Consider the following 144,179-nt stretch of genomic DNA (forward strand, 5'->3'; position numbering starts at 1 on the left):
TGGTGGCATCTCTCATACAAAACAGAGAAAGCTTAACACAGATGTTAGCTCAGGGACAGTCTCCCTCACCAAAGAACCAAAAAAATGGGCCAGCCCAGTGGTGTAGTGGTTAGGTTCACATGCTCTGCTTCAGTGGCCTAGGGTTCACTGGTTCGGATCCCTGGCATGAACCTATGCACTGCTCATCAAGCCGTGCTGTGGCAGCGTCCCAAATACACAATAGAGGAAGATGGGAACAGATGTTAGTTCATGGCTAAAATGCAAGATAATAAAATGACATGTTGGTTAGTTAGGTGCATGCAATGGCTACCTTCAGGAAACAGTCTATCAGGGAAGATGGTTAAGAGCTACTTAGTTATAGACAGACTTTAGCAAGAGGTATTAAAGTGCAATCAAATCATCAGGATATTGTCAATGAGTAGCCATACCTGTACAAGGGTATCAGAAAGGGCTTCTAGAAGAAAGTACGTTTGAGAACTTGAAGGACATTTAGAATTTCAAAAGAGTAACGTAAGGTGGAAGGGTCCCTTAGGTAGAGAAAATACCAAGAACAAAAGTGCAGAGTTAGGAGGGAATCTAGGCCCCTCTCATGTTTCTAAATTAATCTCCTTTCTCTCTCATCTTTACTCATTTTTTTCCAGCTATATTTGATCTCCTTGATTCCCCTCCATCCCCAGCCATGCTCCCAACTCAGAGAATTGACACTTGTCATGCTCTTCTCCCACATATCCACAAATTTTGGTTTCTTGTCTTCGCAAGTCATGGTACAATTGCTATTTTCCTATTGAGGCCTTCCCTGGCTTTCTTACTTCAATTTCTTATTCAACTTCCTTGTTTCAACAACTCCCTCTCCCCAACTCTTCTACAATCCTGATGTTTACTATTTCTCTTTTCTATTTACTTTTTCTTCAATACACTTATCACCAGATGACATAATATAAATTTCCTTAGTCATTTGTTTGCTTTCTATATTCTTCAACCTAAATATAATATCCATGAGGGAAGAAGTTTTGTCTAACCTGTTGACTTTTGTGTCTACACAATTTAAATATGCTTGGCACATGGTAGGTCCTCATTAAACACTAATTAAATGACCAAAGGATAAAATATAATCTAAAAACAACAAATGGAATAGTTATATGATTAAGGGGGTTACTTGTGGAAGAAATATAATATTTCATCAGATATGGAAGGAAAAAGATTCAAAGTGGGTTATGCTTAACCAAACAGTAATCAGAAACCCATAATAATTGTGGCTTAAGACATAAACATTTATACTTCTTTCATGTAAAAACCATGCTCCATGACCAGTATCTTGACAGTTTCACAAACCCAAGTGCTATCTACTTTATTTTCCCCTATAAGTTTCCATTCACCAAGTCACTGAATGTGGCTCCTCAAGTTCCAATAATAACATAACATTCCAGCTAAAAGAAAAAAGGAAAGATAAGAAATTTACATTCTTTCTGCTTAAGGAGACTTTCTGGAAATATCCCACACCACTTCTGCTAATATTCCCCTGGCCAGATTTTTTCCCTCCATACACATACAGTGGAGGTGCTGGGAACTATCTTTATTCCTGTTAAAAAACCAGTTTTTGTATTGCTATGGAAGAGAGGGGAACAAATCTTGAGAAATAGTCTCTGCTGTATAAAGGGAGAGGGAGAATTTACATTTATTGGGCATCCACCATGGTCCAACCATTGTGGAAAGAACTTTATAATGGTTATAACTTAATATTGCCAGGCTCTATAAAGCACAGGTATCTGATCTTGTTCACTGTTGTATTATTAATGCCTTAATAAGTGTCAGAGCTAGGATGTGATTCCACATCTGTTTAACACTGAGGATGATGCTTTTTCCATTACAGAAATGACGATCGTCACAGAGCCGACAGGATCTCCCAAGGCCAACGGATGCCGACCCTTTCCATTTTCAAATTTAAAAAATATCTTCTGATAACAGGGAATTATCACTATGCAAAATTTTTATAGAGATCAGTAAGGATCACTGACATACAAAACTCAAAGGAGGGGCCGGCCTGGTGACATAGCAGTTAAGTGCGCGAGCTCCACTTTGGCGGCCCAGGGTTGGCAGGTTCGGATCCCGGGCATGGACCCACGCACTGCTCGTCAAGCCATGCTGTGGCGGCGCCCCATATAAAGTGGAGGAAGATGAGCACGGATGTTAGCCCAGAGCTGATCCTCCTCAGCAAAAAGAGGAGGATTGGCATCCGATGTCAGGGCTAATCTTCTTCACAAAAAGAAAAAAACCCAAAGGATATTTATCTTAAAATCTTGTGATTGAAACAATATAGGCCAAAAAATCTCTTGATATTAACTCATCAATATCAGCGTTGGTTAAATATATATTAAATATGATGAAACCAAATTGTAGACAATTAAATTAAAAAAGTAACAATAGAAATTGAAAAATGTGACCAATTCACGAAAATAATTATGATGGAATGGTAAAAATGTATTATTTCTTGAAGTCACAGAAATTCTAATATTGATATGTACACAAGACCATGGAGTTCTAGGATTTCAACCACTGGTTTGTCTGCAGAACTTCTTCAAAATGTGTTAGATTTTTAGTAAACTATAATAATGCACTGTTTTATTTTGGGAATAACAAATTTTAGAAACCATTAATAATTCCTCTTATAAACTAGCTCTGAGTAGCTCTCACTTTTACATTTAAAAAAACAAAAGATTGTAAGTTGCACAGAGTTCATGCACAAAAGCTTGGGAGAGGACTTGCATTTTTAATTAGTGTACAGGTAGACAGAGGGCTTCGTAATCTGTCAGTGGGCTATGAACTCTAGTAATCATAGTACTGTTATACTGTGCAGAGTCTTGAAACACAGATCTAATGGTATGAATTTAATCTGAATCCAATTTAGTACTAAAACTTTTTTTGAGAGTGTAATAATTAGCAATGTCAACCACATCATTTAGAATCAGTAGTAAAGTAATTATACTGAGAAATAGTGAGAAGAATCATCTTCTTCTTGGTGGTAGGGATAGTAAAGGTGGATTTACTTAAAAGATATTTTTGAAATGAGACTTGAAGTGATTTTTTATTGACTCCAAATAGATGAAGATGGAAAAGTCTAAAAGTTCAATCAAATAATAAAACTGGGCCAACAGCTGAACTTAAGGGACTGAAAGAAAATTCAGGAATTGGAGAGCTATTTTTTGTTCTGGGGTGTAGACTTGAGAGTCATTAAACCACACCTTTAAAGCAGAATAAATCACCAATGTTGATAGATAGATCGATCGATCTATAGATAGATGATAGGTAGATAGATACATGGATAAATAGATAAATAGATATATTTATATATACATTATTTCTACTAAAATTTAAGTTTGTTTTATAAAAGAACAGTGTTTATTCATCTTTGTGCTACTTAGTTATATCTCAATAAATATTTATTACATAGATAAATAAAAGCACCCGCTTTAGAGCCAGCCCTGACGGCCTAATGGTGAAAGTTCAGTGCGCTCCACTTCAGCCGCCTGGGTTCAGTTCCTGGGCGTGGAACCACACCACTCATCTGTCAGTAGCCATGCTATGGCGGTGGCTCACATAGAAGAGCTAGAAGAATTTACAACTATACACAACTATGTACTGGGGATTTATGGGGAAGGAAGGCAGAAAAAGGAGGAAGATTGGCAACAGATGTTAGTGTAGTGTGAATCTTCTCCTGAAAAAAAAAAAAAGTACCTGCTTTATTTTAAGCAAAGAAACTTTACTTGATTCCATCTCACACAATGCCTCACAATCTGGCTGTTCATTAAACACCTGGGAAATATTTTAAAAAATGCCAATGCCCCAACCTTATCCCAGATCAGCAACTTGAAAGTCTCTGAATTGTGAGAGTGAGGTGTGTCATGCACAACTAACTTGAAAATCTCTATTATTGCCTCATCCTTAAAACCCATATAACAATTTACAAATATTTTAAGCATTAGAACCTGCTTGCTAGTGAGGGGCACTGAGACTTGTGTTTATGTTGCTTTGACAGAAGACTGAAATGATTGGAAAACTGAATTGGGTAAAAATATTGTGTTTACATAACATGCTTTTCATGATGTTTATATTGAGACTAGACTACAGGTTTAGTATTTTTATTGAAAAAAATCTTATGCCTTAGAAAACATGCTAATACATTGCATTTTGGCCAAGTTTGGCTTTCTCATAAGAAAAGAGGGTAATTTATTCTATCAGACTTTCCTAACACTTTTCATTTATTTATTTATTTATTTTTTGTGACGAAGATCAGCCCTGAGCTAACATCCATGCTAATCCTCCTCTTTTTGCTGAGGAAGACCGGCTCTGAGCTAACATCCATTGCCAATCCTCCTCTTTTTTTTCCCCCCTCAAAGCCCCCAGTAGATAGTTGTATGTCATAGTTGCACATCCTTCTAGTTGCTGTATGTGGGACACGGCCTCAGCATGGCCGGAGAAGCGGTGCATCGGTGCGCGCCCGGGATCTGAAACGGGGCCACCAGTAGCGGAGCGCGTGCACTTAACTGCTAAGCCACGGGGCCGGCCCCTAACACTCATATTTAAAATGACCACCAAGGATTTATATCAAGGCACAACCTGCTAACTAAATTAGCAATTAGCTTTCAGAATTGAAGCCTAAAAATATTTGCTAATTACTTTACTTTCTTTTTTATTATTCTCTGAAAACAGATAATAAACTCCTATTTAGGATTTTATTTTTACATTCACCTTATTTCGATTCTCTTCTTTGCTTATGCAGTTGGCACATTTGGTATATTTGATTCATATTTTTGCTGTTGGTTATTTAGGTTTCTAATTTTTTTTTTTTTAGAAAGAAGGAAATGAAATCTTTAAAATGGTAAACTATGGAACTTGATTCTATACTCAAATTAAATAACGTTTCTGAAGTTACATTATTTTGGGAATTGTATGAATCTCTTTGCGGTAACCTAAATTGTCATAAACTGTTGTGACACATTTTATAGGCTTCTGTTGCCTTTCTTCTCATTACTTGGGAATCAGATGCATCTGGCAACTCATTTAAATCAGTGAAGTTTATTAATTACTTCTCATTATTTCGGTTATAATAGACAATGGCTTTCACACTTGTGAGACCTCAAAAATATCTAAAACTGATGCTTTCCCTTTCCTCATTGAAAGATGATGACAAAGAGTTCTCCTTAGAAAACAACCACCTCTGTCCAGTTAGCTGCTCCTGGTCACCCCAGATTTCCCGAATGGACAGTTGAAATGTGTTCATATTCCATTTGTTACTCACTGGTTACAATGTCTTTCAGTTTATTTGATAGGAATTGATAGGAATACGCCCTTTATTATAGTTAATATTTTACAAATAAAAGACCACTTACTCTGCACTGTATTCCTCTTGATTTTTGAATTATATGGAATCAATGAATTGACTAATAATACATCAATGTTAATAACAAAGGAAATATTCAAAAACACATGGGCAACAAAAAAAGGTCTTTAGATTTACATGTTTTATAGTGTTAATATATTCTGAAAATCACAGTCTTATAAGCCAATATTTTCATTAAGTTTGAATATTATGGTTCAAATTATTTAACCCTGTATTCATGAAGGGGAGAATTCTTATACTGTAAAACTATGAATAAATTTCGTGTAATTATTTTGAATTTCATGGAGAGAAGGTCTGGGAAGCTGCTACTTCTTATTCTGTCGCAAGAACATAAAATAATATTTTTTTTGGATTAATGCCTTTTTGATATGATTATATTAATAACCATAGAAAACTCAAATCTAGCAAATCTGAATTAAAGTAATATTCTTGAGTCCAATATATATTTGAATTTATCATCACATGACAAATTATTATCAGGGTAGAGAAAGAATTACTTAACAAAGGTGGATAGAGAGGATCCAAATTCTTGAGGTAAAAAATCAAACACATATTCAAAGGAAAAAATGTAATTTTAAACTTCAGGAAGAGAGTAATTTTAATGGGAAATACAGACAGTAAGAGGTCTTTGACAAGATGATACTTTTTGAAATGAGAAGGTAAAGGAAAATATCTCATATTATGGTGCCAAATTCTACATTGGCAAAAAAAAAAAATTGACTATCTCTGATGAGAGAAAAAGGTGTACAGAATTAAAATCCAAAATAGCTTGAGGTTATAGAAATCAAGGAAAAAAAATAAGTGAAAACCCCATACAAAAACTACCATCACGAAATAGACTCATCGAGATTGACAGCGCTCAAATAAAAAATTCAAATGTATTTACTTTTTTTACAAATTTACAAATTTAACTTCTGTTAAATTCTCTAGTAAATTCTCCCCTTTAAGACTGCTCAATTGGATGTTATAATAGTTTGCGTGTGTTGAGCATGTTTGTGTTCGTGAATGGGTGAAAAGTGCTGATACCAGAAAGGATGTGTTGCAAATGGATATCTCCTAATAAATCAAAGAAAGTTCATAATTTCTTTGTTTTCATGAACAAGTTGAGTTTAGCTGCTGGCCTTTGGATCCAGTCAATTCTTTCACTTCTCAATGTTACCTTATCTAAATTGTATTTTTCTTAAGAATGGAATCACGCCCTGGTCTCATTGTTGAACTTTATTCATGTCTAACCTAAATTTCTATTTGCTAAAATTTATGTTAATTCATCTATTTTCTATATTTCCATCTAAATATGTAATTTTTGATAAATTTACATGAAAAAATCTTATAGCTCCTTTTTTATTCTCTACATGATCAATTTTTCTTTCAGAATACATGCAATAAGTTTATGCTCCCAAGTACTGAAATGGAAATAAATACATTAAGCAAAAGTAGATCTGTTTCTAATGAAAAACATTTGGATAATAAGTTTTATTGTAACTGGAAAGTGATTGCTTCCATTTCAGAGAAATGAACAGATAGTATTAACTTTTAGCTTCAAGGCTGTGGGGAGCAGGTGTGAGGTATGAGAGAATTGTTTGAGTTCCTGCTGAGCAGAGCTTTAAGAGCCTGTCAAGTAAATCTAACATTTTTCGAAAATTGTAATATCTATCCAGTGCATAGAAGGAAATTTAATGGAGCCTTCCTTAGATTCTGCCCAAGAAAGAATACAGAAACAATAGAGATAAAGAATGCCCTGGAGCATTTTTTTTATTTTTTAAATTTACACTGACAATGAAGTAGGACTAATACTAAGGATGGTTGTGTCTCTGTTTCAGAGATGGAGCAGAATACAATATTTGAATGCTGCCAGTACTATTGGATTTGAGAACCAGAGTCTGAGGAAAATGTTCTTAAGATTTAAACAATTCAAGATATTTTTACAATCTACTTGTTTACTATTTAAGTAAATAAATATTTATACAACTTTCCTGCTGTTCCCTTTCAGTTTTGTGTGTTAGGGTATTTCACAAATATCAGATACAGATATGTTTTTACAGTGACAAACTTAAGTGAAAGAAAGAAACAATTTTCCATCTAGTAAGAACTTTTATATATTTGATGGACTAAAAATATTACTTTATTCTGCTGCCATGTAGACAAAGAAAGAGGCTGTTGTAAACATATTTAAAAAATCTTTTAAGTTTTTATGCATTCATTCATTGATGGATATTGTGTTGCTTCCACCTCTTGGTTATTATGAATAGTGCTGCTATGAACATGGGTGTGCAAATATCTCTTTGAGAGCCTGCTTTCAATTCTTTTGGGTATATACCCAGAAATGGGAGTTTTGGATCATATGGTAGTTCTATTTTTAATTTTTTTTAGGAATAAACAAAATATGGTATATACATTCAATGGAATTTTAATCTGCCTTAAAAAGGAAGGAAATCTTGTCACATGTTAAGCATAGATGAACCTTGTGGAAAATATGTTGAGTGGAATAAGCCAGTTACAAAAAAGGCAAATACCATATGATTGCACTTATATGAGGTACCGAAAGTAGTCAAATTCATAGAGACAGAAAGTAGAAGGGTGGTTACCAAAGGCTGGGGAGAGGGGGAAAAGGGGAGTTGTTTAATGAGTATAGAGTTGCTGATTTGCAAGATGAAAAAGTTTGGAGATCTGTTTCACAACATGTGAATATACTTAATGCTACTGAACTATACACCTAAAAATTAATAAGATGGTTTAAAAACAACATTTAAGATGGTAAATTGATCTTGGGAAAAATTGAGAAAAAATTGAGATTGATTTTGGAAAAAATTGACATGCATACCATAGAATTTGATGCCAACAATAAACAATGGAATTGATGTACTACTTACTTCATGAAAAATAACAAATATGAGAAGCGAACTGGAGCAGCCTATAATGGTACGCCCAGCATTTGTGAGACGGAATGGGTAATCTGTGGGCCAAATGGATGACAGAATGTCAGCTTGTCTCAAGGGGCTTTGATGAGACCCTGTCCAAGAAGAAGGTCTGCTAAGTGAGTGGAATTTAATGGTAAGAAGCTGTGTTAATTATAATTTAAAAGGATTATAATGCTCCTGATTACATGTGCTCTTAAAGACTTTCAGTAATAAAGCCTGTACTTTCCAAAAAATATAAGACATTCTTTGAAAAAATGATGAACTGGCATTTGTATTAATATGGCTATTTTCCTAAAAGGAAGTGTAGCCATGAAGTATGATTGGTTAATCATTTACAATGAACTGGAGACAATTAAAGATAACTTATCACAAGAAAAAACAAGAAAAAATACTCAAAAGGGAAGATGATCAATGGAGATCAACCACAGGATGACCCAGATATTGGAATTAGCAGTCAAGGATTGTACAGCAACTATCATAATCATGCTTAGGAAATAAGAGAAAGTATTCTTAAAATTAATGAAAAGATGGGATATCAAAGCAGAAAAATGAAACTGCAAATAAGAAGCAAATGAATATTCTATAACCAAAAACACTATATTTGAAATTTAAAAGAATCGTTAGGTAAGCTAAACCACAAGAATGAATATGAAGAAGTAATTAATTTTACCTTAGATTAACAGAAATTTTACAATCTGAAAAAAGTAGACCAAATATATTTCTTAAAGGAGCAGAGACTCATGGATTGGTGGCATAACATCAAGAGGGGTAATATATGTATACTGTTTTTCCCAGAAAGAGAGGGGAGAATATGGAGCAGAAAATAATTTGGGAAAATAATGACTGAAATGTCATTTACAGGCATACCTTGTTTTGTTGTGCTTTGCTTTATTGTGCTGTGCAGATACTGTGTTTTTTTTATAAGCCCCTCCACAAGCAAAAAGATTCTGGGTCACTGAAGGCTCAGATAATGGTTAGCATTTTTTAGCAATAAAGGATTTTTTAATTAGGGCATGTACATTTTTTTTTAGACATAATGCTATTGTACACTTAATAGACTACAGTATAGTGTAAACATAATTTTATAAGCACTGGGGGGAAACCAAAAAATTTGTGTGACTTGCCTTATTGCAGTTGTCTGAAACCAAACTCACAATGTCTCCAAGGCATGCCTATAATTTATTAAAGGTAAACATACAAATTGAAGAAGTTCAGTGAAACTCAGCTAGGATAAATACAAAACATACACTCACCTCTGGAAATCTGTGAAATAAAACAAAGAGCCAAATAAAACAAAAACTCCTACAACCTTAAAACTCAATAATGAAAAGCCAAATAATACAATATAAATGGGAAAGATATTTGAACGGAACCTTCACAAAGGAAGATACACGTATATCTAATAAGCATATTTTTAAAAAGCTGAACATCATTGGTCATCAGGGAAATACGAGCTAAAACTTCAATGCAACATCACTACACGATCATCAGAACATCCAAAATTAAAGAGACCAACTACACCAAATGTTGTCAAGGATATGGAGCAACTGAGGTTCATACTCTGTTGCTGGAGTATAAAATTGTACAACCACTTTTGAAAATTGGCTGGTAGTGTTTCACAAACCAACATAAACTTGTATGCCCCAACAATTCCATGCCTGTGAACATAAGTTCACAAACAGTCTTGTACAAGAGTGTTCATAGCAGCTTTCTTTATGATTGCCAAAAACTTTAAACAACCCAGGTTTTCAAGAATAAGAAAATGGATATACAAACTCTGGTATAACAGTGGGAAACGATTCAGTAATAGAAAGCAATGAACTACTACTGCATGTCACAAAAATTATTGAATCTGAAAAAATTAAGCTGAGTGAAAGAGTACATAGTGTAAAATTTCATTCACATGAAGTACGAAAATAGTAAAGCTAGTTTATGGTTGAAACAATTAAAGAAGTTGCCTGGTGGAGGGGGTAGGTGACATTTCTTGGGAAGTGGAATGAAGAAACATTCTGGGATGATGATAATATTCTGTACTTCTTGGTGTTTGGGATGCCCAAGGATATACATTTTTTGAACTCATTGAATTATTACATAAGAACTTTGCATTTCATTGCATACAAATTTTCCATTTACATTTATGTGATTACTAATAAAGATTGAGATTTTTGACCATTAATCTTTCCTCTTTGTAAGATTTCTCTCTCTTTTGTTTTATGTCTTATGTCTATTGTTTTAAATTTTTGAATGACTCATAATTTCTTTATATATTTTAGGTATTATTTTTCAATTACATGCATTGTATCTTCTTAAATTGGCTTGAATTGCCACTTTGTGTGCATTTTGATAAACCAAAGTTCCTAATTTCAATGTCGCTTATTAATCAATCATATATATTAGGCATGCCAAGAGATGGAGTTATGTAATCTTCAACCTTCAGAAATATATCCAAAAGAAACAGATCAATATACTAGAGTTACCAAATACATATTTTAAAATAACAATGAATAATGTATTTAAGAAAATAGCGGAAAAAGTAAAGAAAAAAGGATTAAAAATAAATTCGGAAAATGATTAGAAAAAACAGAAATTCTAGAATAAAAATACAATTATAGGAATAGCAAAACAGATCAATAGAATGCATATGCTAATTTAAGAATGATGAGACTAAAAAGTGGTAGAAAAGGGACAGAATCTTCAAGACATGTGACACACAAATAATTGAAATTCAAGGGCACCGGAAAGAGAGACTGAGGTAGAAAATGTTTGAAGAGATAATAGCCAAGAACTTTCTAAACTATATCCTCTCACAAATTCAGGAATACCGGAGAACCCCAAACATGATCAATATAAAGAAAATCACACTTAAATTAAAATTGCTGAACAATATATACAAAGAGAAAATCTTAAAGTAGTAATAGAGGGAAAAAAAGACATGATATCTTAAAAAGCACAAAAATAAGACCAATGGCTCATACATAAAAAGAAACGATTGAAGCCATAAGAAAATACAATTTTTGAAGTGCCATAATAAGCTACCTACCAATTAAGTTCTACAGCTAGCAATAATGTCTTCCAAAAAAAAAAAAGTGCTATAATGGCATATTCAGATAAACAAAACTGAATTTATCAGCAGTAGATCTGCAGATAAAAAATTTCTGTTATTTGTACTTTTTTGTTTCTTGCTTAAGAAACTCATCATTCTTTGGTAGTCACAAATATTCTCTTTTATTATTTTCTAAAGTTTTATAGCTTTACCATTTCCAGTTAAGCCTTAAGTAACTGATATTTATTGGTATATGTTATGAGGGGACAAATTTCATTTTACTGAATAGATATGTACTTGTGTTGTGCCAGGCTTATTTATTGACAACTTCATTTACCTACAATGAAAAGGGTCATAAAGCATGTTCCCATATATCGGCTGCTGGTATTTCCACCATGTTTCTTTTATTAATTTATCTGCCCTTGGGCCAAAATCATAATTGTCATACATTACTTTACCATATTATTACAACTGTGTTGGCTTTATAATACTTCTTTATGTGTTGAAAGGAAAAACCTCTTCATGACAGTCTTCTTCAGTGAATTGATTATTCTGGTCCTTTTGCACTTAATATAAATTTTAGAACCAGCTTGTCTAATTCCATGAAAATTTCAATAGGAGTTTTCATTGAAAATAATTTAGATCTATACTATTCGGAAAATTTTGGAGAGATTGATGTTCTTATGATATTGAATCATCTAGGCCATTAACATGTACATCTCTTTTTTTGTCTTTAATATACTACATTCCTCTTAATAATTTTTTTCTGTATAATAATTGGATATAATAAATTAGATTTATTTATTAGAAAGCCTGTCTTTTACAAAATTACATTGTCTAAGTGTTTGTGGCTCATGTTGATGAAATAGCTACCTTAATTTTAAAAATTAATAAATTACAAAAATCGTAAGTATCCAGATCAATGAATTTTTCACAAAGTGAATTCTCTACATAGAACTAGCATACAGATCAAAGAATGAGCTATAAAAAGGAACGGATTCCCCCTTTCCAAGTACTAGTCCCAAGAGTTAACATTAATGTAACTTCTAACACCATAGAATAATTTTGCCTTTTTTCAAGTGTATATAAAATGAACCACATGTACTCATTTGTATCTCGTTTATTTTGTTCAACGTTATGTTCCTAAAATTCATCCATGTTGTTTGCATGTTAAAATAGTTCATTCTTTTTGATTGCTGAATTACTATATATTCCTTCACAATTGCCATATAGTTACGACACTATTTATCCTTTCCAATGCTGGTGGATGTTGGTGTTGTTTCCAGATTTGAGCAATTGCAAACAGTGCTGTTAGGAACATTTATATACCGGCATGTGGTGAACATTTATACCAGCAGAAATACACATTTCTGTTGGACATATTCCTAAGAGTAGAGTTACTGAATTGTAGGTTATATAGCCTAAGTAGATTCTGCTAAACAGCTTCCAGAACTGCTTTAATAATTTATGGGTCCATCTGCAATATGTAAAAACATTTCATGAGCTCACTAACGTTTGGTAATGCCAAAGTCTTCTTGTTTCATTTTGTTTATTGTTATTTTCTTATATGTTATTTTCTTATGTGGCAGTATCATTCTTTGATTTCAATTTTCTTTTGCCTGATGACTAATAAAATTTAATATCTTCTCATATGTGTTCTTGTCCATTTCTGTATCCTCTTTAGTGATATCCAAATTCTATATTCTTATGTTTGGAAGAAATAAAAAATAGAAAATAAATGAACAATAGAGCCATTTTCCTTCATCTTTTCAAAGAAATAAATTTGGTAAATGAATAAGTATCCTTTAAAAGATTATGTATGTGTCATTATTCAGTGCAATGATCTCTCTCTCTCATTTTCAGATCATTCCTATATTTCACTGATTTATATTACTCCTCTTGTTCGTTCAAAATTGTGGTTAGTGTTTTAAAATCTACAACTATGTTTATGTTATTGGTCTATTTCTCCTTTTAGTTCTGTCAATTTTCCTTCATACATGTTGAAGCTGTGATTTGGGGTACATACAGTTTTAGTATTTTTTTGTCGTCCTGATGGATTGACCTCTTTCACATTGTATGTGCTCCTTTTTAAAATTTATAGTAACATATCATGCCTTAGAGTTCTTTTACTATATATTTTTATTTGTCCCCATATCTTAAATTGTTTTTTTATTTCTTTTGTATCAGTGAAATACTAATAAATTAATCAGTTTCTCCTCTATTAAGTTATTGTGCAGTCTTTATTGTATATTTAGTGATATGCTAGCGATTAAAATATGTATATGTTATAGTTCCAGAAAAATTTTTATGTTTACTATTAAAAGAGAGGAAGACTATCCTCTACCCACTCTGGGTCCTTTCTGGATGGGCTACAAATTAAATTGACATGAGACTGAATAGCAGGAGAAAGTCAAACAAAGCTTTAGAACATGTATATATGGGAAAGACCAGGGAAACTGAGTTTCTCAACAAATGGCAGAGATTTTCATTTTAAATAGCATATTCAGGTAGACAAAGGAGGATGTCGAGGGTGGGGGAGTCAACTATGGGAGATTACCAGAAAGCACAGTAATCAAGAGTATGCAGATTTAAGTCCTCGCCTTCCACACTGATAAGAGTTTCTAGAGATAAGGTCATCCATCCTTCTCTTGATACAGAGAGGGAAATACCTTTACAAATGGAGATTTCCCTTAAACAGAAGTTTGATAAGAATGGGCTTAGCAAAACCCTCCCAGTCTATCACTTTTAGGCAGTTTGGGGGAAGGTCAAATATCCTTCAGAGAAAATAATCAAGGTAAAGAGACATATTTTGAGGTGGCCTATTCTGATCCCCCACATTACTTTCCAAAAATGCTAGAACTTAAAATTATCTAATTCCCCTTACCCTACTTCCATCTTTGCATCATTATCATGCATCTCAATATTAAATATGTTTTAAAATCGAATACTATTAGCAACCAATATGCATTTACGCTTACCTAGATATTTATCATCTCTCTTGCTTTTTATCACTTCCAACAATTTGGTGTTTATTACTGGTACCATTTTTTTTCTGCTTGAAGTCCTCCTGTTGGAAACTCAATGACATATTTTACATCCATAAGATGGAAACACAATAAAATGACATCTTCAAATGTTAGTGTGAATATGAATTCAAAAAAAATACTTTTACACTGTGTTAATTTAAATTATTACAACCATTTTGGAAAAGCATTTGAAATAATGCAACACTCAACCACATGCTGGCACTAAGCCCGTTTTTCATCTGATCCATTCCTCACCCTCTCCCTGCTCTATTCAATATTACATGAGTTTGACACCAATAGGCTGTGTGTCTATTGCCCCAATGTCAGCTGTTTTCCTGCTGAGTTCCATCAATGGGAGCGTGATGGAGAGGAGGAGAGGGCAAAAGCTAAAGTATTATTCCTTTCTCTCCATTATTACTGCCTCTGCAAAGAGAACCCAGCACCTGAGTGCTTGCAGCAATCCCTCCTGCCACTGTCACTCTTGCCTGAGGGTAGGAGCCACGTCCTGCTGTTGCCAGTGTCTGCTTGCTTCACCATCTTCTGGTGACTTCTCACCTGGGTAACCCATTTTCTGCAATGTACTCCCTATGGGTTTAAATGCTCAGAATTGTTTCTTTTAGATCCTGTCCTCGAATTTTAGAACAGAAATGTTTGGAGATTACAAACACACACGCATCCTCCCTGTGGTTGTGAAAATACAGTAAAATTGTTATCCATATGTTTTGAAGTTTAGATAAAGCATTATTTGAAGCCATGGATGTCTGTCTTCATGTGAGAAATTGTTCTTGTTCTCCTTGGTCGCCATTTTGTTTTCTTCGAGTTGACTTTTCAGTCATCAGGGTTAGTCAAAAATATTTTTGGGTCTCACAAGCATATTTTTCTCAGTTATGGACGTGCAATTTTCATTTGACCATTTTCATATGATATATTTTATATAGTAAGTACATGATAAATACAGTGATTTCTTGTGCTGGCCCGGTGGCATGGTGGTTAAGTTCTCGTGCTCCGCTTTGGTGGCCCGGGATTCATGGGTTTAGATCTTGGTCACGGTCATATGTACCACTCATCAAGCCATGCTGTAGCGGCACCCCACATACAAAATAGAGGAAGATTGACACAGATGTTAGCTCAGGGTGAATCTGCATCAACAAAAAGAGGAAGATTGGCAATGGATGTTATCTCAGGGCGAATCTTCCTTAATAAAACGAGGAAGATTGGCAATGGATGTTAGCTCAGGGCCAACTTTCACACACACACACACACGCGCACACACACGCACACAAAATACGGTCATTTCTTTCAAGGAATTATTTAAGTGTAGCACGCCATTCTGATAGCAATCAATGCAATTTAATTTGCTATAAACTGCTTTTGGTCAAGAGGATTGTAAACACATGATCTGTGTTTTGACAAACTTTGATATGCTTGTCCATGATAAGTGCAGTTAATCTAATCTAATTTCCATTCCCAAAGAGATATGCCTAGCCAATACTTTAGTTCAAATAAAAACGCTTCCATTTTCTCTTAAGATTCTAATCTAAACTCATTGAACACTGCTAGCTTACTTATTTAATTATGTTTCTTGTTCTCCAGATTTCAGACTTTCACAGTTAAACCCATCCTTCTTGTAAAACATATTCTAGAACTGTGCTGTTTAATATGGAAGCCACTAGGCATGTGTGATTGTTGAACACTTGAAGTGTGGCTACCCTGGATGTAGATGTGTTTCCACTTAAAATACACATCGAATTTCAAAGATTTATTTCCATAAAGGAATGTAAAATATCTCATTAAAATTTTATGTTGATTATATGTTGATATGATAATACTTCAGATATATTGGGTTAAATGAAATATATTATTAAATTTATTTTTAACTATTTATTTCTATTTTTTAAAAATATGTCTACTAGAAAATTTAAAATTACATATGTGACTTACATTTGTGGCTCACATTATATTTTGTTTGGACAGTGCTTTTGTTTCCTTTTTTTTTTTTTTTTGGTGAGGAAGACTAGCCCTGGGCTAACATCTGATGCCAATCTTCCTCTTTTCTGCTGAGGAAGATTGGCCCTGGGCTCACATTCATGCCCATCTTCCTCTACTTTATATGAGACGTAGCCACAGCATGGCTTGACAAGCAGTGCGTCAGTGTGCGCCAGTCCGGGATCCTAACCTGCGACCCCTGAGCTGCTGAAGTGGAGCACACGCACTTAACTGCTGTGCCACCAGGCTAGCCCCTGGGCAGTGCTTTTCTTGAAGATAAAATTCACACCTTCTTTCAGTTCCAATATTAATTTCTTAAATATTATCTTCAGTATGTGACATTGAAACCGGGAGCCAACTTGATTTAACTATACTCGGTAAGTTGTCTGTTTGCAAAAGTAGTTAGATAATGCACTACTGAAACCCAGCCCATTGATAACATCTCTGATGCTTGAGTCACCATGGTGATGAGTGCTTAAGTTTTTCAGGAACTGAAAGTCAACTCCTTGTCCAGTTTAGGCCAGGTAAGACCAACGACTCATCAACTGGGCCTGCACAAATGACCAATATGTGACCCTTTGACATCATAGGGCTGAAAACTCCACCCTTAGATCATGCTACAGCCACCATTTTGTGAACATGTGTCCCATGAAGAGCCATGAAGCTTGACTAGCTTGTGGAGATCATCAATCACCTCGCTCCTCCTTACCTCTTATCATCTATTCCTACACTAGAGACCACTCGGCCCCTCCATGCCATAAATATCCTTAATCCTCATTTTTGGAGAAGTAGATTGGAGACTTGTTCTCCTGTCTCCTCACTTCGTTGCCTTGTGAATGAACGCTTTCTATGCTGCAAACTAGTCATCTCGGTAATTGGCATACTGTGCAGCAGGCAAAAAGGGCCTGGTGGTGTAACAACGACATTTATGCAGTTGCCCATACATCCTTATAGGCTATTCTTTCTAAAACATTGATAATTAACTTGCCAAAAATTTAAAAATGACTTTGACTAATTATGTAAGCACCGTAGAGTTCCAAGTTATTTGAATTTGTCCCTGTAACAGTCATCTCAACATTTCGATCTCTTTTTAAAATGTCACTTCCTCATAGACAGCATTCATACCACTCTACTTAAAATTTCTAGCACCCTCTAAACCTATACTAGATTAACTCTAAACCATCACACTATCATATTTTATCCATAACATTAATCCACAACTGAAATTATATGCTTTACTTACCTACCTGTTTATTGTCTTACAGCTCCCCAAGAAATCACCTCTAGGAAAGCACAATCCTTGTCTGTCTGTCTTACTTTACCTGCAATTCTCAGACTCACACTTGACATGTAGGAGATACTTACTAAGTATTTTTCAAATGAACACATAAATATAAAATTCTTGGTAGGTTGAAAGTACTAAATATTTATTTATACGAAATTTTACAAAGATCTTTTAAGATACAGGCACACTGGATTTTACTATTTTATAGACCTTATTTTGAGAGTTTTTATGGCTGCTACATGCCATTTGTTTAGTTTCTCTTAATTATATTCTCACTTTATCCTCTGTAACTAATTCTGCTCAAGGACAGAGCATTTGTTTCTTCTCTTCTTATTGAAAAATTAAACAGTAGAAATTGAACTAATGCAGGATTTGTCAAAGCAATCAATGCCACAGAGCTCTTTAAAGAATTATATTTAGTTCATACATCACGCAGCAGATAGACACGGTCCATTTAGAATTTCTGTTAAAAGTCTGTTTGTCAGAGCAGCTAAGCAAAAATTACACAAAAAATTTCCACTGTGAAGCTGATAGTATTTTAAGGACAAAAGTCATTATGTATCTAAATAATCACATAGGTGAAAATAATTTACGTAGTTTGTGAAAAATATTAAAACGTACACGTCACACAAACTCTTTGTTAGCAAAATAATATATTACAGGAGGATCTATGATAATATCAAATTGCTATCCTTGCTCTATTGTATATACTTGGAATCCAATTAAAAATTAGCTTTATTATTAGAAAAAGTAATTTATTTTGGTATTTTCCAAAAATTAGGTAAGACAGCAGTTTTTTACTTGATTCTACATATTTAATCTGAAATATATATATATATTTAATTTCAGAGGTCTGGAATCAGCATTAAAAACATAGTAATAACATTAAATTCTCACCAAGCTTAACAACAAAATAAAATAAAGTAAAATTGGTCATGCAAAGGCATCATCTGGTTTTTAGAACCCCATTTTTTGTATCTTTGTAAGTATATTTGTACTTGATTTTATTTTGAGAAAGAAATGACACTTTCAAATATGATAGAACTAGTTCCACAAGTAATGAACAATTACTCACCAGTTGACATGGGGACATATGACTTTTAATCATACTTCAATACTGGAAAAATGGTTTATCACATGATATGTTTGTAATTGACTAAAATCTAATTTATTAGTCTATTAATAAATAAATAATATTTAATATTTTTATATGTGGTGTAGCAAGTCTCCATCTTTTTTCTTCCATCTCACAGTTTTCTTTACTCTTCTGGACATTTAATTTTCCATATTGGAATAATTTTGTTCATTGCAAGTACTATTTCACTATAAATAATATCCATGGGCTGCCCACATTTAATTGATGTAACTTCTTGTTTAACCATCAATAAAAAAAGAGTTTAAGGGGCCAGCCTGGTGGTGTAGTGGTTAAGTTCACACGCTTCACTCAGGTGGCCCAGGGTTCGCAAGTTTGGATCCCTGGCATGGACCTATGCACCACTCATCAAGCCATGCTGTGGCAGAGTCCCACATACAAAATAGAGGAAGATGGGCACAGATGTTAGCGCAGGGCCAATCTTCCTCACCAAAAAAAAAAAAAAGAGTTTAAAATTATGCCTAGTATATTCAATCTTTTCAGAATTGTTGAAAGTAAATTACTTAAATGCCTGACTGCATTTGTCAAAAATAATATTATTTGCTTTAAAACATTGCCTCAATCTTTTGGGATAACAATAAAAGTATAACAAAATAAGGAATCTTTTTTTCCCCTAAATTCAGTGAATCCAATATTATTCCCCTTCACCTATAATGTGAAATGTGGAAGAGAGGGAAGCCATTATCCAACCAGGAGTGTGGGAAGAATATCTGTGTGCTTGGATAGCAGAGCAGAAAGATGGAAGGACCTGGAACTATTGCTGATATCGTGAAAATTGTGCACCAGTCTTGTAATATCTACCTCTTCTCCTGTGTAAAAAGATAATCAACTACTATTTCGTTAAACTACTATATTCAGAGTCATGGTATGTGCTGCCAAATATAATTTTAATATGTTCAGATCATGTGATGATGGCATAAGAGTATGCGTGTGTGTGTGTGTTTCATCATATCTATGTGCAAAAAAAATTTTTTTTTGAAGGATAGCCCTGAAAATTTATACCGTAAAATCTATCCACTCTCTACTCTCTCTCTCTCTTTCTCTGTCTGAGTCTCTAGATAAATATCTTCTGAATATATACGTACATATTGACAAATATGATACTAATATTCAGGGGCTACATAACAATAGAAGGAGCTGAAAGTATAGGTCTCCTGCACTCTGACTTGACTCCTGCAGAGTGATTGCACCAAGACTTCCAAGCATGATAGAGCCCAGAGCCTGTCTTATTTCCTGAAACAGTGCACTGTGGTAAGACTTACACAAATACAATAAGAGGTTAATGGAAGCTGCACCAACTTCATGGATTTACTGCATGTACATAGTGTTAAGGCGAATGACACTTGGCTTCAGAAAAACAAATTTCCCTAAGAATAACCTGGTCTCACTCTGTCTTTTTATTATTATGCTACTGTGTGTGGTTTGGGGGTGAGATGGGGAGCTGGGAAAGAGGCAAATCACTTACCTTATACGCTTCTTTGAAAATTGTAAATTACTGGGTTATATTTGGCTGGGCTCTGCCTTGCAGTCTCTTGAGGGCAGGATGGGCAACAGAGAATCTATCTGGTTTTGCTCCACTCTTGCCCCTTTCTATTCTCCTTCTCAGAAATTAGTTGTAATATCCATTGCACCTCCAGAAGTAACCTTTTCCTGAGCAATAGGGGGCCCTGCCTGTGTCCAGCCTCATTTGCATTGGATGAGGAGTTGTACTTAATTCTGAGATTTAGTTAATCAGCACACATGGCCAAAGACCCAAAACCTCACTTTGAGATCAAGGTTCTATCAGTAATAAAACTGTTAGTTTGGCTTCAAAATTCCTCATATTTGTACTATTTCTCAAAATGTTCAGAACCTGGTAGTAAGAGAAGGATGCCATTTATCACAGCCCTCCATCCCCCAGACGATAATTAGTTTGGCAAAAGAACTCGGAGACCCATAATCTGCACTTGCTGTCTTCATGATGGAAAACTTTTAGCCTCTGTCTTTTCTGAATTTTACTCTCTTCTATTCCTTTCATTCTATACTCATGAAACTCCTACTACTTGTAAGTTTATACTTCTTAATATATCCACCTTGTCTCTCAATATCTTTCTTGCATTTTTCAGCCCTTTATTTCTCTATGTTGTATTCCAAGTGGATTTGACAGCAGTCAATTTTAATGCACTAATTCTCTCTAGGTCTCTACTTGAGGATTTACCCATGTAAAGAGCTGTTTGTTTGTTTGTTTCTATGGCTGCAAATTTTATTTCTAAGATATATACTTGGTTATATTTCACATTCACTCATTAGTTCAATTTACTTGTTATTGCTTTATGACGTTCAAAATAGGTCAAATATTTCATGTTTTCTATTATTTTAATTTTATTGGAAGTGATTTTTATCTACAGTACTTTAATTGGGTGTCTTTCTTTCTTAATATTTGCTTTCTTTGTGTGTGTTAGAATATTCATATCATTATGAATAGAAGGTGTTTTCTCCCTTGCCCTGAAATCACTGTTCTGTGATTGCCCATTTTGTGGTGCTTCTAAAGAGATACAAGGGCAATCATTAGTGTGGGGCAGGAAGAGGATTACATCTTGTGCTGATGTGATACAAGAAATACAGGAAGCTTGGATGTTAAGGGACATTTGTAGGCGGTGGTAGAGGACTTGGAGGAGTTACCAGCTTTTTCTTCTGCTTTGTTGTGATTCGTATCAACAAATCATATTTATTTGGCCCTCTCTTCTACCATGTATCTTGGAAAAACTTTTTCCTTAATCTTCTTTATGGTTTTCTTACCCTTTGTTCACCTTTCAAATATTGATTATTTTCTATTACTATTGTTATTTTTTCTTAGACAACCCCATTTAAAATTGTAAATGCCATCATGAGTATAAAATCATCAATCAAAATCAAATATGCCTGCTTGGTTTATATTTCAAAGTAATTACGGGCTATTTTCCCTTTGGTAATCCATACTTACATAAAGCCCTTTGTATCTTTAAATACATAAAAACCTGAGAAATATCAACACTATAAACCTGAGAATTATCTTTGATATTTTATTCTCATTTGTCAATATATTGGAAAAAAAATCAAAAATTTTCTTTGGTGGTGAAGAGAAAACTACAACTTTAATATCTCAATATTATCTCTAGTTCTCCTCCCCTCTGTGATCATACTGTTGCTAAGTGTTTATCTCTGATCATTTCACCCCTGGATCACTGCTCCAGCCTCCTCTGAGGTCATCTTGATTATAGATGACCACCTTCAATCATCATCCACAACATTGCTCAGATGTTTCCTCTAAATGCCCTCATGTTACTGTGAAAAGAGTTTTAACATATTACTCTATAGGTACAGAATCTGAGGAAGGAATTATTCAAATGTATTTAATAATGTAGTAGAGAGACAAATTTTCTCAAGAGATGGAATCTTCAAACAATTTTGAAAGCTGAGCAATACAAGACTGTGATGTAAGAGTCACGCCTAATTATACTAACCATGGAATGATGAGAGAGGAAAAAAGGAGAAATGACTGCTCATGATGCACCGTAAGTAGCCATGTCAAAATTATTTTATTTTTGTAATTATTCTCTGAGATGGGTGGAAGGAAGTGTACAACTTGGTTCTAAGTATTTCATCTTGCTCAAATTAATAATCATAACAATTTGTTGTATATTCATTGAAATTTTCCACTGGGAATGAATTTCAACTCTACTTAAACAATGCTTATAGAACTAATATAAATGACTATAATGTCATAAGATGTCTGAAGATTATATTGCAATTATATAAAATCTGTACATTTCAGGGGCCTAACACACGGCCTAGTGGTTAAGTTTGGTGCGTTCCACTTCAACAGCCCAGGTTGTTCCTGGGCGCGGACCTACACCACTGGTCAGCGGCCATGCTGTGGTGGCGACCCACATACAAAATAGGGGAAAATTGGCATGGATGTTAGCTCAGGGTGAATCTTTCTCAGGAAGAAAAAGAAAACTGTGCATTTCAGAAAATTTGAATTATTTAAAGTTCTTTTTTATTTCATTCAGATTACATTGGTCTATAACATTGTGTAAATTTCAGGTGTACATCATTATATTTCGACTTCCATATAGACTGCATTGTGTTCATCACCAAAAGTCTAGTTTCCATCCACCACCATATATATGTGCCCCTTTGCCCCTATTGCCCTCCCTCCACCCCCTCCCGCTCTGGTAACCATCAATCTGTTCTCCTTATCTATGTGTTTGCTTGCTTGTTTCTCCTCCACATATGAGTGAAATCATACAGTATTTATCTTTTTCTGTCTGACATATTTCACTTAGCATGATACCCTCAATATCAAATCATTGCAAATGACAGGATTTCATATATTTTCTGTCTGAGTAGTATTCTATAGTGTGTGTATATATATATATATATATATATACACACACACATATACCACATCCTCTTTGTCTATTCCTCTTTTGATGGGCCCTTGGGTTGCTTCCAAGTCTTGGCTATTGTGAATATTGCTGCAGTGAACATAGGGGTGTATATATCTTTTTGAATTAGAGTGTTTGTGTTCTTTGGGTAATTACCCAGAAGTGGAATAGTTGGATCATATGGTATTTCTATTTTTAAGTCTTTGAGAAATTTCCATACTATTTTCCATAGTGGCTGCACCAGTTTGCATTCCCACCAGCAGTATATGAGGGTTCCATTTTCTCCACATCCTCTCCAACACTTGTTGTTTCTTGTCTTTTTAATGATAGTCATTATGACAGATGTGAAGTGATATCTCATTTATAGTTGATTTGTATTTTCTTAATAATCAGCGATGTTGAATATCTTTTCATGTGCCTGTTTGCCATCTATATATCTTCTTTGGAAAAATATTTGTCCACATCCTCTGCCCATTTTTTGATCGAGTTGTTCATTTTTTTTGTTGTTGAGTTGTATGTATTCTTTATATATTTTGGAAATTAACCCATTGTCAGATATATGATTTGCAAATATTTTCTCCCAGCTGATGGGTTGCGTTTTTGTTTTGTTGATGGTTTTCTTTGCAATGTAGAAGCTTTTTAGTTTGATGTAGTCCATTTGTCTATTTTTTCTTTCGTTTCCCTTGCCTCAGGAGACATCGCATTCAAAGAGATACTGCTGAGACCGTGGTCAAAGAGCATACTGTCTATGTTTTCTTCTAGGAGTTTTATGGTTTCAGGTCTTATATTTGTGATTCAATTTTATCATCTATTCTGATGTTTTTACCCACATTTTAAAATGTCTGTGAATAAAATGTGTTGTTTTGCTTGAGGTGAATTCTTCCTGTAGTACCTCTCCTTGCTTGCCATTTCAAAAGAGCTTAATTGGTACACTCTGGCAAAGAAACCCACTGGGTAAAGTGCTCACACTTGAAGAGATTTCCTTAAAAGCATCCAAGGAGATCAGTTCTTATAATAATTCTAGATTGTTCAAAAGGAGTTGATAAGTTGATATAAAATAGACAAATTCAGCTTACTGATAAAGAGTATGTTTATAGAGAGCACCTGTATTCAACCTTTTTTTTCTAAACTTTCTTCCTGCCAAATAATTACTTGTTTCCTTTGTATTTTTCATCTACCACGTACGAGACACTTGAACAACAGGAAAAGAGACCCAGATAAGCAAGTAGCAAAATAAGGCAAATCATTCTTATTCTGTACTTCACTTGCCTCTGTAGTCTTTATTCAGATTTATTTCATACTGATTTATTACATGAATTGATAAGATGCTCTTCAGTGCAAGCTGTGGTTGTGAATATAAACAGCAACCGAAGCAATATAACTATATTTCCTAATCACACTGGCAGTGTCAACGAACAGCCTCTTGATGGAAAAGAAATTTAATACAATGAACCCTGGTCACAAAGCGAACCCTGGGCCCGAAGCAGAGTGTGCGAACTTAACCACTACGCCACTGGGCTGGCCTCTTTTTTTTGATTTACTTTTTTTCCTTTTGGTGAGGAAGATTGGCCCTGAGCTAACATCTGTTGCCAATCTTCCTCTTTTTGCTGAAGAAGATTGGCTCTAAGCTAACATCTGTGTCCATGTTCCCCTATATTGTATGTGGGATGCTGCCACAGCATGGCTTGAGAAGTGGTGAGTGGGTCCGTGCCTGGGATTCATACCTGAGAACCCTGGGTCACTGAAGCAGAGCTTGCAAACTTAACCACTACACCACCAGGCCAGCCCCTTGTTAGTTTAATCTTGAGGAAAGTGATCACTGTAAAATAATTACAGGTATATAGAATTTTCATCATTTGTATGTAAGTAGATAAATCATCTGTGTATTTGCAAAAAAAAACCTTTGGTGAATAACAAACTGTGTACAACATCAGTGAAAACCTGTCACATTCGTGCAATCCAATAAGCTTTTAATTATTATTTGTTGTACTGATTTATTTTTTCAACTCAAAATTACCTAAGACACTGGATAATGAATAATAAGTATACATTTAGATTTAAGGAGGGATTCACTGTCTCAAGACAATGCATTGGTGGGCCGGCCCCGTGGCTTAGCAGTTGGGTGTGCGTGCTCCGCTGCTGTTTCGGATCCCGGGCGCCGCACCGACGCACCGCTTCTCCGGCCATGCTGAGGCTGCGTCCCACATACAGCAACTAGAAGGATGTGCAGCTATGACATGCAACTATCTACTGGAGTTTTGGGGGGAAAATAAATAAAAATAAATCTTTTGAAAAAAAAAAAGACAATGCATTGGTTTTAGTTAACTCTCTAATTGTGTGGGACAATTAATTAGGGTCATTTGAAGGATTCCAAATTTGCATCATTATGTGAACAGCAGACTGAGAAGAATGTACTTTTAGAATCCCAAGAATATTCTCTGTGGATTTTTCCTTTTGGAAGAGGAGCAAGAGGAGATTCTATAATAAAACTCTTCAATACCATATAGAATAAAGACTGCTTGTCAGAGTTTTTCTACACATATGTGCAGAGGTCAGTAATTCTCTTTGATTTCCTCTTGCAAATAAGAGGATTAATACAGAGGCCGAGAATACTTTGTGAATATTTATATGTCTCTCTACCTGTAGAGATTTGTATTCATTGTAGTTATCTGGATACTTTTGTAACACATCTGATAATTTAAGCATAAAAATATGTTTAAAAAAAACCCAAAATATATTTATAAACTTTCAAATCAAACATTTATTGACTCAAACTACAGTACTTCGGAATAGCCTTCATTTTCAGTTGTATATGAATAAATAATTTTTGGAGTTTGAGTTAAAATAACTAAACCGTTTCTCTGAGAAAAACTGTAAAAATACGTAAAATGTATAAAAAAATCTGTTAATTTAAGAAAAGAGACAACTTCTTTATAAATGTGACTTAGTTATCTGAAATTGACAGGCCTATATTTTGAAAGTTAGGATATTAGTATTTAATTAATATTACTAAAATTTTCATTTCTTAGAGCCCTGCATTACGGGGATGTAAAGGATCTCTTTTGTTTTTAAGTCAATTATTTTATTGAGGGAGATGTTAGTCAAATGTCAACTGGTTGTAGGCAAATGGATCTCCTGCTACTCCTAAAATTTCATGAATTAAAAAATGGTTTAGAATTGTGACCAAACCCAGACTAAACAAACTTTTACTTTATTACGCTTTCATTGGTCACTCTACTCTTCTATCACACAATAAACACATAGTGAAATAAAAAATTTACCTCTGTGATTAACAGTTCAATATTTTTTGCACTCAATGGAATTTAAGCATTATGAAAGCATGAGTGCATCTGCTTCAGTTACTATTTTATCTCCAGGAACTAGCGCATTTCCTATTAAACGGTAGATGCTTAAGATATATTAGTGGAATAGATTGATACAAGAATGAAAACTGTGCACTTACTTACTGTGATTAAACTGTGAGTAGACTAAGAAAACGTGGAAATTCACCCAGTAGTTGCTTATGCACTGCAATAGCCACCTTCTGTCTTCTTGTGACTAGACTTATCTTTCAATTCACTCTTTCCTGAAACGTTAGTTTTCTTTCCTTCTTTCTAGAGCAGTAATCTAATCACTCTGAAGACCTGTTTGCTGAGACCCTGATTTAAAGACCAAGTTGTAAAGTAAGTAAGGAGTATATCTCTACAGTCAATCTGTACATTTCCTTTAGATCTACCAAAAAAAGGGAAGGACTGTCATTTTATTATTATTATTTTTTATCTATGTAATTAATACAAGTTCAATGTCTTTTGCATCTAGGGGAATTTAAACTTCATGAAAGCATGGACTATGTCTGCTCCACTAAACATTTTATTGCCAACAGTTAGCTCAATTCCTTTTAAAGTGTAGATTTCCTAGGCTCTTCATTGCCCTCAGGCTAAAGTGCAACCCCCCAGCTATTCTGACAAGGTTGTTTATGACACTATCCTGAAAAGCCTCTCCTGTCCATCAACTACTCTGTTCATCTCACTTCGGGCTCCTAAACGCACTGCTCGATCTCCGGCTGCTCACACACAATTGCCTTCTCCTAGACCACCTCACATCCCCAATTTTTTCTGACCTACATCTAAACTAATTCTAATTCTACTTTAGGTATCATTTTCCCCAATATTATTCTGACATGTGAAATCAGGATTAATTTCCCTTTCTATTCACTTTCAATCCATCTTCTCCATCACAGCAATGTTCCTACCCATGTTACTGTTATTATCCACTTACTTGTATAAACCGTATATCACCAATCTCCCAAGAACAGCCTCTACTTCTGCTCCATGTTATACTTGAAGCCAGACTTAACTCTTTGCATTTGCATCTCGCCACCAATATTGCATCCCCAATACCCACCCAAAGAGGGAGGAAATCCACAAACCATTAGGGAGAATTGTAGACTTCACTGAAGATTTTGGACAGAAGATTAAAGAGGTAATATCTATATCTCGGCTCCAAGCATCTCATTCCAACATTTTCAAGTAGACTTCTGTCTCAAGCTTGTCTTTTGGGCCACAGATTGCAGATCTTCTCCTTCTTTTTGAAACTTTCTCCAAGTAGTTAAGCATTAAATTTTGTTCTGTGAATTACTATAGCTGTGACAACAAAGGAAGTATATGAACTTCTTTTTTCTCCTTATACACAAAATAGATATTCTTCTTATATTAAAGTGAATAAAAAATAATATTCAATGGAAGTCCTTCACTTTTTTTGGAGGGGTAATCTAGATAAAATGTACAGAATGATTATGGGGATATAATCTTCATTTACCCAACAATTTAATTTTCAATGTAGCATCTCAAGAAGCAAGATTTAGAGTGCTTTTGAACCTCAAATTATATAAATAAAATGAAGTGGACTTTATATTTTAAGAAGAAATCTAGAGTTACCTCATGAGATAATTTATGTAGTGTAATTACGAGAATGTAAAAAATCAGCACCCTCATTTAAATGAATAATTTACATTTTGAGCATCTTTCACTTTTCGGTTCACTTTGCCTGAATTTTGAAATCAATATGTATTTTCCAAAAGCACAATATAAATAATTTGCATGAATTATTGTAATAATAAAGGTTAATATGATTTTCTTTTTGCACAGAGTTCATTTACTTTAGCGTGGGCTAAGATAAGCATTGGCTCCATTTAGCTATTTTAAATGGTGAGGCACCAAATTGATGTAGAAATTAAAGATACTGCTGCATTAAAAATTTCCTCAGAAAACCTGATAAAGTTGTAAAAAATAAATGAGATGGTCATCTCTTTATGCATGAGGATTTCTGTTTCCAATCTGGACCATATCAATAAAGCCCAGATTGGCATATACAAATGCCATCAAAGTATCCACACCTGGATAGCTTCTGGGCATCTCAAACGTATCTAAAAACAAAACACTTGCTCTTCCCCAACTACCCTTCCTTCAGTCGTGCCCATCTGAGTTGGGGGCAACACCATCACTTCAGCTGCTCAGTCTAGAAGCTTTGAAATCATCCTTGACTCCTTTCTTTTTGAAATCATCCTTGACTCCTTTCTTCCTTGATATAACACATCCAATGCATCAGCAAATTGCGTTAGCTCTACTTTCAAAATGTATTTAAACTTGAACTACACCTGGTAATGCCACTTTGGTCCAAACCACCAATATCAATGGCCTGGATATTTGCAGTATTCTTTGAACTTGTCTCCACTCAACTCCAGATCTTTTCTTAACACAACAGCTGGAGAGAATCTTTTAAAAACTTAATTCCAATCTTGTAACTCTTCTGCTCAATGCCCCCGAGGGCATCTCTTCTCTCTCAGCATAAAACCAAAATTCTAATTAAGACAAAGAGAAGGTCCACAATATTCTGCCCCAAATCCACTCCCTTCCTGCTTACTATTTTGCCCTCATCTCCTGCTACTCCAGGCCTGCCTTTCTGTGTTCCAGTCACACACATTAGCCTCCCAACCTCCAGGCTCATGTCAGCCTCAGGGTCTTGGAATAAACTGGAACAATTTTTCACTAGATATGCACAAGATTCACTCTCTCTCACTTCATTCAAGTCTTTACCTAAATATCCCATAACTGAGACTTTCCAGAACCACTCTCATTTAAACTGCAACTCCCCTTTAGCTGTATGCCTTCTATGCTCATTTTTTTCTCCAGAGCGCTGATCTTCATCTGACGTACTATATATTCTATTTATTTGTATTTTATTTACTTTCCTGCCACTAGAATGCATATTTCATACGAGCAGAGGTTTTTGAATGTTTAATGTTCAAGAACACCTAGATGTCACTGGATAAATACTTGTTGAGTGAATGCATTATGGAACAAAGCTATTTAAACTATAGAATAAGTAATACATTATTTCAATTATTAATGTTATTTCTACATAAATAGAAATGTGAGGTAGGTAAAATTGGTGCTACAATGCCCATTTGGCTGTGGAGAAAAATAAGTATAAAAAGATTGAGAGTATTTCCTAAATTAGAACGTGGGCTTCTCAAATTCCTTAAACTTGTCAAATATATTAGATTCTTATTGCTGTTGTAACAAATTGTTACAAACTTTGTGGCTTAAAACTACACAAATTTACACTTCTGAAGGTTAAAAATCCAAAATTGGTCTGACTAGGCTAAAATTGGGTGCATTTTCTTCTTGGGGCCCTAGGCAAGAATCTGTCCTTGCCTTTTCCAGCTTTTACAGGCTGCCTGCATTCCTTGGCTCACGGTCTCCACATCTGCATCACCCCAATCTCTTCTTCCATGATCACATCTCCTTCTCTGACTCTTCTGTCTCTCTTTTACACTTGTCAAGACACTTGTGATTATATGGGGCCCACGTGGATAATCCAGTATAATCTCTCCAATTCAAGATATTTAATTTAATCATATCTACAAAGTCCCTCTTGCTAGGCAAGGTAACATAGTTCTAGTTTCAGAGAGTAGGAAGTGGACTTCTTTGAAGGGCTATTATTCTATCTACCATACCAGAATAGTATCAAGTACTCTATATCATATCATAATCGTAATCTTAATGTAAATTACATGTTTACTTTTCTCAGAGAGGTTTTACATTCTGTAATTTTGATTCATAAACTTATTTCAAAAGTTATTAACCTGCATCTTGTACTATAAAACTATTTCCTGTTACTAAGAATCTTCCTTTGAAAAGTATAATATATTCAATTGCTTGTGTCTTTCAACTGCTTGTGTCTTTTCTTCTGGCTCTAATCTTTTAAAGTAATTGTACAAATTAATTGATTGAAGCAGCAGTTTGAATCAAATCCTCTCTTTCACAACATTTTTCCCAATACTCATCTATGTAGGTTTTTTATATAAAACTTCTGAGCACTTCAGTATGCTTTATTTTCTTTAGTACCTAATATAAAGAGTATTTAAATAAAAAAGGAAAAGAAAGCATACTTTATTCAAGACAAATATAGTGCCTGGAAGTGTCCTCATTAAAATTTGGTCAGTAATAGATGAATGCTTACTGTACATCAAAAACCAACCACTTCTTTAAAGTGATCATGATCATGAGCGTTAAGTCGAAAATTGTTCATTCCACATTTACATGTTATTTTCCCCAAGATAGCCATTGGTAAGTAAAATCATAGCTATATCAACACATGTTTGATAAATATTGGATAAGTAAACAAATAATTAAATTAACTCTTCTTTTGCCGTTTGTAAACCGAAATGCCGTCACCGCGTTAATGAGTGGCCGCCTGACACAGCGAGGCTTCTGTTTGTGTTACTAATGATTCTTTGCTACCTTGATCCTCATGAATAAAGATGACCTTTAAAAAACTAAATATAAATTTTGAGCCGGCAGTACTCAAATAAAAAATTAATATTGTGTTTCAGGAGGTATGTAAGGCCAAATAAAAGACACTGATAGACAAGTTGAAGTGGAAATAGTAAAGTAGGTTTTACTCCTTGAATTAACTAATCAAAAAATATTTTTGTGGGGCTGGCCTGGTGGTGTAGTGGTTAAGTTTGTGTGCTCCGCCTTGGCGGCCCAGGGTTCCTGGGTTCGGATCCCGGGCGCAGACCTAAGCACCACTCATCAAGCCATGCTGTGGAGGCATCCCACGTACAAATTAGAGGAAGATGGGCACAGATGTTAGCCCAGGGCCAATCTTCCTCAGCAAAAAGAGGAAGATTGGCAATGGATGTTAGCTAGGACCAATCTTTCTTACCAATAAAAACATAATTTTATAAGACAAATTACAACCAATAATTAAAATTGACTATGAAAGTAATTCTTGGTTAAAAAAAAATACACACTGATACTTTCCTCATATGAGATATGAAGTATATAAGGTATTCTAATTATATTTCACAAACATTCATAGAGCAATTTTTATGAGTAAGATATACAGAAAGGCTGACATTCATTGAATGTTTTCTAGGTGCCAGGCGTACTCTAAATCATCTACCTACATTAACGCCTTTAATTCATTTATATTATGCTAAAGACTGAAAGTTGAATTTTTCAACTCAAAATTGTGATTACCAATCAATTATAAAAGAAAAGTATTGCTAAATATTCACAATGCGGGTCAATGATGCTGTCCACTCCACTTCACTCCCCGTCCACACCTGCCTCATATTACCAACCTCCAAATATTTAAACGTTGCCCTTGACAACTCCAGATGTTTCTTATTTAGACAGAGAAGAAACTAACCTGCAGTCTCCTGTGACATATTTTGAGCTGATTTGCTGACTGTAACAAACAAAAATAATTAGTTTCAAGATTTCACAAGTGCAGACATCTATCATTTGTTTTGGTTTAATCAAGCAGTAGCAATATTTCTTTGGAGATAAAGTACATGATCTATTAAAGTTTAAGCACTTAGAAATTTGTTTTTGTGAAAAAATGAAAATAGATTTATTTTTTATTGTGTTTTAATATTTTCCTAAACTTACATTCAACTATAGCAGAAGGTAGTTTATTGCTAGTATGTTGAACATGATTGTGCCTATACACTTTCTTGCCAGAATTCAAATTATTCATAATAACAACTTTGAACTTCTGTGACATTAATCAGAAACTCAGCTGTTGAGGGACTGCTACAAAGGGGACCATGATGAAGGGGAAATGTAAAGAGAAGTTTGCTTGGAGGTACTCGATTACAGACAACCACCGCGTTTATTTCAGTTCAAGTTTTAGCATAACATTTTTTGAATTCATGCATCTTTTACACACATGTATCCTTACCTGCCACACCAGATGGCATCTGATCTTTATTCTCTGAAATTGATTTGAAAATGTTTGAACAAAGAAATGCTATTAGCACTTTATTATGTACTTTATTATCATAATATAACCTTATAACACAATCTATTAACTTAAAAATGAGCTACTATTTAGCTTCCTTAATTATGCTCTTATAAATATTCAAAATAAACATTCAAAACTAAATCTATATGCTGAAAGAGGCTGCCAATGGTTCCATCAACATCTATCCATCTTTATTTATAGTAAGGGCATTTTTAACAGGCTACACAAATGTTCACTAGAGACTATAATTTCTAGTTTTCTTGCAGTATAGCAGAAGAGATGTGTGCGACTTCTGGGAAGTGCCTTTAGAAAGAAAGGGTGTACCTTCCCTTCTCTTTCCCCTATCCACAGACTACAATATATGTTTATTGTCGAGTTAACTTCAACCAAGTGGACCTGCAACCCATTCTACAGAGGGTCTGCCTCCCCAGCATCATCAAGCTTCCACGCCTGTCTTTATCCACCTAACTCGACTGCTGTGAAAGAATGAAAAAAATTTATATACTGTTCAACTTACTGTGTTTTGTGGTCCCTTAGGCAAATAGCCTAGCTTATATCCCAATCAATAAAGAATTTAGTGGAAAGATATAAGAAAATTCTGGACAAAAAAATAAAAAGAATGTGGCCTTGCCCTGGTAGAACACGGAGGAGACTGAAGAAAGACACAGCTATTGTTGCTAGAGTTGGTGACCTCTGATAAGTCATGATAAAAATGTCATCAAGGATCATTTGGAAGACAGACCATATGCCAACAGAGCTTCCATCTTTCAGAAAAAAAATGGTTGCAAATGCACAAAACACTTTCTGCTTCTTGTTACTTTTAGTAAATTTCTACTAGAGCAGAACTTAGATTGGTTTTTAAGAGGCACTACTCTAAAGAGGCAGCATGAGCAGGGGACAACACTGTGTCCCCAAGCTTTTCTCCATCTCTGCAGCTAGGCTTTGGAAGCAAGTCCAGTTGCAAGTATCAAATTAAAGACTTTTTTTTTTTTTTGCCACTCTAGCCTACTGTTCCAGATGACCTTAATGTGAGATTAGTGTGTAAGCTGAATGATACACTGCAAGAGGCTACCAGTGAATAGGGCAGGTTAGCGCTGAAATCTAGCTTCAGCTCCATTCATCACACAATGAAGTTAGCAGTACCGAGAGGAAGGAACACCTTTTACTTCTTTCAAAAGCCCTGTCCACACACTGAGCCAGTGCCTGTGGGAGTGCTGCAGCCTTGAAGGGGGCTCTCATTCCAGTCTATTCATCCAGAGTGGTGTCTCATCTCCAACTCTCGCTTTGAAGCCCTGCTTCAAAGGAGTTGCCCTCATGTTGACAAAGAGGGATAGTAGTAGACTTCTGAGGCCAGTAAAATTTTTTAAACTACAAAAAAAAGGAGTTTTAGAAATTAAAATAGACACACAACAAAATAAACCAGCTATTTAAAGATCTGATCTTTGTCGTAGTCACTTGCATGTGGAGTATATTAGAATTAAGTGAACTGGAATTATGCCATGTATTTTGGGGAACTGTATTGCATAAATAAATGAATTAGCAAACCATATTTACCTGGACTGCAAAAGCCTGTGAATGTGTGACTCTTAGCAACTCTGGGCCCCAAGCATATTCCACAGGAATCAAGAGAAAATGTTGGGTAGCTTTCAAGGGTATAATTTCCCTTTCCCATCACTATCATAGATGTTACCTTTCCTTTTTCTCTTTCCTTTTATCCACTGGCTAGAACCCTTTTTCACACCGTGTACAAAGTGTGAAGAGTAGAAGATGAGGGAAGTCTGTCCCCTAATGTGATCAAGCTACCATAAAAGCCCTGGAAAAGCTGTCTGGTATGTTAGGTGAGAGAGAAATATTTTCAAGCCATTATATTTTGGAGTCTTATAATTCATAATGTTAGATAAATCAGTAATAAGCTATTCTGAAATTTCACTAAATTTGAAACCTTGCACGGAGATGAAACAGCCATTTTGAGTAATGGTTGTTGTTTCCTGTTAATTATTTTTGCACTCTGGTTCACTTACTGTAGCATAAGATGATTTATGCCTAGGATGTGTCTGGCACAGAGCATTCACTTAATAAGTGTTTGTTGAGTGAATTTATTTAAAATTTTCTATCATTTATTATTCATCATTCCTTCTTTCTAAGACAGCAATTGTGCCTAGAGAAAATTTTGTAATCTCCATAGAGTTGCTAGAATTTTAGTACTATTCCAATGCCTTTATCAAAACATAAACATATGAGCCAAATTGGCCTCACAATGCCAAAATGAAATTAGCTTTTGACAGAGCAATTCCAAAATAAATTACCTCAGACAGGCTCTTTTCTCCTTTGTAAGAGCAAAGCTCTGCTGTTGAGTAAATATGCTTCTGTGTTCGATAATGAAATCTATGTGATCTGCCCTTCTTTGAGATTTATCTAGCACTCTGCTAGGAGCTAGGTTTGAGGTTCAGTTTCAGTAGCATCTCATTAACTACGCTCATTTTGTAGTTTTCTGTGTACATTGTATCTCAGAAGCAGAAATGAGGGTGTGCAGGAGCAAGGGAAAGTTGGCTTAGCCCAGAGATGAGCGATGTGATGACTAGTCATCAACATAGGATCAGGTTTCACACACCAAGCATCTATTATTTGACTTTTGTCATCTTGCACTATTTTATAATATATTATGTGATCTTTTAGGAGCTCTGAATTATATTTTAAGCCATTCCAAAAGATATTATAAAGTTGGTAGAAATGAAATACCTAAAAAATAAATATTATTCTTATTTTCTCTTTTATATTCATATTTTTAATTTTATTTTGATTAGTTTAAAAATAACTTTGATAGAAATATAATCAGTTAGTCCTACTTAAATTTGAATTATAAAATACATTGGCAATGAAGTTGACAGGATAAAAAAATGAAATTAAAACTGAAGGATAAAAACAGATTAAATGTGATAAATGCATTAAGGCACTATTCCCCAACGTGTACGATCATTATGTTCTGGTTAGTCTTTTTTGACTGTCTCTTTTATGCACCATGTATACAGGTCTCTTCTTTCCATTCATTTTTCTCTTGGTCCATCACTGAAGATAATTCCTGTTCAACTAGATCCTTTTCTGATCCTTCTCTCTGCTGAGTCCATTCTTTACTCCCTAGGATATTTATCAATTCCTCTATTAACAGATAGAAGGTGTGGGATGTCCTACTAAAATGGTTGTTTCAAGGGTGGGTTGCAGCTATACTTAGTCCATCTTTGCTAATGTCCTGAATGTATGAGTGGACAGGCCCGTCCTTACAGTGGGACTTTGCCTCCTAAATACATAAGACCAGTAAACGTCACATCGTCTTTTAGGTCCAGTATCTCTCTATCCTCCATCCCTTAGGTATAGACCTCTCAGGGCCTGGCAGATCTTTGTCACTTCTTCCTGAAAGTTCTCCTTTCTGGAGATTTTGAGCTTAGCTCATTAGATTTTAATGACATACCAGTTTATAACCTGGCAAATGTGTAGAGTGGAAGACCTGTCTTACATATGTTGAAGGTTTCTTTCTCTGGTCTTTGTCCCCTATGTATCGCATAACAGTAGGGCAGCACTGGGGTCATCCATCAATTGTGCTCCCAGAAGCAGTAGATCTGAGTTCACAGTTTCACGGTGAACACAATCTACCACTTGCACCACACAGATCTACTTTCTAGACGGGGTTAGAGAATAGCTCCTCCACAGTTGCTGAGGGCTCCTCTTCCTGATGTGAAATTTGGAAGAGAGAGGTCAATAGGATTAACTACAGATTCCATCTCTGCAGATGCTCTTCAGGTTGCAACTGGTACTCATCCTCCCTCTCCTGAACTAGTCATTCTAAATTCCCCTTAAGCCGGCTACCATGTCAGCTATCACTTTGGTAGTTTGTGGTGACTTACTCATTCGTATGACCCAAGCCATCGTTACAGAGGGATCTGAGTCTTTGGCAGTTATATTCTTTGCAAGATAGGGTTACTGCTCAGGTTCTTTCATAGTTACAACGGATTGATGAGGAGCTAGGACGCACTAATGGTCACCTGGGTTCCACACATATTCCTCCTTGTCCCCTCCCATCCCCTCCCCCATATATAAAAGCAACCCGACCACCACCTGTTGATTAGGGTCAATTATCCCTGACTGCATGCAATTTCTCTTCCAGCTGGCTACTCCTTGACCACAAGAAATCCAAAGTGTCCTGGAAATAGTCATAGTTTGTAGTTCATTGAGACTTTTCCCGTGTTCCCTGGCAAGAACGTGTCTCCCTTTGATGATCAAAAGCTCCAATCCTGCACAGCCCAGAAGTGCAAGGACAGGACGCACAAAATCCCCAGTGATAAGTGGGATAACTGGGCGACTCCTGTTTTCACTCTTTGGATCCCGGACACAACTATTCTTCTGATTTTAGACGCAGAGCAAAGTCTCTGATTTAATGCATATACTGTACCCTGCAGAGATCTTTTCTCTCTGGAATTTTACTGCATATAATCCTCCTTGCTTCTACAGCTATCTGATAACTATACTCTAACTATACTTTTTAGTAATTTTAATTTTTTTCTCTAACTGTCACAATGACTTCGGGTTACCTGCTACATCCTGTTTGGAAGCAGAAATTGCTCCAGGCATATCCAATTATATAATGATTAGAGTCTGGGAAAAGCAAATCAAATTATTAAAGTGTAAATCTTTAAGTAGAACTAAAATTGGAGGAGCTGATGCTGATATTATACTTTTTATGAAAAGATGTTTACATTGTTTGGAAGTTTTATATTTATTATGCATTCATACACTTTTTTTTTTGAAAATTTAAAACAAACCCAAAGTTTACCACAAGAAAATTTTGCTGCATTTTGTTTATTTATTTAAATAAATAGCAATTCACTAGGTGTCCAGGTTATCTCCCCAGCCTACCTTTTAGAGATGATGCAAGATAGACACGTACAAATAGCCTGACACGTATAGAGCATTAAATGTTCTATAAAATGTGAGTTTGGGTGTCTCATTTCAGGCACACAGAAAATCATACGTGAAGGCACTGAGATGGGAAAGAGTTCAGTGTTTTTCAAGAACTGAAAATCTGCTTTTGTGACTGAAACAAAGAAAGCAAAAGAGAGTGGCCTGAGATAGGATTGAAAGGTGGGTCGTGGTTAGTTCATGGAAAGCATTTCATTGCATAATAATTATTTTGGTATTTTTTCCTCACTTACTGGAGAATTGTAGTAGTGAAAGAAAAACCAGAATTTTCAACGTTTACTGTGTTCAAGACTATTAAGTGTTACGCAACTTTCATTGAAATTTACACCCTGGCATGCATTAGCCATACGATGCAGAGTTCCTTCGTATTTAAAACCTTTATTCTACTGTGCTTTTTAAGGCTTTTATTTTGAGGAAGGGAAAAGGCATTTGTCTGAATATGGATTCTAAGTTGTATATATTTCCTGTCATCCTAAACAATAAATTTGTGAAGCAAAATTTTGCTAAATATTAAACTTTGAAAATTAATATACCAGATTATTAAAATACTGTTCACTAACTTATGCACGGACTTTAAAAGTAAAATATATCCTACTGTTAAAACTTTATGAAGAAAATTTCATTTTTGTCTAATTGCAATTAAAAGAAAATATTAAAATGTTGAAATGAAAATGAAAGTAATACTTCCCAACAAAGAGCTCAGAGATTAATATAACAAGAACAAGATATGTGCTTATTAGAAATAAGGCAAGTATAAGCCAAATTACCAAATAAAGCAGTTCAAATGGAATTATAAAAAAAAACAAACAGAATATAGACAACCCTTGTTCCCCACAAAGACATCCATGCCTAATCCCTGGAACCTGTGAATATCTTACCTTACATGGCAAATGGGACTTTATAGATAACTAAATTAAGGATCTTGGGATGGGGAGACTATCCTAGATTTTCTGGGTGTGTACTGTGTAATCACGAAGGTCTTTTTAAGAGGGAGGTAAAAGCATCAAAGTTAGAGAGAAGAAACGAGACAAAGGAAGCAGAGTTGGAGTGATGTGCTTTGAATGGAGGAAGTGGCCATGAGCCAAGGAATGCAGGTGGCCTCTAGAAGCTGGAGAAGTCAAGGAAACAGATTCTCCCCTAGAGCTTCCAGAGGGAACCCATGTCAGTCCACACCTTGATTTTGGCCCAGTGAGTCCCATTTCAGATTTCTGACCTCCAGAACTATAACACAATACATTTTTGTTATTTTTGTTGTTTTAAGCCACAAAGTCTGTGATAATTTGTTTCAGCAGCAGTAGGGAATTCATACAGCATTGCTTCTGCTTAATCAGTCCTCAAGTCACATTGCCTTGCTTAACCCTGCAGTTTCAGAGAGAGGTTAACCTCTGTGGCGAGGGAGCAGTGGAGGAAGGAAGGAGATGCAGTAGCCTGGCTAGGTTCTTCACGGGAGGGTAATGGCTGCCCTGTGGTTATTTCTGAGAAGTAACACTGATTTCTGAGAAGGAGAAGCATGCAGTGGGTCTGTCTACATGGTTATCTCTTTCCCATGTTGCTCTGATCATCCATCAATTTTCCAGGTTTTCCGTACTGAAACTATACCTGTCTTTTGAGTATTCTTTACTGTTTGATTTGAACACTGTGAAGGCACAAATAAGCATTAATACATTTCATAATTCTTAACACAACAATTGTCAGACTAATCTCTTTTATGAGTTTAAATAAACTATGTAACCAAATTTAACAACATCCGAGCAATAGAATTTTGATGGAAAACAGATAAAATCTGAACACAAGTTACCATATTCCAAGAATGATATAAGTGCAAAAGTTCTCTTTAGTGAGATCACTATGTAGTAACAAGTCTTTGTCGGTCTAGTCTATGAGACAGAATCAACACATCTGCAAGGCAGTGCTGACCTATCTGCCCCAGAGATGCAGGCCTTTAAAACAAAGCAACCATGGTCCAACATGCAGTCTCAGCAAAACCAAAACCAAAATAAAATAGCAAAATAGAATTTACCTTTGAATAGAAATGTAAATAATACGATTCAGCTGAAAATTCTGAACATAGACATATGGCCGGTACTTTCGTAATTTAGTCTAAGGCATAAATTAAGTAAAACAAAACAAACAAAAAACGACGGCTGAATTTAAAAATAAAAGACTGTTTGCATTATTTCTTTGTAATGTCTATTATCCTGATATTTCAGATGCTGATAAAGGTGGTAAGATTTGATCCTAGCTCTTCAAAACTGAGTAGACGCTAGAGTCCCGAAGGCAGATTAGTTTATAATACAGTGAACTCATCACCAAAGATTTTAACATGGGACTGAATAAAGCTCAGGGTCAAGCAAAGAACTTAGAAACTAGAGCAGTGACAATTTTCCTCATGTCTCCCTTTGACAGGAAAAGGACTTTGAAATCTTTTCTTATTTTTCCTTTTCTTCAAGTGGACCTTCACTAAGGCTGAAATACATAATATGGTGGTGTAAATACAATAGTAATTATAAACAGTATAAGTATCTTTAATTACAGTTATGATTATGTATATAATTCTAAATTTATTTGTTTATTTTACAAGATTTTATCTCTGTCCTAAACTCCGTCTATACTTTTATGCATAGCTGGTTCACCACGGGTGACCTTCCACTCACACCTTGAATGAGCTTAGAAGAAGAAAATCTTAGAAAGCAAAATACAGTTTGGTAAAGTTATTCTGTCTATTGAATGATAGTTATATTTGTTATATGACAAATGTAACATCACATAAGAAATTATTATTTGTATTCAAATGCTATATGTAATCTACACCAGTATAAAATTACTTAAAAGTAACTCATAAGTAACATATTCTTCTTATTTTAAAACATGAAATATGCATTGTGATATCTAAGGACAAATACTTGAAGCGATAGATGGCAGTATTGTTGCATTTTTTAGGAATATGTTATAAAACTTTTGCTTTGCTTTTACCCCTCACCCAACAGCTTTCATTACTTTCTAAAGTTTTATAGATCAGTCTGTGAAGATATTAGAAATGTTAATTTGAAGTTTTTTTTTTTAACTAGTCAAATTTGATCTACATTTCCTCTCTGTATAAAGGACGTTACCTGGAGAACGACAGGAGTGGGGAATGAAAGGTTTCTGTTCTTTTGCTTCTGGTCTGCATAGCTAACCCAAAAGGTAATAGCTGCTATGGACTCGTCCATCCTACCCCTCTTTAGTTTATTGAGTTCACAGGGGGCTTTCAAAATATACATTTTATAATACCTGTTTAGCCTTTAAAATGTGTTTGATTTCAACATATTCTTTGATGCTGGTGTTAAATAAAATTTATCTATTTCACATAACTTGTTATCTGCCGTCCTGTAGGCATTTTTAAGGAACAGTTTTCAATGAATAACTAGATCTTATATGGGAGAGGAAAGTACACTCTTCCTCTTTTGAACAGCACTGAAGAGATGACTACAGGAGATGTATAAGGAAAAGCCATAAGCATGAGGCCATAAGGAAGTAAATTATACATTTGGAAGAAGGGAACAAAAGAAAAAATGAGTGACGGGTCATCCAGTTAAAATTGTTTTTTAAAATTTCAGTGTGTAAGTGGAACTACAGGGCCAAACAAACTGAATTTAAGCTTTTGCTGCACCAGGAGTAGTGTTTGATGCCTAAGTAGGGAAAGAATATTTCTTGCTGCATAATTGAGTTTAGTTGTGCAGGCTTTTTCTTACAAGAATATTGGTTCTCAAAAAAACCCAAAACAACAACAACAAAAACCTTAAAAGTTGCACATTGTTTTCTATTTTTCACATAAAGGTGAGATATCAATTGAAGCTAACAGCTGAAGTAAGAAGATACCAATTTAACCTCATCAAATTTTGCTGAGGGCTTTCAGCTATAAGAATGCAATATTACGGTGTCACACTTAAGCGATGTGTTATCAGTGCTCCTTTTTGTATCCTCAACATAATATGGCAGAATTCTGTAATGCACCACAAATAGCACCTAATGTGGGAGCAAGCTGATCCTCGCTGTACACTTTAGAACATAATCATGACACTGTAAAGAGTCTTTCTTTTGAAATATCTAAATTTGGCCAGATGACACAAAATGATCATGATCAAAATTCTTTTTGTGGTTTGATGCTGCTGTTATTTTTTCGTCTCCAATTCCAATACCCAACCTGAGCAAATAATGATAGTTCATTTTTCTTAGTCATAATTTTAAAACTCTTTGTGATTTTCAATAAACCTTTATACATACTGCATAATTCTATGCTAGAAACCACTCTTTAAGAGAGCTGGCTCAGTTATCGCAATTCCAATCGCTATTTGTGAACAACTAGACCCAGTTTGAACAAAGAGCCTCAGTCACATAACAAATAAACAGCAGAGACCACAAATGACACGTTTTGAGAATCTGACTCAGGAACGTCCCTGGGCAGCTTACAGTTAGGAAAATTAGTTAGTATGTTGAAATTATTGCTTTTAAGGACTCAAGGCTTATTGAAAAGCGTTTACTTTACATTTAAAAGCACAGATAAACATATAAAGAGATCATTTTACTGTTTTTCAGAATGTTGTCATATGAAGTAGAAATAACACTTAATAAATAGAATTTATTTAGTAATTTATTTGTATCCATAAGTATTCCATGTGTATTGTTTGAAGATAGACTATTGTATGGTAATAATTTACAAAAATTATAAACAACTTTAAAAATTCATAAAAGTCATTTTCAAAATTATAAAAGATAATTTATAAAATTATTAAACTATATAAAATAGCTTTTTTACCAGTGAAATTGCTGAAGCTGTCATGAAATAGTGTCAATACATTGTAATAGTAAGGAAAAGAAGGCATTTCTTAGTCAAGTTTCTTTCAAAATTGTAGAAACACAATATATGTATATGTGATGTGAGTTTAGCAAAATCTTTCTACCCTCATTGGCTAGGCCACATCACAAAGTTTGTTCCAAGTTAAAAAATTAAAGAGAATGGAGACAGATGCAGATATTTTAAGACTGGTTTCTCTGTGGTGTACAGCTGTGTTGGCAAAAAAGCAGTACGAAAGAGAATCTACTGTAGATCAGACTTTGAGATTTTGTGTCAGTCTCTCCTTGTTCCTTACGTAGGATGCCCACTTTAGGGCAGATAGTTTGGCCCGCATGGGATGAGCAATCTGCTTTGAGCTGGTTTCATCCTAATTAGCATTAGACTGCAGAGACAGTCATGTCTCTGTTCAAGAGTCTACTTACTGTCATGAAAAGAATTCCGGCCATACTCTGAATACCTAATTCTGCATTCTATTTTTACTGGATCATCAGACCAATGGCATTTTTAGCTGTTGGGCATTATAGTTGACGTCCTAAATTATATCTAGATAAACTCTCTCAACAATGGTAAAGGATACAAACTTGCAACTAGAAGATGAATAATTTCTGGAGATCTAATGCACAGTTATATTGATTATAGTCAACAATACTGTCTTATATACCTTAAAATTGCTAAGAGACTAGGTCTTAAATGTTCTCACCACAAAAAAAGAAATGATAATTATGGGACATGATAGAGATGTTAGCTAAAGCTACAGGTAATCAAATTGCAATAGATAAATATATCAAATCAACACATTGTATACAAATTTACACAATGCTATCTGTAAATTTTATCTCAATAAAAAAGTACTTTCTCAACCGTATGCTGAATGCCATGCAAATAAATACATATGAAGATGCTTATTAAAACATCTTACATATGTAAAAAGTATGTATTTAAAAAGTATCTTAAAGAGTATTAGGGGAAAAAGTCTTCTTTTTCAAACAATCAGTTTAAGAACTAAATTTTGAAAACCACATTATGGCTCTCATTGATGCATTCTCAAGCTTACTTTTCAGAATTAATCAAAACTCAATACTTTGAATTTTCTATTCAATATCTTTCTTTTCCATGTTTTTTTCACTATTAAGACAATTGTGCTTAAATTATATTTAGTGATTTGTTTCCCTGTCTTCAAACATTATCTACTTGTTACTACACAGTAGTTGTTATTCTGCAAATTAACTTTCTCACTTAGCATTTTTTGCATGTTTCATACTTAGAGATTTTTAATACTGTATAGTATTTTATTATATGTATACAATATACCTATTTTCCTATCAATGAACATGTGAGTCATTTCTAAGTTTTTGATATTACAAACAATGCCGTAATGAAGATTGTGAGATTCTTGGCACAAAAGTACAGGAGGTTTTAGGACTATACTTACAAGTGTAATTGCTATGTTGTGGGATACATGCGTATTTAATTTTAGTAGATTATTTCAAATTATTTTCCAAAATATTTGTAAATTTTTTATTTTGAGCAACGCATGAGTTCGGCTTGCTTCAAATATTCTCCAAATTCATTAATGTCAGACTTCCATTTTTACTAAGCCTATACGTAAAAACAAGAATCTTAATTTTTTAGTGTTTTAATTTGTATCACATTGCTTCTGATGAGGATGAGCATCTAGTATTAGATTCATTGCCTATTTGTGATATTTACTCTGTGAAATTCTTATTTATGTTCTGCATCCATTTTTCCTTTGCATTGTTTGTATTTATCTTGTTTTATATAGATTTGCATTTACTTTCAGTTCACAGATTGCTTCATGTTTTCTGGCTTGTTTAGGACATTACTTTCTTTGGAAGATCATAAAGATATTTTCTTATGTTACATTCTAAAAGATACTTTCATATTTAATACTTAATCCACTGGAATTGATTTTTTTTGATGGTGAGGGGTAGGCATTTATTTTTTTTTCAAAAATGAGAAATTATTGACAACGATCAATCTTTTCCCTACTGATGAAAGGCTTCCCCTCCAGTATAATCATATCTCGAGTTTCACGTAGAGAAGATTGGCTTTCTAGGCTTTCTATTGTATATCACTGGATTATTTTCAACAATCTCAATATACTTTTCCTTTCTTGTAATATTCTTTTTAAATTTGCATATTAAGGCTATCTTGTCCTAAAAAACACAGTGTTTCTCTCTACCTCACTCTTTTTAATACCTGGGAAAAAAAATGTGTCAATTTCTTGCTATTTGTTCCTTAAATTCTTGGAAGTATTTACTAGTAAAATCAACTGGGTCTTAAATTTCTTGGTTGGAAAGTTCGGTTTCTCATTTTAAATTTGAAGCATGATTTACATATAATAATAGTCACCTCTTTAATGCATCAGATTAAAGAAGTTTCCTTCATACCTGGTTTATTGAATTTTTATAATAATGGATGTTAAATTTTGTCAAGTGCTCTGTGCGTCTATTGAGATGATTGATCACAGTTTTCTTCCTTTGGTTATGTTTCAGCCTGCGGATGCAGGACATTACATTGATTGATTGTTGAAATTTAAAGTAACTTTGCATACGTGGGATAAATCACACTTAGACCTAATGTTAGTCCTTTCTATAGATACTGGATTTGAGTTTACTAATATTTTATTTAGAATTCTTGCATTTATATTCATGAGGGATATTAATCTTTAGTTTTTAGTTTTTTGCTCATTTGTCTCTTATAACATTTTTGTGTGGTTTTGGTGGATAATTTTAGCTTCACAAAATGAGTTGGGAGTGTTCTGCCTCTTATTTTCTGGAAAAGTTTGTGTAGAACTGGTATTATTTTTTCCTCAAATATTTTAAAAGAAATTACCAGTGAAGCTATCCAAGCTTGAACTTACTCTCATGGAAATTTTTCAACTAGGAATTCAATTTTTAAAAATAAATATAGGATGATTTAAGTTATCCACTTCTTCTTCAGTGAGCTTTATTAGTTTTCTTGTTTTTACCCATGGTATCTGTACTTTTTATCTAAGTTGTTAACAGAGGGAAGATTTTGAAGAACAGATTTAATTTCTTTAGTGTATGAGAATATTTAGATCTTTTACATGTTTTCTTTCACAATTGCAGGGTGTTTCTGTCCATGAATTTTCTATTCCATCAATGTTTTCATAAATTTATTGGTATAAAAATGTTCATAATTTTATCATATATTTTTAACATCTTTAGTACCTGATCTTAGTATTTGATTTTTTCTCTTTCCTTTTTTCCTGAATCAGTCTTTCTACTTACAAATTTATTAACCTTTATAAAGAAACAAATGATGGTTTAGTAATTTTTTATTGTATATATATATATATATATATTTTTTGTGAGGAAGATCAGCCCTGAGCTAACATCCGTGCTAATCCTCCTCTTTTTTGCTGAGGAAGACCGGCCCTGAGCTAACATCTACTGCCAATCCTCCTCCTTTTTTTTTCCCCAAAGCCCCAGTAGATAGTTGTACGTCATAGCTGCACATCCTTCTAGTTGTTGTATGTGGGACGCGGCCTCAGCATGGCCGGAGAAGCAGTGCGTCGGTGCACGCCCGGGATCCGAATCCCGGGGCCGGCCCTGTATATTTATTTTTATGTTTTGTTTTGTCTTGCTTCATTGATATCTGTTTCTATGTCTATTATTTGCCTCCTACTTTTTCTAGGTTTAAATTGCATCAATTTTTTTTCAAACGTCATGATATGGATTCTTGAATCATTTATTTTTAGCATTCTTTCTCATACAGCATATGAGGCTATAAATATTCATAAAGCACTGCTAAAATGCATTTGGCAAATTGTGATTTACTGTATTTCACTATAATTCAGGAGCTATTTTATAAGTTTCTTGGTAATTTCTTTGGAGTTCTATTACTCAATATCTAGAGTTCTGTTACTTAATATCTAAATAAATGTAACAATTCTGCTCTGGTCAGAGAATATAAACAATTATAGCCCTTTGAAATTAACTTAGCTTGTCCATTTTGTGATCAATTAATCATGTTTACCGATCAATTTTGATAAATGTTTCATGTCAGCATGAAATAATGTATAATTAATTTTTCTTGGGTGCAGTTTTCCATAAAATTCATTTAAATAGGTTTTGTTAACTGTGCCAATCAAATTTACTATATTCTTCCTGAGTTTTTGTCTGGCCTGGGAATCCATGCAAAACACTGGAATAGTTTGCCTTATTTGTTCATAAACAAATCCATATATAAATCAACTGCCTAGACCAAGTTGTGGCAGGAAAATTCCATCCCTCTTTCAGTGCCTGTTTGTCTATATTTAATTATTTTCTTTTGTATATATTGTATTAAGAAAACTAATACAAAATGTTATGTCTTTTTCTTCTGCTAGTTTTAATTACAATTCCTCAATATGTAATTTGATGTAAAAATTTGAAACTTATAATAATAATTTTCAAACCTATATTTACAGTTAAATAAATGCATGAGAAAGAAATTTTTTTTAGAGTACCCATGGATAAAAAATAACCATCTAATGATATATTTCTGTTTTAATTTCTTCTATGATTTTAGTGTAAACTATATCACAGCCATACAACACCACGATAACATAATATATATTTTGCATGATTAATTATATTATCTTCTATTCTGAAATCAATAAAATTAAAAATTTCCCACTGTATGCACTATTTGGCTTATATGCAAAAATAAGAAAAGAGTATAATTTGGGAATTGAGGCTGGCAGAAATTAGTAGACAGCATTTACTTCCAGTTTCTAGATAATTCTGTCGTCAGATCAGTTTTCAAATACGTGACTTGAGAGAAAATCCAATTGATAGCAGCCCAAAAGTCTGGAGTAATTTAGAATATGAGTAACATATGAGTAAATTGAGTGAGCAGGTACATTATATTTTCTGGTGACTGATCATTTCTTCGGTGTTTAAGTAGACCTTCACTAACAGCACTTATTTATGTAATTTATTTAATATGGTTATAGAGGCCATACAGGGATGATAAAGAGAATTAAGTACCTTATAGCAAACCATATCACCTCGCAGCAAATTATATCATCTTTTTTAGTTCTATAGCCTTATAGTTTGAGATTTTCTTGACTTACTGATATTCAAGAATCTCTTTTATTGCCTTTAATAGATTAATCAGCCATTAAAACTGCCCTAGCAGTTCTTTGACCTAAATGAATAATTTTAATTTTTCTTTGGATCATTTCCATTAAAAACTACATTTTCTGTTAGAATAATATATTTTTCTTCTTTTCTGGAACCTATGGCCCTCATTTATTTTCAAGAATTCCTTTTGAAAAGATGTTTTATTTCTAATTGCTTTATTCCTTCCTATAAAAAAGTGATACAATGATTGATCTGTCACATCTTAAGTGAGGCGTGGTTTGAATTGATCCTGAGTCAATGAAAGCTCCTAAAAATGAATGAATTCTGATAATGAATATCCAAGATTTTCCACCAGTAGAGCTCAGTTTAGTTACTGGTTGCAGAAATTTTCCAGGTTGCAGCACAGGGAGAGGGCACACAGGTGGAGCACAGTGCTCTCACTGAGTTGCATGATTGAGCTGGCCTCTGGGGAGGCTGAGGCAGCTAGAGTTCCCCAGGCAGACTATCAGAGAGTTCAATGCTTTACAGAGAGAAAATTCTGGCAATCTGTGGAGGGTCCTTTTCAAGCCTTCTGCTGAGTCCTGATCAGCATATGTGTATGAGCAAACTACCGGAATCAAGGAAAGAATCACCCAAAAGGATTGCAGGAAACAATACTTGGAGCTAACACAAGGCAGGGAATAGTACTTGTTTGTATAAGTGAGAGTGGAAAATCTGATAACCACGGGACATGATGAAGACTACTCAGAAAGTTCTTGCCTTAATATTATTGAAATATGGTAATTATTAAAATTAACCATAGAGTAAATGTTGCTGTGATCCTCTTTACCAAACCTGAAAAGTAATGTCTGCATAACGTACTCATATGTTATTAACCATATCACAGGGTAAAGGTAATAACCATATCACAGGGTAAAGGTAAAGAATTTTTATACAACTACAAAATATCTAGGACCCAAAAAGTTAAATTCTCAATGTCCGTCATTCAACCAAAAATTACCAGTCAGGCAAAGAAGAAAGAAATATGACTCATAATACAGAAAAAAACCAATCAATGTTGACACAGGAATGACATAGATATTAGAATTAGTAAGAAGAATATTAAAATAGTTATTATAACTGTGGAACATATCTCCAAGAAGCCAGAAGAAAGATTGCACATGTTAAGTAGAGACATGGATATAAAAAGAGTCCCAAATCAAACTTCCATAAATAAAGCCTGCATTGTCTGAGATTTAAAAAAATGCACTAATTGGGAGGAGCAAAAACTTAAACATTGAATGAGTAAACATTAGTTAACTTGAAGATATAGAAATAGGAACTATCAAAAAATGAAAAACACAGAGATAAAAGATTGGAACAAAGGTAAAAAGCATCCGTGAGCTGTGGAACAACTTTAAGTTGTTGCCTTGATATGTAAGCAATTGAAGTTCCCAAAGGAGAGGGAGATAGACTGGGCCACAAAAAAAAATTGAAAAAATAATGGCTAAAAATTTTCCAGATTGAAGAAAGACTAAACTCATAAATTAAATCGTCTATGTTTAATTTTACTAAGAAACATTTAGCAGTGTGTGAATATATATTGAATAAATAGCTACGTCACCAAGACAAAAGCTTGTGCAAAGAAATATAGTTCACAGGAACAAAACCTTCTGTACTTATTTTAATAACTCTACTATATCTTTGCTGATATATAGTAATTCAAGTGCTTGCATTACCTTGTGTTAACCCTATTTTCTTTTGATTAAAATATATTATTTTTCTCCCGAGCCCCTTCTCCACCATATCCATTTCCTCCTTTCCTTACATTGCTCTGTGCAACATCTATGTACTGCGTCATCAAGCTCCCTTGAGCCTTCTTGTTGGGTTTTCCCAATGGGAGATACTTTTGCTATCTCCCCTTCCTGGTTTTGGCAGTATCTGTAACCCTCTTAGATTATAGTTATTGTTGGAGGTCCCTTCTTCAATTGTTTTAGTTCTAAATTATTTTGATTTTTACCACTTAAAGCCTAAGAGTAGTTATAGACTTTCATTGTTATTAGTGTCTGCATCTTTTCCCATTTCTCGTTGGTTCCCTTAACCCCAGTTACACACCTGTAAATTTTTTTTCACTATTTCCTCTTCTGTTAAATTCATTTGAGTGTGCTCTCTGCTTCCTGTCTGATGCAATATATCTTTCTCTACATAATCGGTTGACTTGATATTTCTGTAGCTGTTATCCTTCCATGCTGCATCATAGCCTGTTAGTCTAGCTTCCTTCTTTTGGAGTATTGGTCTTTATGGCCAGGAAGGAGGAAACTGGTACTAAGGTGGCTACTAAGCTGGGTGCAAAGTGAGAACTCCTGGTTATGAGATAACATCAAAGCCGGGACCAAGAGGAAGACATCTGCCAAAGTAGCTATTAATTATTACCTCCCCACACACTGCTTAAACAGAACCACCGATCATAGTAAAATTGCTTCAGGGACCACATGCTAGGAAGTTTATGAGAGGCATGTTCAGAGCAACTGACTACCAAAAACATTTCCTTTGTAAATATTTGTGAATATTTACCTATCTAGCAAAACTGTGCTAGCATGATTAGCACAAAATTGGCATAATAAAATTAACAGAAATTTTGCATGCAGTTTTGTTTCAAACAATCAAACACTCAACTCTTATTTATTGGACACAAACTTTGTGCAAAGCAATACTGAGCTTATCAGATTTATTACATTTTTTCATCAAATAACTTAAAATCAACATGAGGTAAAATATCGACACATGTTTGGGGTATACATAAACACTTATATAGTGCCTGCATTCCTTAATGATATCCTCACTCTTCTGATTAACATTTTGTTGGTGAGGAAACAGGGGTGATTAATTACAATATAGTTAAGTAATTTGCCCAACGTCACACAGTGGTTCTGGTTGAGATTTGAAGCCAGGTAATCTGCCTTCTAAGTCTATGTTCTTAACCAACACATTATGTTGCCTCTCAGTATAATTGCAACATTTTGCATTTAATAAATATAATTAAATTATTTTTTAAAAATTATTGTTACTTATTACTCTTTCTTACAGAGCAATTATCACATATCGCTTAAAATTGTCACTTTAAAGAGCTATCTGAAGTGAAAGGATAACTGAGATTAAAAACAGCTTTGTCCTCAGGTGTTTACCTTTGTATTTCCAGTCAGTCAGTCCTGTAGTGAAGGTTACAGGAGACTATGGAGTTCTGAAGCACACTGAGGCTTTCATGAGCCGGGGGTTAAAATGACAGATGTTCCACACAACCAGTCACTCACAAGAGGAAAAATGGCACTGATTGGATTAGAAGTCGAAAGACTAATGCATTTTTGTCCTTAAAGGTTAGAGAACAGATCCTTCAGTTCTGCGAGTGAGCACAACAAGCAATCCAAAGGCATTATTTGTGCGAGGTAGTTTGTAGCATCTGTTCCATTTGTCACTGGAAGTAGTGGTTGAGACCAGCAACATTTGAGTTATGGTTCAAGCCCAGGATCAGTGGCCCCATGTTTAGAGTAACACCTTAGGACTAAAGGTGATTCACATCCTCCAAAACACTCAGCAGCAGCGTCTACCCCAAATTATCAATTTTTTTAAGCTGCAGTGTGGTTAGAAAGGAGGAGTGAGACTTGGCTAACCTGAAGAAAGGGGGAAAAATAAAATTCTACCAATTATTTTCCCCAAAGCAGATAATAAACAATATTATTGCAGGTAAATGATGTTAATCCCTGTGAACTTTCTTTTTATATATGACTATACATTCATCTAGAATGTTAGGCAAGTCTTTGCCTTTGATATTATTCAGTTTCTGAATGGAGAGTTTCTCAGAAGATATTTCTGAAACTTAAGGAAAAAAAAAGAAAAATGAAGGAAGCAGTACTGGGCCTATAGACTTTCTATATGCATCAGCAATTAGAAAAGAATAGCTTCAAAAGCACGGTGTCTGTGACATTGATAGAAAATGCAAGACGTGTACCATATGTGTTATTACACATTGGCAGCACGAAAGCCTGGAGACACAAAGTGTGTTTGATGCTGTCAATCCTTAAATACCTACAATAATTAAAAAACAGCTAGGTGACCTTGGTAGAACTGATATCTATAACACTAACCTTGACTATAAAAATCAACCTGAATGTGAATACTACCTACCAATACATAAGTAAAACAGCTTCAGCATTTAAACTATTTTCAAATCAAATCGTCTTGTTTATCTAAGTGATGAGCCAAATAAAATGAATCCATTGTTAAATAGCAAATGTAAGCGAGCATAACATGTGACAAGCACAATTCTAGGTACTGGGAATATAATATTCCTCATCTTGTCTACCTTACATTTAAGTGAGAGACAAAGAGAATAAATAATATCAGACTATGCTCACTGCCATAAGGCAGACTCTTTAAGGTAGCATGTTGAAGAAAGTCTCTCTGAGAAGGTGAGTGTGGATCTATAATGAGAAGAAGTTCTCACAAAGATTGTGTGGAGGGCATCCCAGGGTGTCAAGGCCCTGAAGACAGGAGGAGGGAGGGATATGCATTGGAGGAAGAACTAGGAGATTTACATCCTGAAGCAGAGTGAGCATGATGGTGGGGGCAGGTGCTGGTAGGGAAAACAAGCAAACAAATGAAACTAGAGAGGTAAATAGGAGTCAGATGACCAAAGATGTGACAGCCATGTATTTCTACATCATGAAATGCTTTAATCAGCTTAAATTATCTGTAAGGTGTGGGTTAATCTCAGGTGCTTAAGATTAAGGATCACATGCTTATCTTCAGAACTTCCAAGAACATTGTAGTGACCCCGGAGGGACACTGTGGAATATATCCACTATATATAAATGATGTTCTATAACCACAGTTTCACAAGTTTTTTTAGGGCATGGTGTATTAGCCCCACAGCATTATCTAGTAACAGTAATTGGATTAATGATTTGCACTTGGTTTCACTAGAGCTTCCAGGGTTTTGATATTTAAGACTATCCAGGTAGTCTTAAATATCAACTTACCTATGTGACCAGCTCACTATGACAGACTCTTACCAGGAGTAGACTTTGGGCTTCCTGCCTGGCACCAAGGTGCTTTACACACATACCACTGGTAGTTTGAAATCTGGACAGAGCAGATCTGTAGGATCCAGCACTGGAAGACAAAGAAACATATCCCTTGTCTGCTGTTGGTGTACTCTATCTTTTGCCTACATAGTTGCTTCATGAGTATACACACTTTGGAACCATGAGTCTTTCTGCAACACTTAAGGTAAGTATTGCATAATTAACACAGTTCCTTGCAGTAAAAAGAAAAAAATTGTCAGTAAAATTCTTTGTGTCTGATACTTTTGTAAGTTTATTTGTGATAGCATATTCATTATTTTGATTTTTGTTTATTCATTTAGATATTTTCACCATCATTAATTTATAAGTAGTGCCAGCCCCGTGGCTTAGCGGTTAAGTGCTCGCGCTCTGCTGCTGGCGGCTGGGGTTCGGATCCCGGGCGTGCACCGACGCACCGCTTCTCTGGCCATGCAGAGGCCGCATCCCACATACAGCAACTAGAAGGATGTGCAGCTATGACATACAACTATCTACTGGGGCTTTGGGGGGCAAAAAATAAATAAATAAAATCTTTAAAAGAAAAAAAGAAAATGATCTGTGAACTTTAAAAAAAAAAAAATTTATAAGTAAAGTATGGCCTTGGCTAATGAATGTAAAACTTCAGTAGTAGTTTTAAATTATTGTTTTCACCCTTAAATCTTTTCTTCAAAAGAATGCCTAGACAAAATAAAACACGTAAAGCAAGGATGCTTAGTAAAGAAGAACAGGAGGAACAGAACTATATTCAATGTCCTTGAATAATAAAACTTAATGATTATTTTTCCCATCAATGTCCATTACCATGAGTTTAGTTTTAATGCTTCGTGAAGCATTGCAGAAATTTTTGAAATGGGCATGAGTACCGTCTATATTAGCTCTGAATTATCCTCCAATTTTTAATTCCTAGCATTATGCAGTGCACATAATAAAGTCTTAATATTTTTTTCATCAATGAGTGAACATTTTAAGCACTGACAATATTTTTGGTGAGATGAGCTTCCCGCAAATTTGTAACGTATTTAATTATGCTGTTGATCTATTGTTTGAAAATAACCCCCCAGAGGAATAATATTAAACACATTACACAGTGGAACACAGCACATGGTCCAATAAGAGACATCTTTGGCTTTAAATGTTTCTTTGGTCTTAATACATAAGTGGTCAACACCATCGTATTAGTCTACTCAGGCTGCCACAACAAAATACTGGAGACTTAGTGCCTTAAAGAACAGAAGCTTGTTTTCTCACAGTTCTGGAGGCTGGAAGACCAAGCTCAAGGTGTTGGCAGGTTTTGTTTCTAACGAAGGCTTTCTCCTTGGTTTGCAGATGGCTGCCTTCTTTCTATGTCTTCACATGGTCTTTCATCTGTGTAGACTCTTGGTGTCTGTTCCATTTTTCATAAGGACACCATTCCTATTGGATTAGGGCCCCACCCTTATAACCTCATTTAATCTTAATTACCCCTTTAAGAGATTTCTCTCCAAATACAGTCACATTGGGGGCTAGACCTTCAACATATAAATTTAGGGGAGATAGAATTCTGTCCATAAAAACCATAGTGCAAGAGTGATCATCATCAAGATTTTTTATTTTTTCTGGAGGAGTGATTTTTATTCATAATATGAATCTCTAATGCTGGATTCACACTTCTTTGTCCAGTATTATGTGATTAAGAAGATTAGGGGATCATTTGGTGATTATGGTCCTGAGTAATCAGAAGTAAACACCTCAAAATTATTCCTATTTTATTATATTTAAATACTTTTAACCACTTTCATGAGACGAAGACAGTGACCAATTCTAAATTTACAAAATTTAGCATTTTCATTGTTAATAATTTACAATAACAACTCTCTTTATTTTGAATGTTAATTATACACCTGTTCTATTTTTTGAAAGAATGCAAGTTGATATTTAATGACTTTTTTATTATTTCAGTTTAGCAAATGTCTAATAATACAATAATTAAACAAAAAAGAAAATTTTCTTTTTCCCAGTCTCTTTGCAATGCTTATCATAATGTATTTTGATAGTTTGGCTCATTGCTTCTAAAACAGAGATTGATTTCTCATATAGACCAAAAGAAAACAAAAAGTCAGTATTTTAATTGGTGTGGATTTTTAAAAATTACCTGTGTAATTATTCTAGAAATAGGCAAAGACTGTGTGCTGTTTTTGTTTGAACTTTCCATATAATAATTCCAAATTCAAGTAAAAATCTGCACTCTTAAAGTAAATACTATAGTAAAATTTGAACATAAAAAAAAACAATTTAGACATTATCATTCTTTCATGTTACAAAATAATTTTGCCTACTTTAAAAAATAACTCAACACAATGCATTTAATATCATCTGAGAAAAGACACTCCTGTTTCTCCCTTACTCACTACTCATGGAATATTTCTGTACTCTCAACACTACTTCACTTCTGGTCACAAAATACATGGGGTTTCCACACTTCAAACAATTCTCCAGCACCAGCTGGGTTACTTAGAAATTCAATTGGATTCTGACACTAACTGGAGTTAGTACAAATCCCACAGGGTAAGGACTGAGTCTCTCAAGACTGCCCCCATTTCAGATGCCAATGTCAAGTAGCAGATCCCCAGGTTACTCACAAATTCTGTCTGACTTGACTACAAATTGGAGGTTTCTGCAACCCTCTCCTTGAATCTGATCATTTTCTAGAACAGCTCACAGAATTTGGTAAACACTTACTTATTTTTACTGGTTTATTGTAAAATAAAGAATATAAAAAAAAGATATAGATGAACAGTCAGATGAAGAGACACATGTGGAGAGGTCCAGAAAGGTCTTGAGTGCAGGCACTTCTGTCCTTGTGGGGTTGGTGTGTGCCACCCTCCTGGCATGTAGATGTGTTCACCAACCTGGAAGCTCTCAGAACTCTGTGCTATTGGGATTTTTATGGAGGCCTCATTACATAGGCTTGATCAATTATTAACTCTATTTTCAGCTTTTCCCCTCCCTCTGAAGAATGAGAGATGGGGCTGAAAGTTCCAAGTTTCTAATCATGGCTTGGTCTTTCTGGTGACCAGCCCCCAGCCAGGAACCTAATAAGTTGCCTCCTTAGAACAAAAGACTTCCCTATCACCCAAGATATTCCAAGGGATTTAGGAGCTCTGTGTCAAACACTCTCTTCCACTCAGGAAATTACAAAGGTCTTAGGAGCTCGGTGTCAGGAGCCGGGGTCAAAGACTAAATATTAGAACAAAAGATTTCTTAGTACTCCTATTTATAAGGGTGTTAGGATCTCTAGGGGTGTGGAACCAATATATATTGCTAGGGGGTAGAGACCAATTTATACATTTCTTATTGTTTCAAAAATACATAATTAAATTTTCAATAATTTTACTTCAGTGTAAGTATTATGTAGAGCATGTACATAGAAAAATTTAACACAATTAAAGAAAATAAAAATGATACATAATCTTTATCATGAACCATGAAAAAGATAATTTGATGATCTGATCTTTTTGAGGCTGAGTCCTATCTATCTATCCATCTTTCTATCTATCTATCATCTATCTATCTATCTATCTATCTATCTATATCAATAGATATGTCAATAGGGCATGTCAATAGAGTATGACAAAATCAACCACAGTAATTTGGTTGATATTAGATATGTACATGATAGTCATCACAGCATCCCTTTTTTTTTTTTTTTGTGAGGAAGATCAGCCCTGAGCTAACATCGGTGCTAATCCTCCTCCTTTTTTGCTGAGGAAGACCGGCTCTGAGCTAACATCTATTGCCAATCCTCCTCCTTTTTTTCCCTCAAAGCCCCAGTAGATAGTTGTATGTCATAGTTGCACATCCTTCTAGTTGCTGTATGTGGGACGCGGCCTCAGCATGGCCAGAGAAGCGGTGCATCGGTGCGCACCCAGGATCTGAACCCGGGCGGCCAGTAGCGGAGCGCGCGCACTCAATCGCTAAGCCACAGGGCCGGCCCCAGCATCCCTTTTATAGAGTCTCTCCCTTCCTCTCCGTATTGGTTTCTTATTGCTGCTATAACAAAATACTGCAAACTTGGAAGCTTAAAAATAAACAAAGAAACAAAATTATTATTTTAAATTCTGTAGGTCAGAAATACAATATGGGTCTCACTGGTCTAAAATCAAGGTGTCAGAAGGGCTGCATTCCTTTCTGGACACTCTAGAGGAAAATCTTTTTTCTTGTCTTTCCCTACATCTAGAGGCCTCTCTCTGATCCTTGCACACAGCCCTCTGAATTTCAGAACCAGCAGTAGGGCACGATATTCTTCTCATGCTGCCTTGTATCTCTGACCACAGCAGGAAACGGTCCTCCTCCATTTTTAAGGAGTCCTGTGATTAAACTGAGCCATCCTTGGATAATCCAGTATGATCTACCCATCATTCCCATCTTAATTTATTCACATTCACAATTTTTCTTTTGCCATGTAAGGTAACATATTCACAGATCTGAGGATTAGAGTGGAGACATCTTTGAGGTCATCATCTTGCTTATCACACTTCCCTTGTGCGGTACACATATTACCATCAATGTTTTGTTAATTGCCATTCTGTCTCCTGACAGCTGCTAATGACTGATCCAAATACAAGTGTCTGATTTAATTTGGGTCAAGGAGTGCTTCCATGGGATTTTGCTTGAGACTGCGTGCTAGTCGTGCTCTCTCATGGTGCCTGAAGCTATAAATTTTAAAATTATGGAACTGTCAGCAGGCATGTTTCTTGCCATATGGAGAAAATATGCCAGTAGTGAGAATCAACCACACACAGAGAATAAGAGACAAGAGCCAGAGATAAAGAGATCCTGATATAATTTGAGTCTTCATATGGCCCCTGAGACCCAGCTCTATCTCTGCCATGTCTACACATGAGTAGTTCAATTACACCCTTGAATTCCAGGAATAAAAATTATTTATTTAAGCCAGTTTGGGTTTCTCTTGTTGCATTCAAGAGTCCTAATTAATATGCAATTAATTAGACTTAGAGATTTAGATTGAAAAATAATTCTTAACCAAATTATGCTCACTATGATTTTATTTATACAGTGTTAAATAATTAGAGTCACTTCCTTGTTTCCTCAACCAGCATTATTTTTCCATTGCTCTGAAGTTATTTTGATCAATATTCTCTAAATTAAAAAAAAAAAATCTACCCCACTTCTCAACTTTTTCCAAAGATACATCTTAAGTCCCAGAAATTACTTACTCAGAGTGTTTACATGTTTTCTCTTCTTTAGTTAAAGACTCTTTCAAATCAAAATCTACTACACACTCAATTCTTTAAACATTTCTCCTGTCTTAGTTAAAGATAATTGTTTTTATACCTTTGCATGGATTTTAGCTCAGGAAAGCAGATACGTGAACATTGGGTAAACAGATAACGTCATGGTTTTTCAAGGTCAGACAATATAGGTGAGTAGACAAGCAGAGCAGAAATGACTTCCTCCTGATAGGGCTATCCATCTCTCTCCTCTTTGCTTTTTTCTGTGCATCCACGCTCATGCTTCTCTCTGCAGAACCACTATTTTTGCTCACTTGCGGATTCTCTTTCTCCAAATTTTGCTCATATGTAGATCTCACTGGCCAAGGCAACAACTCCAGCAGGATCTCTATACAATATTTTGTTTCAAGTGGCCCCGTCCTCTGACTCAGTGGCAGTGCCTGGGTGCACACTTCCTGGAGAGTAGGAATTACACGTCCTGGCCCAGCTTAGATTACATGTCCTTCTCTGGCCAACTGCCTAAGCCTCAGATTTAGATGAAAATAAGACCTCCACTTTCCTGGGCTTTGCGATACTTTATCTGCTCTACAAATCCTGATGTATGATTCATCTCTACTTTGCAACGTTAATTTACTTTTTCAATATAAAACTTAACTGTTTTAATGTTTTAGCTTCTTTGTCTTACATTTTTGTGTAAACCCAATAGCATACAGAGTGCCTCATACATAGTAGGTACTCTTTAAATGGATTTTGTTGGTATTGTGAAATCTTTATATCTAAGTCTAAGTTTAAATCTACTGTTATGTCTATCCAATATAAACATCTCCTTAATCATTTCTAAAATATTTTTAAGGTAGCTGCCAAGGGCATATAAACATAACTTACAGAAACAAGTAAAATCAGAAAAACCAAAAGCAGTGACAATAGTAGGACATAGTTTCACTAGTGCTACGAGAGTGTGATACATTGATTAAGTTCATAAGCTCTGAAATCAAATGGATCTAAATTCATTTATTAACCATGTCATATAGAACAAGTTAATTAGTCTCTTTCCTCACCTAACAGATGGGGAAAATAGTACATTTTTAAAAGGGTGCTTTTCTGTCTAAATGACATGGTAAGTTCAAAACCATGCTCTGTGCCTTACTACAACACACACTCAGTAACTGTTAGCTGTTTTAGTATATTTGTTAGTTTCATTGTTTATTATTGTTGTTTTTACACTGTGTAGCTATCCTTCAGTGATTGATTGATTCATTTATTCAGTAGCTTTTTTTGAACTCCTACTACATACCAAGCTGTATATGCTATAGGAAATTGACAATAAACTAGCCATACCCAGGCCTTACCTCTAGGCAGATTATATTTTTTGTGAGGAAATGTTTTTAAAAAATCAGGGTTGTAGAGAAATAAACCGATAACAATTCAAGTAGGTCCTATAAGAAAATAAAGAAAAAGATTTAGGAGTGGGGAGGAGGGCTCTCTGAGGAAGTGAAATATAATGTGAGGCATGAAGACCTTCAGAAAATCTGGACAAGAGAGCAGAAGAGTTTGAAAAGAGGAAAGACTACTCCTGGGAGGAGACGGAGAAGCCGTATAAAACATTGTTGTGGGGGATGGTTTGGCATATTTGGAGAACTATAAAGAGATAACTGTCATGGCTGATGCATAAGAAACAAAGCAGGAAAAGAAGGTGGAGAAAGACTGTAAATTGGTCAATTTAAACTTCATATAATGTAGTATTGTCTGGAATAATTCTAGGCAATTTTGAATAGAATTAAGCAAGATGGTAACAAATAACTTAGGTTTTAAGAAGATTAAACTTTTATAGAACAGTTTATATAACATAGTGTGACTTCTTTCTCAAAATGATGGATTATGCCCCTTGAACTTGATTTGAACTTATTTTGCCCAGTATCAAGTACATAAGGCAGTTGTTTAAAACTTTGTATGAAACATAATCACCCTCTAAACCACTTACCATAACTCTGTATTAAAATCTAATGACTGAAAGATAGGGTTAAGCGTTGGAAACTTTTGAAAATAAATATTTTTCAAAAGTATCAGAATGGTTTAACTTACATAACTAATACATGTATATATTCATCTATTTTGCATAAAGTTCAACTTTTAAAGGAAACATCATTAGTTTAACACAGAAATATTTCTGTTTCACTACTGTAACACTTCAAAAATCTATCTTTTGAAGTGCGGCTTGCCATTATTTTTTGGACTAAGTGGGATGAGTTGATCTCAATATTCACTTTTAATGTTCTTATCACAAGCTACGATTCAGATTGAGGTAATTGACTCTTTATGAGAGTTTGAGATTGCAGATTTTATATCCTTCTAGATTTTTTTTTGCCCTATTGAAGAACTATATAATGCAAAAATAGAAATATCCTACAAAATAAGTGTTATCCTCAGTTAATAGATAAGGACCTTCAGGCTCAGATATGTCAAATAAATTGACTGTGTCTATATAGTGAATATGTTTCATACCTGGTACACAGAGCTATCACAGTTAGGCAGTAAAAGTATTAGAAAGAGAAGAATAAAAGAATAGCTGTTAAAAAGGAAGAGGATGGACCTCTTATCAGTGGTACACTAGAAACAGATATATTGATAGAACACTATAATATGGAATAGAGAAAGCCATCAGAAATATTGAAGAAATATAACTCTTGATCCCTAAATTTAAGGGATTGATATCATACAGAGGAAATGGAGCACCAACAGTCACCATGGAACCACACATAGAAGTTGTACCTCTTTTAGAAGAGCCAGATTCTTCTTGGACATTCACGTAGACTTTGCACCAAAAATCTTTGCAAAAAACTTAAATTTATGATTCTAGAGGTAAATCTTTCTATGTCTTTTAACACCATAACCATAAATTACATCTATAAAGTCAAACATATAATTTCTTCTTTACTTTTTAAAGTCTCCTTTGTGGTACTCTTATTTCATTTAATCTTTAAAAATTTTTTTCTGTATTCTTTTTTGCTTCTCTCACCAGAATTTAATCTACCTACAGATTATCGCTATGATCATTGGAATCCCCATTCTACCATCAGTACATCTTTTCACAGTGTCTAATTTCCATTTTTTTCTTTAAATGTATTTATGTTTTTCTATCTTTAAAAAAAAAAAAGGCCTTCCTTAGGCTCCTTATTCTCTTCATAATGGTCAAACTTCTGGAATATACCATCTATATTGTTTTCTACAGTACCTTGCCTCAGATTTAGTTCTTAACCTGAATTTCTAATTGTTTCTCCACCATTTATTTCAAGGTCCCATAAAGCAGTATGGAAAAACCGTTTTTCCCCGTAGATTGCAATCGAGGTACATAGCCTGCTGCCCCACCAGACTAGGGAGCCTGGACAGCAACCCCACATGACAGTAGAGCAGTTTCCATCCCCATCCGACTGCAGGTTACAGCTGAAGGCCCCATCTGGTTAGCAAGCCTAGGTAGAGAGCTCACTGAACAGTGGAGCAGAGCCAACGGCCTACTCAATCACAAAGCCCAGCCTGAGGTCCCTCCCAACTTTGAGGCACAGCCCTGGCCCCACCTGATTGCAGAGCACAGCCTGAGGCCCCACCGGACCAGGAGCAATTACAGAGCACAGCCTGCAGCTCTGCCCAAAGGCAGAATCCAACCAGTGGCACCGCCCTGCCAGGGAACACAGCCTGTGTGACCCTGCATGACCAAAGGTGGTTGCACAGCCCAGCTAGTGGCCTCATCTGCTCATGGAACACAGCCGGCTTACAAGCTTTTAATTATCAAATGTTATTCTTCTACCTTATTGTTTCTTTTGTCTTGATTTGGATTGATATTCATCTTAATACTCTAACAATTATTTTAAAATATAATTTTTGCATTTTTTTGCTTGTTTGTCTGTTTAGCTCTTTACCTCATTATGTTTTTTAGAGTGTGAGGATTAGACTAAGTTTATTTTCACAAAGGGCCACTCGTCAAGAGCTGTTTGAGTAGTCAGTTCTTTCTCTGTGTTAGTGAGGTTAGACATATTATAGGGTATTTGGTTATCGGGAGCAACAAAAACAAGTGGAAGTCGAAAGTAAAGACCAGATGGTCCCGTAAAGTAATATGGAAAAGTATGGTGTATGACCATATCTGATATTTGCATTGACTCATGATGTTCAACTAACAGTTTTATTGTACGTTAAATAGATAGTCTAATATTGTCTTGAGTCATTCGGATCTTTAAAGATCAAATTCTTTCTTAATTCCATATTTTCCACTTAGGTCTAGAAGCAACAGACTTTTCTCATTCTGAAAAGTCTCAAGTTTCAGTAATCTGAATCCATTTACTTTCACAACCTACAATCCTAAATCATTTAGATCCCAAATCCTTTGTTCTCATATATTCCATAATTTGTTTCTTGGAAATTCTTTCCATTACTCTTTTTGCCAACTCAATCTACATATCATTGAAGTATTAACAACACTCAATAAAGTTCTCTCTCACCTCCACATGCCTGGACTCTGCTTACAAGATACAGCTTTCGTCTGTGAGTCTGGGAAATCTATTTGGGCCTTTGATCACCTCTTAGAACTCCACTCCTATATGCTTTTCTGTGAACAGTGATTTCTTCCCTACTCAAAGGTAGACAAGAGATGTCATAATGAAGCAGCTAAGGTTAGAGTTGCAATTTTATTTAATGTCTCCAAAATTAAGGAATATTCTTTATTAGGGACTGATGACATGTATGATAGCTACAATGTCTTCAGAGGAGGAATAGATGCCAAGTAATATTGGTTACACTGGGAATTATTTTCTAGTGCATATGTTTTTAAATATTTTGGTGGCCAAGTATTAACTTAAAATATGTTGTATACTTGAAACCATGTAAAACTATACTGAGGAAAACAACGGATAAAGCTATGAAGCTGATATATAAGTAGAATAACATTAGGAGATTTTGGTTGGATCAAGAGAGGAGAACCCAGAATCTCTATCCTTTTTCTTGCTTTCTCAATATTTTTCCCTACTAGGAGTCCCCCAAATTCCCAAGAAACCTTCCAGTCATTCTGAAAACCACTAGGATGGTGGGTAAGACCCAGGTCCAAATTTAGAAAGCCCTCATTATCCGATCAGGCTTCTCTATAGCTAACTGTGTGACTTCGGTCTCTGTGACTTTCAGCTTTTTCAACCTCAGATAAAGTAGTGAGAGTAGGAAGTAAGTAGATGACTTCTAAATTCCATCTTAATCAAAACCTTTACAATAGTTGATCTACATTTAATTACTTACAAAAATAGAAAGGCTTAAGAGTTTACAATCAATGTATTTCTGAAGTCCAAAAGGATAAGTTCCCCAGAGGAAATGTAGACATAAAACATTGTTCAGAGAGTTTGAAATAGCAAGCAATCTTTTTCCTTTGTATTTTAGAGCAATTTTGAATTGCATATAGAACCCCTATGACTTTCTTTGATCATAAAAATGAGTGACTAGAATGAAACAGATGAATGGCCAATGGCTATAATACATAAGAATTGAATTATTTCCTAAGTATCTCACAAATATGAATTCATAATGGCTTATTACAGGAAAAGAAATTTCTATCTTTATACGAACGAAAACTTGACAATCCATTTTAACCACCTAGTGTTCTCCTTTACCTAGATTCATTGTGTAGGGGATTGAAAGAACAAAAGAACAAGGGATTCCTAAGAACAAAATGGAATATTTTTCAGGTTTTGTTGTGTGTCAGCTTACTTTTTAACTTTTAGAATATGTGATGTAGATTTCTGTTCATTATGAATATGCTGATTCAACCATTAATCTACTGACATCTAAATCTAGTAGATCCAGATCTATGAAAAAACAAAATGTTTTTGAAACATTCAGAACACTAATGAGTCTATTATGCAGTATTCCAATAAAGAATTAATTTGGGTAAATATGTAACCAAATACCTTAGAGAAAAACTAATATTTTGCATCTAATTACCAATCCTCCATTGTTAAGAGTTTGGTACTATGCTTCCTTACCATCCACTTGATCCCTAAAGTTACTTTCAACTCTTCATGATGTAAGGAAATCAACTCACAGGAAATATTATGATAATTCCTTGCCCTCTGAATTCCAGTTGAATTTCGCCAACGATGAAGAAGGAGAATGAAATCAATGTACATATCTCCCTGGTTCCCTCACCTGGGGCCCTCAGTGTCCCTCAACCGAAGACTACTGCTTTCCTTCAGATGCCCTTCTCTATCAGACTCTCCTCTGGATCCAGGTAACCACATGCCCATCTCGTCTTATTTAGGGCACACAAGTGGAAATACCCTGATCATTCTGCTTCTGTGTTGCTGCATTGTTCCCTGTGGTTTCTCTACACTCTGCCTACATTTTTGTAAATAGCACCTTTGGGAAACTCTCCAGAAATTATGCCATAAGTGCATGCCACCTACTTCTTGTGGGTCAGAGATTAATGCCTACTATATCTTGTAGTGACAGGTAAGAAGAAATAATGTCTTAGACCTGGCTCTTTAAAAAATTTATTTAGGGACCCAGCCCCGTGGCCTAATGGTTAAGTTCAGCAGGCTCTGCTTTGGCAGCCCAGGTTCGAAGGTCGGATCCCAAGTGTGGACCTACACCACATGTCAGCAATGCTCTCGTGGCAACCCACATACAAAATAGAGGAAGACTGGCACGGATGTTAGCTCAGGGCTAATCTTCCTCAGCAAAAAAAAAAAAAAAAATTATTTAGTCTTTAAGTAAATACTAAATGAGTGCTCACACCATGTACAAGGCATTCTGTTGGATAATGAGAAAACAATAGGGTATTATTGGCTCATCCTATTCTGTTGCTAATAATGTCTCTAAGTGGCCACCACTTTTAAAGTTTCCTCAGGCTCAATATACATTTTTGAAAGTCAACTTTCAAATATACAAGGCCTTTACATTTTCTGCTGCTCCAACTAAGGAGGAATTTTTGTCTTTTCTTCTTCGTACCAGTTTCATTCGGGCATTCAGATCATGAGTAGACGCTCATGAGCATCATTATTGCCAGGCGCTGGGATAGGTGCTAAGTTATAGCAATTACCAAAACTTACAAACCCTTTTGCCCTCCAGGAGCTTATATCCTGGTACTGGTTCTTTCTATTACACTGCAGTGCACATGCTGTTCTTTAACCTGACCAGGAAGACATTAATCTTTTTCAAGTCATTCTCAAGTCATTCTATTGCAATGCATTCCATTTCTCTGAGCCACGGGAAACTCCAGCTATCTCTCTATGCTGTCTTTATATGTTGCCTCAGTCCTTGAAACCACTTCTGTCTATATACAAAATCCTTCTGTGGTGTTTTAGAATGGGTAACTCTTCTTGATCTTCAGCCTGTGGGTTACGTTCATTTCCATCTCCTTCTATGTGAGAATGAAATTCACAAGAAAAGTTTTTACAATATATTTTAAAAGATTTTTCCTCTTGTTTTCTAAAAATATAAACATGCATTTGAATGGCGTCATTTAAGATTTAAAATGAAGTAACGATTTCCTCACCTATGTCAAAAAGCATGTTAGATATGGAGCTGTCTGAGAAATATTTTTGGAATCAGCAGGAATCTCCCACTCACATCGGGTCTTTCTAGTTATTTTTGGCTAAATACCTTTAAAAAAGTAGATGTAACTTTAGAACTATTTAAGTAAAGCAAAACAAAAGGAAAAAAACCCTGCTGTCCTGGAGCAAAGTCCTATTTCCTATACGAATCCTAGAATCCTCAGAGATGTGGAGATTTTTCATAGTATTTGAATTATGAGCCAAGTTGCAGCTGCAGGGTCTATAAATATTCTGGAGCCACCAAGCTCTCCGGATATAAGTGACCTTTTACAACCAAACACTGTCTGTTTGCCAGAAACAGAATTCTCCTGAGTGCCTGGCAGTCTCCTGGTTTCTTGCCACATATCCAGTTTCTAGTTGCTGTGGGAACGTCAAGTGTAATACAAGATCAAAATAAATACGAGCTTAGGATTCTTTTGTTTTCAATTTTTCTACCCAGTAGACAAACATTTACCAATTTTCTCACAGTAGGCTTGCTTCCGATTTCAAGACACTGATTATAGAAATTTCTTTGAATTCGGCAGAAAGCAGGAATTTCCATCAGGTTGCATAGTGTTTATTATTTGGCTGAAACCTTTTGAAAATTCTGAGCAGGAAACTGCAGATGTACCTCTCTCTGTGTCATAATGTCACTTGTGTGTCCGTATTTTACTGTTCCATCTAGTTCAAGCAGCACCTTAGCCTCTGAGTCTTGCTTTAGGAGTTCATCGGAAAGAGTAATCCATGTATTATACTGATTGATTGATGTTTTTATTAATTTCTAATAGAACTACACTCCAACAAAATCGTGGAGGTAGTAGAAATGGAATGACTCTATTAAGTTGGCATGTCCTGGACATTCCATGTCCAGATGGAATATTAGGTTTATTTATGACATTTTTTATTTTTCTAGATCCATCAACCTCATTCTCACTTCTGTGGCAAACCCAGAGTGTATGGTTTTCTGTAACAGAAAATTCTCACCAACATAAATATTAACCCACATTGTTATGAAGTCCCACCCTTTATAGTCTAAGTTAGCTTTGATCAGATTATAGTATAGTATTCAGTTAGCCCCAAAATCTCAGTGGGTTAAAACACAAAATTTTATTTCTTTATCAATTATGAGTCAATGGGGTAATTTCTGCTCTGTAGTCATTCAGAGACCCAGGCTGTTGGAGACATTCTCTGTTGGGAGACAATTCTCCATGGATCACTTGCATTTCTGTGTCTTACGAAGAGGCATTGGCAGCTTTTATTCTGGACTCTATTTTCAAGGATTTTTGAATAGCAAAGAGTCTTGGAACACAGATAGCATCATCCTCCTGGAGAAAGGGCAGATTTGTTTCCTGACCAAGGTAATAAAAATATTGTCTCTCTAGAAAGAGGTTGGGCAGGTCTGCTAGCAGCTCCTTTGAAATACTGAGGATTTCCTAAGCTCTGGGTTCCTCAATTGTGACAGAACTCACTGCGTGCAGCATTCACCTGGGCCATTTCCCATGGGACTTGGGGGCAAAGGGAACTAATGTGAACATGAGGCTCATGCTGTTTGCTGTACTGAGAGGAATAAAGCCACTTGTCTCTGACCCAGGAGTCTCATATGTTCTGCTAACATCGATGAAACTGTGATAAGCTAATTTGTCAGCTTGCAAATAGAATAAAATTACAGTTCCTGATTCTCTCACCTTCTGCACTATCTGGAACATGGGCCTTCATAATAGCTACCTAGGAGATTCTAGCAAAATAGAAAAATCACACCTGACTTTTTATGTTTCAACCCAAAAGTAATACATTGAAGGCCCATTGATTGGAACTTGTCTCATGACCCTAACAAGTGGAGGGTAAATGTACCCTCGCTAAGTCCAGTTCTCCAGGAAAAAGAAAACTGAGTACTAGTAATGCATAATTCCAGAAGCTTTCTCTATCATGTGGTCTGTGGCTTGACCCCTCCCCCCTTCCCCCGTAGATGCCAGATATTGATGATGTGCAGTGGGTGAAAGAATTTATATGTAGAGCTTCCTCTTATAGTGATGTGTGCTTATTTCTAGCTTTCCAATTTGGGAATACTAGTGGATTTTTTTAGGTTTGTATTTAAAAACTGTGCTTTTTTTGCCCAGGAAAGAGTATAGTGACTTGCCTCTTAATGCATTATTTCACTTTTCTCCTACCTGCAAAAATCTAATTTTCAAAATGTCATATATTTCAATAGTTTCTGGTTGTTGATATTATTCTCTCCATATTAAGTTAATATTTCCCTATTTGGTTTACCTTCAATAATTTCATTTGATTTTATCATGAATATTGGGAAGAGAACTATTAATATGCCATCCTTTCCAGATGTTCCCAAGAAAGCTTTTGAGATTTTTAAATCACTCTATAGTTCTTAGTAACTATCAGCTATTCCAGGATATTTTAACCACTTTCTGTAGTTTCATATTTCAGATGATAAATAGGTTTAATCTCATAAATCATTTCTGAACTATCGGTAGAGGCTGCCTGGATTACTGTGTTGAAATCCCGTGACAGCAGCTGTGGGCCTGTGAGGGAGGACAAAGAGTACATACACTGAATACATCCCAACCCAAGTGAAACCTCTCAGAGAATATTACAAAAAGACAGAGTTCGATTGAGAAGGAAAGTGTTATCAGACGAGGCTAGAAAACTCTTCATTTGCCAGACCAAGTGGGATATCGTGGAGGATATTAAAGCTTTTGATCTTTATGCTAAAAGCAATGCAAATCCACTGAATAGTTTTAGCAAGGATCTACCTGCTAAATTCCCCTCACTGCCACCCAACACCTGCCAGGTGGCTGCTCCCTCTTTAAAATAACAACCAACATTTTCTCTTGACATATTGTCTAAAACTAAAACTCAATCCATTAAAATATCTAATGCAACCTTGAAAGAAAGGGTAAGGTAAAATAATAATGCAGAAAGTCAGAAGGTTGAGGTATTTCCTGTTGGGGCAAGGTGCCTGAGCTACAAAGATCAGAAAAGATCTTGGAGGAGAAGGTCTGGGGAGACCTTTGCAAGCTGGAGTTTGTTTAAACCAATCTCCACTTCTCTGAAAACTGTGCCTAGTGCTCTGGCTTTTGAAAATATATTCTTTACCTTATTTATGACTAATATTTTGGCATGTTTTTGGTGATTACTTAATGCTATACATTTATAGCAACAGAAAATTAAATTTAACTAAAGAGTGACTTGTTCTACCATACTGATGTTATGAAAATTTTTCTTCTCTGGATTTGTAGATTTGACAATTTATGCAAGAATGCTATGCTTTTATGGAAAACCCTTTCAATTATTATATAGACTATACTTATAATTTTAATTTTGCTAATCTTGAAAGAAAATATTATTAAACCTAGGATCATGGTAATTTACTTTAAGAAGCCATAAATTTGTATATTTAGTACACTCTAGGAAGTAATTAGCCAGAATGAACAGTCATTATCAGTAGTATCTTCATGGGGAAAAAAAAATAGATAAATCTTCAATCCACAAGCATATTATACCTGGAGACATAAAGTTTCTGGCTAAAATATCTGTGTTTTGTGGGCAATATCTTATGACTCAAAATAAATTACCGGTTGTTTTTTAATGTAATATTCCCAAGGATGGGAAATTTGTATTTGGATTAACTCTGTAAACTGAGGTCTGAGTTCATCAGATCTGGGCCCAAGAATGTTTATCCACAAGAATGCTACAGGCAGTTTAATTTTCTCACATTAACTTCTCCCTACCCCATGAATTATTTTAGCTATTTTATTCTTATGAATCATAAATAAAAAAAAGAGATAGTGAAATAAAAGCATCATCATCATCAGTAGTAGTATTGATACCATTTCACAAATTATCTATGCAAACAAAACAACAGAAAAAATGTATATATAAGGCTAAGGTATGTGAGCTACAACTGTAAACACAGGCTTGGTATGAATACCAGGTTCAGAGTCTATTTTGTAATACAACAATGTTGCAAATCTTAAATACAGCATAAAACTAAGTAAACTTTTTTTATTATAGTTATTTAATGAACTTTTCTCAAGTCAATGAATAAATAGGCTATATGCAATAAAATTAACCCTAATTATCACATAGATTGGATACAACAAAACATTTTAATAGAAATGGATGTCAAAAGAGATTTATTTTACACTCATAAACACTCATTTAAAAATCAACTTTCTAAAACATTAAAAACAAGAGAAAAATCACCTTTCATTTTGCCAAGGACTTTAATGTTGATTGAACAAAATTACTAATGAATCATATTGAGAAGGATTGCTAATGATAGAATTTATAGAATTGGGATTTCAATAAATAACACCCTTAACAATGAACTTCTGTAGCTTATGTGAATATTTACTTTACAAATAAAATTTACATTCACTGAAAAGAAAAGTAAGTGATGGATTCAAACATTTTAAATTAAATGCACTATATATTTTATTAAAAGCTTAACAACGGGTCACCAAATCACTCTGCAGCCTTGTTTTGTTTTCTTTTTTCCAGAAAGGTGAACATGGGATAGGATTTAGAGACCGTTCAAAAGAATTATTTTTATAAAAACAATAAAGTGAGTACCTCTACTCTTCTATATTTGCTGTGATCTGAAGACACCTACTATATGAGGTCAGGGCAGTATAGTGTTCTTTGTAGAAATTCTAAATTCTCTTCTGTTGATACCAAAATACAGAGGTCGACAGAGTCCAGCCCATATACTAAAACTGGACTCTGTGATCACTGATGCAGAATAGATTTAGAATACCAGGGAATGAATCTCAACCCCACCATTTACTTGTTTTGTAAGCTTGGACAAATTATTTAACTTCCTCAAGATTTTGTTTCTTCATCTGTAACATGAAAATACTGAAACTAATATTTATCTTAAAGGATTATTTTGACAATAAAGCAGATAATATGTGTGAAGCATATATTGCAAACTTGAGCACAGAGTAAATGCTCGACATTGCTTTGCTGTTATGATTATGATTTATATCTAACATTCTTGGATTGTAATGATCCCAGCCTTTTCTATCAGAATCTTGGTCCTTTCTGCTGGTGTCCACTCCTATCACCCACATTCTTCCTTTCTCTGCAGTCTTCTTCATTCTGACGTAAACAGGGATCGATCTGGCATCTTATTCTTGCCTAACAAGCACAAATCTGATATAAGCGTATAATAAAAATAGTATCTGATAAGGGTTTAAGATATAATCTCTCCTAGGATGTTTTGTATTGTGAAATAAGAAAAAAAATAGAACACTCCAGAACTAGTGGGTACCCTGCCCGCAGCCTCACCCCAGCCAACCACCTCATAGAAGCTACACATGCATGATTTGATAGGGTCATCATATCTGCCTGGAGAAGTGATTTTTTTCAAGCTCTAATGGAGGGCCCAGAGGGTCTCCAATTAGATCAGGCACTTCCCCAGTTCTTCCAAAGGTATATCTTCAAAGACCTGAACAATCTGTGTTTCTTTCTATTTGTTGTTTCATGTTTGATGTGTCTTTTATGTTTATCTTAGAAGTAACTTTATGTGAGTTGTAATTCTTTTTTATGTCTCGTTGACTTAAATCTTTATCTCCTAGCAGGCAGGGCCATGCAGTAATCATTTTGTTCTCTATAGCACAGTGCTGGCCTGTAGTAAGTGATCAACAAATGGCCCATCCTCAGTTCTCAATAAATGCTCAATGGAATTTAATTCAGAATTTTTTCCCCTAGCAAAATAGTATTAAAAATTGTCCCATTTTTTCAACATAATTTTTATACCTTTACACTGTGGTAAGGCATATAATTAAATGATGATTTTCTGTAATTATCTCTGAGGTGAATGCTGCACAGTTATATTGGCACAATCAGTCAACTTTTTTTTTTGAGCATGCAGCTGAATACTCCATTAATTGGAATAAGTGGGACTCGCAATCTAGAAGGTTCTTTCGTAAGTTTCTAATATGCAGAGTTTTTCAGATACTTATTTCCTGTTCATGCAAGGTGTCCATATAAGGTGTTCCTGTTCATGCAATGACTGTGGAGCATGCAAGTTCTTTCTAATGAACATTTATTAAACACCACTAATTTCAGCAATAAATAATTATTTTTAAAATCTGTTCGTCTGATTAATGAGATTTCTGTTGCATATTTGGATAAGGACTTACTAAGATCTTGGTAGCCATCTCTGAATGTGGATTCCAAATGTGAGACTTCTTATACCAAATGAACACAATTAATGCATGTGTATGTATGAATTTCTATTATAGTATTTCAAATTTTGAAATCTGCACTTATATTACAGATTCATTTAACTCACAAACATGTATACAACACTATTTTAATAAGCATATTTACTACATATATATTTACGTGTATATATGTGTATAGTTATGTGTATATATACATATATATATGAAGTATCATATCATTCAATAAATTTTAATTATGTGCAATCATCAGTCATCGACCTGTAAGGAATGTGAAAGAGCAAAATAAATGAAAAGAAAAAATGGCCTCAGAGGAAACAAATCAGACAGGTGGGGGGAAAAAGGACATATAGACATCCTCAAAGAGGTTCAAAAAAATATTTCATCTCTGAAAAGGCAACAGAAAAGAAGAAGAATCTTGTGAACATTAAAATATAGTATCAAAACAAAAGGAAAGCTTAAAGATAAATTTGAAAAACTCACCTTGAATCTTGAACTAAATATAAAAATAGAGAAAATATAAGATAAGAGAGACAATGGGTTTCTATCTAGGAAGCTTCCCGAACTGAAAAATGCAATTAATTTTATTTTAAAACTTTCATTAGAAAACATTTGGAGTTTCTAAAATAAACTATATGTGCTTTAGCAACTAATCATATTTTATATTCATTTTTCAAGTATTTATATGTATATTTTATACAATACATTTATTTCAAGTATGTTCATGTATATTTTGTATGTAATATATAATAGTAAATCTGTGTATATCTATCTATATATCTATCTCTCTATCGATTTATCTATCTCTGCCTGCCTATTTATCTCATCCATCTATCCACCTATCCATCTATCCATCCATCCATTTGTCCATGAGCTCATCTGTGCACCCGTCCATCTATCTACATACCCATGTAATTCATGGATCTTCTGTTTAGATTACTTTTAGAAAATTTGTATCATTTCAAAATATAATAGGGGCCGGCCTGGTGGCATTTAGTTAAGTTCGTGTACTCTACTTTGGTGGCCCAGGGTTCATGGGTTTGGATCTTGGGTGCCGACCTACACACCGCTCATCAAGCCATGCTGTGGTGGCATCCCACATACAGAATAGAGGAATATTGGCACAGATGTTAGCTCAGGGCCAATATTCCTCAAGCAAAAAAGAGGAAGATTGGCAACAGGTATTAGCTCAGGGCCAATATTCCTCATCAAAAAAAAAAAATATATATATATATATATAATGTTAATACATTAGACTTGCAGTATTTTTATTCATATTTTATTGTATCAGTTATTGATGCATAACTAACTACTCTAATACTTAAAACAACAAACATTCCTTTAGCTCACAATTCTTCGGGGTCCTGATTTAGACTGGACTCTGATGGCTAGTTCTTCTGATCTCAGCAGAGATCCCTCATGTGTTTGCATTAAGTTGAAGGCCCTCCAGTTGGCTCTGCTTCTCAGCATATTGTGGCTGTCTGCTGGACAGTCGCACCTGTTCATATAATGAAGACCAAGCCTGTTCACACGGCAACAATGGAGTTTTAAAAGAGAAAGCAGAAGAAAATAAGACTTATTGAGGCCTACGGTCAAAAGTGGCACACTATCACTTTATGTCAGACATAATACTAGTTAAGCAAGTATCAAGGCTAGCCAAGTTTCTGTTGGTGAGGAAGTAGACTTGTCTCTTAATGGGATGATCTTCAAAGTCACATAACAAAGGATGTGTATAGAGATGGTTGGCTATTTTTGCCATCTCAATTATGAACTTATTTTTACCTTGTTACTGACTTAGAGAGTTTAATAGGGTGTTTGCTTTGTTCTTTTGCTCTGCTTTGTTTTGTTTCAGTTCTGCTTGTTGAGTAATCCAAAACGATCTCAGTATTGTCTAGTTTCTTGCAAGCACTGTCTAGGTTATCAGTGTGCATATGTATTTTGTGTGTGTGTGTGCCTATTTGATAATTGGACTATTTTAAAATTCTGAGTACTAGCATACATATTATAGGTAATGATGTCAATATAGTTAAAATTTGGTCTAGAATCTAATCCATGTTATTTATATATATACATGTTTGTTCATACTACTAATTTCTATTCAGTTTTAGAGAGCAATGCAAATGTGCTACTTTAACTACAAAATGGACAAAATAACAAGTAATTTTTTTATTGATGTCACAATAGTTTATAACATTGTGAGATTCCAGTTGTACATTATTATTTGTCAGTCACCATATAACAAGTAATTTTTAATAAATAAAATAAATTAAAAATTTTAAATAAAAAGACTGGTTGAGATGAAAAGGTTAAATGAGTCATCCACAGAAATAAGTTCATTTACTCTGAATTTCATGGCTCTAAGGAAGTGATATTGATTCTTGCTTTCCTTGCCAAGTGGCATAATCATGCTAAATATTTAAAAATAATGTAGAAAGGCATAATTTGGGGGCATTAGTTTAATCATGCACATGTTATTATTTTTTCTATAATAAACTAAGTCAGTTATGACCAGAGAAATAATATATTTTTATAGAGAAACAATAAATAGTATAAATGCATATTGAACTAAATGGTGATGACATATAAACTGAGAACTAATTGGGGGCCACCCCGTGGCTTAGTGGTTAAGTGCGTGCGCTCTGCTACTGGTGGCCCGGGTTTGGATCCTGGGTGCGCACCGAGGCACTGCTTCTCTGGCCATGCTGTGGCGGCATCCCTCATACAGCAACTAGAAGGATGTGCAACTATGACAAACAACTATCTACTGGGGCTTTGGGGAGAAAAAGGGAGAAAAAGGAGGAGGATTGGCAATAGATGTTAGCTTAGAGCCGGTCTTCCTCAGCAAAAAGAGGAGGATTGGCACGGATGTTAGCTCAGGGCTGATCTTCCTCAAAAAAAAAAAAAAAAATTTTTAAGTGTTACACTTCTATTTTCTGCACTTAGATCTCAGAGATGAAATTGGAAAGCAATGTATATGAAGCTTTCAATGAAAAAACAAAGTAACAAAGTACTACTAATTCTTATAATTTAATTGTGTTATAAGAGCAATCTTACAGCTCATTAAATGCTGTTATCCTTATTAAAAACAAACATGAATTTTCTATGTAGTGTTAATTATGTCTACTCTCTTGTAGCAAGCATTACAATTTTGAAAATAAAATATCAATTGAGAAAATCCATAAACATGTACGTTATGTAGTTCTTTTTTTTTAATTTATAGACTATGTTTTAGCAGTTTTAAGTTAAAGAAAAATTGATTGGAAAGTACAGAGAGTTTCCATATACCAACCATTATTTAAATTTATCTTTTTAATATATAACATCATAAAAAATCATTACTACTTCCTCACTCCTCCTTAGTTCCTCTATTATTTATATCTTGTATTAGTGTGGGACATTTCTTACAATTGATGTCCCAATATTAATACATTATCATTAATTGAAGCCCATAGTTTACATTAGGGTTCACTCTTTATGTCATACATTCTATGGGTATTGGTAAATATATGATAATGTGTATCTACCATACAGAATAGTTTCACTGCCTTAAAAATCCCCTGGGCTCTGCCTATCTGGCCCTTCCTCCCTGCCCCCGAACTCCCTGAAAACCATTTATGTTTTTATTTTCTTCATAGTTTTGTCTTTTCTGGTATGTCATATAGTTGGAATCATATTGTATGTAGCCTTTTCCAATTGGCCTCTCCACTTAACAATATGCTTTTAAGGTTCCACCATGTCTTTTTGAGGCTTGATAGCTCATTTCTTTTTATTTGCTGATTAATATAGTATTTTATTAATGTATTACAGTTTGTTTATCCATTCACCTATTGAAAGACATCTTGGTTGCTTCTGAGTTTTGGTGATGGTGAATAAATCTGCTATAAACATCCATGTGCAGGTTTTTGTGTGGACATGTTTCAACGCATTTGTGCAAATACAAAAATGTGATTGCTGGAATATATGGTAAGAGTATGTTGGGGCCGGCCCCGTGGTATAATGGTTAAGTTCCCACACTCTGCTGAGGGGGTGTGGGGTTCGCTGGTTCAGATCCTGGGTGCAGACCTACAGACCACTCATCAAGCCATGCTGTGGAGGCATCCCACATACAAAAAATAGGGGAAGATTGTCATGGATGTTATCTCAGGGACAATCTTCCTCACCAAAAAACAAAAAAGAGTATGTTTAGTTTTGTAAGAAACTGTCAAACTATCTTCCAAAATGGCTCTACTAATTTACATTCCTCACCAGTGTTGAAGGAGAATTCCTGTCGCTCCACATCTTCACCAGCATTTGTCAGTGTTTTGGATTTTCATCATTCTAATGTGTGTGTAGTGGTATCTCACTGCTGTTTTAGTTTGCAATTCTCTAATGGCGTATGATGTTAAGCATATTTTTATATATTTATTTGTCATCTGTATATCTTTTTTGGTGCGGTGTCTGTTCAGATCTTTTGCCCATTTTTTAATCAAGTTGTTAATTTTCTTACTGTTGAGTTCTAAGTGTTCTTTGTGTATTTTGGATAATAGTCATTTATCTGATGAGTCGTTTGCAAATATTTTCTTCCAATCTGTAGCTTGTCTTCTCCTTCTCTTCACAGTGTCTTTTGCAGAGCAGATGTTTTTAATTTTAATGAAGTCCAACTTATTCATTTTTTCTTTCATGGGTCATGATTTGCTGTTGTATCTAAAAAGTCATCACCAAAGTCAAGGCCGCTTAGATTTTCTTCTATGTTTCTTCTAGGAGTTTTACAGTTTTGAGTTTTACATTTAGGTCTATTATTCATTTCGAGTTAATTTTTGTAAAAGATGTAAAGTCTGTGTGTAGTTTTTTTTTTGCATAAGTATGTCCAGGTATTCCACCATCATTTGTAAAAAGACCATAGTTTGCCTTTTTAATTTTATGTAATCACCAAAACCTTAGACTAATGAAATTTGTATGCTGTCTATAGCTAATAAATGCCATAAATAATTCCTCTCTAGCTATTGAACTTAAGTCATTTATAGTTCTATGTTAACAATTGCCTTAAAATAGGGTGTCAGAAAATTTGTAATAATAGAACAGTGACGAGGATAAAAGATATTTTTGCAGTTAGTTGTAAATCTTAACCAAAACCTCAGAAGCCTACTCTTAGTGAATTTGTTCTGTTGCCAAAATCCACTGTATTAACCCTTCAGTAATCGTCTAAGTATTACTTCAAGTGAAGTGGGTATGAGAATCTTCAGCATAGACAATAAAACTCTGTAGAACAATATTCTCGAAATATTTTCCATGTGTTTATGGCGAGCACATGTTTTATCATAAGCCTGAGGAAGAACAGCCATTCATAGCCTATTTAGCACTTTTCTGCCCTTACAGGTCCCTCCTGCCAAGTGTTTGGCTGTGACTGTGAGGACTGGATTAGGTCACAACGCCACGCTGCATGTAATATTCTCTCTTAAGACACATGAATAAAAGTTGTTTTTAAGAGTCTTAGTTGACACCTGATCCAGAACCATGTTATTTCAGTGAATGGATGAGTTCACCACCTTGTGCTGCATGTAAATACGTTCAGAAAAACTGTGTGTATAGATGTTTCCTCCTCTCACAGGTGGATATAATTTACATGATTTATGAAGGTGAGAAGTCCCAAGATCTGTCATTGACAAGCTGGAGACCCAGGGAAACCAGTAGTGTAGTTTCAGTCTGAGTCTGAAGGCCTGAGAACCAGGAGAGCTGAAAGTTCCAACCTGAAAACTGCAAGTTCAAGACCCAAGAAGAGCTGATATTTCAGTTTGAGTCTGAAGGCAGGAAAAGACTGATGTCCCAGCCCATGGCAGGCAGGCAAGAGGTAAAGCCCTCTTATTCAGTTGTTTTGTTCTCTTCAGGTCTATATTAGACTGGATGAGGCCTGCTGACATTTAGGAGGGCAATATGCTTTACTCGGTGTACTGATTGATTCAACTATTAATCTCATCCAGAAATACTCTCACAGGCACACCCAGAATAATGTTTGACCAAATGTCGGAGCAACCTGTGGCCCAGTCAAGTTGACCCATAAAATTAATCAGTGAAGCAATGAAGTCACATTATGCATAAACATAAAGAAAGTATTTCTGATTCTTAAGCAGTCTACTACATTAAACATTCTAAGCAAACTCTCTCGCATTACCAAATAGAGATGATGAAATCTACATTAAAGATTTTTACAAAGATTAAAATAATAATAAACTACATATGTATTAGCATATTTGCACAAAGTAGTAGAAAATACGTATAATTTTCTAGGAATATGAATATTTGGTAATTTTCTGAGTCTATGAAATGCATGTAAATTTGGGCTCCTAATGGGCCTCATGATAATGGAGATGGATTATTTCTCTCCATTAAACATATATAGCCGTCCAAATAGTAATGAATTGATCAGTTTACTTCTAACATATGTAGAAATATCTGTCTTTGTAAAAAATAGCATTATTTTTATTTTATTTATTTACATAAATATATATCCCATCTTCTTTCCAGAAATTGAGATAGTTGACTTTAAGTATGTATTTATTTTCTTATCACTAAATAAGGTTCTTATTTGCAAATATCTAATAATATGTAGCTGAAATAACATAACAACTTTAGAGCCATAATCTCACAAGTTAGAATTTTTGAAAGCTATGTTGACCTTTCTAAGCCCCAAGTGTATCATTCAATATAATGAGTGCTAATTTCCTAAATAATATCCAAATGCCCCAAAAGAGCACAAGTTCCAAAAGTGCTTCTTAGTCTCTCTGGTATAGTTTACACAGTGGGCAAATATAGTCAATTATGTCAGAAACTCACATTAGAGGGTAGAACACAACGGTTGCAATTATATTTTTGGTTGTTTTAAACTAAGTAATTCTAAAAGGAATGAATTTGTAATAACGGAAAAAATTTACATGCTGAGGGACCGGCCCCGTGGCTTAGCGGTTAAGTGCTCACGCTCCGCTGCTGGCGGCCTGGGTTCGGATCCCCGGCACACACCGATGCACCTCTTCTCCGGCCATGCTGAGGCCGCGTCCCACATACAGCAACTAGAAGGATGTGCAGCTATGACGTGCAACTATCTACTGGAGCTTTGGGGGGAAAATAAATAAATAAATAAAATCTTTAAAAAAAAATTTACATGCTGATATGCAATATTAAAAGAACATTTTCCAGTTTCATGTTTACCAATAAGGTTTATATTCATCCGCAAACCAATTCCAAGACTACTTTTAGGATATGAACATCAGGAAGGAAGGGCCATATCAGGGAAAATTTCTTTAGTGCACATGGAATGATAATGTTCATCTTCTCCTATTGCCCTCTGAGGCCTTTTTCCAGTTCTGCAAACTGATACTTTGTTGTCTTAAAGCTTGAACAACAAATGAGCATATTATTTAGTCCAATGAAATTATATGCAGACAAAATCCTACTTGTCTCTCATAATCGGCTTCTTCATCTTTCTTAGAGAAAATATGCCTATATAAATCATTCCCCGTGCAGTAAACTTTGATTTACTTGATTGATAGGTAAACTGTATTTGAATAAACACCATGTTATGCATAACATGTTCCCATAATGTCATGCACATTAACCTAGTTTTCCCCTCTGCACTAGTGAAAATGGTACATGTCTTACAACGGAGGGGAGTTTTGTCTTTCTCTTGCATATCCATTTCCCTCTAATGTGTAATCTGAGTAATACATGCTTTCTCAGGGTTATAGTCCCATTTGAAACCACAGTTTAGAAATTAGCAATAAATAATCTATGAATTTAATTCATATTATATTTCCATAAAGGGTATTCTTAGAGATGGATCAAAGATTTGTTATTCTTTAAGAGATTTGGAGATGAGAATGGGCAGGAACCCCACCCACCTTTTTATATTTGTTAAATCCCACAAACATTTTTTTTACTCACAAGGCCACCTAGGAAATATGGGTTAAGAAAAAGGTTCATCAGGACCAATTTGTCAAAGGATAAACATACAAACTACTATTTACTATGGAGCAGTGCCTCTCAAACTAATGTGCTATGGTTTACCTGAAGATCTTGTTTAAGGTATGGATTCTGATTCAATGAGTCAGGATGGGAAATGAATTCTCCATTTTTAACAAGCTCACAGGTGAGGCCAAGGCTGCTGGTACACACACACACATCATGTATATATACACACAGTCATGTGTCACTTAACGACAGGGATATAGTCTGAGAAATGCATTGTTAGGTGATTTAGTTGTTGTGGGAACGTCATAGAGTATACTTACATAAACCTAGATGGTATAGCTACTACACACCCAGGCTATGTGGTACTAATCTTATGGGACCACAGTTGCTAAGCAACACATGACTGTATATATATACATATATATATATTTTTTAAATATATATTATATAAAATATTAAAAACATATTTACTGGAGGCCGGCCCCATGACATAGTGGTTAAGTGCGCGCGCTCCACTGCTGGCAGCCCGGGTTCAGATCCCGAGTGCGCACCGATACACTGCTTGTCAGGCCATGCTGTGGCGGCATCCCACATAAAGTGGAGGAAGATGGGCACAGATGTTAGCCCAGGGCCAGTCTTCCTCAGCAAAAAGAGGAGGATTGGCATGCATGTTAGCTCAGGGCTGATCTTCCTCACAAAATAAATATATATATTTACTGAATATGTATATAAATTGTATATATAATTAATGAAACCTACCTGCCTCATTAGCCTACATATTTTATACTTTATATAGAACATTTTGATCATGGATCATATATGCTTAATATAAAATAACTTTAATATTTTGTTATTTATCAATTAATTGAAATTCTTAGAAATAAAATTTTTAAGAAGCATAAGAAACCTTCTTTCATTATTCAAGTCAGTTTATAGTGCCATACAAACAGGTATTATGAGAGGCAAATTTCACACTAAGATGTTACTCAGTATAACAATGGCCTTAACCTCTAGCACAAGATTTGGAGTAACAAGTTTACATTTAGTAACCTAAAACTATTTTTTTCTGCAGCACCAAGGTTATTTCTATTAGCAACTGTGTATTAGAAAACTTGGTTTTCTAATTTAATAGGCTCGAGATAGCAGGAGGTTTGAGTGGAAGATTAAAACTGAATTTGAAGTATATTCAACACATTTCTGAACAGGGAAAAATTTAATAATGATGAACAAAAGTAGGATTTCTTCTGCATTTGGAGAAAACAAGTTGGATAAAAGTTTTATGTTGGGGGAATAGCTATATTTTGTATACATTTATGAGATGAATATAATATGACTTGGGGTACAAACAATGCAAAGAATGAATATAATCATACACGTGAGATATGTGCATCTATTACATATACACATAGAGACGAAGAAAAATTGCTATAATAATAACAAACATTTGTTGGAATTCTGTATGTGTCCAAAACTATGCTAAGAACTCTACATGTTTTGTCTCATTGATTTCTCAAAATAACCTCAGAAATCAGTACCATATATACTCATTTTGTAAATGTAGAAGCTGAGACAGAGAAATCAACTGACTCGCCTACTATGACACAACTAATTAGAGCTGCACTGAAGGTGTGACTGGGAGTAATAGAAAAAATAGTAAATGCAGTTTACAATTCATATTAGTCAGTGTGATGGCACATATTTTCCTTGCTTCTCATCACTAATTAAGATCACACCTTATATTTGAGATTTTTAAATCAGATCTCAACATAGTGCTACCAAATTTTGTAATTGTTATTGTAATGTCAGATTACGGTAATATACAAGTGAATTTTAATTTCTCAGTAACCTAACACACAAAAATAACTTATTTCTCGTTAATGAAAAATTCAAATAGGCAAATGGCTCTGCTTGATGCAATGTGGAACAATTGGCCCCCAACATGCATGTGGTAGAAGGAGAGCAAGATGGAAGAAGCTGATTAGCTCTTAACTGCCTTGGCCTGGAACAGAAACACGTCACTTCCACTCACATTCTTTTCGCCCATATTTTTTGCATGGCCTCAGTTAAACTGCAAGGGAGATTTTAAAATGCCAGACAACACATGGATATCTGGTGAGTGCAGTCTCTGCCACAGAGTGTTTACACAGATTTTTAAATCTTATAGGTATTTAATGTTATATATCATTGTCTTAGATTGGGTTCCTCCTACATGTGACCCTAAGGCAAAGAATTAGTTATAAGTAATTTACTCAGCCAGGGAGCCCAGGAAAAATCAGTAGGGAAATAGAAAATTTAAACAGATAAGAGATAAAAAACAATAAAGGTTAGACTATTAAGCAAGTTACAGCTGTGAAATAGCTTACTGATGCTGGGAACTCTGGGGATCAGAGGACTCAAGCTCATCAACAGAGAGGTAAGGAAGATGAACTAGTTTTCCGCTATCTTTCTTCCATCTCTGGTTAAGGACATTAGTTCCCTAGTACTTCTAGGCAATTCCACAAACAGGATTGACAATTCCAGTGATAAGAGAAAGCCTTTTGGCAAACAGAAGTAGAAACTGCTGTTGGAAGTCCTGAAAAAGGGGAATATGGGCAGGACAACTACTATAGATACACACTACATGTATGTATTATATGTATATATAGTATACATATAATACAAACATACTACATATATGCATTATGTATAGTATACATACAAATAATACGTACATGCCACATGTACATATTATATGTAGTATATATACATATATAATACATACATGCTATATGTGTGTATTATATATAGTATATATGTATATATAGTATATATAATACAATAAAATGCCCTTCATTTTATTTACATATGCACACATATAAAATATATATAATAAGTGATATATATATAAGATATATAATATATAATAATAATGAGAGAATTTGTTATTATATGAATCATTCTCTTTTAGACCAAAAAAAAAATTTGCAAGCAAGATAAATTCAGAGTCTCTGACTGTCCCAGCTGAGAGTGCAGTCATACTTGCTGCTTGCACACCATGAAGTTGAGGACAGGACTCGGTGTGACTTGCACACAATCCAACACTCACATCATGCACACTGCTACATGATCTTAAGCTGAACATCTGAGAACTAAATATTCCAGGTGAGAAAGAACCCCATGTATGATATGAGTTGTGTGAGATGTGCTATCTGTGAATGGGAAACATAATTGTGTTCTTGCCTTATCTCTGCTTTTTAAATTTATTTATTTTATTTATTTAGTGTGTTTGTGTGTGTGAGGAAGATCAGCCCCGAGCTAACATCCATGCCAATCCTCCTCTTTTTGCTGAAGAAGACTGGCTCTGGGCTAACATCCGTGCCCATCTTCCTCCACTTTATGTGGGACACCACCACAGCATGACCTGACAAGCAGTGTGTAGGTGCACGCCTGGGATCTGAACCCAGGCCACCAGCAGCGGAGCGCGCGCGCTTAACCACTATGCCACAGGGCAGGCTGCTACCTCTGCTTTTTAAGTTACTTTCTTTCAAATAACAATGACAAAATGTATTACTTTGCGTTACTTAGTGATGAGTAAAGAATGTGGTAGTAACTGTGAGTTGAACAAACTTGAATTAAATGGAGGAAAATTCAAAATGTTAGGCCATTTTAATAAAAAAGTAAACCATTTCTAAACTATTAATCTCTCAACATTAAAACTATGCAATTATAAACTGCTGTATTATATTCTTAAACCAGCCTTAGTTCATCAATTCTAAATACATAGTACATTACCAGATGTATTTTATTTCTTTTTCATCCTGTGATTTGAAACGATTTTAACTCTTTAATTAGTTAATATTCTAAAAAAAATAGTTTTAAAACAGATACAGCCTCCAATTTATATCTTAAGAAGAAAGAAAAGCATTTCTTCTAAAAACCTCATTCCCTCATTTCCATCTCCAGATTTTTTACTATTTTCTTCAAAGCCGTACATGATTTGGCTCCTGAATAACTCTCCAACATCACATCTTACCTCTTTGCCCATTGCTTACTTCTCCTTACTCACCCACTCTCTTTTCTTCAGACATATCATGAATGCACTGAGCCTTTGCATTTTCTGATTCCACTGAAACTGTCACTTACCAGTCATGTGCATTATTCTCTCAATATATTCAGATCTTGCTAAAAGGTCCAATCATCAATTGGCTTTTCCAGATCATCCTACCTAACACACACCCTGATTTATTCTGTCTCTTTCCCTGCTTTATTTTCTTAATAATGCGTATCACTCTTGAGAACATTCATATATTCAGTTGCTTATGATTGGTTAGCCTTTCTCTTTAATTAGAAGGTAATTTCCATGAAGGCAGGGGTCTTTACGTTAGTCACTGTAAAATCCCCTAGATTTACAATGTGCCTAGAACATTGTCTGAAATACAAGACACACTCAAAAAATATTTAATCAACGAATGAATGGAAGGATGAATTTGTTCCAAAGAAATAATGATTGAAACCTAAAGTAATTATTTTATAATATGAAAAAATTATCTTCAACACAAGTCATGTCAACTATAATAATATATATGATAACTATAATACTATATATGATGGCTAAGAGTTTTTGAGGGTCATACTTGAATTAATTTATTTGTTCTTTCAACAGCCCAGAGTTGGGTTTTATTATTATCTCTGCATTATAGAGGGGAAAGAGTAGCTAAGTTCCAGATTTAGTCTATACAGACAGATAATTTACAATTTTATCACACAATTTTGTAGACCACTTTGGCAGAACAGTTGGTTAATTAGCAGATATTTTTTTCTGAAACCAAATAGGAATTATTCAATGGCAGCAAAAATTGGTTCAGGTTTTTTGTTTTTGGGGATTTTATTTTGTTTTATGGGGTTACTTAGTGACTCTGGTGGGGTTATTGATTTTGGACATAATAAAAGATAAAATTATGATTTTATGGCAGTCAGAGGTGGCAATCAAGATGCATAATATGGTATTTAGAATATTAGGAAAACATGGGACAATAAGGCATAAGAAAAATACTGAAGCAATTTATCACTTTGAAGGGGTATATAAAGCATTGAATTTAGGCTTATCCACACCAGGGAGTATAATTCTAATTATCTTAAAATCCTTATGATGAGTAGTGTCTCGTCCACCAGTCCTGTCAGGCAGCTTCATTTTTTTTTTTTTTTTTTTTTTTTTGTGAGGAGATCAGCCCTGAGCTAACATCTGCCAATCCTCTTTTTGCTGAGGAAGACTGGCCCTGGGCTAACATCCATGCCCATCTTCCTCCACTTTATATGGGACGCCGCCACAGCATGGCTTGACAAGCGGTGCAGTGGGTGCACTCCGTGGATCCGAACAGGTGATCCCCGGGCCGCCACAGCAGAGCCCGCACACTTAACCACTTGCGCCACCTGCCGGCCCAGGCAGCTTCATTTTTATGTGCCTAGTCTATCTGCTTCCCTGGGTTTTATTAAGCATGATAATGAATCAAGACTAATCCAGATCAGAAATATACATTATCCAGTTTACCCTGTCTCCAAGCCAATTTCATACCTGCTACATTAGTTTCTATTCCGTGTCTTTGTGAGAGCTTAATGTGTCACTTTGACATTCGTTACTTATATTTCCCCCACGGATTTCCAAAAAGATTGAGTCCCAATAAGTGGGGTTGATAGTAGAGTACCTGGGTGTGTGTGTGTGTGTGTGTGTGTGTGTGCACCTTCCTAGAGTCTGGGACCAAATTGCTTAATATACGAAAAGATGTTGGAAATAAAAGGGAGACTTTGGAGATGAGAAAACAAGGCATTGAAGATGAACACTTTATACGGGATGATAAAGAAAAAAATCTCAGGTTGTCAGTGATGCCAAAGAAACACAGTTTCATTATTATATCTGTTGCTAGAGATGGAATTCAATCCTTTCTCTTCTCTACCTTTATTCCATTAGTGCTCTCTTGGCAAAATCAGATCTCTGTTCCTCTGGGATATATACACATCAGGTGTCTAAAGCGACGAGTTTTAGGGGAAAGTAAATAAGGGTTAGAATTTAGTAAATTGGGGTTGCAAGAAATCAGTGGTCCTGGAACCTGGATCTTCATTACAATCCTTTTAGGACTTACAAAAAAGTGTAGATTCCTGAGTCCCACTACTGGAACTTCTAATTTAGAATGGGGAAGGTTGGAGAGTATAAATCAATACATTTACAAAACCTCCAGGTTGTTAGAATTCAGTCAGGGTGGGAACAACTTTGGTCGTTGACTCTGATGCTTCCTCTCATTCTGAGATACTAAGATGCTAAACTCTCCCTGTACATTCTCTTTCGTTTCTCTGGTGGCTGTGGTAAGAATCAAATAGCCATGCTCCATTGGCAGTGATCCCCGCCTAGGTGTGCATTTATAGCCGGAAAGACTGTGTTCCCAGCACTGTGTTCCGTAGCTGGAGACTGCAAAACATGGAATTACTTTTAGAGATTTTGCTTAAGAAATCACCTTAATCTAACAACGCAGGTGCACTTTACCTGCAGTTTCCTTGCAGGCTGGGGATGTGCTGCATTTTTTTTACATGTACATCAGTGTATCCTGAATGTTACTGCTGAACACTCTGCCTTTAGTCTTCCCACTTAACTCCATCTTCTGAAAAGCTGCTTTAATATATCTCATCAATTGAGCATCAGCTATGTGATTAATATGTGACATTGGCAGATTGATTCTAAGTCTGAAGTGTTATTTATCTGCTCTTAATGTCATGCATTTTGCATGGATGATAATGATGGTGATAAAGTGGCACCAAAAAACCAAGGCTACAGAAAGTCTGAGCCTTAGTGCTCTGGTGCTGTCACTAATATATATTAATATATAATAATATATATTTTACATAATATAAATATAAAACATTTTAGTATATAATAAATATTATTTAATAAATATATACAAATAAAATTATGATTATATATTATATATACATTATATATATACACATTATATATATACTTTATTTAGGGGATTCAATAGCATAGCTGTACTACAAAATTTACTCCTATCTCAAAAGACATCGTAACGTTCTTGATTTGATTTGCTTCTTTTAGAGTTAAATACATTTTCATGAGAGATGGAAAAGCACTCAATGATTATTTTAAGATCGTAATTTCCTGTGAAAATTACATCTTAGTGTCACATTTCCCTCTTGCTGGTTGGTGACATCAGACTTATTTCACATGGTCATCCAAAGCACAGCACTGAATGTGCAAATTAATTCAGAGCTGTTGTAATTTCCTTGTGCAACTGTCTTATTTTTTTTCTGTTATGTAAATGATCCAGATGGCAACAAGATCTTATGAGATAAATAATATAACACAATTTGGACAAAATCATACATGATTATATCTGTGTCTGATAGTGGGATATGAAAGTAATATGATGTATTGAGTAACTAAAACACAAACTTTTGGAAACATAAGTTCTTTTTCCAAGTTTGAATTATTGTTTTGCCAATTACTTCTTTTTTTGTTGTTGAGCAAATTTTTGAATCTAGACTTTGGATCTAGACTGTCATTGGTAATATAAAGACAATAAGAGCTACCTTTCCAGGGTGTTTTAAAGCCTACAGAAAATTTCTGTGAAATGTCTGCCTCATAACTTATATTCAATTAATTCAGGTTATTTTTATTAGCATAGTCTTAAAGTCAAAACAAGGAAGTCATCACACTAGTAATCATGTATATAAATATATATACGAGATTTTCTTCATAATCACAATTAAGTTCTTCAGGTTTTTGGAGGCAAATAGTTTTTCTCATACATATTTTCTAGAAACTTGACCTACTGCTTCATCATGACCATGGGTATAACTCTTTCCTTGCCTTCAGAGTTTGCGCAGTGTAAATCTACTAAGGTTGTGTATTTTTTTCTTTTTCTTGGTATTTCTCTGCCCTCAGTTATATTCCCGCCGGCCTTGACCGTCAGCAACTTCGGATGGTGTAACTTCCTGTGGTCCGAATTCTTTCTCATGCAACTGCCTTAGTTCTCCTCATTTGTGATCCACATCATGAACAGGCCCACCAGCACATATGATGAAGTTCTGGCAGGGCCATCTACCAATGTCACTGTACTGAAATCTTAAAATGCTTCCTTCAAACTAGTTTGGCTGCTATATATACACACTCGCTCTATGATATAAGGAAAACAAGATTTAATTCCAGTAGGGTAACAATCGATTTATTTATATTCCAAAAGAAAAACTTCAATTGCAGTCCATAATAGCTGTTCTTTCAATGAGTTCAATTACGGGGTGTGAGAGAACTGGTCAATAAGAGGTCACCCTAAAGTGTTGTTGAATCTGCTCTCTGATATTTTGCTGCCTTAGTTCCCTGTCAGTGCTGTAGGAAGAACTGCTTGGAGTCGATTATAAGGTAGGTCTGCATTCACTGTGCATGACTGCTTTCACACATTTACTTCGCCTGACATCACATCTATTGTTGTTTACATATCACTGCTTCTTGGCTATCATTATAGGACACATAACAAGGATATTTCCTTTAAAAGGTGACAAAACAGATCATTGGCTGAAATGGAAGTGTGCACTTTGGAGTGGAAATATAACCAAGGCAGTGATTTTTAAAGGATCAATTTAGATTTTATTACAGGGTGTTTGAAGAAACAAAACTTCAACATTCTCATTGTCAGTACTGGTAATGATATTGATGCCTGGGAGTTAGAGATGAATCTTTAGGTAATTCAGACAAATGCATGACAAATTGGTGTTTATAAACTTTGAGTTGTTCTGACAAAACTGAGTAAAATTAAACTTCAGCTGCATCGGTAGCTTGAATGACAAAAAAGAAAGTTGATTAATCTAAAAATTGACCGTTTCGTTCACATATACTGATATGTACACATATGCCCTCATGGGGCAAGCTTCTCCATAAATATCTATTTAATTATATCATTAATTAACTAAACATATACTACTGTGTTCTAGGCACTAGGATATACAGAAAATATAACAAGAGCTAAGTTCATATTGAGGAGATGCACAAGTTAGGCAGTCAGGTAAAATATAGAAGTGTGTTCTCAGGATGAAGCCACATGCTCTACACTATAAGTCAAGCAGCCAAAACCTTAAACCATCTTATTCCCCAAAACAGACACACACGCACACACACACACACACGCACACACACACACCAAATAATCTATACAAAAGTGTATTTTGTATACTTCCTGCGGAAGTTGGAATTTACACATGAGTCTAGAGCAAAAAAAAAAACATTAATTCTTGAAAACAGACTTAGGTAAACATATTAAGGATTAGAGTGTTGAACAGGATATATACAAAGATCTTATACAAAAGTACTCTGGAATAGGTGGTTCCTTGGATTCTGTTTTCAGGAAGAAGATGTGACGTTTGTAATTCTCTTCCAGGCCATGGGGAACACACCAATGCACACAAGCATATACAAGTACACATACACACACACATATCCATGTGAACACACACATATTTGTTTTGAATCCTCTGTGTTTCTTCATCTGAATACTTAGCAGTGACAACCAACTTCAAGGCTAGGCAAAACCAAAGAGAATCATTATGTTTGTTTTCTGAATCTAGCCCCTGACTCCACTCTAGAGTATTTCACTATCCTCTGTGGCTTCTATACACCCACACACACCATTTTTAGTCTATTCATTAAATTTCTCAACATTCTCAATATGAGCATAACATTTGTCTAACTATGGGATCCTGACTGATTTGGAAAGAAGTGTTCCATTTTACAGGTTCAAAACTATACTCATCCTCATTAACATTCCTTAAAGAACATTTCCTCTAATGTTGCTTTGTCTGGAGACATCCTCTTTCATTTAGTTTAGTAAGCTACAATCTTAGCAACCTGTGTTATTTTGTATTTTTCCCTACTCTCAGTGGCCGAATATGACTTTCAGAATTAGCTTGGAATCCTTAGCAACTCCCCAACTTTCTGTATCTTATCATTTGCTTTGGGTGCATTGCTCTCTTGTTCCTATTGCTTCTGTTTTAAGAAGAGGGTCTCTCAACAATGAAGAGCTTTTGAGAGCTTTTCCCCGAGTATTTTCAACCATAGGCCAACCCCATCCACAACTCCTACATAATCTTAGCTCTAGAAATTCCAGTTTAGGGAGACCAATTAATTCCCTACCCAGCCTGTGAACACGTTATTAGTCTGAAAAAATAATTCAGCATCTATATTTTTAAGGGTACATTTGTTAATGAAATTTTAAGCCTATTCTATGAGGGACCATTATGGCTATTCTGATGAACCTGTCCTATATCTCAATCGCACTTTATTATTAAAAATAGTTGCTTATTCTCCCAGACAGCTCAAGGTGAAGGGACTAAAGCTTTCAGCCCTCGTCAATTCAGACTCGTTGATGGACCTGTCCTAAGGTGGTTGAAGGATGAGTAGCGTCTAGCAATGAATTTCTGAGCTTTCTTGGTTATCATCACATCCAGAGGCCCAAGGTCATCTTCCAGGAGAGAGTAATCAAATGTAGTTGAGGAGGCTCTAATCAGAGATCAGAATTCAAAACACCCGCATCTAACAGCAATGCATTTGCCCATTCCAGATGCTACTGTTTCAAAAACATTCCTCAGTAATGCAGTGGACTTAGTATCTTTTCTTTTGTGGTTGATCTTCTTACAGAACCTACTACACTCCAGGTTAATAGGGACGATTCCACATGTTACTGGTGGTGATGGGGGAAGTGTAAGTATCACACCAGCTAGTGAAGGATGGTCTTCAGCCCTCAATGATCCTCTGTTGACATCTGCTGAATTGAATCTCATACTGTCCATTTCTCTTCATTGTGGACAATCATACACTGGAACCAGCTTCTGAATTCCATGTTCATTGCCGTGGCCTCAATTTCCCATGACCATGGGGTCTGTAGCCTTTTCCATCCAACCATGGGATCCTCAGGCTTTTTTCTATTCCCGACCTTTGGAATCCTCAGCTGAACTCCACTGAGGTGCACAAGTCTCTGTAAGGCTACTATAAGGCATTTTTGTGTCAATTTCTGATTTGACTATTACTCATCAAATATTATTTCACATTGGGGTTGGGGATTTTGTTAGGTGTGCAGTCACCCCAAGTAACTCTTTTGGATATAAACCCAATGTTTTCTGTTCTCTAACATCCCTAATTATTTCTAGGACTTTAGTCTAGTCTGGAGTTGGGTCTTGATCATCCTTCCCAGGGACTCAGGTTTTGTAAATTGCTCCTTCCTTTCTGCCAAAATCTCTTCTCCTCTCTAGTTGTTCAAACATTTATCTCTTTTCTCAGTGGGAGGAAACCTAGCTTTCACATAATTCTCCATTGCTTCCCACTCTGTGGTTTATAGTATAAACTCTAGGCCGTGAGTCTTTCAGGCTTTTGGCATTGTTGTGCTAAAATTAATCTCCAAAACAGCCTATTTTTCATAATAAAATTGTATCTGCTTTAAGACTGATATCTCTGTTAAGCATGAAAAAAAACATAGAGTTAGAAATCTGCTGTTCTCCCTGAAGCAAACAATGCCACTGATTGATTGATTTAAGGGACACCAGAAAGTATCATTCTCAGATGTTGTATACATTTTGGGATATTTTTGCCTGCAAGTAATAAGAACTTTGTCTCAAATTGTTTTAATCAATAATAAAATATATGCTTCTACATGAAGGAAGTCTAGAGTGGGATAGTCCTCAAGCGTGGTTGTTTCAGCAGTTCAATAACGTCTTTAAGGAACCAGGCTCTTTCTAACCTGCTTTGCTTCTGTTAGTTCATTCTCAGGCTGGTAGTAAGATAGCTATATTCATTCCAATGGTCACATCCCCAGGCACAAATACATGCTGAGGAAAATGAAAATCCCATCTCTTCTTGTAGTCTCTCTTCAAAGTGAGAAAAGTTTACTTGAAGTTTCTGAGTCCGCTGCTACCAGTCATGGTAGGAGGATTGTAGCCCACTCCTGATGGCGAGATATTGGCGATTACCCCAAGATCAATTATGCCACTGGATTCAGCTTCCCCTGAGGCGTACTGGAGGTTGGCGGAACAGGTATGTATCTGTGATAAATTGGGACCTATTAAGAAGGAGAGTGACGTGAATGTTTATTGGGTAGGCAGACAATAATATCTGCAATAATCTTAAAACAATATTATTCCTCAATATATACATGCAAGAATTTTAAATATATCCGTGTTTCCCATGCTAAAGATTTTAAATTAATCAGGTAGAAAATAGGGCACCATCGAGTGTTTTGAGCACTCAAAAGTATAAGATGAACATGTTTTTGTTAAAAGGATGACCTTTGCAAAAGTGTGGCGAGATGGAGTTATGGCCTATGTACGGTATGTGTGTACATGATGAGGGAAGCTACATATAAGAAGAACTTGCAGAAAGCATCGAAAGTTTTTCAGAAAGTGAGAAGTTGCTCCAACACAAATAGTGAGGAGACAAAAGAGAAGGGTATACATTAGTACTTTTCTCACTGTCTCTTCTTTCAGAAGAAACAGTTTCTACCTGGAGCTGCGTCTTCAAAGACAAGCTTCCACATGAGGGTGGGTTGGGTTGCCCCTGTGCCTGGGGAATGGAGAAAGGTACACGTGTGGGTCCCAGGAAGCATGGACATGAGATGCAAAGAGGAGTCGCAAACACCATACCCACATAGACAAGGAGAAAGCAAAAACTGAATTTAAATAGAAGATTCCACGATGCTAGGTGAATTGAATGGAGCCTGAGAGAGATATGTTTGGCACTGATAAGAAAACCAAACTTGTTCAGATCACATACATCCTTAGATTCCTTTTTTGACTTTCATTTGAGGATGGTGAAGAGCCTAGACTTGGTGATCAGACCGATCTGTGTTTACATCTTGTCACTGGTAATTAAAAGCTGGGATACCCCGTGTTATCTGTTTTTGGTACAGACTTGGGCTTGAACCCTATCTTCTATGCTTGCTAGCGTGTCACAGCACAGTGATTTAGGCCCTGGATACTGGAGAAACACTGCCAGGGTTTTATCCCAGTTTCACTGCTTAGTGGTTACACTTCCCCGTATACCTTAATTTTCTTATCTGTAAAATGAGAATAATGATAGTACTTACAATGTAATGATGTGTTGATTAAATACTGAGTATATTTTTACTTGTGTTTGTTTATACTTCATGATTTTTTTTCCTTTTTTGTTTTGAAGTTGTCTCCTGGTTAGTGTGGAAAGATAATCATACATTTAATGATCTTCTTAAAAATTCTGACAGTTATAAAAAATGAAAAGATTGCCATCCCTATGATAATTTACATGTTACAGGGCTTCTAATGCCTTATTTTTGTTCATTTATATTCCAGATCACCACATTAAATTACTGTGGATGTGTGGCGTGGTCACATGAGTTTTTATAAAGTATGACAAGGGACTATTAGCTCATGAAATATACAGTGCATTACACTCAGTGATCTATGAGTATGACTTGAAATAATTTGAAGGTTTAAATGATATTTAACTTTTTTTTGAGGTCTCTTCTTATGATCTAGTGGGATAAAATAACAGCAGTGCATAAATACAGACATGCACCACTTAAAATGTGCTACATGTTGACAACATTGGTACACCATTAATTTTGGAATACATTTACACATTTTCTTTTATTACTTTTTTATTATAAAAAAATAAAATTATTTATATATTTATTTTTATGGTCTACTCAGATTAAAGAATAAAAGGCAAATGAAAAGTCCCACCACTTAGATTAGGAAATATTTCCTTTGTCACCCCTTTTGTGGTCTTCCTGATGTCCCTCTGTGCGATGGCTGAAGTGCATGTTCAACCTTCTAGATGTTGCTAAACAAAGTGATGGTACCAATCACACTCGGACCAGTGATGGATAAAAATCCTCATTTCTACACATCCTTAGCAGTATTTGCTATTAACAGTTTTTAATTTAATTTTTGCTAATCTTCTAAATATAAAATTGCATTTCTTTGGGCCTCAATTATTTTTTCCTGATTTTAATGAATTTGAGCATATTTTCATATGCTTATGGATAATTTGTGTTTCTATTCTGTGAAATGCTTTTCATCTCTTTTAACCATTTTACCATCTGATTCCTTGATCTATTGTAATGACTGATAGACTTTCTCTTCTGATTAAAAATTCTTTGTTGGATACAGTATTATTATGAGGTGGAATTTTTTCCTTTAGTGTTGTTTTCTTTGAAATTTAATATAGTCCATGTTATAAGACATTTCCATTATGGTTTGCATTTCTTTCCTTGTTAATAATTCTTCCCTATGCAGAATATAAAGGTATTCTATATTATCTTCTAAAAGTTTCATAGCTTTATCTTTTCAATTATTTTATACAAATTAAATAGAGTTGTATACATACTGTAAGGTAGGTCTCTGATTTCAGTTTCTTGCATGTGGAGAACTAATTGTCCCAACAGCACTTAGTGTCTTTATGTTATTTTTTTCTATGGTGAACAATATCATTTCCAAATTACAGAATTAATTAATTGTTAGTGTCATTCCTGTATAACTTCAAGCTAAACATTTCCAAATTATCTGAAATACTTGTTCTGGAGTAAGCCAAGTCTCCCATATGTTCTTTAATATGATCCTGGGTTCACTCTTTCAAACCAATGGCCCATTTGTCTGTTCCTACACAAATACCACAGAATCGTAATTACTAAAATTTTTATCATCTGTCCTAATATCTGATAGAGAAAGTACAACTACATTGTTCTTTTTTAGTAGTCTCAGTTATTCTTGGCCATTATCTCCTGGATTTGTTGTATTTTTTTTCGTTGTGATTTTTTTCTTTAATTGTATTGATCTTAATGGTCATTTAGGAAAGAACCATCATCCCCTGTCTATTAAGTCTTTACTTTACAAAAACATGTTATTTCTCTCTCTCTGGATTTATTCAGGCATTATTAATGTCTTTCAACAAATATTGTAATTTGCATCACTTAGTATGGTTTTGCTTTAAGCTTTTATGCAAATTTTTCATCAGAGCAAATAGAGCGATGTGTTATTAAATATTATCAAACTTTGTGTATAGATTTAAATGACAATACTATTTTTCTCTATTAATCTCTTTTATTATAGGAAATCACATTGATTGGTTGATACTAAAATAGTCTTGCATTCATGATATTTACCCAAATGGGTCATTCTGTATTAACATTTTTTCATGCATTACTGAACTCAGTTTACCAATATTTAGATTAGGATTCTTGGATCAATCATTATAAATGAAATAAATGTACAATTATTCTTTCTTCCACTACTTTTGTTTGGTTTTTGTATCAAGATTATTTTATTCTTGTAAAATAAATTTGAGATTAAACCTTTTTTTTATTATCTAAAACACTTTTTATAAGCTTACAATTAACTATTCATTGATATTTGGTGAAACTAGAGTCATCTAGACTTAGTGTTATTTTAAGGAAAAATTAATTATTGACTCATTTTTCTAATAGTTTTAGTACTATTCAGGTGTTCAATATCTTCTTGAACAGAAAATTTCTTCAATTTTATATTGTGTTCTTCAGGAATTCATCAATTTATCTGAATTTTCAATGCTATTGACATAAACTTATTCATTGAATCCATATTTTAATAGTTTATCTCTGTAGCAGCTCATTTTATGTCATTTTTCATTCCAAATATGTATTTTATTATTCTGTTACTCATTAGTAAGTAGCTGGAGGTTTGTCTAATTTGTTAGTTTTTTCAAGGAGTCAATTTTTGGCAGGGTAATTTTTGCTACTGAAATGTTTTCCCTATTTCATTAATTTCTGCTCTCATCTTTATTACTTTCTTCCTCTTCCGTAATTTGGGTGTATTCTGCTGGGTATTTTGTTGTTGTTTAAGTCCCTAATTTGGGAGCTCATGTTGATACTTTGCAGCATTTGGAAATGCTTCCCTATACTGTATCATAATCCTAAGTGTAATTTGATGACATATATTTATTTATATCTATAATATATACTCAAAATTTGTTGTAAGGTTTATTTCACATTGAAAGACAAATATTAGGTGTCAGAAAATGTAGTAAATACTGATATGCTTGATTTTCTGAGAAAGCATCATATTTCTGCCTGAAAATAACCCGGACAATGTTATTTGCCCCATCATGTGAAATGCAAGAGAAGAATGGAATATTATTCCATCTCCAAAACGACAGATGCATTAGATGTGCAGTGAGTAGACTGAGTGAACTCCAAAAACCTGTGTTAACTGGTGTCAGAGAACTACTGAGATATCTCGGTCAGTGGCTTCCAGGAACACACAGACACCAGTTCTTCCCTGACCTCCTCCTAAAAGTCTACATGAGAATAATCACACAAAATAAAATTCTGTCAATACATAGTATGAAATTAATGATTTTATTTTTTATTTTCCACTGAATTGATCATTTACTATGGTAGAGACAAATATTAGAATTAAAATTAAAGTAGCTAGATTTGTTTTCAGGAGGCAGGTGAGCCATTTTCCCAAATGAAGCCAAAAATACTGGTAGATCCAAGGCTTGTGGGCACTGCTCTGTGCAAAAATGACTGAACTGAAGGTCAATCTTCCAAGGTCAATTTCTCAGATATTACATACCCCTATTAGGTCCAGGCTTTGGGACTGCCTGAAGTCTCGCCTACATTAGTTACATTTACTACTGAAGAAAGTAAATATTTCATTACTTCCTGTGTTAAATAATAATTTATAACCATTGTGTTGGGCAAAGGTGGAGAGTTTTAAAGTAATAAATTAGAGAAATGAAAAAAAAAATACTAAAACAGTATACGTTGCAGCTGATGTGCCCTAAAACATATTTTAGAGTGGTTGGAGCTTAGAAGAGTTATTAACACATTGTCTCTGATTAGTACATTTCTCCCCACCATATGGCATCTATTTCAGACACATAAATGTGAATATTATCAACTAACCAACGTTATTGTTGTTGGAGACTATCTGAGAGACCTGTAGTTGGCTAAATGAAACAAACAAAAAATGGGCCATCAGTATGATAATCCTCCGTTTCTATTAAAAAAAGTGTTCTTATTCAAGCACCCCCCTATATGACTGCTACTTGCAATCAGAAGAACTAAAAAAATAGAACTACTTAATAACCTCCACGTCAAAAACATGAAGAATTTTACAACTCATATAAAGAGACTATAAGATGATTTGATCTTTGTCTGTAAACATTTAGCACTTTTCTACTTTAGAATCACAAGCTTATAATATCAAATTTCATGCTTTTATAAATTGTAGTTTTAAACTTCATCTAAATTTTTAATGCAATTCATTATGATGGTTTCTCAGTAGTTTCATACCTGAAAAAGGTTAAAGTGATCATCATTCCAATAATTCATTTAAGAGTAGTGTGTGTATTTAGTTCACTGAAATTCGGCCCAGTTAAAAAAAACAATCTTCTGATTACCTCTTGCATTTAGCCACCTGGTTATAATAATATTTATTTCAATGTTTTCTAAGGAATTTTTAAAATAATAGTTTATTTTGTCATTGTGTCCTTGATAAATAGCTGTCTTAGCAAAGAATTGCCCCAGTAATTAGTGTAAGTATTCATGTAAGATTTCTCTAGTTCCATTTGGATATTATATTATGAGAAATTTCTTTTATCCTCTTTCTTGCTATTATAAGAAGAATTATCTATATTCAGAATTCATGAATGTAAGCCTCAAGAAATGGTTCTGTAAGAAATATAAACTATCTAAAATGAAGTGATTTGCCATTCTAAACAGATTTTTATACTTGTAAAGATAAATGAATGGGTATATTGTTTCAGACATAAGTTTCTGAATTTTATGCAAACTGTCGAGATATATTTTTTAAAAAGTAGAAGAGTATTTTTTTCCTAATGCCTGTCACTTATAAACTGAAAATTTAAAAATACATTTCACTAGGCTCTCTTCTCTTCATATTGTTTTAATACATGTGAAAAGGTTGGCAGAGCAAAGACACGGCAATGGAAAACCAAGTGTTGAATATCAAAAACAATTACTTTAACCAAAATGATCCCCATTGAAAATGCATTTGGAAACCCTGTTCCTAAAATCACTATTGAGGTTTGACAATTGCTGGCTTGGTTTTAGAGAACTGAATGAAATAATACCAGTGAAGTTTGAAAACTTGGAAAGCTGTGGTTAAATATTTCACTCTCCTTAAAGTTAACCATTTTTTTAAAATAAAAATGGTTTGGTCCATTCATTTATATGGCAGGTAAAATGAAATAAATACATTTTGGAATTTTTATTACAGTGTAATCGCAATATTTGTTGTTTTGCCACAAATATTATAAGTATATGGTCCCTATGGCCCTGTGGACGTTTTGCAGCATATTAGTATTGTTAGAATATTTTCCATTACCGCTAAAAAAGACAACACTAGAACTTATTTATGTTATTGTATAATTCAACTCACATAATGTATGTATGTGTATATACATATGTGTATATATATATGTGTGTATATGTGTATATACATATGTATGTGTATATAAATGAGTGAAAATGGGATATTTTAGACCCCATATTCTTTACCTTACATCTAAAACTCTGGATCTGGTCCCAAAGACACAAAATAACTTTCCAATGGTCAAATATCTTATGAGTGATGAAGCGGGAGTTAGAACCTCCATCTCCTGACCCTTAGACTGGGGACATTATATTACTCCCATGCAGGAGGAAAGAAACCTAAAACTGAAGTCAGCAGGCTTGGATTCCAGTACCACTTCTGTTTCTTAGTATATTTGTGACTTTGGGCAGATCTATTACATTTTCTGAATTTCACCTTTCTCATCTACTTAGTGGAGACTAACAATTTAGTGTTGTCATAGATATCTGGGGGTATAATATATATAAAATTGTTTTTAAACTTCTCTAGTGCTATTGAGCATCAGTTATTGCAATATCACAAACACTTTTTCACTGTAAGTGTTTCTGACATGAAGTTACAAATATGGAAGTGTCTCATTTAAGTAATGATATTTTTAATTTTAGATGTATCAATGTAATGGTACAACATGTGATCTATGTTTAATATCAAAATCTTATTAGCCATCCTGGGCTTAAAATTCAACTTTAGAGTGAGGAGATTTAAACGATGTATCCTGTGTAAGCTAGAAGAGATAATACCCAGCTCTTACCTGCTTTCTTCTCCTTAAGCACTAGATTGCCAGCTCAACAAATTAGAAAACTACTTCTAAAGATGGAAACCTCTATGTGTCTCTGGTTCACAAGTATTTCTAAATGTTATTACAGGTCTCAGTGAGGGTTACTGGGTAGTGTCAGATGCAAAGAAGATTGCCCTAATCTCTTGTGTCCACAGTTTCAGGCCCTCTGCTCTTGAAGTCCTGCCTATGGTGGTGTCCTGCAGGGTGGAAGCCACGACCAAGTGCAGCCGCTCTCCAGCTGAGCGTGCAAAGCTGTTCTCTCCATGGAGTTCACTCACTGTTGGTTTTTCCCTGTGGCGTGTGTCAACACTGTTTCTTCCTTGTAGAATACGTAATCAACTATTAGAAAACTAATGAGGAAAATAGTTACTCTACTGTGGAAAAAAAATCTTCTTGCATAAAAAAAGAAAACAAAATTGAAAAATAAGGCAAAATAAACTTCTGATAGCAGTCACTGAGGGAAACAGCTGCAGCGAAGATGGTAATAAGAGAGAAAACATAATTAAACCAGATGTTTTAAAACGTATAATTTTAAATGATATACAACATTGATTTAAAATATAAGTGTAAATAAAAGTGGATGGATTGGAAGCATAATTAAACCAAAGGAAACAAAAATAAACTTGGTGAAAAGGAAATTAGAATAGTAGACAATAAGTAACTTTGCTTAGCCAACAAAATATTAGCTAGTGAAGAAGATTTTTCTTGATTTTAATTTTAGTGCTGCTTAATGAAACATGCATTTAACAGGGTCTCAGTAGACATTTTCAATGATCATGAACTTCAGAGGGAATGAAACAGGGAAAATGCACTTTCTTAACATTTTAAAATACAGTTCAAGTTACTGCATTTAATGCTCTCAAAAAAATTCTACTATCCTAGGTACTAGAGTACTCTCAGTAATGAGACAAATTTAGCAACATTAATTTAAACACCAATTTTCTCTATTGTCTCACTTTATCCTAAATTCTCTTCTCACCTGGACTAGCATTTTCCTTTCATCCTGAAACTAAATCCAGTCGTATTATCTGGGCAACCACAGGCCCACATCTGTCTCCTCTTGACTTTGCTTCTCTCTCATTGTTATTTCAGTGTCATTCTCTACTTGCACTTTATTGTGCTAACTACTGTCCAGTCTGGTAATTGCCACACTTCCACACGTACTGCTGTATAGGGTGTCCACACCAGGGACTGTCATTAAGGCTGGAGGAGCTAGTGAAGTCATTGGGAGAGGTGAGGGAGAGCACTTGGGAGAGCAGCAGTGGTTGGAAGGTTGGGTTTGCTTCAAAGGAGACAGTGTGAGCACATCCAGGCGTGGAACTCACATTGTTGCAACCCTAGGGACAACCAGGGACCCCCTCAGGAAACAGTGGTTTCTTGCACAAATTTTTATATTAAGTATATTATATTTGAATTGGATACAATCTTAGAATATATAAACTCTCCTCCAAACAGCAATCTTTATTAGGTATAAAGTTTTAGAGAAAGCCAGTCCAGCCCCAATCGCATCTCCAGGAGAATATGATACAATATTTACTGTAACACAATTTTGAATATTCCAAATCAATAGAACACTGAAAAGTGTATTATATTGCTAAAACTCAACAAATATATCACACAGAGTGTACAGAGGAAGCCACTTGCAAGCTGTCCCTGCAAACATGAGGACAACAGAGTGGCATAGTAGAACTGTTCTAAAATTACCCCTGGGATTTATTTATAGGGGTATGACTGAGTGACCACATGGAGAGGTCAATGTCATTGAAAAAAGAAGTTATTGGTACTGTATTCTATATTTGAAAGTTGTTAAAAGAGTAGATCCTAAGAGTTCTCATCACAAGGAAAAAAACATTTTTTTTCTTTTTCTATATCTATATGAGATGATGGGTGTTAACCAAACTTATTGTGGTAATCATTTCACAACATAGGTAAGTCAAATCATTATGCTGTGCACCTTAAACTTACACAGTGCTGTATGTCAATTATATCTCAATAAAACTGAAAAACAAAAAAAGGAAAGAAGAATTTATTACTTACATTTCTCAAGAGAAGACACGCCAGCCCACACAGAGACACGGGAAACATGAAGATGGTCCAAGACAGAACACAGGCGTGAGAGGAAAGCCTGAGTCAGAGCCTTTGTTGGGATTTCCGTGGGAAAGCCAAGACAAGTCTTTGGACCATACGGGCTGTTCCTAGTTGTCTGGTACGTGGCCTTCCAATGACTTAGGGCAGAGGAAACGTTGGCTAGGTGTGTGACAGTCAGATAAAGAGGCTTGTATATGAAAGATGTCCTTGGAGGCAAGTTGTTATTATATCTAGGAATTAGCTAGCCCTGGGAGGGGCAATTTCTCCTTGGGTCTGTAGGCTTCCAAATGCCAGAGCATCAAATATATAGAAAATAAGAAAATGTAGTTAATATAATTGACCCTGTGATGAATGAATGCCACCTAGACAAATACAGAATCTAAGAAAACAGAGTTAGAACAAGAACACTCCTTTAAGAGTCTCTAGCAATAACTGCTTTCCTGTTTCTCACAGGCTACAATAGTTTTCATGAGACACAGGTATCCTGAGATCTCACTAGCATAGGCTGGTGAAGTGAGTCTATTACGGACAAGTGTACACAGAGCACACTGGAATTCTGGAATTTCATCAGGGTCCTCTCCACAGCTAACATGACTGGAACTTCAACGACTGTAATGCTCTTGGTAAAGAGTCACTATTGGTGAAATTGGCAGTATATGTTGCACTGGCTGCCCCGTCCTGTCCTAAATTTTTTAGGTTTCTTAGGGAAGGAAGAGAAGCCTGAATGATCATCCATTCCCAACTGCCCACTTCACAAAGGGCAAATCTTTCTACAGATCATCAGAGCCCTCACTGCACTAAGACTTTGCCAAGGAGTGGTAAGGAGGGATTTGAAGCTCTCCAGGAGATGTCAATTCAGTGACCTACACAAAACCCAAGTGTGCTCCACAAGCTTCAGATACCAACCAAACTACAACTTCAGTTAACATTGACCACATATAAAAAAATGTGATGGGACAAGGGTAAGTAATTAGAACAGAAAGGACCAAAATAACAATAGCAATTTCAATAAAACGAAAATAATTTAAAATGAAGTAATTATTCTATCAGTAAGGTTTCTAAGCTTGATTCAGATTTGAAAGAAAAATAATTTTTTATAAAAAGGAATACTGAGAGAAAAATAAGAAATTCTTTATATTAAAAAATAACAGTAACCACAAATAGCACAACAGATGCTGTTGAAACTTGGATTTGCAATTTATAAGACCAACTCTTGGGACTGAGAAATTTATTCACCCTCTATTTATTTTTTTATTTTTTATATTTTTTTAAATTTTTTGTTTATTGCAGTAACATTGGTTTATAACATTGTATAAATTTCAGGTGTACATCATTATACTTCTATTTCTGCATAGATTACATCATGTTCACCACCAAAATACTAATTACAACCCATCACCACACACATGTACCGAATTATTCCTTTCACCCTCCTCCCTCCCCCCTTCCCCTCTGGTAACCACCAATCCAATCTCTGTCCCTATGTGTTTGTTTATTGTTGTTATTATCTACTACTTAATGAAGGAAATCATACGGTATTTGACCTTCTCCCTCTGACTTATTTCACTTTGCATAACACCCTCAATGTCCACCCATGTTGTCACAAATGGCTGGATTTCATCGTTTCTTATGGCTGAGTAGTATTCCATTGTGTATATATACCACATCTTCTTTATCCATTCGTCCCTTGATGGGCACTTTGGTTGCTTCCAAGTCTTGGCTATTGTGAATAACGCTGCAATGAACACAGGGGTGCATGTACCCTTACAAATTGGTGTTTTCAAGTTCTTTGGATAAATACCCAGCAGTGGAATAGCTGGATCATATTCACCCTCTATTTATTAGGAACTGAAAGTAAGCCAGAAATTGTTCTCAGTAATTAGTATCACAGTTAGGACCACATGAGCCACAGCTTCTGTCCTGATACAGTAAAATATTTATAAGTGCCATTACTACAGAAAAGGAATTCAAGCTGTCCTGGAAGATTCTAGCAGGTGATAGAAAAGGTCTTCCTTGGCCCAAGATCTGGGGAAAGGAAATCTGCCATTGTGTCATTACACTTAAGCTGACTTTTCACTCTATTATTTTTGTGAACTTAGACCAGTTACTTAACTCAATGTGCCTCAGTTTTCTCAACTAAAAATGGTGACAATTGTATCTAAAATATGGTGGTTTTGTGACAATTAAATGAGTTAATATATATAAAACACTTATAATAATATCTAGAGGATAGGAGATGACAGCTGTTTTTAACTTTATTTTAGTATTATTTGAGTTATTTTTTTAAATATTTAATCCATCCAGGATTAATTTTTGTGTGCTTTTTATAAGAACCTGATATTATCCCCAAATATTTCATGCTATGGGCAGAAGTGCTAACTTATTCATATCCTAAATGTGTGTGTGCATATACATATATTCTGCATTTGCATTTTATCAATTGGTTTTGGCCTAAAACCAATTGATAAAATGCCCTATAAATATATACATATATTTGGTATACACACACACGTACATTATTTATTTTGTTAATCTCTATTCAGTTACCATGAATCTGCTTTTCTAATCATTTGCAAGTTTTATTTTTGATTAAATTAATGTAATAACACAGTACCTTCAAAATCAAATAGGTAATTTTTTTAACAAATATTTTTGCGTTTTGATTTTTTAAAATTAATTTTAAAATTATTTTAAGTTTGTAGGAAGAAAAAACAAAGCCATGATGTATATTACTTAAATTGTTTATAGACAGACAGACAGATAGATAGATAGATAGATAGATATACATATATACACATGGATAGGAAGAATTGGCATCTTTGTGATAATTTCTCATGAATGTTTTATTTTGTAAGTGGTAGCACTTTATTTCATAAATATGTATATAGTGTTCTCAGCACTTTACAAGCAATAATTTACTTAATCCTTATTTCAATCTCATGAAGCAGAAGCTGTCACCATCCTTATTTCACAGATAGGGAATGAAAGTGAGCTATAGAGGACCATAGGTACGTAGATAGATAAGTACATAGCCCGAGGTCACACAGCCAGTAAGTGGGAGATTTAAAGTCTGAGCTCAGGCCACCAGACTCCAGACGGTGCTTTTTCACTTTTTTAACATTGTACGTTAAGTAGCCTATGTGTAATATTAATCAATTAATTAGTTTTCTTTTTTTTAAATCAAACACGTATGTAATGTTCACTCTTTGCCCGGAGCTCACGTGTACTGGTTCCTGCAGCCCTCATGACAATCTGTTAGTCAGGCACCAAAATTCTATGAGGAAGGTGTTGAATCTCTGTCTTTTTTTTTTTTTTTTAACTTTTTTTTTTTGTGTGAGGAAGATCAGCTTTGAGCTAACATCCGTGCTAATCCTCCTCTTTTTGCTGAGGAAGACCGGCTCTGAGCTAACATCTATTGCCAATCCTACCCCTTTTTTTTACCCCAAAGCCCCAGTAGATAGTTGTATGTCATAGTTGCACATCCTTCTAGTTGCTGTATGTGGGATGCAGCCTCAGCATGGCCGGAGAAGCGGTGCGTCGGTGCGCGCCTGGGATCCGAACCCGGGCGCCAGTAGCGGAGCGCGCGCACTTAACCACTAAGCCACGGGGCCGGCCCTGAATCTCTCTCTTTAAACTATCTAGTAACCCTCTTGTCTATCTCTCTAGTTTCTTAGCGACTAGCTTTATAAAATTGGTACAAATGTTCACTTAACTTTTAAATGTGATTATCTCTTGAGTTTTTGTGGTGGGGACAGTGGGGTTAGAATGAGAAGGGAGACCTTCATTTTGTAAATTATGTGTACCTGGACGCCTACATTTAATATGCATACATCAGTAGATTTATAATAGATAATTCTTACATTTATAACAAAAAAACCTTTGGAAGTGTATAAAGTCATGAAAATGATCCATTTATTGTGTGACTTTTTGAAAATATACTGCATTATGTGTCTTCTCCTGTCTCCTTTATCACCGTGGCCAACAGTACAATGATCTCAGTGGCATTCCTGCTATCTCTCACACTCAGACGCAGACCATTTGTAAGATGACTACCAGCTGCCAAGATATGGGATGAAGTCCAGTTAATACTCATTTCCAAGGAAAATAAAGACTCATTTTAAAGTCTTTTCCTGAGAAGATAAAACAAGAATTATCAATAAATTGGAAAAACCTTTTCTAATCTCGAAAGGAAAGATTTTACATTTGCTTGTTGTTATTGGCATTTTTCCTGCCTAAATGAATTTAAGCATAGTGTTTCACAGCGGATCCAATGACAAAAGGAAAAATCTTGAAAGAAAAAACCTTTCATAGGCCCTTTGAGGTAGGATCTAAATTGCAGATTTCAGAGAAAATAGAAGATAGAATATTTTTGTAGTTATATCGCAGAACAAGATACAGTATATTTAAATAAGTGCAAAAAATTAGATATCTTGTATATTAGTGTATTTCTTTCTTTAAAATTGATCTAAAGATAGTCAGAATGGAAGAATGAGAACTGGCTTAAATTACAACAGCTATAACTGAAAATTCTGATGTGTCATATGGTAACTTGAGAATGGACACTGTTATTCTGCAGTGATCTGACACCACCAACCAAGCGAAGTTATTTATGTGGAAACTGTTAGAAGTTATGAGAAACCTGGCTAATGCATTTCAAAAGTAAGTTATACCCACAGAACACATTCTCTTTCTTTCTGTCTCTGACTCTCTCTCTTTCACTTTCTCTCTCTGCAACCAGTTAAACAAATGAAACATATTTACTGATTTAAAAAGTTATTAATTAGTTATTTGTTATGTTACCAAAAATTACAAAAGTGGAACTATATTTTGAAGTTATAAATTTCAGGGTTTATTCATTGCTGTGTTTTCTGATTTTAAAATTCAGAATTAGGGGCTGGCCAGGTGGCATAGCGATTAAGTTCAACAGTTCTGATCCTCGGCGTACCACTCATCAAGCCACGCTGAGGAGGCATCCCACATACAGCAACTAGAAGGTGTACAACTATGACATACAGCTATCTACTGGGGCTTTGGGGAGAAAAAAGGAAAAAAGAAAGAAGATTGGCAACAGATGCTAACTCAGGGCCAATCTTCCTCAAAAAACAAAAAAAAAAGGCCCTGCTTAAAAAAACAAATTCAGAATTAATGCAATGTTCCAAAGTGTATGTTAGATAACGGACAAATGGAAAACATAAAATCTACATATATTGTAGCAAAAGGCACAAATCTATGAATTTTCCACACACTGAATCAAGTACTCTTTCAATATACTCTAGAAGATGCAAACTGTACCAGCTTATTGACCAGGAACAGAACCTCTCTTGAGTCAGTGCAGGAAATAATTCTAAGACTCAAATATGCCAGCCTTGTGGGTGTGACACCTGCACAGTTGCACAAAACACCGTATTCAGAAGAGCTACATGCTTTGTTTAATGCTCTGCTGCCATTGTCTTGAAATTCTTAATACATTTTGATCAAGAGGGCCTACAATTTCATTTTGCACTGGGCCTCACAAATTTTGTAGCCAGCCCTGGACCCAAAATGTCTGTTATATCAAGGGTCATGTCAGCGCAATATTCCATTGAGGATGGAACAGCTTAGCAGAGTTCAATGATAAAATGGAAATGGTATAAATAAGAGTAAGTCTTTATCAATGGCTTTGGTCGAGAACATCATGGCCGTGATCGGATCTGTATTTGGGACATATGATGGAACCCATCAGAAGAACTGATAGTTCCTATTGCTTAATTATCCGAAATTGGACAATTTTCTACACTAGTAAAGCAAAGCATGTCACCTTCTTTAATTAAGGAAGTTCATGAATTGAAGGATCTGAGGTTGTGTGTATTTCTACTGACATTCACTGTGTAGATGCTAACAGTTAAGTAGACAAGAATAATCTACACATTGGACAGAACTGACAATATAGCTGACGTTACAGGAAGAACTGGGCTCTAACTCCCAATGTAGTGTTTGGAAATTTTTGGCTTTATTGTATTATCAGGAGTATGACCCCTAGATTATGGGGTGATAGGATACATGTGTGTGGGGAATAAAATTATGAATATCCCCATGAGAATTCCAAGGAAGAGTTAAAGTGTGTCATGTTGATGACTACTAGAAAAAGCCAGTTATTTACTTAGAAAGACAAAAAACTGGAATGCAAAAGCAGACACCTTATTCTGGTCCTGGGATTAGCTACATGGAAAGGTGTTGTGATTGGTCCTTGAGATTCTAAATTATGCATTTTTACACTGAAAAGGGATGTATTTCTTTGTTGCTCACTAAAGCTGTTAATTTGGTTGAAAAATGTTTACCGAATTCTAACAGGAAATAAATCAGTTAAAGATGGCATTGAACAAAATTATTCAAAGATAAGAGTCAGCCCCCGCCAAAAGCAGTAAATTACATAGGACCTTTTAAAGTCGTTCCTGTTGGCTTTAAGTGGATCATCATTTGAATAGACACATATTCTACTTTGAGTTTCCCTTATCTTGTGACTGAAGACACTGCTGAGAATTACATTAAATAGAACAACATATGGTGTCTTAAATTTGTCCTCTAGGCTACATTTCATTGGACCAAGGTGCATGCATTTCAAAGCTGACCGTGTACACAAAAAAACTTAAAAGTACAACATCATGTGGGTTTATCATATGCTTTACAACCCCTGAAGAGCTTGCGTCATTGAGAAATTTAAACATCTATTAATGAAAAGAGAAAGGCATGATAAGGGAATGAATGGCTATCTTGATGGGATTGGATAAATGGGCATTTTATCTGCATTTGAGAGATAAAATCAAGCACCGATACTTCATTGTGATACTCTGTTGTTGAGTTGGAGCTGTCCAGGAAAATAAGAGCTGGCCAGGTACCAGGGAGGGAGCTAAGTTACTAGCAATATAGAAAAGCTTAGAAAGGACAGCTTCTCTAACTATGTGATTCATGCCTATTCAGTTTTCTTTCTTGTGACCACATAAATCCCAAATATGGAGGAACTGGGGTATCTTAAGCAGGGCCCTTAAATCGTGAGATCTCACTCTGCTGTGCAATTGGCTGACCTATATTCTTTTATAAAACTAAGTAAATATGGTGGTGGGTGAAGTTTATTGTGTTTATGAGTTTAGTTTGGTAGTTACTCTGAATCCAAGTTTGTTGGTGCTAGTTGAACAGAGTATGTGTTGCAACAGTATACCACATATAGTCATGCCCCATGTATAGCCAGGTGTGTAGTAGGCAACACTACCTAGGATTGTGTAAGTATAGTCTATGATGTTCGCACAACGATGAAATCGTCTAATGAGGTATTTCTCAGAATGTATTCCTGTTGTTAAGAGATGCATAACCGTAATTGTCTTGGGACAAACGAGATACTATATGTAAAGTACCTAGTATAGTGACTAATACATATTTAATCCTAAATAAATGATTTTGCTTGTGGTTGGCACACATGCTTTCTACTTATTCTGAGACTTATCACATTTGTCAAATTCCAAGATACGAACTCATTGGACAAATGCAAATATAGATTAAATGTATGAGTTATCTTCAAAATATTGAAATCGTATCTATATGTTAAGAAGGAACATGTGTTTGATATTGAACTGACATACAAATTCAAGATATGTGACTTCAAAAATACAACCAACAGTTTATATTATTTTCATCCAGTGACAATGTAGAGAATGTAGAATGTGCCCAAAGAAAATGACATCTGATATGCCTTTTCCTATGATCGTACTGTTTTAAAATAAACTTGTTATAGTTTGAAAATGAAGAGACTGGAGAATTTATTTTTATGATTTTTCTTTGTTACACCTTGACAAAATAGAAGTCTGATGATATTTATCCTATTTTTAATTTAGAGAGAAGTTAATCTGGGAGTTAGCATAGAAAAATATTTATTTTGGGACCTGGGAATATTAATCCTTCTCAAATATACTGACAGTGGTTGGATAAACATCCAACAATGTATGCTAATTTAATCAATTATAATTTGTTTCATTGGGGGAAAAATCTCAAAATATGTGCAGACTTGAATTTGATTTATTTAATAGTTCATCAATTTATCAATTCTTTCATATTATAGGCTGCTTTGCAGAAACATGGCTTAAATATTTCGAATCATAATTATCTATAATCACAAATATTCTCCTTAAATTTACTCTACTTAATTTATCAGCAGTCATTTCATAATCATTTTCAGTCATTTAAAAAAATTTAGCAAAATAGTACTTTGAGAAAGTTTTTTCATAAGCTGTTAAATATCATGCAATCAAGAATTATTGTCTTGATTCTTTTATTAAGTCCTTGAAATTAATTTTATCTATCTTTGTCTTCTGGAAGACAGATATAAAGTTGACACAGTGATATTTTAAACTATGTTTCTTGTAACCTAGGTCAATTAGTAAAGCACATATTTAAAATAAATTTTTAAATAATCATACAATGCATTTTTTTGGAATATAAAGGAAAATTATATAGTTATCAAATGACAAATGAGTAATTTGTCTAAAAATGCTATAGTACATTAAAATTTTCCAGCCTGATTAAATGAGAAAAATTCTTAACATTTTTTATCACTTTACACAGATCATTAGAACTAAAGTCTTCAGAAATCTCTATAACCCTATGTTTAATGTAACAATAACCAATTCAAAGTGTTCCACATCAAAACACAGATACATTTATTCCCTCTCTGTGGCCTCATGACTACTTTCAATGATGAAGCTGAGATTTAATATCATTTTTTAAAATGCTATCTGCTATCATTCAAAATTTATAAGTAAAAAGGTACATTTTACTTCCTCAAGTATAGACATATGTCTGCACAAACAAGTACACAGGCAATATACATATAGATGTATATCAATATTTCTCCATACACATAATTTTCCTTTCATTGACAGTTCTATTGTAACAAGAGGGTGAGGTTCTTCTTTCTGATTATTTTCCCAAAAAATTGTTTTTATGTCTACAGCAAAGTCAAGTTTAAAATGTGTTTCGCTATAGAATTTTTATTTAAAACATGCAAAATAGTTCTGTCAATTTTCTTTAAAAATACATTAAAATGGCAAAAGTTTCAAGAAATCATTCTTTGGAATTTAATACCACTTCTATCATTAGAACTATGAAATATCTCTGCTGAAAGCCTTACAAGAGTCTTTTGATTTTCTTTAGCTTTTATGAAATACTTGGGCAAAAGTATTCATCATTTCAGTTTCTAAGAGTCTGACCAATTTACTGCCTAAATCATTCCATGAAAATCAAACAATTTCAAGGCCTCTGAAATGTATATTTTATTTTTAATAAAGAGAGACCTTTAATAGCCTACAACACTTAAATTAATAATAGAGCTTCTAAAGATCCACTGTAGTATCAAGAACATGTGTATGTATGTATATATAATACATATGAACACAAACATGTATGTATAATGGCATACATACACATGTATGTATTGTTGTGTTTTACTATGCAGTTTACAGTGCATATAATGTTTAATATGTATTGTATTTATAACATAATTCATAAAGTATACATCTTATTGATAATGTATATGTGCATATATGTATATATACATAAAAAGTTTGAGGGAGCCAGGGAGCAGTTACCTATATCGTTCCCATTTTTTACTTCTTAAGGCTGTATATTTCTTGTAGAATTTAAGTGATTTATCCCTGTTATTTTTTTTCAGCTGTAACAGTGTTCTTAGAAATACTTTAGTTAAAAATGCCTTGCTGAAAATATATGTTCCTAGCGAATATGGTCAAAATTATATTTAACTATATAATTAGAATAGAAATACATTATATTAGGTGAAGCTACACAGACACACACACACACACAATTACCAAATCTAAAAGGCCCAGAGCTCTTGCAAACCTATTAGTGATACTTGAAATAATACAATTAGAATTTATTTAGGATGAACCTCTGTCTCTTAATGATTGCAATTCTCATTTAAGAGGTGACCTGGTAATCACATAACAATCGCAAGCATCTTAGAGTGAATGAGTAATCATGTCATGTCCAGTAACTTGACCACTAGCTGAAGTTTAAAATAAGGATACGGAGTATCTAATTAATGAAGTCTAACAAAGTAAGACAGTTTAACCACCTATATGATTTGTTAAATTGGACAAAGAGTAGAAAAATAATTTCTGATGTCCTTTTTCAAAGAAAGTGGGGTAACCTTTATTTATGACTCCACAATGAGACCAAAGTAGCGAAGAGAATTTTGAGGACACTTGGTGTTTTGTCCTAGGTATTTGCTAGGGGATGGATTTAGTATTAACCCCCTGCTCCCTCAGGTATTTCAATGGCTCATTATTGATACCTAAAAAAAGCTGTAAGACCAATAATCTCCCTTCATTTATTGTTTGAGTTAAAATGTTATTTCCAGGCACCATTTTATACTTAGTTTAAAAAGATTAAAAGTCCTTTAGGAGTCTGATAATTTATGGTTGGTTACTGTATTTTAAAGTTAAATCGTTTAAGTGCAGCTTTCAAATTTATTGTATTATTAGTTTTCAATAAACTTGGATGAAAATAATGAGCAAACATTTTAAAGTTATATATTTATCATTAGAATCTTAATGAGTACTATGATCTTCTTCAAACAAAGGAATCGCATCCTCCAGGTGGTTCCCTCAGAAAAGGTGGATAAAATGAGAAATGTTGATGGTGGGAGACCTGCATAGCAAGACTATTTCAAGAAAGCTATGATGTAGTAAATTTTAGGAACCCAACAGCCACTGTTTTTTGTGTGGAAAATGTCTATATAGTTGTCTCACGGTTTTTTGTTCAATTGATTAGTAGTTATTTCAGTACTTCTCAGAGCAAGGTACAGGAAACAACTACTTCATAAATCACCCGGAAAAAAAGACTAAAATTCAGATTTCTAATAAAACTTCATAAATCTGCAGCTCTAAATATACAGGTTATACAATCAAAGCTAAAATTCATAACTTTATTCTAATATTTGTTGAGTTGCTTGTGTGAATTAAAAAAAATACTACCACATTGGTTCATTTTTACCTTCCTGCTATAACGTTTGTGAAATCATAATGTTGCTTGATGAAACTTGATATGCAGTAAACTAAAATATGTTTTTTACAGGTTAGGCAAAAGAGTCAGACAGAAGACAAATGAGCATATTTGTAGCAGGAAATTGAGCATATTTGTAGCAGGAAAGTTTAGTTTCTAGTTTCTATTCTTGAAGAAAGGAAAATTGCCCATTGGTAGCAGAGATAGAAAACAACAGCAAAAACGTGTCTACTTTTGTTAATGAACCAAGCTTTTCACAAAATCTGTTTTCCCTGTTAGTGGTTGCAGGTTTTTACACTGACAGGTTCACCATCTCACCCAGATTCTCAGAGAAGGTAGAATAAGAGTGTTCACCTTGACTTACATCTCTTTCTCATCAGGTTTAGCTGCAGGCAATGTCAGACCAAAAGTTGTTTCATAGCTTTGCCAATAAGCTTTAGAGAAGGACTTCTTTTTTTTCCTTCACTGTGTAATTTACTTTGTAATACTTGGAAATGTAGGTTTCAGGGGAATAAACTCTTTGAGGAAAGAAAAATAACAACATATTCCTTCAACCTTACTCTCTTTCACTCCTCCTGGCTTTATTTATTTGTTTGTTTATTAGAACAGTAATTCCAGCCTTGCACTTCAGGTAATATTTCACCTGAGTATGGCATTAGGACAATTTTCTTTGTCCCATCTCTGATTAAATCCCAGGGTTTTTAGTGCTGACCTGCAAAGTTTCCCTGACAAGGTTGGGACCATTTCCTTGATTCTGCCAGCAGAGCCTTCATCCTGTTCCACAGATGGAACCAGGGCCTTTCAAGTGCCTAGAAATGCTCTCTCCCTGAACGTTCGGACACAGCATTCCGTCAAGAAAATTTGATGTAGAAGAAGTATGTAAGCCCTTGAGCAGGAGAGAATGGGTCAGCTGCATCGTTTTCAACTGCAAACTTGGCCTAATTATATAGGATAGCCGAGAGACTTTAAAAATCTTCATGAAGTTCTGATATTTAAAAAAATGTTGTAATAAGTGCCAAAAAAGGAGGGCTTACTATCAAATTCACACTTTCTCACTTAAATCCACTTGCTTGTTTAACAAATTTAATTGCCATTCTGAGATATTAGCAGACTCACTCAAGACCACAAAGAATTCTCAACTTCCAAGCCACTGCATTTCCCACCATGTCACATTGAAGTTAATGCTACCCTTTTCTGGATAATCATTCCTTGACATAGCTTCTCCTGTTTTGAGGCAAATAGTAAAAGGTAAGGCATGTGATTACTTTACTAAAGCTAAAATTAGAAACATTAAAATATATTGGATGTAACATACTACACTCATAAACACTGCAGTATTTCATTAGTGGAAACATCAATAAAGCAAAATATTAAAAAAACCCCAGAGCTAACCAGTCAGAATAGATATCTTTTTAACAGATAAAGAAAACATTTTACAGGACATTTGAATGAGCTTATTTGTAAGAGGAGCTGGCCATTTAGATTTCAACATACATTCTGATTTTTTCCAGGATAGTGATTCTGTTTAAGGTTATGTTAAATTTGCATTCATAAGAGAAATATTTTTGAGTGGGACCAATTTAAGTTGAAGAACCACTCACATAAAAAAATTCATTTGACTCAAAAATGTGAGCAGCTGAAAGAAAATAAATGTAGCTTTAATCATATATTGAGGCAAAGACAAAACAGCACAGATCTTAATTGCTTTGGTTCACAAAGATGCTGATGCTCATTTAAATCCTTTCTGGAAATGACAATCAGGACACTCCACATGGACACTTTTTGGGACTTTATAGGACAATCATTTTCATATTATATATTTATGTAGTTTTTCTTCATGGAAAAATCAAAACATTTGTCTGCTAAATAGTTTATGCTGATTATTAAGATAAAGCCAAAAATAAAGTTTTTTGGAGGGTGAAATTATACCAGAAAGTCATATGGTGTCCAATATATACATTCTATTGTGATAAAAATACATAAAATAAAATTTAACATTTTAATCTTTTTAAAGAATACAGTTCTGTGACATTAAGTACATTCATATTGTTGGCAACTGTTACTACCTACATCTCTAGAACTTTTTCATCTTCCCTAACTGAAACTCTGAACCCATTAGACACTAAATCGCCCTTTTCCCCTCCTCCCAGCCCCTAACAACCACCATTTTATTTTCTGTCTCTATGAATTTGACTGTCCTAGGAACCTTATATAAGTAGAATCATACAGTATTTGTCCTTTTGTGACTGGCTTATTTCACTTAGCATAATGTCTTCAAGAGTCATCCATGTTGTGACATGTTTCAGAATTTGTGTTCCCTTTTAAGATTGAACAATACTCCATTCTATGTATATAGCAAATTTTATCTCTTGATGGACACTTGGGTTGTTTCCACCTGCTGGCTGTTGTGAATAATGCTGATATAAACAAGTGTGTATTAATATTTTTTGAGTCTTGGCGTCAGTTCAGTTTTGGGTATATACCCAGAAGTAGAATTGCTGTATCACACAGTAATTAATTCTATGTTTAATTTTTTGAGAAATCCCCGTACTGTTTTCAATAGCTACTGCACCTTGTTGCATCCCCACCAGCAGTGCATAAGGGTTTCAGGTTCTTCACATGTTTGTCAACACTTGTTATTTTCTGAGTTTTTTTGTTTCTAGTTCTGTTTTCTTTCTTTATTTATTTTAATAATAACCATCCTAATAGATATGGAGTGATACCTCATTATGGTTTTGATTTGCATACCCCTAATGACTGGTGATGATGGGCATCTTTTCATGTGATTACCGGCCATTTGAATATCTTATCCAGAGAAATATCATTTCAAGTCCTTTGCCCATTTTTCAATCAGCTTGTTTGTTTTATTGTTGTTGACTATGCCTGTATCTTAGCAAATAAATGCTTGGAATGAACACAATTTTACAAAAATATAAGGATGTGATCTCCACACCCAAACTCTATCTTTCAATTTTCAGAAAATTTCTCTAATATAATCCCGAAGTATATTTTGTATGCGAAACTTACAGATGAATACTAAATGTTGCCTATATCCTGCATAATGTACTAATTTTCAATGACCAACTGAAAATGTAAATGATATCACTGTTTTGAAGAAACAGCTAGAAAAGGAAGCAGGAGTGATGAGTTCTAATCTAAACTCCACCCCTGATCAGCTATATCACTCTTAGATAATGTACAGAACCTATTTCATTTTTAGTTGATTAATATATTTATTTAAAAATTTTTAACTTGTAACACTTTCACCTGCCCACAAGTGCATTTGATGTACCTATTCTTTGTTTCATTACTTTATACAATTCACGACAACCTCTCAGAAGTGCTACACAAAGTCTTTACTTATTCAGATGTGGATTTGATATAAGTATCACACATTTTTAAATTTGGAACCTGGAAGTTCTTTCAACATTATGAAACTCTTTTTGGATTTACACAAACAGAAGTTTTTAAGTGTTGAATCAATTTCTTTAAAAATAACAATAAAACTACATTGCACATCTTGTTTCAGACACTGGTAGCAAGTCTGGAGACAGCCAAGTAGTGTATGCCAGAGTCTTTGAGACTTGCAGCCTGTCAGGAAACAGATTACCTGGTTGCCATAACTCTTTTGTAAACCAAATTTCCTCAGTTTGTGCTGTAACTAAGACAATGAGTTGTCAATATACTAAAGCTTATCCAATATCTATCCTGAGAATGAGACATCTGGAAAATGCAAATCCTACTTTTGAGATCATTTATATAGAAGGCTTATTATTATTTTCTCCATTTGGAAAATAGTTTTCACATTGTGTAAATCGAAGTCTTAGAATCAATTCCTGGGCCGCCCCGTGGCTTAGCGGTTAAGTGCGCCTGCTCCGCTACTGGCGGCCTGGGGTTGGATCCCAGGCGCGCACCTATGCACCACTTCTCCGGCCATGCTGAGGCCACGTCCCACATACAGCAACTAGAAGGATGTGCAGCTATGACATACAACTATCTACTGGGCCTTTGGGGAAAAAAAAAAAAGAATCAATTCCCTGCTTTAGTATTTTTGTCATTCGGATCTTTGGAAAACTATTTAATTGATGGAAGTTGGCTTGTTTAATCTGCAAACTTCCAATAAATGTTAAATAAAATATTTAGATACAAGCAAAATCTGAGCATACGTTTTGAGATGACTTTACTTTTAGCTGGAATAAGTCTATCATTAAATAGCCTGTCATATACAGCCCCTTTTTACTGTTTCATTGCACCCTTCAATGATTTCCAAATTATATACAGTGACCATATTTACTTTAGTGATTAGAAAAATGGAAAACATAAAGAATAATCTTATTGATCTCTTCTTAGCCAAAATGTGATGTAGCTCATATCCCAAGAACAGAAAAGGTGCATGTACCTAAGAATGGATATTTTCCCCTCAACATGACTACTGAGAACAGGTGTCGGCAGGGCTGTTGGAGCAGCAGTATTTTCATTACAGATATCCAGCCGGTGTAGCTACGGTGTAGCTACTGTATTATCCTTTGCTTTCACTTTCTTGATGGAGCTTTGATTAAGATAGAATTTGCTTTTCAATTCAGCTCTGCAGCTCAAAAATCCTGCTGTAATTGCTACCTTAACACTCTGCTGGGAATCTTCATTAACTATTGTCAGAGGAGAAATGAAAGACCTGCTAATTTTAGAAGTGAAATGATGAAAAACACAGAGTTAAAAATAATCTCTGAATATGATGCCATTTTGAGAATGTGGCAATAGAAGTACACGCAGGATGGTGGAAGGACAATGAAGGCAAAATTGGCTCTATTATAGTCACTCCTCAGTGTATTTTAAATGACAAATGAGTGGAGTAATTTTAATAATGGTTAATATGTACTGAATGGTCTTTGTGGGCCAGTCACTGCACTAAGAGGTTTACGTGTGTTAGTTTATTTAATACCCACCAGAAGCTCGCAGATGAGCCAGCCAACTTCCATAGATTAAATAGCTGTCCAAAAATATAAATGATAACAATGTAAGTAAGAAAGAATATGATGCTTGTTCTAGTGAAAAATATCCCGGTAAGTTAAACAAGACATTCTGAAATAATTATTCCAGAAAAGCTAACCATAAACTAACTTTCTAGGACTTGAAGATTTTCTTACTGATTTTCTAATTTTCATTTTAGATTTGTCGAAGTATGTCTTCAAATACTGACTGTTGTATTTGGTTCAAAAAGCATAAAACATTATCACCATTCTGCAAGCCTAATAATTATTCATATAGAAAATTCTAGATGATCAATATATTAAAATAAGTATGAGAGAAATAACATTACTACACAACTAGGTTCATATGAAAAGATACATATCATGTTCTGTGCTTAAATACTCTCATATATTTTTTAGTTTCTTTTTCAAGGAAAAAAATAGTTAATAGAGGTGACAAAACAAAGGCAAAGTAAAATAGCCAAATTAAGTTAATGACATTCCATCAACACCTAAATTTTTTATGAGTTAACTAATACTGATAGTTCAAAAAAAATTCTAGTTTTTCTTTCAATATTGTCATTATATGAAATGATATTTTCTGCAAATACTAGCTCCTGTATTCAAACAAAAAATTGCAGTTTTACTTACCATACAATGTCTTCATTTAGTATAGGTTATCGGAATCACTGCAGGTAATCCCAAGAGTAACATGTATTTTAAGAACATGAGATATTCATATGGTGTAAAATCTGATTTTAACAAATAACCTAGGAAACTACATTTTAATTTGTCACCATTTGTGATTTTAGGTGATAATAATACATTTTATCTCTAGCATTTATTAGACCATGATATCTAGATTCATTGGAGTTAATATGAGATTTAAAAATTTAAAAATTAATAAAAGGAAGTTTTAAGCAGATTATTTTAAAATTATACTATTGAATCCAATTTTTAGTGCGAGTTTATAGAATTTAAGTACAGTTAAATATTAAACTACATCTATTGCTTTAAAGAGTTACATCACCAAAAATTAAATATGCTTTGTGATTTAGAATTCTAAAATAATTCAATAATCACATTTTATTGGTGTTAAGATCAATATTTTTTTAGAGTGAGGATTGAGCTTTTGATAGACTTCTGGGGGTTCATGTTTCATGATGAACGATTTTTCTGATATAAAAAAGCACACTAAATAACAATAAAAAATTCCTTACTTATACTTTGAAAATTACACTGTATAATCCACCCAAAATAAATGTAAAAGTCAAAATCTGCAATCCTTCCAAAATCTCTCTCAGGTATGCTCATGAACAGAGAACTTGAAAATACTTCACAAACAGTATTGCAGAATGTTACGACATGAATGTTGACATTTTTAGATGAGTTTTCTTTTTGAGAATAGAGAGGTGAGCACTATTCAGAATAGGATGGCCTATTTAGAAAATTACAAGTCTACATTATTTAGAAGAGAATTAGAGGAATTGACATTATAAGAAACTTCAGTTTTTAACTAAGTAGAATAAATATAATAATGAATTTATTAGATGGAACGATTGAAATATATCTGGTTTGAGAATTTATTTTATTGACATTTATTTCATTGAACAAACATACTACTCATCATTTGACAGAACTTCATTTATTATGTTTTATTCAGCTAAGCTTTTAAATTCTAGTAAAATGGTCCCAAGCTTGGCACAGGAAGGTTGTAGTTACAAATATTCTTACAGATTATTAGAAAGAGAGGCTACATTACAACACCTCCCACTCAAATTGAGCATGCCATTTTCCAAAATTTTATAACACAGTTTTCTCCAGAATTTATATAAGAGCAAAATCAGCCAAGACCAATAAAATTATGAGGGTTTTGTGTGTGTGTGTGTAAAATGTAACATTCACATGATTGAGCAATAACTTTATGAGAAATTATAAGATAGTTGTAGTACTGGAAAGATACTATTACTTTCCCACTTAAATCCATAATATGTACATTTTGCTGTTGTAAGCTGTAACACAATTTTTTTTATTACCACAAGAAACCTGTTATCTCATTACATAAGTGAAAATGTAAAGTGGACATCTGTTTCCAGCAACTTCAAAGTACTTTTAGTACACTTCTCCATGTCAGACTCCTAATAGCATATAAACTGTGACTCATAAATTATGTTAGTACCATAAAAAATTATACCTAATCTCTTGAAAAAGTGGTTATTATAAATTTTTGTAGTTAAACTGCCAAAGATAACTATATTTTCCCTAATTGAATATAAAGATCTTGCTCCCTGTGTTTCAGTTTTTGATCTTTCCATTCAACATTTGTATGGAAATACATATTTTAACATGATTAAAAAAAACTTGGTACCATTCATTTTTTACTTTAGATAAAGTAAATGCTGCATATCAAAGTTCTGGAATTCTATCTGTCTCTTTATATTATCTTGTTAAACTGAACATTTGTAAATTTTATATTCATATGCAAAATATATCCTCCTTTTTCAGAAAGCACTATGATATACAGCTCTGTTCATAGGACTAGTGATGGTAGTTGGAGGTGACCATTGATTCCAGATGATAGACAGAAGAGAGTTATTCTATCATTTTACACCAATAAAAGTCCTTGAGAGTGTTAATATAAAGTAAGTGTCTGTTTTTACTGTGTGGATAGAATCACCCTGGTTTTGCTCATATCAGTCATCAAAGGTTTTGGTAACACACTAAACATTTAATGTATGCTCTTCTTTCTTTAATGCAATGTTTTTTGTGTTCTTTTCATTGTGCAGCAAAGCAAATAATAAATTTTGCCGACAAAAAAGGAGAGGTGCGGCCAGATGGGAAAGCATTGATTGATCTTTACACAGTAGTTACTAGTTTAGCAGTCAAATAAATTCATCAAGATAGGAATACTCTTCTACCTCTTATACTTCCATTTTATAATTGGCAAGAGACTGTGTCATGTTGATGTGACTTAAAAATTACGTAGTAACATCCTTCAAGGTTATGATGAGTTCTACAACTTGACCAATAACATTTTTACTCTTCTCAAAAGAAAGATTGTGATAAAGAGAAACACTTAGGATAGCCATGGCTATTATTGACGATGTAAATCCTAATTTGCGTTTTTGAAAAGGTTTTGGTATACACAGTTTCAAAGTTCTTTAAGTAGTAGCTGGTGACTGTAGAGAATGAAAATGAGTAGAGGCACAGAATTGAAGGTGAGATGCATAGTATTAGAATGCACATTATGATGTATTTTTTCCCCTCCACATTGGTTAGGTAGAGAAAATAGATAGAGTGGATTTTAAAAAAAAAGATTCCCAGAGTTGTCTTGAAACTGAAGTCACTGATCCAATGACCATATGTAAAATAAATTTGGTTTTCAAGGGGCTTTTATATAACTAGCACATGAACACTTATATTTTGTAATTGTATAATTTTGAACATTTTTCTGCTTTCCAATCTTGATGATTAGCTATACATATTTAACTCAGGTGGAAGATGCTTGAATTATAGAGACTTTTGTGTGCCAATATTAGTTTATATAAAAATAAGTTGATTTACAAAATGACGAAAGTCAATGCCTTAGACTGGAAGAGAAGTCTTTATAACGTTGGATATCTGTTACCAGATTTTTAGCCTTGATAATAACAGCTAATGATAATAGTTATCTTTTACTGAGCTGTCTGTGCATTTGATACCACTGTTAAACCCGTTACAAGAATATTTCATTTAAATCTCTCAATAACATTACGAGGTAGGTAGAGTCATTATTCCCATTGTACAGGTGAGTAAAATAAAGCACACATGAGTTCAGTCACTGACTCAGGATCACACAGTTAATGAGTGTTGGGGCCTTGACCCCAGAAATACTGTAGCTACCCATTATTCATGTGATTGCTGGTCAAATCGTGAATTGCAAGTGTCCAGTACTGACTGGGATATAGAGGAGGACTTGATTCATGTTTGAGCAGGGAGTCACAGGAGGGTGACACAGTGGAAATAAGACTATTGTTTTAAAAAATATAAGTATAGGCAAAGAGAAGAGCAGATCAGAGAGAGATGCTATTGGATGCAGGTGTAGCATGCAAACGAAGACCACTCAAATAAGAACAGACAGAGTGCAATTACTCAGAACTTCATATAGCAAGGGAATCAGCCACCATTACTTGCATTTGGGAAAGACCCAAAGGCAAGCAGAGGAGTGGGAAAGCTCTGTAGTAAAAACAAGAGAAAATTTCAGATATGCTCTGATTATAGGTTCTTGGCACGGGGAAGCTGGAGGAGGACTAACGTGAAGTAGGATATCTTAGGTGATTAATTTGGGGAGTATATCTGGCTTTCTATAATTAGTCCTGAGCTGGAAGTGGGGATGAAAAAAGAGAAAATGACAAACATTGACAAATTCTGGGTTTCTGGCCATCTGCCACCTTTAAAGTTTTCCCAGAATTATGCGGTTGACACAGCTCACATAACTCAAAAATAACCTCATTTGTTTTTTTAATGTTTTCCCATTTTGTTGATTTAAAACAGTAACTAATTTCCGTGTAGCATAATATGTAGTTTCATGGAGAAATTTAGTTAATATCCATTTGAAATCACCCTGTGCCAACAAGCAGCAATCTTGGAAGCATCAGAGATTATCTGAGTGAAGGGTACAACCAGATTATTTTCTATTCCTTGTTTTCAAAATCAGTGTTGAACAGCTATTTTATTGCTATTTTATAATGTCTTCTTTGAGTCACTGCAGACATTTGTCCTTTAGATGTTGAATTGACTTTATCTTTGTTAAGGCTACTTGTTTGGTATATCAGTCTGCTAGAGTTTTTCCTTTGTCTTCCACATCTTTTTTTTTTTTTTGCATTTGCCTTAACTTTTTAAAAAAATTGTTGTATTGAGGTCCTATTGGCTTACAACATTGTGTAAATTTCAGGTGTACGTTATTATATTTCAGTTTCTGTGTAGACTGCACCGTGTGTTCACCACCAATTCTCTAGTTTTTATCCATCACCATACATATGTGCCCCATTACCCCTTTCACCCTCCCTGCACCCCCTTCCCTTCTGGTAACCACCAACCTTACCTATGTGTTTGTTTGTTTATCTTCCACATATGAGTGAAATCATATGGTACTTGTCTTTCTCTGTCAGCCTCAACTTTTATAATAGCTACCTGTCTTGGAAGTAGGAGTGCCTTTAAAAATTCCTTAAATTGACTATTTCTGATGGGAGTTCCGGCAGGAGTAAGAAACTCCCTTTTATTTCTCAAAGCATAACAAGACCATGTACTACTCAAAAAGTGTGTCTGCTATTTGTATATATGTGTACTCTATGAGTGTTGGTTAGTTACCAAGCCCTAGTTTGTGCAATAATTTTTGTCATCTGGACTGATTTTACCTCAGACAGGGGACTCTATAATAAAGGAGAATTTTTATTAGTGATAGCACGTGCTTTTCATTAACCTCACTTTCAGTACTGAGGCATGATCCATCAACGAGTAATGTTAGGTCAATATTCCCCATGGGAATCTTTCATAAATCTGAGCAAGATAAACTTCCCTGAGTGAGTAAGACAATAGTGAGCATCCTATTCCTCTGGTAAGGCCTAGAGATGGCAGGATTCAGGTTGTCACCGTGGGGAACAATAATGTGAGAGAGAGAGGACAATAGATGCTGAGGGAAGGTGAATCTGCTGGTTTAAAAGTGTTGTGTGTCCTCAGTTGGTAGTAACATATGTACTGCTTGGAGGTCCGTGAGATTGAGTGGGGAGCCTAGAACCAGTTCAGGAAAAACATCAATAATTTTCACAGCTATTGCCCTAAAACAAAGGAGACAGGCATTAGCAAGTGGGTCAAGGATGAAGTTATAGTAAACAGTGGGTTTTTATGTTTCCCCTGAAGTTGAGTTAAAATTCCAAGGATCCCAGGTCACTCATGTCACTTTTGTAGTAGGAATGCCCAGGGAAGAAGGGGCTTCTCCAGGTTCCAAAAGGCCTATTCATGTTTAGGCTCCCAAAAGAGAGAGTCTTTAATGTGGACTTAGTTAATTAAAGAGATTTTAGAATCTCAGAAAAAATTGACATTCATGTCAACAATATGCAGTTAAACCAAGTGTTATGGACCGAATGTCTGTGTCCTCTCAAAATTCATATTTTGTAACCTAACCTCTGAGGTGATGGTATTAGGAGGTGGGGCTTTGGGGAAGTGAGTAGATCCTGAGGGTGGAGCCCTCATGAATGAGGTTAGTGCCCTTATAAAAGGGGGCTGAGAAAGCTCCTTTGTCCCAGCCGTCATGTGAGGTTACAGTGAAAAGATGGCCATCTACAAACCAGGAAGCAGTCCCTCACCAGATACAGAACCTGACCACGGGGACCCTCTGATCAATGGCTACCAGCCTCCAAACTATGATAAATAAATTTCTGTTGTTTATAAGCCACCAAGTTTGTGGTATTTTATTATAGCTGCCTGAACAGACTAAGACATCTGGAACCTTTTTTTGTGTGTGTGTGTGTGTAAGACCAGCCCTGAGATAACATCTGATGCCAATCCTCCTCTTTTTGCTGAGGAAGATTGGCCCTCGGCTATCATCCATGCCCATTTTCCTCTACTTTATATGGGATGCCACACAGCATGGCTTGACAACCGGTTTGTCAGTGTACGCCCGGGATCCGAACCGGCGAAACCCGGGCCACCGAAGTGGAGCGCACGCACTTCACCACTGTGCCACCAGGCCAGCCCCTGGAATCTTTTTGATTGTCATTTTGTGAGGGGTCTAGTATAAGTTTGCAGGATCTTTAGTCTATCGAGAGAGTGTTTTTCCCTCATGAGGTAGGACATGCCCTAAATTATGGACACTAGGTTCCTATTGTTGTTAGATTCTTTAAGTTTTGTTTCTCCTAGAGGCGTGGGTAAAGTGTGGTGGAGTATGCACTGAGTACAATTTGTTCTTCTGCTCTTGAGAGTGGAGACATGACAACTGACCCATTTTCTACCCCACTATCTATTTGTGTCTTTGAACTTTGAATACCGAGCTCCTGTATTCCCACTCCCTCTGCTGCCTCTTCCTAGTTATATCAGATGGCTACTTTCTTGAGTAGCCTCATCCACTTACTCCATCCTTTTTCTACGTGCAGGTACTCGAAATCACCACCTCACTGGTGATTCTGTTTACCACCCTGTTCAGGAACTAAAGGTTTCTGTTATTTTTCAATAAAGGGATGATAATTCATTGCACATTCAACCTTATTTCCATTCTTATTACCAATGAAACTTCTTAATTATTAGCTATCTTATTAAATCTTTCACATTTGACCATAACAAAGGATATGCTTGTCTGACTCTCCATCTGGGGGGAGGGCAAACTGCAGAGAGCAGAAAACATCTTTTGCCCGCTCTTCCTAAAGCGATATACTTTTGAATTTCAGAAGGAGAATAGGGCTTTTAAATGTGAATAACAGATTCATCTTTAAAAATAACTTCAATGAGTACTATATCTATTAAAGATGGCAACTGCAATAAATTTGTTTCTTACAGTGTTACTCTCTTCTGCACTCATCTACTTTCATTCAAGAATCCGTGATTAAATTATCTATAGCATCATTATTGCATGGAAAATGGAGCTTTAGTCTTCTTTGTCATGCCGAGTCTCAGTATTTCTATTAAAAAAAATGTGATCCTGACAATTATTATGAAATGTCCACATTTAATTTGTACTCTATATTTAATCTTTTAACTTAGAATTTCCAAAGATTACAAAATGACGGAAAGGTTAATATAGTTGTGGCATTCAAGAAATAAATTTTAAGTAGCCATCTACAAGAGAGACCATCTCATAAACTTGTATACACACAGTGTATCTCACACTGACAGGTTTATTGTGGTGCCCTTGTTGCTGAACTATGGGTACACATTTGTTAAGGACAAAGCATTCATGGAGGTGAATAATAGCACATAGTAAAATGGTCATAAACAACTTCAGATAAACTATAGAGATTCTGCAGAGAATACCAGGGGTTTTTATTAATTACTCTAAGTATTAGATATTGTTAAGACAAGGATTTCCAAATGCATAAAAATTCTTTAAATAGCAAGCTGTGTTCAAATGCATCCATGAAATTAAACAAACAAAAACACATACATAAAAGAAAGTTTGGCCTTGAAAAATTAAAATCCAAAACAGCAATTATCCTTTAACCCTTTGTAAAAAGGGAAAGGTAATCTGGTTTGTTTAGCATTCTCTCTCTATTTTACTCTGTGAGTTCTGACTTTGCTTTGCTTTTTCCCCTGAAATTTGACTGCTTTTGTTCAAAGAGGGCAGTGTGTCTTCACAAGTATACAGAAAATTATAAAAATAGATCCACGTATGTTTTTGAATTTCAATCTCTGGGGAATATTGAGTGTAAGTGAATTTGAATATAATGAATATTATAAGAATGTGCTGCTTAATTTAAGTACTTTTCAAAGTGAGCTTCATTTTTACTTAATTTGTTTTAACATCATGTTAGCTTATGTACTTAAACATGTAACATAGATGATTGATTTTAGACAATGGTCAAAGATTAAATCCTTAGTTAATCATCAAGATTCTCAGTGTAAAATATAGTAAAATACAATTAAGGTGTTTTCAGATTTTAATGTGTTTTAGCAGACATTTGTTTCATTTTAAAGTACAGTGTTGGGGCAATTTACACATTCCTTGACCTTACTATCACTTATCTTCTACTCTACATACTAGGATTTAAACGAAAATTGTTGTTTCTGGGAGCATTACTGTTCTCTTCTGAAATATTTGTCCATAATGAGATGAAGAAATCTGAATTTATAGTGATCTAGACAATGTTCCCTAATTCTGACCTGCAATGAGTTAGTTCGAATCTTACTATCTGACCTACCACATCCAGGTGCTGAATAATGGAGGAGGGAAGGTGCTTAGCTATATTGATAGATGGATTATTTAAAAAGGCTTTATCTTTGAATGAAATATTGCAGTGAGAGAGAGAAAAATTTCTGGAATCACAATAATTTATGAGTCCTATGTTTCAGTGGAAAGAAGCCCTGAACTGGGCATTGAGTGACCTTAAACTCATATATTTTGCCTCTTGATCCAGTGTAGAATTTTCTTATGGAATATATTATTCACACAAATGTATAGATAATTTCTATATGCAGTTTAAACTACAACGATAAAATGAATACTAGTGTATTCACCATCCATCTTACGGAAGAGAATGGTGCCATGTCTCTAAAATGCCCTGTCTTGATTCCTGATTGTATCATCGTCTCTCCCTTCTTCCCTTTCTCCCGGAACAGCTATTACACTGACTGTGCTAATCACACTATTTTACTTCATTAGAGCTCACATTGTGTCCCTAAATTACATTTTATTTAATTGTCTCAGAAATTTAGATATTTCTTTTTCTGGAATTACTGCAACAATACAACATTATTGCAGAAAAATATTGAATAGACGTGGCGATAACATGCATCTTTGTCTTGTACCTGATGATAACAGCAATGGATTCAGTATTTCATCATTCAGTATGTTTACTGTTGGTTTTTGTAGATGACTTATATAAGATTTAGGGAATTATCTTCCTTACTGAATTGAGAAGGATTTATTTTATACTTTGTAAATCATGAATGGATGTTGGATTTTATAGAATGTTTTTTACATTTATTAAGACAATCATAGGGCTTTTATCCTTTGTGTTTACCATATTAATTGTTGAATAATTTTGTAATATTGTATTAGCATCTTTTTCCTAAAAATCCAAAACTTGTGATAATCTGTTCTTTTTATTTTTTCAGTTTTTATTTATATATTTTTTTTGTGAGGAAGATCATCCCTGAGCTAACATCCATGCCAATCCTCCTCTTTTTGCTGAGGAAGACCAGCCCTGGGCTAACATCTATTGCCAATCCTCCTCCTTTTTTTCCCCAAAGCCCCAGTAGATAGTTGTATGTCATAGTTGCACATCCTTCTAGTTGCTGTATGTGGGACACGGCCTCAGCATGGCCGGAGAAGCGGTGCGTCGGTGCGCGCCCGGGATCCGGGCCGGGGCCGCCAGCAGCGGAGCACGCGCACTTAACCGCTAAGCCATTGGGCTGGCCCCTAACCTCTTCTTATTTTTATCCATCTGAGATAGAATTTTTGCATCAATGGTCTTAAGTGATAGTGAACTATAATTTTATTTACTCATGCAGTCCTGGTTTTGATAACAAAGTTAAACTAGTTTTACAAAATTAATTGAAGCTTTCCCTACTTATTTTATTCTCTGTGGCATCTTGCATAATTTTTACGTTTCTAAGCGTTAAATGAATTTACCTGTAAAACCATCCATTTTCTACCTTTTCTCAGTTTTCTCTCTACGTGGAAGTAGTCATTTTTTATTTCTCTTAGTTTTTCTTTATATATCAGAATATACACAGTTGTATGTCTCTGTTTATCAGTCCAGACTGGATCTCGGATAATTCCATCTGATCTGAAAACTCAGACCTTTCCACAAATCAAGGAATTTTTTTGAATTTTTCTTTTCTCCTAAATATTTTCCTTCTTTCTTCTTGTGAAGGCTATTTTTTTTTTAGGTTAGATCTCATGGATATAACCTCAAAGTGTTTCCCCTCATGATTGCTATCTTTATGTTTTTGCTCTGTGTTTTGTGCTATGTCTTGCATTTATTTTTTCCAAGCTTGTGATGTGGGTTATAACATTAACCATCTCTAATTTAGTTCTTCTACTAAAAATGTGGTTAAAGTTTTGATATTAGCTCCAGGGCTAAGGAATTGTCTGTCTCCTTCAGCAATTCCATTTTGTTTTCTATGAATCATGGATAGTCTGTCTTGGCAAACATAGGTTGCTATTTTTTTGTCTGTCTACTGAGATCCCACACATAAGGAACTATTTTCCTCTACTCACATATTGACCTCTGGTCAAGTTGTTGATGTAGTGAAACTTCAGAAATAATGAAGATGTCAGAATCAGAGAGGATTTCCAACCTCTCTTCGTGGTTCTGTTGAATATAATCACACAAGCTGTCTGCCCCTGTTGCAGAAACTACTTGAAGCTTCCTTTTCTCAGATCATCTTCTCAGAATGCCTTCTTTGGCCTTCTGCCTCTTTCCTCTGGGATCTGAAGTTGTTCTCCAGACACTTGCTCAGATTCTGAGTGGTGCTTTCTAAGGATAACAAACCTTCAGACGCCGTTAAACTCTTTCCTGGAGACATTTGTTTATATTCTAAGGTTAGTAAAACCAAAGCACCTTCCACTCCCCTCACAGAGAGGATTTGTCTAAAGGTTTTCCTTTCTCTCTAGAGGTGAGGAGAGGCCAATGTACCAGCCACCCTAGGTCAACTCTGGGTCTCAGAATTCCCGGTTTCCTCCCTGTGGTGCAAACTCCACTGCTGCACAGGTGAATATCTTATCCTCGTTGCTTCATCTTATGAGGAGTTTGGGCACAAGGAACCAATGCAAGATGCTACTCTGGTGCTCATTTGCTATGAGTAATAAAACCTTCATTCTCTGACCCAGGTATCACATGTTTCCTGTCAAAGTGTGAATATAGATGTGAACTTAGCCCTGGGTGATTCTGTCACATGCCAGTTTTCTTATTCTCTCTTCCAGAAGCCCAAAGATTTCCTAGAATTACTTATATTTAGTATTCCATAAATTCTGGTGTGCTTTATTAGTTTGCTTTTATTTCATAGCCCACCCTAATGTCTGACATATGATAGGCATCCAGTATGTAATGTGTGTATGGGAAAATATAAATAATTGACTAAATGAATACACACCAATGCTTTGCCAATAAGCCAACATTTAAATTTTTTTTTGTTCCCAAAAGATGTTTTTTACTGACTACAGATTCAAACTGAAATTTCTTACCATGGCTTTTACAGCTGTAAAAAAAATCTTTCTAGTGTTATTTTCCACCTCCTTTCTCATACACAATGTTAATAATCGATACAAAAAATCCTATGCCGTAAATATTCTGATTATAATGCCTTTTTCACAGTAGATTTTAAATAATAGCATTGAGTTTAAGAAATCGGGCTCAGCTTTTTACCTAGCTTTTATCCTGGCTTTGTGATTCAGGAACTATTCCTTTACATAGGGCATTTTTAGTACTTTCATAGATGTAACATGTTTAAGATAAAGCCTGACAAATTATCAACACTTAATACATTTATTTCTCATATAATCAACTTATAATGTCTTGTGTAATGTGTGATATATAATACACCAAACTAGTTTGGAAGCTTCCAAAATTTGAGCATAGATAATGTATCCTGTATTTGTTCTAACTTCCACTTGTGTAGTACAATGCTTTTAATAGAGAAGTTATAAAGTAAACTTCCCAAGCAGTATAAAGAAAAGGCTCTGAAATGATTTGATCTGAGCTTGTCTTTGAAAATAATTCAAATTCCACATAAAGGGAAATATGTAGACAAGACACTCCAAGCAGCCATAAATGCATGTACTTCAATTTACTCGTCAATCTTTAGACCTGGGAGATAGTCCAATGGCATTTGCCCTGAAATGTCATCTCTTTTATTTCTTTTGCCTTCTAACTCACTTCTCTCTCCACCACCTCCACGGAGAGTCTTCTGATATTTATTACATCAATTAGCAGAATATGTAAATGGTGGCCACTGTGTATGTATATCTCCACTGTCAACTGTCACAATGGCTTTAACGACTTTTAATATAGAACAAACTGTACAAGATAGGTGAGGTAATCACTGGCTTGTTTTCAAGTATTCCATGCTGTTACTCTGGCAAAGTCAATTAATTAATAATAGAGAATTTTCCAAAATGTGGTTTTGAAAGATATAAAATATGGGTAACAGATTCTTTTTAAAAACAAATCCTGAACTACCAAAAGAAAGATAATGGGTTATAAAATTACACAACACTTTACTTACATCCACCTGTTTATAGTCTGCTATACACTAAAATATTGTGTCCTCCCAAAATGCATATGTTGAAACCCCAATGTGATGGTATTTGGAGATGGGGGCTTGGGGGGTGATTAGGTCATAAATGCTGAGCCCTCATGAATGGAATCAGTGTCCTTATTAAAGAGACCTCAGAGAGCTCCCATGCCTTTTCTGCCAGGTGAGGACACATCAAAAAGATGGCTGTCTATGGACCAGGAAGAGGGCCCTCACCAAACACCAGATCTGCCTGCACTTTGATTTTGGACTTGCCAGCCTCCAGAACTATGGGAAATAAATTTCTGTTGTTTATAAGCCACTCAGTCTATGGTATTCTGTTACAGCAGCCCAAACAGGTTAAGACATTGTCAATTCCAAGACTTAAATAAATCCTGTGTCCTTAAATGTAATATTTAAATTCTATATTATAGTAGAAAACAGAATCAGGGGCTACCCCGGTGGTGTAGTGCTTAAGTTTGTGCATTCTGCTTCGGTGGCCTGGGGTTCACAGGTTTGGATCCCGGGCACGAACCTATTCATTGCTTATCAAGCTATGCTGTGGCAGTGTCCCACATATAAAATAGAGGAAGATGGGCACAGATGTTAGCTCAGGGCCAATCTTCCTCAGCAAAAAAAAAAAAAACCCAGAATCAGTAGCTGAATAAAAATGTCCATTTTCTCTCATTCATAAAAGAACAATCATTTTAGAATGGACATTGCCATATTTCTAAAGGATATCAAGGTTTGTTTATAAAAGAAAAAGTTGATTTGTCTAAGGAAAACCTTGCTCTATCAACAATATTTTTGCAGTACTTGGCCACTTGTGGTCTTGGGGAGAAAAAAAAGGTAAATTGTGCAATATCAGATAACCAGCATTAAAATTATTTGTCTGATTTCCCTATAGGGTGAGAAAATAAACAATTTTCATCAGCAGAGAATGTCCCGGCAAGGAGATTCTTAGTGTTATTATTTGGTATATGCCCAGGAAATGTTGTACTATACACCTGTGAACGTCAATATTTAATTTATCTTTTAAGTTTCTTCTTGTAAGTGTCTAAGAATTACAATACATCAAGGGCCACTGTAAGGGAAAATAAAAAAGAAAGAGAAATTAGTTACTTAAAATTTACAAGATATTGGGGCCAGCCCAGTGGCACAGTCGTTAAGTGCGTGTGCTCCATTGTGGTGGCCCCGGGTTCATAGTTTCGGATCCCAGGCGTGCACCAATGCACTGCTTGTCAAGCCATGCTGTGGCGACGTCCCATATAAAGTAGAGGAAGATGGGCATGGATGTTAGCCCAGGGCCAATCTTCCTCAGCAAAAAAAAGAGGAGGATTGGGATCAGATGTTAGCCCAGGGTTGATATTCCTCACCAAAAAAAAAAAAAAAATTACAAGATATTTCAGTTATGTCTAAGTGATATGCCATTATAATCAATTGCAAATGTAGATAGGTAAGGACATTTAAATGTATCCAACAGTAAATTAAGTAAAACAGAATAGATTCATATATAATAAAAAGTAATAAAAATAAGACTACTTATTATTCACCCATATTATATAACTTTGTAACAGTAAACATTGATTTGATGTAGGTGATTCACTGAATTATTTCTTTAAATTTGATACAGATTTTAAGTGTTTATATTTTTCCAGTACAACAAGCTTATCGCAGTAGCTTTCACACAGTACTAAATTTGAAAATAGTTAAATAAAATATAATACTTGATATATTTGTAACATACGTAGATTTGCCTCATTGTCACTTACAGTTCTAGCAAGCTCTCCAGCTGCTGAATAGATACAGAAAATAAACAGAGCACTGATTTCTCTAAATTGCTTTCCTGAGGCACTAATCATCAGAAACTACAGACAAGCCACCAAGGACCATCATGCAAAAATAGAATCAGTGTTGATTGCTTTTATTGTTGTTTAAATCTGCTTGTCTCGTTATTTGTACATTTCCTTTGATTTGTTGCCAAATTTTTATCAGATTTTACAAAAGCACATAAAATTATTAATAAAACATCTATTTGTTTTGACTTAACAGAAAAATCTAGTGGAAAAAAGTAAAGTGGAAGTAAAATTGATCACATTCTATATTCAGTTTGGTGCCTTTATTATCTACTTCCACAGGGAAAGGGAAGCACATCTATTGGTCTTTTGAAGAGCACACAGAATACAATACAATTGCCAAAGAAAACAGAGGTGATTCGATTCATTCATAATTATTGGAAACAGTTGGGCTGATAATTTATTTCAAAATAATATCCGGAACTCCAATGGTAGACAATGTTGATTTTCCATTCATATATTCAGATTTCTAGAGCGGCACTAATAAATTGGAGGGAAATTTCCTCAAAATATACAAAATTTAGGGGCCAGCCCAGTGGTGTAGTGTTCAAGTTCGTGCGCTCCTCTTTGACAGCCCGGGGTTCACAGGTTTGGATCCCGGGCATGGACCTATGCACCACTCATCAAGGCATGGTGTGGCAGCATCCCACATACAAAAATAGTGGTGGATGGACACAGACATTAGCTCAGGGCCAATCTTCCTCATCAAAAAATATATATATACATATATATACAATATATATATACAATTATAAAATTTGAGATGGTTACTATATGCCAACCAATGCTTAATTTACAAAGAACCTCACATAAAACAAAAAGAAAAAGTTAAAGCCCTGTGCCAAACTCAGGTCATTTGTTATTTTTTCCTATTTTTTCCACTGCTGAAGCAGCCAAATTCCCAGGTTATCAATTTCTCTGTAGATAGTGTTTTGAAAGGAACAGAAAAATGTACTGTGCTTCAACCTTTAAGCTTTTGCCTAATGTTATGGACTGAATTGTCCTCCCCCAAAATTCATGTGTTGAAGCCCTAACCTCCAATATGATTGCATTTGGAGATAGGGCCTTTAAGGAAATAGTTAAGGTTAAATGAGGTCATAAGGATGAGACCCTAGTCTGATAGAACTGATAACTTTACAAGAAGAGGAAGAGACATCAGAGATCTCTCTCTTTCTGTGAACACACAGAGCAAAAGCCATGGGAGGGCAGAGAGAGAAGGTGGCTTTTTGCAAGCCACCCAGAGTGGTCTCATCAGATAGCAGTCCTCCTGGTACCTTGATCGTGGACTTCTAGCCTCCAGAATTACGAGAAAATAAATTTCTGTAGTTTAAACTACCCCATCAATGGTATCTTGTTATGGCAGCCCAAGCAGATTAATACACCTAACATAATCTCCAAAATAGGAGAATACTTTTAACCCTTATCTGTGAAGATTGAGATTTTTAGCAAAAGTTAAGGTGATCTGAATCTGAGTATCTGTCCCCATTTCAAAAACTGTGCTCAACAGGCTAACCCAGAGATCAGATCTTGAATTACAATACAAGGAAACAGGATTCCTGTGAGAAATGGCCAAATGTAGGGTTGGGGAAGGCAAAATACAAGATGAACCTGTAGCATCTTTTAGTGGCAGAAAGCAAAGGAAGTGATCAAAAGACAGAGGGATGGGGACATTGTCAGAGGGCCACAGGAGCCAACTTGAATGAGCTCCCAATGGCAAAAGCAGGAGAAATTTGACCAGCAAAATAAATAAAGCTGTATGGAATTTTAATCCAGTGTATAAAATTAAGATACATGAGTTGATAGTGTTACAATAAATGGTTGACTGAATAAATAAATGGAGGTAAAATGATCCATATTATTTACAGAAAATTTCAGATAATATATATAGATACTCCCTGCTCCAAGAGGTTGAATATAACCATTTCTCCCTTTGAATGTGGACTGAACTTGTGATTTGTTTCCATAGAATAGAGAAAGAAAAATGTAGTTGTTTTATAGTGGGAAAAAAACTAACAAACACTACTGTAACCAAATGATTGGGATTAATAGAACCAGTGAAAAGTCATTTTGATATAATGTACACTCTGATAAATGTGATGAAAAGGATGTTTCCTTTTTATGGTATTCTTCCGCAAATTCCATAACTACAGTCTAATCATGAGAAAAACATTGAAACTCAAATTGAGACGCATTTTCAAAATACCTACTCAGTGCTTCTCAAAAATCTCAAAGTCTTTGAAAACAAATAAAGACTGAGAAACTGTCATAGTTAAAGCATGTTAAGGAGACAAGATGTAGTATCCTGGACTGGATATTGGAACAAAACAATATAACCCTTAAAAAACTGGTGAAACTCTAATAAAGTCTGAATTTTAGTTAATTGCAATTTTCCAATACTTGTTTCTTAGTAGTGACAAGTTTCCCATGGTAATATAAAATGTCAACATTAGAGGAGAACTGGGTGAGGGGTATATCGGAACTCTGTGTATTATCTTTGCAAATTTTTGTTAAATCAAAATTTGTGGCAAATTAAAAACCTTACTAAAAATAATAATATGGAGTTAGATTTTGAGCAGGAAGGATACATGACAAACTTTTGGAATTATTACAAACAAAATTTGGAACTATTGCAAACGAAAGAGAATTTGTTAGAGTTATTATAAACTGAAACAGAAGGGACTGTCGTATTAATGGAGAATAAAGCATTAATGAGACCTTATCTATTATAGTGTCATATGAAATAGAGACAATGAGCAGATATTGAAGTGAAATATATGAATATGAATATAAATATGAATATAAGTAACCATATACATGTATGTATGTATTTGAATAATTGTCAGCGTTTGTTAGTAACGAGGTGATCCCAGTGAGAGAAAAATAAATTTTCATGAATGAATGAATAATACTGTTTCAAAGTAGTCTTGTTTCCCTTTTTCTATTAAAAAATTATACAACAGCATAGAGAGAATGAAAAATAAAACCACACAAACTCCATTTTCAGTTAAACTAGACAACATATACAATAAGCAGAATGTAAATAAAGATTAACAGAAGTAACATATTAAGTGAAAGTCTTACAGAAAAAAATTTATACACACACACACATTAGAAGAGTGACGAGGGCCGGCCCCGTGGCTTAGCGGTTAAGTGCGCGTGCTCCACTGCTGGCGGCCCGGGTTCGGATCCAGCGCGCACCGATGCACCGCTTCTCCAGCCATGCTGAGGCCGCGTCCCACATACAGCAACTAGAAAGCTGTGCAACTATGACGTACAACTATCTACTGGGGCTTTGGGGGAAAAATAAATAAATAAAATAAAAAAAAAAGAAGAGTGAAGAGATGGTCTAGCAGATGGAGAGTTCAGAATGCCATCTGGGGTGAACTGTGATATCAGAAGTAGCTTTCTACATCCAGTTTAGTTCCAAAAAGCAAAGAAAGAGAGCTGCACAATGAATCTCACAGACAGGCCAGGTTTATATGAAACAGTCCTTGTACAGCTGGGAACAAGGGGATTATAGATTATCAAGGCCAGAAGGCTGCCATGACTCCTCCTCACCCCCAAGGAATCTTCCTGATTTTGCTGGTCTGGCAAATTCTGATGAGTAATACTGAAGGAATTTGAACTGTGCTGGACCATAGATGCTTTAGGGAAAAAGGAGAGCAAGGTACACTCACAAAATATTTTTATTATGTGTCAGATGGGATGAAACAGTAATTAAGCATTCAAACCTGAAATGAGTATATTTATGCATGAAATATACACATATTTCAGGTATATAAGCTATACACACGCATGCACACAAATTTCAGTGGATGTAAAATAAACCCCTAAGTGCATATTTACTACATACATACACATACATAAACAGAACATAGAGTTAGTATTAATATCTATATATTTGTAAGTATGTATGTGTATGTGTGCATATGCACTTCTATATATGTGTATAATTATACATTTTAGTGGGTATACAATATATACATTATGTGTGTGTATGTTTATGCATGTATAAAATTACATCTGTGAAAGAACATGGTGAATCAGAAATTCAAGAATTCGAAGTAGAGATAATAAATCTATGGAAAAAATAAAACAAAAGCTATCAGAATTTAAGAAAAAGAGAAGTTGTTTTGGAATACTGAAATATTCAGTTTATTATTAACACATAAGTTAATTTATTCTGAAATAGAGAAATTAAAGACCAAATACCTAAGGGAGAAAGACAAAAAAGATCCAACATACACAGAGTCCCAGATGGAGGAAACATGGCAAAAAATAGGAGAAAACAAATATTTGAAATTATTATTTATGACAACTCTCCTGAATTAAAATAAATGAAGTCATATATTTCTCCAGTCACATTTACTAAGAGAAGACAGAATCTAGAATAGACTCAAGGAGAGAAAGTGTAAGTCAAGATTTTATACCAAATTAAACTGCCCTTCAAGTGTAAATCCTAGAGAAAAACTAATTTGAAAATGCAAGAACTCAGAAAATATTTTTCCTTTGAGTTCTTAGAAATTTCTACAGTCCTAAATCAGACAAGACATTTCTGGGGAAAGAAGGGAAAATATACTTGTAGTGAGTATGAAATACACACACACATACACACACACACACACACACACACCAGGGAATGAAGAACACAATATATAGGTAAAATGTCATAGGCTGGGTGGCTTATAAAAAGCAACTATATATTTCTCACAGTTCAGGAGGCTGGGAAGTACAATATCAAGGCACCAGCAGGTTCTGTGTCTGGTGAGAGCCCATTTCCCAGATGGCTGTCTTTTTTACTGTAACCTCACATGGCAGAGAAGAGGTAAACTCTGTGGTCTCATTTATAAGGCCACTAATCCCATCATGAGGACACCACCCTCATGACCTAATCACCTCCCAAAGGCTCCACCTCCTAACACTCCTACTTACCTCTACCTTGGGGTTAGAACTTCAACATAGGAATTTTAGGGGGACATAAACTTTCAGTCCATTGCAAGTATATACCCTAAAAATGTAAGTATAAGACACCTATAAATGTTTCTGTGGAAGGAGAAAAGAAAGTGGCAGTTAGAGTCAATAATTTCTTGTTTCATCTGATAGAGTAGGAAGTAGAAAAATACTATTTAAAGCTGAAAAGTCAAGTAATATCATATTTATTATATATTTATTGGTATATAAAGATAGTAATACTTAAAATCAGACAATGGAGAAAAGTAAGGGTAGGGGAAGGAAAGAGAAAAACAATTTTGTAATTCATTATACCAAGGCATAATAAATATCTACTAAATACAATTTTACTAGTGTTATCATTGAAATTTTTTTTTTTTTTGTGAGGAAGATCAGCCCTGAGCTAACATCCATGCTAATCCTCCTCTTTTTGCTGAGGAAGACCAGCCCTGAGCTAACATCTATTGCCAACCCTCCTCCATTTTTTCCCCCAAAGCGCAAGTAGATAGTTGTATGTTGTAGTTGCGCATCCTTCTAGTTGCTGTATGTGGGATGTGGCCTCAGCATGGCCGGAGAAGCAGTGCGTCAGTGCGCGCCCGGGATCCGAACCCAGGCGGCCAGTAGCGGAGTGCGGGCACTTAACCACTAAGCCATGGGACCCGCCCTATCACTGAAATTTTATAATTACCAATGTAAATATTAGACCATATTTTAAACTTTCCTAAATGTTTGAAAAACTACGTATACACGATAGCAAACAACCAAACGAAAAACAGAGAATACAAGATGTCTGATGACAGATTCATAAACAAAAAGCATAGCTTATAACAATATGGCACAACTCTAACTTTCATATCCATGAATATAATATGTCTTAACTCACCACTAAATTACAAATATTTTTAGATTCAATCAAAAAGCCTAACTCAACTATGTGTTGAATATAACGGCATTTAAAAAAATTGATTCAGAGAGCCTGGGAGAAAACAATGGCAAAAATATATCTGGAAAACACAAATGAAAGAAAATAACAAGGTCTGTGTGTTGATACCAAAGTAGAATTCTATCCGAAATAAATTTTTCAATACAACAAAGACAGGAACTTAATATAGTAGTGTGGGAAATTCACAATGGATGTAAAATGGTCGTGAAACTCTGTGCTGCAAATAGTTAGAACATTCTAAACCAGAACTTACAGAAATTCGAAAGGGAAATGGAAACATATATACACACGCCCACGCACACACACACACATACACTCCTGTGTTACAAAAACTGACGATACGGAGGACAACTTGACAGCGTAAAATGAAATCACAGATATATTACAACTTTCATATGCCAACCCCACTTTTGGGGTAATTTGTCCCAGAGGCAATACTTAGATGCAAGCAAAGTGATATATGTACAAGTATGTTCATAGCAGCATTGCTTACAACAGCAAAAGAATAGAAACAACCTATATGTATATCATTCATAGAATGATTATATAAACTATTGATCTCCATACAATTAAATAATATGCTGAAGATTATATATATATAATACATATATACATATAATACATTTATATAAACACATATAATATATGCAATATGCACATATATGTATGTAGAATACACATATATATAACACACATGTATATATATTTTATATATATATATATATATACACATTCTATGAACTAAGGAACTCTTTCTCATATATTTTGTTAAGCATCTGGAACTTTGTGCCTCTTACGTTACTTTTGCACAGAAGGATGGACAAATAAAATATCTTTCTTATATATTTATATAGAAACTCTGGATGGATATGAAGAAGCTAATAAAGTGGGTTACTGTTACACTGGTGTGAAAAGCATAAATTCAAAGCAGATCTTCTGTCATTCATTTAACTTTTTAATGTTTTTAAAATATGTAAATAAATTATTTAGTTAAATACTTTAAAATTTTTAAAAAGAAAGACATCAAAAAACAGTTAATGGGAATAATACAATCAGAAAGACAATTTTATTGGAATAGTAAATAATATAGCATATGCTGTTTTTTTAAATTTTAGTGAGATAACTATTTTATCAATCTTTTTTTCTAATTCAGATTTATAAAATGAGCTAACTACATTAGATAATAGTTTATGTTCCTCCCAATTACAAGTAACATATTTTTTTAATGAAACATACTCTACATCCATTAAAGAATTTGATCTCCTGTTTTGTTATGTATACCCTACCTGGAGACTTTTAAATAGTTTTGCTTTACTCATAGTTCACCTAGGCGAACACAGCAACAAGAAGAAACACTCTCCATTCTCTCTCAGTTATAGCACATCCCCAGATCCATGAAGAGGCCCTCACAACATCAGATTCAGTCTCCTAGAACACATTTGACTGTGATAGCCCATTAGGGGTAGAAAATGAGATAGGTAAAGGGGAGAAAAGATACAGTTTGGATATCATCTCTTTTTTGACAATGGAAGCCAAGGGAAGCTGATTAAATCATTGAGGGAAGGAATATAGAAAGGGAGATATAGATCTTTAAGGACAAGACTTTAGGACACATCTGTAATTTTTTGTGTATGTGTGAGGAAGACTGGCTCTGAGCTAACATCCATTGCCAATCCTCCCCTTTTTGCTGAGGAAGATTAGCCCTGAGCTAACATCTATGACCATCTTCCTTCATTTTGGACGTGGGATGCTGCCACAGCCTGGCTTGATAAGCGGTGCATAGGTCCACTCCTGGGATCCGAACCTGCGAACCCTGGGCTGCCAAAGTGGAGCGCACCAACCCAACCACTACACCACCAGGCTGGCCTCACACATCTTAAATTTTAAATGGGAAAAGGGAAAGAGGCCATTGGACGAGCAGACCAAGTGGGACATCAGAGAGCAGAGAAAATGTTGGTAAATCAGAAAGCCAAGAGGTCAAGAAAGAAGGAAATCAACACTTGAAAGGTGGTCGATCTGATTAAATACTAAAATGAGTTCATGCAAAGTGAAAAACAAAGAAAAGATAATTTTTTAAAAACAGTTTTCTTGCAGAGGTCAATTCCATATTGCTAGAAAGAAAGGCTGATGTAGACACTGGCCAATAGACTCTAGAGCATTAGAGATATGGAATAACTGGAAGCATTGACCATAGATATTTCTAAGATTCTGTTGTAATGACTTCCATTTCTATTACACATGTCTATGGGCTACTATCATTTTAAACTATAAGCTACTTTATAGTTAATTCCTCAAGTCCAAAAACATGGTAATAGATATTTCCATTTGATGTTCTTAAAGCATTAGGCTCTCTCAGCTTTCTAAACTATTTAAGGGGCTTACTTTCTCCTCTCCATAAAAATTTCCAAAAATACTGAATTTGAAATTAAGTTGTGAGAAGCACTGAATTTACTATAAAGTACATTTCTCGTTGGAGTTCTTTATTATTGACAGTTGTGACATCCACATTGTTTTTTTTTTTTTTAATTTCTGGCTCTCATTCCTCTTGAAATCATCTACAGACAAGAGGTGATGGGCATTACCAAACATCTCCTCTGGTGCTGAGATGTCAGCCAGCAAGCCTTCTGAAGTCCACAGGGAAACAAAGATCTTTCCTTATGTTGTAGGAGAGTTAATTTATCATAGGTAAGATTGCTCTACTGTTCTTACTAAATTGAAAGGACAATAACTTAAACTGGTACTGTTCTTATTATAGAACAAAACAATGGCCAAATTTGAACTGACATCAAAAGTCAAGTACGATACTTTAGCCTTCCTGCTAGTCAAGTGCATGTATCATTACGGAAAACTATACTCAGAAATTTACCATTATCAGATTGAATTTAATGAATGCTGACATATTTTTATTGAGCTAGGTTTTCCAAAGCAAGTTTTACCGGCCCTGGCATTTAAGAGTTTGGATCTTAAAGCAGGCAACCCTGATAAGTTTGACTGTAAAATGATGGTATTTGAAATAGCAAAAATAGGTGATTGGGAAGAAAAATAGAAATGATAGAGTAAAAGATCATAAAAAATACCGCTGGGTTGTAGCTGACTCAAAACAACAACTGTAAGCCAAAAGCATCCTGTCTTTTAAATTTGTCCTTATATATTTGCGAGGGAAATGGATGGATTAAGGTCAATGAACTCTGCAAGATAGGACTGTGCTCAGACACAGGAGATCCTAAAAACAATTAAAATTAAATAATGTTTTGAATGCTGGGATGAGCTTAAAGGAATCCCTTTGACACATATGGAGTTATTTCTCTGCTAATAATTAATGCTTTGGGCATCATGATTAGGTGGGTTTTTAAAAAAATTCAGGTGGAGCAGAACTAGCCACTGACATCTATGATATGACGAGCCAATAAAGAATATATGAACTTGAAATTTCTATTTCTAAATATTTTTGCAAGAAGAAAACAAATATCTTTGCCAAATTAAATAAAAACAAAAAAATTATGAGAAAGAAAAAATATCACTAAGGCAAAAATATCATTATACGTGAAGTTTTTCTATGGAATCTCCCTTCATTGTATTGTTCCTCTTGGATTGCATATCTATACTATAGTGAGGGTCAAGGGGCACTGTCCATGAATTGAGAGAGACATCTCAAAGGATCTCTTGTGTTCCTGCATGTCTTCTGAACAGAGTCACTGATATCATTATTAGCATCTGTTCCATTTTCTACGTTCAAGGATGTTTGTATAGCAACCAGCCTTGAAGAATAGGAATATAATGTCTCTCCACAGCAAAGAATAGATTTTTTTTTTTCTCACTATGATAAAAAAGAAAACGTCTTTCTCTGGGGCAAAGGTTGGCCGCATTTGTTAGCTACTGCATTGGAAAGACTGAGATTTCCTAAACTTGGCTTTCCTCATTGGTCATGAAAACTGCATCTGTATTGTGCGTCCTGTATCTATCTGAGCTACTCTGCATTGCCTAGTGGGACTTGGTGACAAGGGGAGCCATCATGAACATAAAACTCATGCTGCCTGCTGTGCCTTGAATAAGAAAGTCCATTGTCTCTGACCCAGGACTCTTGTGTCTTCTGCCAGCATGAATGAAACTGTGACAAGCTAACTTGTCAGCTTGTAAGCAGGATAAAATCTTCACCCCTTTTCAGTTCTTGGAACTGTGGCTTTATTAGTTTATGCATGATTACATGTATGTCAGAATTGAGGCAAACTAGGCAACTATGACACCCATGAAGGTTGAACTCACTGTCTCCAATCTCCCCCCTCTTACATTTTTCTCATTCAATTGGATCTGCTCTATCTCTCAATCAAACTGAAATTCCTTCTACCATTCTAGAAAATTTTCTATAATAAAGGTCAGATAATCTACTTGCATTTTAAATTTTAAAAAATTACATCTGTAATGAACAGCTCTGTCAATCATGCAAGGATAATGAATGAGTGTGTGCATTTGTATGCATGATTTTATGTGTTAACTTTCTAGAGAAATAAAGCATTTGAGATGAATGTTTTAACTGCCATAATGTATACTCTGCCTAATGCTTCCTTTCAATTTGTCCATCATATAAAGAATGTGATTTGAAGGAGACTGCAAGTTTAAATATTTTTGCCTGGCAGAAATTCGCTGAACAGCCTGGCTTGGCATAAAGATAGTTATCACTGTTTATAGTCTGATTCTCGGCCTACTGTTATGGCATTAATAAGATAAGTTCAGTCTCTTAAGAACTGGCTCACATTAGTAAAACTTACAAGCTGGTATTAAACAGTATATCTGTTTACTGAATTGTAATGAGCAGTATAAAATCCATGAGAATAACCAGCATATTTCTTCATTATGGGAAACAAATGTTTTAAGATACATTTTAATCAGAAGTTTGTTTGAGGAGGATGACATCATGTTAAAGGAATATAACATTTGATGACATTTGGCTGTCAGAAGTACTGACAGCCCCATCTCTCATGTGAGACTGTGTCCCTCTAAGCAGACTTCATACTAAAATAAAATGATGAAGGTAGACGTTCCTTTGGATCTTGCTAATTGGGGAATGACATTTTTCCCTCTAAAATTTCAATCCTGCATATTTATTTTATATTTAGATACTCTATGCTAATTATTAGTAGTCTCCCTTCCATCAAATTGTATTTAAGGTGTTGACAGATTTCTAGCCCTTGAGTTATTAATTTTTATAGTTATCTGCATTCCTTAGAATGTAACTCACTAAAACTTCTAGAATGGCTCTGGATATTCCTTCTACTCCTATGAGTTATATAAATTGAATAAACTACTCATGCCTGGAGGACTTTTTAATCTTTAGGGTTTCTATAATTTCCTTATTTTTATATAATAAGAAATTGCGAATAGGGACTATAAATGTCAGAACATCCCTGAAGGTTCAGGCCTCAAACTTTGACTATCTTGTGATACTTTCAGCTCATCTACACCATCCTAGCTCTAGAGTTTTCATTAAGGCTGAAAAGTGAGCAGAACTTGTTTGCCACTTCCAAGAACGATGTAAGGAGAGTAATCCTATTGATTTTATTTCTAACTCTTCACTTCAAACAAAGAGAGCAAAAAAGGCCTCCCAAGAGTCCTAGCTACTTTGAGGGAATGCTTTTATAAATAATTAAGTTATATACCCTGGGAGAAAATTTTTCTTTCTTTCCTTATATTTTTTTATTTTTCTTTGAAATTTTCTTTTTACACAATACTTCTTACTTCTAAACAGTTATATAAATGTACAGGACTCTGAACAAGTGAGTTAACTGTGCCAGGTAATATACAACATGCAGAAATATCATTAAATTATTTCCTGGCTTATTATATTTGGAAAGGTGTCCATAATGAAAACTGATTCTCATTGTCTAATTGGCTTTACAATAGGTTATTGTGTAGTTTCAAATAAACAGTAGCAGAATATGCCATTGCTTTGGCATAAGAATTATTTTGCACTGAAGGTGATTAAAAAGAAATAAACATAAGAAAAGGTCTCTGCCCTCCCCCGTTTGCCTAAAAGAAAAACATAAATTTGTAAAAGTGTCTCTCCTCCCCTCTCTAGGAGGAAAGACAGAAGTTAATCACTGGAGACAACTCTAGACTCCTATCAACTTGAAGGCATCACCAGAGGAATCTACATAAACTTTGCTAAACTAGCACTTAACTACCATTTATTTCCCCGTGTATTTACTCTCCCACAATTTGTCACCACTAGCTCAAAGTCCTTTTCCTTTGTCTTGTCACTTCTCTAAAAATGTCTTATTCTTTTCTTAAGATGCTATGGAAGCCCAAATTCTAACCACATCTGGGTGTATGCCTGATACTCCTGTTAATAGACTTCTGTTTGTTTTTCTTTTGTTAATCCATCTTTTATTAGTCTAGTTTGCAGAGACCCAACCAAAGAACCTAGAAGTGTAGAGGGAACAAGATTTTTTCCTCTCCTGCACAAGAAACTGTGAATTTCTGATATATTGACTCATTTCTACCTTCAATTAGAAAAAAAATTAAAAGCTTTAAAATCTGCTACTATTATGTATAATTTATATATTAGTACAATGATATTTAAAAATACTCATATTGAAAGGGCAGAAAAATTATTGCAAGAATTTTGTCAACTGATAAAATTTATTTTTTGTTTAAATAATGAAGCATTAATATTTATCAGTAAATGATTTTTCCATTTTGGTAACTTACACGTT

This window comes from Ceratotherium simum, chromosome 27 (assembly GCF_057802395.1).
Source record: "Ceratotherium simum simum isolate JZ-2026a chromosome 27, ASM5780239v1, whole genome shotgun sequence".
Lineage (NCBI taxonomy): Eukaryota > Metazoa > Chordata > Mammalia > Perissodactyla > Rhinocerotidae > Ceratotherium > Ceratotherium simum.